General features: G+C 34.5%; 4 protein-coding genes across 4 annotated transcripts; 1 reads left to right on the top strand and 3 right to left on the bottom strand.

Moving 5' to 3' along the window:
• The first annotated feature begins 9,023 nt into the window (after nucleotides 1-9,023).
• On the top strand, nucleotides 9,024-30,034 carry LOC149416964 (phenoloxidase-activating factor 3-like). The gene is made up of 7 exons (XM_089641086.1): nucleotides 9,024-9,290; nucleotides 23,089-23,426; nucleotides 24,465-24,630; nucleotides 25,397-25,493; nucleotides 26,947-27,152; nucleotides 27,897-28,118; nucleotides 29,195-30,034. The coding sequence occupies exons 1-7, from the start codon at nucleotides 9,221-9,223 to the stop codon at nucleotides 29,377-29,379; spliced, it is 1,284 nt and encodes a 427-aa protein (XP_089497212.1). The 5' UTR covers nucleotides 9,024-9,220; the 3' UTR covers nucleotides 29,380-30,034.
• Nucleotides 30,035-30,412: 378 nt separating this feature from the next.
• Nucleotides 30,413-68,347, bottom strand: LOC149416963 (CLIP domain-containing serine protease HP8-like). Its single transcript, XM_089641352.1, has 7 exons — nucleotides 68,190-68,347; nucleotides 51,967-52,091; nucleotides 49,089-49,269; nucleotides 46,046-46,357; nucleotides 45,729-45,936; nucleotides 43,490-43,732; nucleotides 30,413-31,131 (listed from the first exon to the last, which is right to left on the bottom strand). The coding sequence occupies exons 1-7, from the start codon at nucleotides 68,245-68,247 to the stop codon at nucleotides 30,885-30,887; spliced, it is 1,374 nt and encodes a 457-aa protein (XP_089497478.1). The 5' UTR covers nucleotides 68,248-68,347; the 3' UTR covers nucleotides 30,413-30,884.
• An 8,453-nt stretch (nucleotides 68,348-76,800) lies between these two features.
• LOC149416962 (CLIP domain-containing serine protease B4-like) lies at nucleotides 76,801-84,511 on the bottom strand. The gene is made up of 6 exons (XM_089640703.1): nucleotides 84,379-84,511; nucleotides 81,150-81,322; nucleotides 80,325-80,505; nucleotides 79,621-79,929; nucleotides 79,325-79,532; nucleotides 76,801-77,359 (listed from the first exon to the last, which is right to left on the bottom strand). The coding sequence occupies exons 1-6, from the start codon at nucleotides 84,431-84,433 to the stop codon at nucleotides 77,113-77,115; spliced, it is 1,173 nt and encodes a 390-aa protein (XP_089496829.1). The 5' UTR covers nucleotides 84,434-84,511; the 3' UTR covers nucleotides 76,801-77,112.
• A 26,519-nt stretch (nucleotides 84,512-111,030) lies between these two features.
• LOC149416961 (CLIP domain-containing serine protease HP8-like) lies at nucleotides 111,031-116,426 on the bottom strand. The gene is made up of 4 exons (XM_089641084.1): nucleotides 116,295-116,426; nucleotides 113,761-114,078; nucleotides 113,465-113,672; nucleotides 111,031-111,311 (listed from the first exon to the last, which is right to left on the bottom strand). The coding sequence occupies exons 1-4, from the start codon at nucleotides 116,317-116,319 to the stop codon at nucleotides 111,068-111,070; spliced, it is 795 nt and encodes a 264-aa protein (XP_089497210.1). The 5' UTR covers nucleotides 116,320-116,426; the 3' UTR covers nucleotides 111,031-111,067.
• Between the last annotated feature and the right edge of the window lie 13,138 nt (nucleotides 116,427-129,564).

Below are 129,564 nucleotides of genomic sequence, written 5' to 3'. Positions count from 1 at the left end.
TTTTTGAAAAAAAGTTTGATTTTATTGATTTGTTCTTGTTGGTTTGTAATACAGCGCAATTCGGAAGGGAGATTATTGTAGTTTTTTATGGCTTGGTAAATATAATGGTTTTGCATTTGAGTTGTTTTAAAGATTGGCGTAATAAATTGATTTCCATTTCTCATCAGTTTGTAAAATTCTTGATATTCTGTGTTATTTTTTTCTTTACACATTTTTATAATTGAAGTTTGCTTAAATATATCATCAATATTTGGTACTGGAAACATTTTAAAAAGCAATTTTGTTGGGAAAGTAGAGTTTTTTTTAAGTATTACCTTTATAATAATTTTTTGCGAGACTTTTACTGAGTTTAGGTTGTTTTTATAAGATCCTCCCCAACCTATGATTCCGTAAATAAGCAGGGAGTGGACAAGAGCATAATATACATTTTTTAGTATTTTCACATTTAAAATATTTCTTAACCTAACAAATATATATATACATTTCCTTATTCTCTTTACTAACTCCGTAATATGGCTTTTCCATTTCAAATTTTCATCGATGATCACACCAAGATATTTAATTTCAGAAGAAGAGTTGATTACAGTACAAATAGGATTAAGTAGTTTACAGTTGACATTGTCACAATTTTCATCATGGATTATGATATTTACTTTGTGTTTAGGTATTTTTTGTAGTGAAAATAATACATATGTTGTTTTTTTGGCATTAAGTGAGAGTAGGTTATTATCAAACCATGATTTTAAGATATTAATACATTCATTTGCAAGTTTGTTAACTAGTTCCCATGTTTGACCTTTTATTAATAAAACAGTATCATCAGCATAAGAGATTAATTCACCTTTGATTTTCTGTTGGAAAATGTCATTTACATACATTAGAAATAGTAATGGTCCGAGGACCGTGCCTTGAGGAATGCCAAATGTACTTGTTAGTGGTGTACTAAAGGTTTGGTTTAATTTTACAATTTGAGGTCTCTCTGTTAAGTAGCTTTCTATCCATTTAAGAGCTAAGTGGTCAATGCCATTTTCTTTTAATTTTAATATAAGTCTTTCATGGGAAATGCTGTCAAATGCTTTCTTTAAGTCAATAAAAATTCCTATACATTTATTTGATTTGTCCAGGGCACTCTGAATACTAGATGAAATTTTTGCAATGGCATCTTGGGTACTTTTTCCCTCTGTGAAACCGAATTGATTTTCATTTATAATCTAGTTTTTTTTTAAGAATGCAGTTAGTCTTTTTTTAACAATTTTTTCAAAAATTTTCGATATATTAGATAAGAGTGAAATGGGTCTATAATTAGAAATGTCCTCCGGGCTACCGGACTTAAATATTGGAGAGATTATGGTTTTCTTATACGTGCTCGGGAAAACTCCTGTCTTAAAGCTATTGTTTATAATATGAGAGATTGGTGTAGAAATATAATTTTTAATGATTTTTAGTGTTTTTACAGCGAGACCGTCAAATCCCGGAGCAGAACCACCTCGCATTTTTGATATAATTTGTACAATTTCAGACGGATTGGTTGGTTCGAAGAGTTCAAGTTTAGTTTCTATATTTGGAATATTTTCAATATACATCTTATTTATTTTTTTCACGGTAATTTTTTCTGCTAGACTCTTTCCGATATTTGCAAAGAATTCGTTAAAAGCGTTTGCTCCTTTTTTAGGTTCTTCAATACAGTTAATTATGTTATTGTTTTGTATTACACTCTTAATAGTATTACTTTTGGTATTTTGTTTATTTTCCATGATTTCATTGATTATATTCCAAACTTTCTTACTGTCATTTTCAGAATCATCAAGTTTATTTTTATAATAATTTTCTTTCGTGTTTTTTATGAGCGTGGTTAATTTATTTTTGTATTCTCTAAAATGAACATTTAATTTAATGTCTAGTGGTTTTTTTTTTGTTTCTTTATAAAGCCATTCTTTGTGTCTTATGGACACAACAAGCCCATGTGTTATCCACGGTTTGATTTTACGAAATTTTGCTGTATTTCCTTTTGGAATAATTTTTTTTTAATCATTTATAAAGTTCGTTAATCTATTTTCAAATATTTTACAGCACTCGTTGACGTTATCACTTCGGAGAATATCTGACCATAATTCAGATGACAATTTATTTTTCAAAGATTCGATATTAACAACAGATATTTCTTTTTTATTATTAGCAGTTTGTCCGCAATGTTGGTTTATCGCCTGAGGTATTATTGAATTGTAATGTAGCAAAGTCATGTAATGGTCGGTAATTGAGGTTTTTATAATTCCCGAGTTTAAATTATTTATATCTTTGAAATTTGTGAAAATGTGATCAATGCATGATGGACGTTGCCCATTGACGTTTCTGGTGTAAGAGTTTATACACGACACATAATTCAATTCCGCCATCATATTTAAGTAATTATCTTTATCGTTCGATGTATAATCGTGCGATATATTTAAATTAATGTCACCTAAAACTATTGTATTCGCGTTTCTGTAGTTTAATAACACATGTCTTAATTCTTCTATAAACAAACAGACAGTAGACGAGTGTGTTCTGTATAGAGAGATAATATCAATTTTTTTGTTATAACACTTCATTTGTACATGTAAGCAGTTTGTTCCATTCACATTAATTTCTTCCTCGCACAATATGTCACAATTATGTTGTACGAACATAACGATTCCACTGTTTTTGTTAATTCGGTTTGTAGTAGATACACAGGTATATCCCGGTATATAGTACGCCACTTCGCCACTTGAATGTGTTTCCGTTAACACAATGCAAGCGGGCTTCCTGAGATCATTATTTACTGTTGTCAAAAATTCATCCATGTTTCGTTCCAAACTTCTTATATTCATGTGTAGAATTAAAGGACTGAGATTGAGGTCGTTTTGGTGGGTACGATATTCTTGATAGCTGTTATATGTTTTTTCGTCAATATTATTTTTTTCGTCTAGTACGTTATATAAAAAATCTGTCATTTTTATTCGAAATTTATTCTGTCTCTTGCTACTTTGAGCATTTTATTTTTGTATTGACATAAGTTGCTGAAAGCTGTGTGGTCTGTTTTATTTTTCTCGCCATATTTCTTATTTTGCGATGTGCAATTTGCACAAACCGGTGTTTTTTCTCTTTCAGGGCATTTAGCAAAAGTATGATCACCCGTGCAATGCGGGCACACCGATGGATTCATTCGATTTAGGCATCTGGAGGCTGTGTGCATGAATTTGCAGCAGTGGTAGCACTGGGTTAATGGATCACAATCCACTATGTTAACCCTTTGGTACTGGATATTTATCTTTTCTAATGATAGCAAATTTTTTCGTGTTGTACCGCTGGTTTCCACGATATAGTTCGAGAATTTGTTTTGTTCTTCATATTCTTGATCCCGAGTACCACGTTGGTATTTCTTAGAATGTTTGTATTTTATTTCAGTAATCAAATTTATTTTATTTTCTTCGTTTTACGTTACAATGTCTTGAATCCCTTCGTTTTGTGTGAGTATCCCATTTACTATTTCCTCTTCCGTCAAGTTCGATTTGAGTCCTTTCAAAATTAATTTGGGTTTTTTCTTTTTTTATTTCATTTATTTCCAGGTTATAGTTGAGTTTTTTAATTTCCTCCGTAAGAGTGTTGGTATATTCTTTTTTTGGGCAGGATATGATTACTTGCTCTTTATTTGTTTTTCTTAGTCCATTTATTCCAATTTTAAGTTGGTCTAGTTTGATGTCTTTCTGTATCTTATCACATATTTCTGCAGCTTTTGTTGTTTTTTTAGTTGATGATATTATTATAGAGAACCTCTCTTCTTTTGAAATTTCTTTTTTATTTGCTGCTAGAACTTGCGCGTAAGATGGAATTTTATTGTTTTTTTCTACGACTTCTTCTATTTTCTTCGTGAGTTTTTCGTAATTTTCAATAATTTTTTTTTGTAGTTTGATTATTTCATTTTGGTGTTTAATTTTTTCAGTTTTCAAAGCTCTTCTAATATATAAACATTTTGTTCTAGGTTCGTTTTTGCTTTCGAATCTTTCACTGTTGTAATTTTTTGTATTTCAGTTTTTATATTATCAATGGCCGTGTCCATAATGTGTTAGCTCGCTGCGCTCGGCGCAAATCGCTCGGCGAAATCGCTCGGTGCTCGGCAGCGCTTGCAATTTTTGCGACAATACTTTACTTCGCTGCGCGCGACCGTTCACGTTGATTATAGAACTGATACTGATTATATATATATATATATATATTTTTAAAGGTATACGCACTGTTAGCCTGTCGTCCCACGGGTCGGTAAGCAATCAACGTAAATCGAGTGTTGTAAGACACTGCGCAGAAAATTAAGTCCGTTATTGAAAGGCAACGGTTTGCAGCGCAATTCACTATGGAAATTTTCTGCGAAGGGTTTTCACGACATTCATAAATACGTTTCGTATTATGAAAAAGGATTCAATTTTTTTTTCTGAACTATTTCCATGTTTGGTGATATCAGTAAGGTATCTCATTAGTGTTTAAAACACTGCAGAGATTATACCTAGAAGTGTGATGGACGGATTTTAAAGATTTACAATAATTTACTAAATACATTTCTACAGGCTAATGCTAAAGCAACAAAGAATTTCGATGCATGAAAACTTTTGACCGATGTAAGGAATAATAATCGAGCTTACCTGGTTTACCTGTCTCTTATTAATAAATAAAGAATTCCACACACACACTTTAGAAACAAACTTCATTGCAATAAATAATTCCACACACCCTTTAGAAACAAACTTAATTGCAATAAAGAATTCCACACACCCTTTAGAAACAAACTTAATTGCAATGAAGAATTCCACACACACTTTAGAAACAAACTTCGTTGCAATAAAAATTCCACACACACCATACAAGGCAGAAAGAAAAAAATCACACAGAAAAGAATGAACAAATCACAAATCAATTTCACTTAATTACTTTTCAACTCAGGGAATGTATTGAGATTATCTTAAAAGTTAACATTTATTTTTTTAAGAGCAAAAACTGAAAGTTTGAATGAGGAATCTAATTTCATGGTAGGGTTGTTAACAGTGTTACTGAGGAGAGAGTCGACGAAGTAAGTGGAAAACGGAAAGGTTGTTAAAGCTGTTTTTCATGATGATTCAATTTGTTTATAAAATTAACCGTACACAACATTGTTATTGAACATTGAGCAGGTTGACGCACGAGTTGATTACTAGCGAGAGACGAACTAAGCTACCGAGTAAAAAGTAAAACAAATAATAGTCTACTTATGGTCTTATGCCATGGTGATCAGAGAACTCATCAAAATGATAATTGAAAACACATTAAAAAAGTGATATAAAGCATTGACGTATTATTATATTTAGATTAGACATGAATCGAAAAAATAGGTTTCGCTTTTATACCTCCAAAAGACCTCCAACTCTATCAACGCTCTAACTAAAACTACCGAATCCAGTATATGCGCACCGCTTATCGCGTTCTAATAGTGAAATAAATTTCTACGAGATATTACAAAGTATGCTGTAGTGCCTCTAATGGGGAAGTTTAGTCCATTTTTTTATTATTTTTCATCAATGTCCACATTTAAACTTAAATACCAGTATTTTTATTAGATTTGGTTTTCATAGTCAAGTAAATTTTAAAGGTTTGATTTTTTTAAACCTGCCAAAATGATCGGAATCCGAGAGGCAAAAGGCGGGGGTGTACGTGACGTCATCTGGGTTCTGAGCGGTACCTGTAGATAAAGCATTTTGTATGGATTTTTTTATTTATTCTTCAATAAGGAATTTCAGAACATTTTTTAATCAATGTTAACCGTCTAACCAAATCCAGGGTATTTTAAATAAATTACGTCAAGATTTCATGGGAAAATTTCTTAAATAAATTTATCGACTTTGTACGAATTTACATACAGACTGACTGAACGTTTTTACAAATCACTCAGAGCAAAAATAAACTCATACGAGATATCGGTTAATACAACTCCCCGAGCGAATTTTCATTTAAATACATACACAGACTCCCTAAACACATCCTGATGGACCACGACCATACCTGGTCTGAATCATTCTCAGACGCAGACGAATAAGTAACGAGCACTAGGTATTTTCTAATATCCTGACTTTCTTCCCACATATATAATGTTTTGTGAAATAATTCTATTATCTTAGTTTATTTTATTGTTTTTAGTATAATCATGCGACAACTGTATTACTACTAACTGGCTTTACTTGTTTTATAACATTTTGTAATTCCTTAAAATTTAAAAAAAAACATTTCTTTGTCATTTATAAATGTATTGTGTAGGTGCAAATATTGAATCAACTAGACTAAATAAAAAAAAATATTGGTATATACTCTAGAACATGTAAATAATTGCTATTTATGCTAAATATATAAATGACATAAATAAATATATCTATTTATATAATATTTAATAATTTTTATGTACATGTACCTATGTTTATTCTCTATCTTCACATAAGTACTTATTGACATAAAACAGACACACACACACCCACATACCTCAAAATGCAGGACATCATATACCGATGTTACTGAAGGCCGCCTCTGTTTCAAGTCAACAGACGGCCTTTTCCTCCTGGATATGGTTTTCTGCGATTTCCCATATTCCCACAGGTAAATGCGGAGGAATTCCATACAATAAGGCGCAGCTGAATCTCCCCTCCGATACCGACATAACACAAACAGACATGCATATATTATATAGCCGCTGTCGGTTGCTGGTGATGCTTAAGAAAATAATATGATGCTCCAAAACATTCAATTTTAGTAGGGTTTTTAGGTAACAATTTTAATCCTTACCGAGAAAACAAAAGGCCTCTAAGTCTATTAACAGCCAGGTAACATTTTAAACACGAATATGAGGTAAAAATTGTGAGGCGCATATGACGCAGTTCTATTTATATAAAGAACATTAACTTTAAATTCAGTAAATTTAGATGATTCACCACTTCATAGAAAATAATAATCTGGAAAATCAAAAAAAAGCTGTTCAACTGTCGTCGTTAGCCGGCTCGCTGTCAGTTGCGTGTTATCATGTTTTCTACAAAACCTTCAAAAATGTCTGGATATTTAACGCATTATATTGATATTGCTGCGAAGATCACATTGATATAAGTACGACAGTTTATTTAAATATTACATAATGTAATAATATTATTTTATTATACTGTTATTATTTTTTTAAATATAATATAACATGTCAGAATCAACGATTGGTTGACTGCGCTTGAATATATCCGATTACGGACATACTATGTATTTTTTTAAAAATAGATTTTGTATATTACGGATACAAAGTATACATTCGCCTAATCCTAGTTAAAACTTAAAAATGATCGTTAAAAGTAAAGACAACCGTTCGTAAACAGACAGCAAGCAAAACCACCCAAAACTGTTTAACCTATAGAACCTCTCCCTCTTGTTGGCAAAGTATTCATGCAACAGAAAGCGATGTACCATAAACAAAGAGTTCCGGTATTACATCGCACAAACCGACATACCGGCGTATAGTTGACGTCAGAGTCATGAACCGTAATTATATAATGACCCTTTAACCATTTTTAAGAACGATTGATCAATTTTAAGAATAAAAATGTAGAAATATATATCATCACTTGTTGATCTACATGACCATATTTTCTAAAAGTCAAAATATTTTTCACTCAACTTCCGTATTGTGGCTCTATGATATAAAGTCATTAAACAAAAACTGCGTTAAAAAGGTTACGTAGATTAGGTTTATGGTTTAGTTTTTTTAAAGGTGCGTTGAATTGTCATTGTTATCACGTATCATTGATTGTTATCATGGAACCCTTTGCCGTAGTGGACGACATGCGAATTCGTGCGTCACTTCCGATGCCACATGACTTTGTTCTCCACACCACGACGCGTCTTGCGCCATGCGACTTCTCGCGCTATACGACTTTTTGGGCCACACGACTCTATGCGTCACGTCTCATCATGCACCACGCGACTAATAAACACGCTTTATATCGCATGTAATGGTGCTGCCAGACGCAAAGCTCACATCAAAAGTTAATGTACAGCGCATCATCTTTTCTACCGACACACGACGCTATCAAATATTTCTTCCTATGGTAGGAGAGGGGGTCAGTTGAATTCGAGAGCGGCCGAGGAACATAGTTTCATCTGTCAAAGTGACAACTTTACTTACTGACAGCTTGAGAACGTTTTCGAAATGGATGATACTTGTCGCCTATTGCTGGATCTGTTGGACAGCTCATCCTCAGATGATGATGCCGCCAACTATATAATTATAAATGCTATTTATAAACTTTTTAGATTTTAAACAATCTGCGCGTAAATAGCGCATTTTTACATAACCTCTCCGTCGAATCAGGAAATTCGCAGTTCGCACGCCGATCGACGAAAGCGACATATAATAAATTATTGTAAAATAAGCTCAAAGGGCGAAAATTTGTTTACTTCAAATTCAAATATTGATTATATTTATATTTTAAATATATGTTAAGTATGTTTGCCAAATAAAGTTTTTTTTTATGTTTCTAAATTTACTAGCACACATGACGATATGAGCTAACATAATAAATAAGAAATGCATTATTAGGCTGCTTATGTCATGGCTGTCAAAGGGAACACGGAACTTAGTCGGTAGCTCCGCAATTAAAATGACCCCCTCTCCTTTTTACGGCGGAGAGGGGGACGCATAACTTTTCAAATATCGCGTCGGGAGCGGTTACGTAAAATAAATTCGGTTAGCGAAGTTCAGAACCACACTTATAGCGCGTTATCTTTTTACGTGTGTCGGGTCTGTATGGGATTGTATGGCGAGCGCTATTGTGCTTTATATTATCTGTTGATGTGAGCTTTGCGTGTGGCAGCACCATAAGGCTGGCGAAATCCTGCGCATTCCCAAGGAAGCGACGATTAAAGGAATTGTACTGTCGTTTCCACCTCGCATTATCGACTTGTACCACAGCAGGCAATTATTAAATTAGTCTCACGACCGTACCGCGTACCGTACCATACCGGCGACCAGTCATCATTCACCACTTCACCAGTCATGTGAAACAAGTCCGAGGTAATGGTCGTAGCACACGGTAAACTCCTCGCAGCATCCCGGCGGAAATCATCGAATCAAAACAAGTTCTGCCTTACCTGTTTGTGAATATTTTGCCATCAACCTTACCTGCTTGTGAATATTTAGTTAATAACCTTGAACATGGTGACGACAGTTTTTGGACCGGTGTGCAGTGCAGTGTTATTATTATTTATCTCAGTAATTATCGTCGGTAAGTTGACTGTTTTGTTTTGATTTTTGAATTAAGAACCCTACGTCATTTGCAATTTGTTTTTATGATTGAACGTAGAACCCAGCATTATTTTCAAGCTGTTTAAATCTTTGAATTTAGAACCCTGAATTTTGGAAGATGTTTGCTAGTAATCTTGCAAATTGTTTCGATTACGGATTTTAGAACACAACATTATTTTTAAGTTGTTTACATTTTTTATATTAAGAACCCATAATAATTTTCAAATTGTAATATTTTTCAAGTTAAGAACAAAACATTTTTTTGCAAGCCTTTTCGATTATTAAATTTTATGGATCCGTTCAACAATTTTCCACTTGTTAAGGTTTCTCAATTTAGAACCCTATTAAAAATATATTTTGACGAGTGCAATAAGAAACCTTTAATGTGTATGTAACAAATTGAATGTGTAGCTAATTAGTGTGAATGATTTGATTTGGTAAGGTGACTGTTATCATAGAGCATGTTTTGCTGTCGACCTTGAAATAAATTATTAATCCATGTGTAGTTTTAAGATGTAGTTAAGTGTATGTCGGAAAAGATATGTATATTATACATTACAATCAGGAGATCTGATAATGGCAGTGAAAGGTCAAAGACTATTGGCCAAGTTCATTTATGGATATGTATACTTAGATATTTACACTTCATAACAAAATTTATGAATTCTTTATTTCTAGTCAATTTAAATACCAGATAAAATTATACTAGTCACATTTATGTACAGATGGTGCGTACCTATAGGGAGAAACCAAAATACTTGGAAAATAATTTCCCTCAGGGCAGTATGGAAGTATTTTAAGGAGATGAAAGAGAGAAAGTTCAAGGAAGGAAAAATATATAAGTGATGGGTAGGAATCTAAGGATCGGTGAGTCCAGGAGTGGCGTATAAATACATCGAGGGGATGGGTTGAGAGACCAGTTAGAGAGGTCAAAGGATCTCCCACACCAACCTCTCCCAGGTCACGCAGCTGGTGCAGGCATATCCTGAACACACCTTACCCGATGAACCCGGGCACCCCTGCTAAATCACCATAGCAAACCACTTGGCGTGACCTATGGCAGAGGGTTTTGTTATCCAATAAATAGTATGTTGGTAGCTCTTATTCGAAAAATTTAAATTAAAAAATTACAGTTAAATATGACCGAAAGAGATAGGGTCCCATTAGCTCAGTGGTAGAGCGGTGCCCCGGCAAGGCAATGCTCCTGGGTTCGGGTCCTAGATGTGACCGTATCCTTTTCTGATTTTTATGTTTAAGATTTTCGTTTAGGAATCGCTAATATTGTCTTCAATAATTAAATATTAAATATTTAGGTTTCAAACAATCGAGGACTATTGATTATCGATTCAATTCATTATTTTGTAGTTATTTTACAGTCGAACAATCAAAACGATTTGCGAATATTTGCTAAGCGTTCAGTTTCGCAATTCGCAAGCAACCACTCTAAACACTGATCGCTAAAGAAATATTCGTAAAGCGTTTTGATTGTACTCCTGTTAAATAACCACAAAACCATGGAAATAGGAGAATTGTGGATTACCATTAAAATAACCGTCAGGTTGTTATTCCGTTAAATTTTGGTAGTTCATGCATTTTTTTAAATGTACTGTTTTCGTAGATTTTATTTTGTGGTTATTTTACAGGCAAATATATTTTCAAAATAATTATAAAATATACGCAAATCATTTTTACAAATGATTTGCGTATATTTTCTAAGCGATCAGTTTCGCAATTAGCAAGCAACCACTCTTACCAAACTGATCGCAAATGAAATATTAATATTGGATATAATAAATTTGATGAAATCGTATTCTTTCCTATATTTTAAGAAACTCTTATTATTTAATTATATTTAAAAAAAGTGATCACACTGAACATGTTATTATTTTGAGTTTCAATACTGAATGGTGGTTTCAAACCAGCGCGATACTGAGAGTATCTTCCAAAATGGCTAATTAATAACAGCTCATTGTAATATTTTTTGCCTAAAGGAATCTACTTCTTTCTCTATACCTACTTACTAGGGTGATCTGAAAAGTTTCCGACCTCAACGCAAAGATGGCGGTACTCATCAATAAAAGCTAGTGAATATAGCTGTGCATCTTTTGACAGTTACTCACCAAAGTTTCGGCCATTTTGAACGCGCAATTCTTATATTTAATAATTTTCAGAATTCGTTTAAAGCAGAGGTTCCCAAACTTTTTTGACCCGTAAACCACTTGACATTTTTTTCCGTAGACCCCCTGCCTGCCGAATATTGAATTTTCCTAAAACTATTAACGTCCCTATTAATTAATTATGTGATAATAATTTATTTTTTTCGTAAAAAGATTCCCTTCCCTTGCCTGCTCTACAACCGGGTGGCGATATGCGATATAGTTCCTCTGTTTTTGCATTGTGCAGACAGAGGCGCCCTTGTGAGGTATTACATCAAATGAAAATGGAGCAGGATAAGCAACGGGAATTTCTTTCTGTAGCTGGCCCTACAGAACTGCCCCTTAAGTTCTTTGTTAGCGCTTATTCCGATCAGTTCTTCTTGTCATATGGTATCCGGTTCTTCAACATTCCATTTCCACAGTCAAAATATCCTCAAACTTAGTTTTGAAGTCTGTTTGAAGTACATCTAAATGTTGAACGTCATTATTACCCTGGACGTTTTTCAAAAACAAGTTGGCGAACTAGGAAAATTCGCGGCTTCCAATGTGTAATGTTTACGTTCAATATATTAATTCTGACGAGAAAAGGAACGTAGACTCTATTTATATACCTCAATAAACAACTTTACGATATATAAACATACAAATATCAAATAAGTAATTTCCCAGTCTATTATTAGTATTACGTAAACAGTGTTATTTGTGTTAGGTGTATTGTGTCATTTACGGAACTCCCAAATATTGACTTGAGGTAAATGGGGGTGCCCCCATTTGAATCTCGTGGACCCCCAAATTTTTTTCTCGCTGACATAGACCCTCAGCAAGCCGATATCGACCCCTGGGGGTCTATATAGACCACTTTGGGAACCTCCGGTTGAAAGCATTGATTTCTAAACACGTCAAATATTTTGTATATATACAGGGTTTTCCAATAAGAGTTGTTATTTTGATATTCAATTGTAAAAGATCAATGATTTCGTTGCTTGTGTGGCACGTAGCGCCGTTTTGTTGAAATTAAACGTTGTCCAAATCAATACCATCCAATTTCGGCCATAAAAAATCATTAATCAGCGATCTCTCGATAGCGATCCATTCACCGTAACTGTTGCTCCAGCCTCATTTTCGAAAAAGTAAGGTCCATGGACTCCGCCGGACCATAAACCGCACCAAAAAGTCACACGTTGAGGATAGAAAAACCTTTTAACAATAACTCTTGGGTTTTCCGAGGCCCAGATGCGACAATTTTGCTTGTTGACGAAGCCACAGAGGTGGAAATGGGCCTCATCACTCAAGATGATTTGCATTTGATTCACTCAAGTGAATTTTAATAATTTCAATGCGTTGTTGAAGCTTGTATGGTTCCATTTTTACTAATGACGTAATTTCAATTTCTTGCCAAATATTAAAAAATGACAGCTTTAAAAGTAACATCTACCGAAATAGCTCGCTTTTCAAAATAACACTTCTTATTGGAAAACCTGTATAAATTTACTTCCATTAATCTCTAAATCTAATTTAATTTTTATTTAAATTCAAAATTTTAAAGGTGGCGACACTAATTACTAGGCCGATACGTTATTTTGTCGTCTTTTTTAAGTTCAACAAAGGTGACACATTTTTACCAAAACATCTTAGCCGGCAGAACTCGCATAATGGATAAATCATGTCACTATTTAAAAATATAGTCAAAGTCAAAGAGCCAACACAACTTTATTAATTTGGACAGTTAAAAACATTTATTTGAAATGAACTAAAATAATAACGCAATAGGAGTCAACTCTGTGTTGATTTTAATTATTTGTATACAGGTTTAGTCATTTCCAGAGAAAAAAATCTATTAATAACGCGTACACTCATGGAATGGGTATCGACAATAATTGTATTGACATAATTTAGACTGATTCGTGGATGGTTTAAAAACTCGGTCATCATGAAGAGCATTCATTTCTATGTTCCCGATGGTTATCTCCGTCACCGACAACATACACTCTTCTATCTCCCGTCCTACAGGACTAACTTGCCAATGGTCATGCCTGTGGGGAGAGCAATCTTGCTGTTGAAGAGAATCAATTCGGATATCGACTTTCGATTTTTAGCATCAATGAAGCTGCCTTTAAAAGGCAAGCTCTATTATCACTGGTATAGTTGATATACACACTGTTTATACTAATGTAACAATTCTTATTACCAAGTGTATTTTAAAAACGCATTAAAATTAACAATGTTGTAATGTTTTTAAAATGAATAAACGGAATTGAATTGAATTGAATGATAGAGACAAATAGAGTTATAACATGGAAGCTTGTTAACTGTCGCCGGACTGCGACCAAACTGCACTGACTATCAAAGGGACGCGCGGAGCCAATGAAAGTAATGAATTTGGTGTGTAGGCAGAAAAAAGACGGACGCGATTTGCAGTAGATATTTTTGATATTGGTAAACGATTTTGGCCACACTGTTGTGAGCGCACTTTCATGCTGATAATGGTTCGTGGCCCATCTTCTTTGTTTCTATTATCTCGCTAAGTTTTTATGCTTCAAAAAAATTAGATGATCTTGCTGTATTCACAGAACCTTGATTAACAAAACGAAACGTAAAAATAAAGTCATCATTGACAAAGTTAAATGTCACCTGTATCTAAAGGATTTAACCTAACAATAATACGTGGCAAAAAAACAAGGAGACATCATGTGGTGCATCACGTTTCCATCAAACTACCCAGATTTCGTTCAAAATACCCAGATATATTACAGAGTTCTTAGGAATGGGAATTTTTCCGCGATCGTCTCTTATTTAAATAATATTTAATGGATAAAAAGAAACCAAGCGATCTTTCTTGTTACCGTGCAAGATCAAGATTTTGATAACGTACAATTAATTATATTCCGAAGCAGATTCTCAGAAAACTGAATCGTGCAGAGAATATAATTGGATTTTTCTACTTTCGCACACTCGTACGTAAAACTGTGTAGTTAGCTGGGAAATATAATGTGGGTGCGCAAAACAAGAAGATCTACAATTCCCTATTCCAAAGAAATCACCAACTACCTATCCCTAAAATCATATGGTAGTAGGTATTACTACAACAAAAAAATGTAAAAACAAATAAGTTATTATATTCTAGACTAAGTGGTTTTTGAGAGAATCTAAGCATGCAAGACGCGACACACCAAAGGACACAGTAAATTAAAATAAATAATAAATTAAGTAAAACAGGATCATTACAAAAACACGGACGGATTATTTCCAAGCTAATAAAATATCGACAACATTTTACTCGTATTACTCACACATTGGAAAAAAATATTATCCTGTACTTAAGGCAAAGCTTAATGCTATATCACTATTTTGATTAATATTTATAACGAATTGGTGTACATTATGAATACCAAAAAATATGCTATAGATAACTTGAAAGTTTTCCTATCATTTCGCTTGAATAGAATACAAAAAAATTACTCAATAAAAATATAAATGTAAACTAATTTTTTTTTTAATAGAAATGTATGAACGCGTAAAGGAAACAACTTGAAAAAATACAGTATTGTAGCTAAGATTATCTGTGACAGTTTCACTTGATTAACTTTTTTGCTTTCTTATAAAATTATTTATAAAATAAATAAAAACTGGTTTTGTGCTTGAAATCGAACGTTTCTAGACTCGCTTTGTTGAGCGATTTTAATGCCTATTACCAATATAAGGTATACCAAGACTATACACGTTTTTGGCTTGAAGCTTTCTCTTAAGGATCAAAAACAATTTGATTACTAATTTGCTACAAATCCAAATTTAAGTTTGTTTGAAAAATTCCGCGCACCTGTTCCTCTTCAGTAACTACATAACTTCAGCTGCCACCATTGAGACAGGTGTGAGACAGACCATTGGCACATTTTGATGTAAGCCATCTTTATTTGTTGAACATAATAGGCACGTAAATACATACGCGAGCCGAAAGAAGCAACCGCAAATGACGCGAAACGCCGCTTGCAGTTGCTTGTTCTTTTCCGTAAGTCGTGGTTCAAATGTAAACGTAACGTAATGTAATTCGATTGCGATTCCCTTCTTCACTGGCACGATTTGCAGCAAATCAATGCGCATTTTAACCAGTTCGTGATACTACTAACCTCGAATCGTCGGAAGCCAAGGAAATAAGTGAAAAATTTTCCTGGTCAAGTTTCCCACGACATTTCAATAAAGTTGGATTGAATCGAGTTCTTCTCAAAGTTGAATTTATTCGTAACTTACTCGAAGTTGGATTTCCTCCTTTTCCCGTAACTAACCTGCAATCAATATAATAAAAAATAATGTTTGTTTGTCCCATATTTAATACAGACTCAAAAACTACTGGACCGATTTCACCGAAAATTTCAAAGTTAGTTCTTATCAGTGTGAGGAGTGTTTATAGAGTAGTATGAACGGTAGAAGCAGTCGGGGACACTCGGGAAAGACTCAACGCACTATCTCTGCATTGGAATGAGATATGAAGTGGAATAGAAGTCGATATTTATTTATATATATTCGCCTAAAAAAGCTATTACATAAAAGTAATACATGATGCAGTGTACATGGGAGAAAATCTCTATTATACACGTGATACTGACAGTAAATAGATGTAATCCATTGTAAAGTAGGTACAAAATACACAATTGTAAAATTGTGATTACAAGTATAATGAGAAAATATTAATAAATAATAAAAAAAAGTAAACTAAATAATAAAAAAAACTAAATATGAAGCAATATTAGTAAAACGCAAAAGTAACATAAAGTAAAAAAAGAAATTACAACAACATTTATAAGACAAAACATTAAAACTAATTTACCAACGTTACTCTGATTTGTAGGATTCGACAAAATGTTGGTATAGATTATGCTCAATTCTATAAATGGAGTCAGTAAATAAATCAATAGCACCCCCATACTTGTTGCCCAGATCATGTATCCTATTGGTCAGTGAGTGTGTCTGATAGTTGGTCGTGTATGTATTGAGTCGGCACATGGAATTTAATAGTAGCAACGATGGCAGGACTATCAATTATGTTAAGGACTATTAATTATCAATTATCTGAAATAATTCTCCTGTCAGACAGAGCTATTAGATGCAATTGATTCATAAAACTGACACAATTAATGTAATCAATAGGAATTCTGAGATTAAAATTTACGTACTTAAGAAATTTGTGCTGAACTCTTTCTATATTATTGGAGTGAACTTTATATAAAGGAGACCAAATAGGTGATGTAATAAAGTTTTTTAATTGTAAAAATGCGGTATACAGTAGTGAATGGTGGAACGCCCGAGGAAGACGTGGCACGATCAAGTGAAACAAACATTTTTTTTTTTCAATTCTTATAAGACTTATTATTTCCACCTTAAAAATGGACCCAGTGTCCAGGTACACTAGAATACATAACCTCAAAACTTTTCTCCATATCATTCACAAACCCGAGAAACGCCGGGTACACGTCAACTAGTAACAGACAAAAATAATTAAAATAAAACATTTACTTATTTTTTACATATTTTTTTTACACGAAATGCCGACCAGGTATCTCTACCACCTCAGATTCATCAGGGCAGCATACTGAAAACCAGTGACCAAATAACTCATCATAGTGAAAATTCATCATATTAACAATTCATCATAATGACAATTCATCATAATGACAATTCATCACAATGACAATTCATCATAATGACAATTCATCATAATGACGATTCATCACAATGACAATTCATCACAATGACAATTCATCACAATGACAATTCATCATAATGACAATTCATCACAATGACAATTCATCATAATGAAAATTCATCATAATGAAAATTCATCACAATGACAATTCATCATAATGACAATTCATCACAATGACAATTCATCATAATGACAATTCATCACAATGACAATTCATCATAATGACAATTCATCATAATGACAATACATCATAATGACAATTCATCCCAATGACAATTCATCATAATGACAATTCATCATAATGTCAATTCATCACAATGACAATTCATCATAATTACACACCTTTAAAAAGTGGGGAACTCAAAACCAGGTTAAATATGTTACGTAGGTTAGATTTATGTGTCAGTTTTTTTCATGACTTTTAATGTAACTGTGTTGAGTTATCACGGAACCCTCAAAACCACCTCAATCAAGGCCAGGACACTGAATAAAAGCAGCCTCTTATTTCGATTGTATACTATGCTATAAGAAAATTATTCCTTTTTAATGAAGTTAATTATATAAGGTAGAATGGCCGATGAAATTATTACACAGGAGGATCTTACACAAATAACATGCCCACTTCATTAAATGTCCTGACCTTGGTTGTGGTGGTATTGGTATTGGTACGGTGATAACGTTACCTGGTATGCATTTTGTGTAACGAAGAATGATGTGAAACAATGCACAAATTGTTTAATTTCAATTATAATGTCACACCACAAAGTGTTTCAAATCTGGATTTTGGAAAAGGCTGACCGCAGATCTTAATCGCTTTACCTAATATTCAACCGACTTCTTGCAGTAGAAACATGATCGATTTGGTACTTTAGTAAAAATTGTCCAAATCGTAACACTAGGCGGTAAATATTCGGAATTGCTAGCAACGGCTAATGCGAAATGTTTTTTTAAATAAAACCTTTTGATCCACCTTAATTACTATTAAAAGAAAACTGTCTGCATTTGGTAAATTTTTAATTTTAGCATTCTAATTTTTAATTACGTAAAATGAAAATTCGCTTTCGTTGAATGGGAAGACAGCCATAACAAATAATTTCTGTCAGTTGGTAATCCTAATTCTACATTAGTTGCTAGAAAACAAACGGCTAGAGACAATTTAGTAACGTAATTAAAAATAATATGTACGATGTAATTTAATATTCCGGTTAAATAGCGCCTACCTAAAAAGCGTTATAATTTATTTAGGTATTATTATTATTATATTTAACCTAACCTAACCTAACATATCCTAAACTATAATAACATAACTTAAAAAATATATGATTTTGTTACAATATTTTTTTACATTTCATAGTTATCCAGTAATGTTGGCCTCACTGGGTAACTTACCCGTGCTGAGGCCTTCATTTTATAATATAAAAAAATAATATAAAGAGAAATATATAAAATCTTGTGTGTTTGTGAGTGATTTGTGTTTTATATTGTTTTTGTATGTTACGTGCAGATTTTATTATGTTATGAAATTTTGGTAATATTGTCTCTTTTGTTCTTTAATTAATTTTTTAATTTTGTGTCTGAATTTATTTTTGTTTCCCTCAATTTTATTTTCAAGTGTTAGACTGTTGAATGCTTTTATATCATGGTATTGATAGTGTCTTTGTCCAAAGCTGGTATTTACTGTCGGAGTTTTTATGTTTTCTTTGTACGCTTGTCGAACTGGTCTGTTAGTGATATTTTGTGTATGCTGAAATTTGTTTTTTTGGTCAAAAATGTAGTTTAGTAGTGTTTTAACGTATAATTGGCAAATATCTAGTACGTCACAACTGTTGAATATTTGGTCTGTATCAGTCAGTCTATGTTTTTTTAGTATTACTTTTAAGATCGTTTTCTGTGCCCTAGAATATTATTATAAAAGATACCTAAATACCTTTATTTTATTTTCGAGTTCGGCCAAAATAGTACCTACCTAATCAACAAAAAATATTTTGGGTGTCATCCCATACAACGAAAGCGAATTTTAATTTAACGTAATTAAAAATTAAAATACTAAAATTAAAAAAAATTCCAAATACAGTCAGTTTCCTTTTACAGTAATTAAGGTAAATCAAAAGGTTATATTTAAATATATTTCGCATTAGCCGTGGTAAGAAATCCCACTAGGCTTTCAGGGATATAATAATAAATTTCAGAAAATAAACAATTTAATTCATTTCCCAGTTCCACAGTCTGCATAGGTTAATATTTGTGTTATTTTATGTAATCTGTAACTTAATTTTTATGTTAATATTGATAATATACTAACCCTATTTTTGCTTCTTTTAATGTTGATTTTCAAATAAAATCAAATACCGACGTGAGCAAGTAAATTTTATTTGATCAATTTGTGTTATTTCAATTACTCATTAAAAATAATTTATAATATATTTGCGGCACGTTCCAGAGTGGGAGATACTCTCAGTATCGCCCTGGTGTAAGACCTCCATTTAGAATTGAATTGTTGCTTGAAATGGCTTTGGCAGTGTTTTGTGAGCAAATTTGAATTCTCCACCTTCCTCTTCCCCATCTCCTTCCCCTCTCTACTACATTCAGACTCACAACTTGGGGGTACCATAGTCTCACTGGCTCCTGACGGTTGGGAGCAGTTGGGACTCTTGTGCAGTTTAAGATATAAAAAAAATAATTTTATTGCACTAGTGTAATTTATCAAAACTTATTGTATGTAAAAGCACTGTGAGCGTAAATAAGTAGATATTTTTAATGTATTTTGCTAAACACGATCGTCAAACGATATTTAGATTTTCCATTTAAATCTTTATTTTTAACTCGAAATATCATTAAAAAAGATCCCGTGACAATATTATGAATATTACTGGCATTTAAAACCGGTTTGTCAAGGCAGACAATTTTTGTTGAACATAAAATTAAATATTTTATGACACCAGGCAAACGTGTGAATCAATTATATATTAATAACACGACATTGCTAGGAATTAATTCTTACCTGTACAGACAATAAAACAAACAACTTGACTATCGAATTTCATCATAAAAACAATGAGTCAATAAGTTTTCAATATTTGGGGGATTTACTTGTATTTTTTTAAAAGATAAACTTATTTTTACAAGACGAGGTTTTTATGCAAAGCACAAAGGATAACAAATTATTATGAGCAATAATTATAAGCCTGAAACACAAATATAAATTTTAACAAAATGACTATGCATAATACGAAACGAATGGAATGTGGGTAGTGCACCTGACCGGTAATTAGAAAGCTGCGGGTTCAGGTTCGGTTTTTTCAGGCTAATGATTATTGCTTATAATAATTTGTAATTTATTTTTCTAGTAGAGTAGAGTAAACACGGTATATGTGCGAGTATTAAAAAAACGTATTGGTTGTATAACATATTTTGCATTTCAATGAAAAGATCTTAAAAATCTTCACGATATACCTAATGTAAGTTTTGCATGACATATTTTGCATTTCAATGAAAATACCTTAAAAACCTACACGGTATACCTAATACAAGTGTTGCATAATATATTTTGCATTTCAATGAAAAGATCTTAAAAACCTGCAAGATGTACCTAATACATATTTTGTATTTCATTGAATGGACCTCAAAAACCTACAAGATATACCTGATACAAGTTTTGCATAACATATTTTGCATTTCAATGAGAAGATCTTAAAAACCTACACGATATACATAATAAAAGATTTTAATAGAATATTTTGTATTTCATTGAATGGACCTCAAAAATCTACAAGATATACCTGATACAAGTTTTGCATAACATATTTGGACATCTTGAAGAAATACTCTGTCATTTGAAAATTTTCGCTATTTGAATTATTATTGTAATTTAATCATATTTGCATATGTACGTATTTGTGTACGTCCGTTCTAATAAAATATTAATATTATATATTATTTTTTTTATTGATAAACGCATGGTTTATAAGACAAGGTTTTTTATGCATGGCACAAAGGATAACAAATCAAAGGAAAGCTATAATTAGTCGCCTGAAATATCCATACAAATTAAAAATATCTCCCGAGTAAAAATAAATGCCGCCTACGGGAATATAATATACTCGTACATGCTTACAGGGTGCAAGTGCACACATTTTGGTATTTATTCCGTTGTTGTTTTCTCATACAAAGATATTTTTCCATAGAAGAATATTATTTTCTCCATACAAACAATTCAACATTTGCTAATACTTGGAGCAGGTGGATGAGTTTGTGTATTTAGGAAGTATGTTTACGAGAGATGGGAAGGCTGACAGAGATATTGAAAGAAGGGTAAATGCAGTTAATTCCGTTAATGGAGGACTGAACGCCGTTGGCGCTAACAAAAAATTGTCCAAAGAAGCGAAGTTAGCAGTCCACAACGGAGTGCTGGTACCTACCTTGATGTATGGAAGTGAGGCATGGAACTGGCAAAGAAAGGATGAAAGTAGATTGAATGCTGTTGAAATGAGATCCCTGAGGCGTATGTGTGGTAAAACCATGTTTGATCGTGTGAGGAATGTGGAGATCCGCAAAGAGTGCAAGGCTGATGAAAGCGTAATGAGTAAGATTAAGAAAGGGACGCTTAGATGGTTTGGGCATGTAGAGCGAATGAGCGAAGATAGGAGTGTAAGGAGGATATATGATGCAAATGTGAATGGTAGCAGAAGTCGGGGACGCCCGAAGAAGACATGGCACGATCAAGTGAATCAGATACTAGAGTCGGGGCATGTCAAGAGTCAGAATAATAGAAGAGTATGTATGAGACGATGTATGAATGTGAATGAGGCAAGGAGTGTGTGCCAAGACCGAGTTGTTTGGCGGTCCGTCCTCTCTGCCTACCCCTGCGGGGAAACGGCATGATGGTTAGTTAGTTAGTTGAATTGAAAACTACCTTATCACGTTGAAATTTCGTTGAAAAAGTTATTTTTTTACTTGTATTGTCATGTAGAATCACCCCCCGAAATTCGTGACTTTACCCCCGAACACGCTGTATATGTTGTTAGAAATGGAATGCGAAGTAACGTAAATTTTTCATAAAAATAGATAATGATGGCTTTCGATAATTGTTTGCTAAGGTAAATAAAATTAATATTTGATAAGTTTAAAGCAACATCATATTCTGAAGTAACGATTTTTATACCTGTGTAAATAATTATTCATTATGATACAATCACAACAAGGATTGTATCATCGCAATCATTTGTAGATTCAGCGTAATAGGTACTTAAAGAACTAATAAGGAAAACTTTACATTTTATTATATGTAGTGTTTTTTTTAACATAAATTAATTTTTTTCCAATACAGTTTCAACGAGATTTGGTAATTTGGTACCAATGAATGCCAAATTTAAAATCCTTCAACGTCTGTAAATATGAGTTTTATTTTATTTCATAAAACCTCATCTGGTGAATCATTCAAGTTTTAAGTTGATGACGGTCTGCTTGGTCGGGGGGTAAGGCTCTAGACTAGCGATCCGAAGGTCGCGGGTTCAAATCCCGACGTGAGCAAGTAAATATTATTTAATGAATTTGTGTTATTTCACAATTTATTCATTTAAAATAATATATAGTATGCTTGCGGCACGCTCCGAGTGGAAGATACTCTCAGTATCACCCTGGTGTAAGACAACCATTCAGTATAGAAACTTTGATTGAAATGGCTTTAGCCATGTTTGGTGACCAGATCTAAATAACCAGGTACTCCCCCACCTTCCTCTTCCACATCTATTTTCCCTTCCCTCTACCTTTCGCCTCACAACATACCCTAATTGGGGATGCCATAGTCTCACTGGCTTCCGACGGTTGGGAGCAGTTCGGACTGTTGTGCGGTATTCACAAAAAACAGTTATATTTTGGCTTTGTAATATAAAAAATAATACGAGTATTAATTATAAACATTACAGCACCCGTTAATTCAAACTTTGACGACGGGGCTTGCGAACTGGACTGGAAATGCAGACCGCTGTCTTCGTGTTCCCTGGACCTTAACGACTACGAGACCATCTTCCCCTGTAGCCAGTTTGGGGCACCCATCAGGGTCTGCTGTCCCCCCACCAAGGATGGGGAAGCAGCGGGTTCCTCCACTCCCGCCACCACTACGCTTGCTACCACCAAAAGAACCACCACCAAAAGAACCACCACGAGGAAGAATAAAAATAAGGGAAAGACAACTACTAAAGCTCCAATGACGACTATTGCTAGCACCACAACTATTAGTCCTCTCCCAACCAGTGCTTTGCCAGTAAGTATTCAAACATTGTGAAATAATAATATATTAAGGAAGTGGAATAGCGCACTTAGAGGACATACGTACAACTAAAGAGTTTCAATATTTTGATTATAAAATTGAGGTGTACCGGGCCCTTCGTCTCACATGCGATGCTGCGTGTGTTGCTGTATAATAATATTAATTATTATCAAAATTCTATGGTAAGAATGAAATGTAAAATTTAAGGTGTACATCATGGTTTGAAGGTAAATAACAATAGGTTATTTATATACATTGGTAAAACTAGAGGCCCTAATACAGTTGCTTGTGGGACACAGTGTTAAACAAGATCAAATTGCTAAAGCGTTCTCCAATTTGTGTGCATTGTTGACGATTAAATATGTAGTTTTTTTTAATCATATTACACTTATCTTTAATTCCAATATCGGATAGTTTACTTAAAAGAGTTCTAGGTTAACGGTTTCCGACTTTTTTCTCTAGAAAAAATGTTAGATCTTTGGTGTTTGCATCAAGGATAGAATATTATACTCTTGGTTAATTTAACTATCATCAGTACTGAGTTCACTTTTTAAGCCATATTGGTTAGCTTATAGGAGTGTATTTGATTCCAGAAAAATAAGATCTTAGATAATTGTGAAGTTAGGGTGATTGGTCCATAGTTGTCTGTTTTCAATAGAGATCCTGCTTTGTGTAATGGAAAAATGTTAACCGGCTTATATTTAATTGGAAAAATGATCAATGCTATTTATGACTCCGTTGATTCCATCAATCCATTATCTCTGAAATCCATTGAGAGAATGAATCAATGGAACTAGAACTTGGTAGGACTATGAGATCACATATTGGAATATAGGAATTGGAGATGGCAAAGACAAAAAAAGATGATGTTTGAGAAATCCCTGACTAATCAAAGATTGTAATTAAAAACGACTTAATCCATTTCAAGCAATCAACGTTCAGTACCTCCTGCAATGGATACGTCATATTTAGTAGAGTTCTCGGTGTCCGATCTTTTGATTTCCTTGTGTTAATGTTGATTATTGCTTCCAGCTTGTGAGCACTGCCTCGCCATGGGACGACCTACCAGAAAGTCTTCAAAGTAAGCGGTCACTGATCCCCGAAGAGTGTGGGAGTGTCTCCATCGGTGATAGGATCATCAAAGGCGAGGACACAGAGCTGGGAGAATACCCCTGGATGGCGCTTGTCGGATATGAAGGTATATATAGACTTTAGTAATACTAATAGAATATAAAAATAAAGAACAGCTCTAACGACGCTGAAGCCGGTCCCAACCCGTAAAAGGGAGAGAGTTTATCGCAGAACTTCAAACTTCCTTGCTTCCATTAGAGACACTGAGAAAGGTGGACTGACACCACGGAAATATTGGAACACTTCGCAAAGGCTGGAGAAAATGACGGAATTTACACAAACGTAAACGTTTGTGTAATTAGTAAGAGATGACAAGAAGTGGGTATGTTACTGAGCATTGTATAAAATTAACATGGAGACGTCGTATATGTAATGGGAACAGGAATGAAAATGAACTCTGTAATATTTGGTTCTACAAAAACAACTTTTGATGTTAAAAATCTTTTGGCGCACCTAGGGGAGCAAAGCAACTCTTGCGTAGTAAGCATGGCAAGACGAGACGACGCTTCATTCAGCCACTTCGTGACTCGCCATCTCTTTCCACTCTGTGTGGTATAGTTGCTTCCATTCGCACAAAAATTGGCAATATATCCATTCTAAATGATGATGAATTTTTAATTTGCAGTATATATTTTTTTGAGAATAATAAAAGAATTGTTTTATTATCATAAATATGAGGACTTGTTTACTTTCATTTCACTTCCTTCAAAAAAAATCTATGTTTCACATCCGCAAGGCGTCCGCGATTACCTATTCTTTTACCTACCTGTAGATAAAAAACAAAGTAAAACTGTGGAGAAGTAAGAAATAAAAATAAAATTTTAATATTTCAGAGGGTGAAGTAAAGAAGTTCTTCTGTGGCGCGACACTGATCAGCAAGCGGTACGTTCTCACCGCCGCCCACTGCTCCAAAGCGGCAAACTTTACTCCGTGAGTAAACCAAACATATTATGTGAATATCGACAGCAACAGAGCGATGCAATTATGCTGCTTTACCATTGACATTTCACTAACAACTATCATTTGACGCATGTCACAAAATATTGAAACTGTCCCCATGATCTGATAATTTTAATTGCAAATAATCTTCCCTTTTTTATCGTGTAAATTGTAAATGTTGACTATATCATTTATCATTTACTTCCCTGTTTTCTAGATTTCTAATCTTCTCCGTAAATGAACCAAAGCAGAAAATGGCTTCGGGAGCTAAGCTTTACATAGTTTTGAGACCAGATATGAAAATCCTAGTTTTACCCCCAACATTGGTAAAGCGTCCTTCGTGGAAGCAGGACGCGTCCTAACGCGTCCTCCAACCGCTTTGTGTGTTTTTTTAGTATTTTCAAGGGAAATGATGCAACATCCCTTTGAAATTATTTTTAAAATCAATCAATCAACATTTTAACTTATATAAAAATAAACTTAATAACCAGTTATTAGAACTTTATAATAGGTGATTTGAGTGCAGTGTTTTAAAAGTAAATATTTTGAAATTTTGCTCAAAAATATTGGACATTCGAAACGAACGTCGATCGGTAAATGTACCCCAGATGTTTTCAACGGAATTCTCGGAAATTTGCTAAGCCCAGGGTAATTTATTATCCCGACCGTCGCTTTTTATTGCGGGCAAAATGCACCACTTCAACAATTACCAGGAACAGGATTACATTGAGATAAATGATGGACTTGCCGAACGTCACAGCGGAGCTGCCAGGGTCTCTTATCTATGTGAGGTGTCAGCGCTTTATTAGCAGCAGATACATACCTGGACGCTGTTGGACGCGGTGGACCCTCTTGCTGCAGCAGCTGGTCCAGTTCCTTCACCACCTAGGATTCTTGCTGCAGATTCTCCATCTTCTATCTTCGTAGAACGTCACAGCGGTGCTGCCAAGGTCTGGTATCTGTGAGAGGATAGTGTGTCAGCGCTTTATTAGCAGCAGACACATACCTGGACGGATGACGAACCTCGTGCTGGCACCGTTGGTGGACGCGGTGGACTCTTTTGCTGCAGCAGCTGGTCCAGTTTCTTCACCACCTAGGATTCTTGCTGCAGATTCTCCATCTTCTATCTTCGTGTCACCTGTTCCTTTACTTAATTTTACTTAACTTACTTCACTTTATTTTTGTAATATTTATATTTTTTCTAATACCTGCATCAACTGTAAAGCGCCCCTGAGGTCATATCTCACAAAAGTGGCGCTATACAAATTATCCAATAAATAATAATAACAATAATTTAGGACTGGATAGTCTTATTGCTTCTCTGTAGTTACTATCCCCAGCTTGGTTTCGGGCGGTCACTTATCCACCTATGTATACTTGAATTAAATCGCAAAATATGAAGAAAAAAAATGAAATAAAAATACTCAGACATTTATTTTTGCAGATCAGTAGTCCGACTCGGCGAATGGAACATCACCAGTGAAAAAGACTGTCAACTACATCAGAATAAATTCGAAGAATGCTCGCTTCCAGTCAATGATGTCACCATCGAGAAGTTCATAATCCACGACTCTTACGGCAACAGGAGTCTTCCGCTTTTGCACTATGACATTGCTCTCATCAGACTTGCAAAGGATGTGGCTTTTACAGGTGCCTATCACTTTTATTGTATTTTATAAAATATAACTGTTAAAAAAAAACTACACTTGTAAACGATAACTTTATGAATTACTGTAGGCCACCATGGACTAAACGATGTTGCTTACCATTGCGTAAAACTAAAATATTTAGCAAGCAATCATCGTCAAAACGATGTTAATATCATCATCAGGCTTTTTGAAGATATTATCATTAAGTCATGATCTTCGGTGTCCTATCATCTTACATTGATGATCTACCTACTATAAGCTACTTCTCTCTATCTGGCCAGTCAACGGCACTAGCAAATTTAACGATGATTTCATGCTTAATAATAATAATAATTGGATAATTTGTAGAGCGCCGTTTTTGTGAAAAATCACCTCAAGGGCGCTGTACAATTTATTTCCTAGGATCTACATTTGTTATTTAGAAAAGATACCAAAACATACTTACCTGGCAAGTCACTTCCAACAAACACACTTATATTAAAAAGTTTATGCTTATAAAAGATAGAACTGCACGCAGAGGACACTATATCAAAAAACACTGGTCGTCGCATGATCTTAAGTCTGCTATAGTTTTTATTTTAATTTAAATGTATTTTAACTGTCTTAAAAGCCTACAAATTAGCTTAGTTGGTAGCAATGGTATTTTTGGTTTTTAAACATTTCAAAATAATCAATGCTAGCACCAAATTAACAGTGCAGTTTTAACAAATGAATTTCTTTACATTATTTTATGTTGTCATTCCAGATTACATCCAGCCTATCTGTCTCCCAGTTAAGCCATACACGAAGGCTCCCTACTACACTGTGGCCGGATGGGGTGTAACAGACAACCTCTCCAGGGTGCAGAGCGCCGTTCTGCAGTATATCACCGTCTCCTTGTATGACTTCGACGAGTGCAACTCCATCGCGCCGCCGGAGGTCAGCCCTCTCCTGCGGGACTCGCAATTCTGCGCTGGAGGTACCAATGGTGAGGATTTTATTCTGTTTTTCTTCTTTTCCAATTAGTCTCTCATTTATCAGATCGCAGCATAAACCAACTCCCTAGCAGCAGATTCAAGCTGGAATTGGCCATAGATCACAAAAAACCGAAAATAGACCAAAAATCGATACATTACCACTAAATGAAAAAAATGAATCTAAGCAGAGATCTGACAGTAGGCACAAATAATGGAAAAAGCTTAATATGATAAGCCCGGTCATGTATTGTTTAGTATTTATTACGATAGAAATAGCAACCATTACGACGATTTTTCAAGATTTAAAACATGACTATTTTAACCTAACATAGTTTTATTAAGGATGGCTATTGGTAAAGGTGGCGACTGATTTGAACTGTGAATTTTCGCTCGTTATACTGACGTGTATGAAAACATGTATATTATGTTGGCATATATAAAAACATGTCTATTATATTGGCTGATTGTACAAGGCGAATATTCGTGGCGTAAACGTGCAAGTGAATATTAAAGCGCCATAACATTCCAATAATAGGGGTTTCTTCAACGCTTACATTTTAATTATTTTGATGAACGTGTAACCAAAATCTCAAATGTTTCTCGATGGATTCCTACGGATGTAAGTTATTTATATTTACGATTAATAAAAACAGGACCTTAAAATTCAAATATTTTATGTAAAATGGTTAGAAACTTTTATAAAACGTTTTTCAACTATATAAAATTAGCGGTGCTAGACTTGATTTAGATTTTAGATTAAACTTCCCGAGAAACATATGAATTTTTAGTAACACGTTCATCATAAATAATTAAATAAACCTTATGGAAAGATCGATTCTCTACGCCTGCTGGGGCAAAATCGACCGTAGGTCCGTCCATTACACGATGCCGCGCGCTGAAAATTGGTTTTACACGACTTCATCAGTTATGTTGTTAAGATTCCCACTTTATTTTGGAGATTTGATAGGACAAAATCGTGCGCATCATCTTCTGAAATTTGATGAAATATTCATGAAATCGAGAAGAAGCTTTGATTTTAGAGAAACACTTTGTAAATTATTATTTTAATGTTTATTTTATATTTCAGGTCAAGATGCTTGCAAAGGAGACAGTGGAGGTCCTTTGTCATATGCCGGAGAAGATAATAAAGTATACCAGAAAGGGATAGTCTCTTTAGCAACTTCCTCATCTTGTGGGAAAGAGGGGCGTCCCACTGTCTTCACGGAGGTCACAACATTTTTCGAATGGATCCTGATACACATGGAAACGTGATATGTTTAATGCATTACAATTTAATGTTATTTATTCGACTACTCACTTCATTTTATAACACATTGTTAATTGGAAACATGTTCAGCATCAACATAATAATTGATTCTTTGGACGAATTATTCAAAGTTGATGTCTTAAATTTAAAATATTTGTTTTGCTGTAAAACAGGATTTAAAAACAATTATTTTCCGTGTGTAAGTAATAACGACGTATCTTTTTATCAGGAGTGTGATTTGTAAATTTAAAATGTATTAAATACTTATACTTTTTAATTTGTTGATTTCTTAAATAATCCGAAAATATCTATATCTTCAGATTAAACTCTTTCTTGAAATTATTGATTTATTTCGTTAATTATTTACTACTAACCGTGTAACAACCCTTACAAAGCCCAAATACCAAAACGATGTTTCCTGGTGTTTTTTACAGGTACTTTTTTTAAAATTGAAAACACGAGAGGTCCATGTTAAAATAGGCCATAAAAGTCTTCTGAGGAACAAACCAGTCATCCTTTGTTTAGATGAGAAGAAATATAGCAAACCGTAAAAAATACATCGGTAAAGTAATGAATCAATATTTTGATACATTTCAACAACATAATGTAATAATTTTATAAAAATAACATGGCATTTAAATAGCGCAGTTTAGTGTCATTTCACATCAAGTACGCTTTACTATAACAAACTTTAAAACGTTAATTTAGTATTAGTGGTCATGTTCTTAAAATTATGCCTAACATTCTCTCTCCTAGGTTATAAGAAATACGAGATTAGATGTAAAAAAAAATTGAAAGTTTATTAGAAATATTGAAGTTGACAATCAATAATTATTGCAAAAAATTTACTAAAATCTTTTGCTCACTAGTTTTTTTCAAAATTGATTTTTATTGTTTTGAGGTTTCAAAGTTTTATTTTTATTAGTAAGGAAAAACAACATATCGTGCAAACAATTAATTTACAATGTGTCACAGTCAAAAAGGGATCTGTCATAATATTTACAGTATTTTTTGCTGAAATAAAGGTGGCATAAAAAATAGATGCGCTTGAGGAATATACTTCACAAGAGATAAGCAAAATACGGGCTAGATATTATTTTTTTAACAAATAATTATAAGCAATAATTAGTCATCCGAAATACTAATACAAATTGAAAATATCTCCCGAGTAAAAATAAATGCCGCCAACGGGAATTGAACCCGTGCCTTCCGATGTCCGGTCAGGTGCTCTGTATCCACTGAGCTATGTCGGCTTATTTCCAACCCGCCAAATGATTCAATATGTACTAGTACCTCAATCAACAATTACTGCTTATTATATTTGGGTGAGTAATAAAATGATTAGTTTGGTAAATAGTAAATCTTATGAGGTTGTCAGGTCATTTCAAGAGTTGATACCTAAATGAGACGATAGACGACTGTTAGCATTTTGTGGCTTCCACTATGTTAGCCATTTCCTGCGGAGAAGCGGCGTGAAGTCGCTTAAAATTAGTCAATTAAATTTCCTAGATCAGGATTCCAGTTGATCGAGTATCCAGTCCATGTAGTGAACCACGCTTGTGAATATGCTGGGCAGTCCACCTGTGCCGCACGTCTTAACGCCACCGCTCACGATTCCGTACTGTACCATCCTGACATGCCTTGAATTGAGGACGACTTTGGCGATCAGGGGGCCCCCGGAGTCCCCTCCACAGGAAGAGATTCCTTCATCGCCCCCGGCGCAAAGCTGACGAAAGCCGATTCGACCAAAACCAGACCTGGGAACATAAGAATAAGACTTGTTATGCGTTAAGGCTCTGTACATTGACATTTTTCATTATTATATTTCATCTACTGACAATTATCCAATAATATCACAATACAAAGCATATAATACGAACTGAATAATAGTAAATATATATGAAGAAATTGGTAGGGACCCAACTACAAATTAGCTACTCGTACATATTTACAGTAGTATTATGATTTCTGAACATTGTTTTGAAATAAATGATTCATGTAATTTCATAAGTTTTCTACTTTCAGTGTATTCCAGCCCTGATGAATGTGGTCTTATGTAAAAAAGTAGTTATTTATTAATTTTTTTAATTTTTCAGCCCACAGCAACAATTTATCAGTATCATGCATATTACATGTGTATTTAATTTAATTGTGTACAAGTTTTATTATATGTCTTGTCAGGGGCCCTAGCATGAACGATCGATAAAGCCCGATATTGACAAAATTCGATAAAATTCGTCATATAAGATCAGTTACCGATAGTTGCGAGCATGGTCAATGGTAGATTGGGTATATTCCGACCGACAATTGACAAAATTCATTGTCTATGGTCAGTTGGCGTTATTTGCGAGCACGGTTGTCAAATATTCCAACCGACGATTGACAAAAAACCGCCAAATCTATCGCGGACTCTTGGCTGTCAGTTAAACTTTCGATATAAAAACAACTTTTTAATAATACCGTTTTTTTACAAAATTACTGGTATATCAATGAACGGAGGCAGGCTAACGATTCCAAAGAAGCTCGTAAGATTGAAAGACGCCGTTTACGCGATCAATTGAATCCGTTTGAACTTGGAGAGACTGAATTCAGACACTTGTTCCGGATATCTCGTATAATGGCTAAAGATCTTATAGATCAGCTAACTCCCTTTTTAGTGTCAAAAAGTACAAGCGGACTTCCAATGTACATTAAAGTAAGTGCATTTAATATTATTTTGATATCTTTGTAAAAACACAATGTCGATCATTAATAAAAGGATTATAATGTTGACAGGTATTAGCACCAATAAGTTTCTTCGCCACAGGAAGTTACCAACGTGGGGTGGGGCAAGACCATATGCTGGCTATAGGTCAGACAACCGTCAGTAAATGCATCAAAGTGTTTATGAAGGCAGTGTTGGAGCACCTTTATAGAAGGTGGATACATTTTCCAGCAACAAACGAAGCCAGGAAGCAAGTGGAGAGTGCTTTCAGGGACAAATTAAACTTTCCTCATGTTCTGGGCTGCATTGATTGCACCCACATTGCCATTGTGACCCCTTCCAGACATGAAGAGCAGTATAAAAATCATAAAGGATTCTATTCGCTCAATGATCAAGTGGTAAAATGTTTGTTTTTACAAATAAAACAGTTGGTGTACGGTGTTTTCACATTTTATTGAAGGTTTTACATGTTTGTTATACAGGTATGTGATGCTGAGTTGACAATATTAAGTATTAACACACGCTTCCCGGGTACTGTCCACGATCAATTTGTTTGGAATAGTAGTACAGTAAAAACTGAAATGACCAGACTATATAATCAGAGAATTGGGACGTATTTCTTGCTAGGTATTATACTATATTATATTTCAACAATCCATAACTTAGTAGTTATATATACCTATTGTAATGGGTGTTTATGTTTCAATCAGGTGACTCCGGGTACACATTGGAACCTTATCTCATGACCCCAATATTTGATGCAGCTGAGGGAAGTGCAGAGTACAAATATACAAAGGCGCACTGTAAGGCGAGATGTTGCATAGAACGTCTATTTGGAGCATGGAAGGCTATATTCCGTTGCCTTAGGAAAGATAGAGTTCTCCATTACGAGCCAGAAGTTGCTGGTCAAATAATCACTACATGTGCTATTTTATACAACATGATGAAGCACTATAAGTCAGTTTCCTTATTTAACTAAATGCATTTAAAGAAAGTAAGGCAACAATTCAAAATAATAATCGTTTTATTTCAGATTAACAGATGAATTTATTGATAATATCGTGATAGAAGAGATTGAGCTATTAAACCAGGCTGAAGATGTCAGCAGAGTAGTAGCAGCCCGCGGAGTGAGAGATCAAGTCGTTCGGAAGTACTTCTCTAATGAATAAACTCATCTTACTCATCTAATAAAACAAAGTTTAAACATTTCAATCATTTACTATTAAATATAAAAAAAAACTTGAAAGAAAGTAAAGCAACAATAAACAAATACAATTTTTGTGTCATTTCTATTTTGAATGTTTGGATGAAGAACTGCCTGTGCCCGCATTGCTGAAGAAGATTCTCACTGACCACTGAACCCGCCAAAAGAGACTAATTGTTAATTACCTTACATAATGATATTTGAATGTTAGGATGAAGAACTGCCTGTGCCCGCATTGCTGAAGAAGATTCTCACTGACCACTGAACCCGCCAAAAGAGACTAATTGTTAATTACATAACTTAAGTTTTCATTTGGAACAAATATTTTTTAAATGTATATTCAATTACACACTTAACAATATTGATTGTGGCAGATTTATTTTCTCATTTGTTATAACAAAACATATTTTAAATGACGCACTCATTTCTTATAGATTATTTTGGAAAATATATCTGTATGCTTGATTTTTTCCATGTTGACAATCTAATTTGTTTTGAAATTCTCGTTTCGTAAACGGATTTGTATACTTCAAGATTTATTTTTCTTTTAATTTCCTTTGAGTTGCTTAGACATCATTGCTATTCCTATGATAATTCATTGTAAGTATTAAAGATTTAATACATCTATTTTTATTAATGAATGAACTTAAAAATATATATTTTAAAAAATTGACTGAGGACTGAACCTTCATCCCCAAGGATTGAGTAAATGAGTAAATAAAATCCCTTAATTTTTTCGGAGAAATGTGTATGCGTTCGCGTGTGTGTACACGAGTGCCATCAAAAGTTGGCGGAATTCATTGTCATCGAAAACGAATCTATCGGATGATGAGTACTGGGTTGATTTTTAGTTCTAAGATTCCATTTAATTCATTCATAATTAATTAATTTATTTATTCATTCAAGAAAATAAAATCGAATTTTAAATAGATGTAATAGATTTAAAAATTATAACATATTTTTGAAATTCGTTTTTAAATAGATGTAATAAATTTAAAAAAAAAATTCATTGAAAATTATGAAGTTTTCACCGTCATAAAACTTAGCTCCTTAGATGTCTGTTATCCATTTTTTTAATTTAATCTGAATGAAAATTATGAAAATGATACATGATCAGTAATTATTATTATGTTGTGATAGGTAACAAGGTAATTATAAAATTATTGACTTTAACACGCTTACCTGACACTGAAATAAATATAAACAAACAAGAAAATAAAACTTGTGAACCCATATTGTTAATTATTTAGTTGAAATATACACAACATAATCACTCGATGCAAAGGACCAGCGCCTTTCGCTGAGGCGTAATGAAAACTGCTTGGATAATTTTAGAATAAAAAGACCGACGCAAATCTAGAACCGGTTAAAAAATCATTTTAAATCATGAATAATTACAATTAGCCATTTTATTTATTAACATTTTTATTTATTTAAGGATTTAATTAATGTAATAATGTGAATGTCTAAATAGGAATTTCTGAGTTTAGAGTTTATAACATGAGCTGCTGCTGATATTGTGATTAAGCCCTTTATTTAAAGAGAATCAATATTGTACCTACTTTTTTTTTTTTTTAATATTTACTCCACACAGGAGGCCCTGAAGAAAATAATTTCCCTCAGGGCCTATATCGTCTTTGGGGATGCTGTGTGGAGGGTCTTTTTGTGGAGAGGAAGGAGTGAACATGGGTCTTGAAGAGTCCCATGTTGTAGGAGGGAGGAAACACAGAGGCCGGCAGTTCGTTCCACAGTCGAGCTGTTGAACCTAAGAACGAATCATTGAAGCGACCCGTTCTCATGTGACAAATGTCAACTGTGTACAAATGTTGGGCGCGCGTTTGGCGTGTATCCCGACTACGCACCGGTGCCGAAGGGATCAATGACGCTAGTTTCTCAGAGCATCTTCCATTGTAATACCGATAGAACAAGGACAGCATACCTATCTGACGCCTGTGCTCTAAAGATTGCAGTCCGTTTGTTAAGATTGGGGAATCTATCAAACGGACCGCCCGTTTCTGCACAGAGTCAAGGGTTTTTTTCAGGTATTTTGGGGCTCCAGATCAGAGATGGCTGCCAAATTCGACAGTAGGGCGCACTTGCGATTGTGATGAATTGAATACTCACATAAAATAAACGAGACAAACGTACTCCAAAAAAAAAATTTTTTGTTTAGAATATGAGAAGATTTATTGACAGGCAGGCCGTAAACACGTTCCCACGGGAAGGGAGCAGAGATCGATGGGGCAGTCGGTTTTTGAACTTGGGTACGTTGAAAGCTCCGAGAAACGAATACAAATCAGAAGTGATGTGTGAGATTACAGTTAATTAGTGAATTCAGATGGTGTTAAAAGTATTGTGGAATATTGAATTAAAGTGAAATATTACTGATCCGGTGTTTGTGTGAAGTGAAAGTGGTTGTACTCAGTGAGGATAGGAATAATTGGATGATTTGTAGAGCGCCGTTTTGTGAAAAATCACCCCAGGGGCGCTAAGAGTTGGGCGATCGCAATTGTAATATAAAGTGTGTTAGATTAAACGTGATTTCGTAAATAGGTAGTTCAAACTAAGTTACTTGTCTTAAAAACATGGAAATAATAATAATGATGATTGCGTTTTAAAACAGAGTAAACGTATTTAAAGGCAGGAAGTGTTTAATCGGATTAAGGAAGAATTAACGATTGGCGAGATGGCCTTCTAACCACGGAGACCGTAATCCAGAGAATCAAACAAATCATAAAACTCGGGTTCGAATCCTGACAGATTGACGAATTGTATTCACAGAATTATTTAATTACCCTTTTGTAGGCGTAGGGAGGGGACCAAAATTGAACAAATTGCAAGGATTTCGCTAAAAGGAGGAAAGAAGCCGATAGGGAGGAGATCGAAAATTAAACTGATTTAGCTATGTAGTGTGTAACCAGGTAAGTTTCACACTAGGATTTGGAGGTGACTAACAGGCTGAGTTTTTTTATATTTTATTAAATTCTAGAAGACCCTTTAAAGGACGGATACAGCATCCAAGTTTACAACCCCTGCCACCCAAATAATGTTTCAAAAGGGAATGTGTCAATCAGACTATCTATCAGCTGAAAAAGGGAGACGGGCCAATGACCTTTTCATATGTACGCCGAGGCGCGGTGTACAATCAGTCGAAGGAGAAGTTTTGCTAGCGTATGACCACCCGAATAGAAAGCGATCGGATGCAACCAGACAGAACAAAATTTAATACTTTTCATCTATTGTTTGACTTTCTAATTTACGAATTGGGATGCACAAAAACAAATCTAGAGTCAAAAGAGGGAGATGGTAATCTCCGAAATAAAACTACCAACCGAACAACTTTTCTCAACAGGTACCTTTCGAGAGGTAGGCAGCCTCTTTAAATTAAATGCAAAAATCAAACCAATTATCCGTTTATACCTACCTGAGAGGATAGGTATTCAGTAGAAGTTACCCATACCTAATACACGAGGATGCTAGTAACCTCATAAAATAATTACTGGAACCAAATATTAAAATACAGACAGTCCTCATCCTAAATTTGGCATTTCGAGTAAACCTTACATATATCTCACATGATAATTGGCTGAATGGGTAAGCACACAACCCATCGATAGAAGCAGGCTAAATGTCGACAAGATCGTCGTGTGTTATCTATGTTATTGACCTAGAAAAGGATGTAAATTCCCGACGACGAGGAAGTTACAACGTTTTCTGGAGGTGGCGCGTAACTTAGGACCTTACGTGTCACATTTTCGCGACTAGATTCGTGACAAGGGATGTCATGGTTTTCCCCTTCTACACTCAGTAAAGTAGATTTTCCTGGAGGTGCATGAGGTTGGGGCAATTCTGAAATTAGTGATGAGACCTGGTTTTCTTTATTCTGGCGTGACGGTTGCCGATTTGGAACAAGGGGAGACCCGGCCGGTTGTGATATCCAGACACGCAGATATCGATCGCCTTGTTCAAATTATCATCCATCGGTTTTGTTTGGTAAAGAGGAGGAGCCAACTTTAATTTGAAAAAAATTCATTTCCATTCCTCTCCTTCCCCTCCCAAAATATATACATGGATGGCGCCGACAACTAACACCATAAATTTATCGTATGTTTATCACACATATAAAATCTAACACCTTGTTATACTCACATTACCCTACGATAGATAGAGTCATGTAGCTAGTTGGAGAGCAGGCGACTTAGAAAATAAGGTTTATAAAATTATGAGCTTTAAAACACAGCGGTAATGGATTCAACCCACTCTATCTCAAAAGAATCGAGGGATACCACACATACATAGATAACTAGGTTTCTATACCAAGAAACAAAAAACCAACACAACGTTCGGTGAAGCCTTTTTATACTGAACCGTCACGTGAAATGATTACGTTCAAGATCGTAAACCACGTAGACAAACTAGGGTGCACACACTTGAAGGGGTGTGTAATAAAGAGAGGTGCAAGGACTTGTAAAGACGGCAGGGAGGACATTCCTACCCCGGATATATACATAACCAAAGCCTTATGGAAAAGTTACCTATGGGACTTAAAGAAAATTTATCGTAGAAAGAAGAGAAGGAAAAGTTTGAAGAGGACAGATCATTACACGATTTATACAGGGTGAGCAGTTGTGTACTATCAAAGTATCTGCGGGACCTGTACAGTACGCCCAGCTTCTGAGAGGCCAACTTTACTCTGGCTTCGATGGAGCCCCCGTACCTGAGCTGGTCACTTATAGTTACACCAAGCATATCAATGGAAGGCCTGTTCGGAAGATTGCCTAATCAGTGTCTCACCAGTACAGGTGTGATAATAACAAATCGTTTATGAACATATTTGTATTTAACTTTTACCCATTCTTATTTGTCATTTACTTCTGCATATTTAGCTTATTCATTTTTATCATTTTGTCATTATTATGTATTTAAACATCCATGTATGTAAATTTTGGGCACCATGCCTGTTTTATGTGCTTAAATAAAAACAAATAAATGAGCAATTTACATGAAAAAATTATAAACAATAGATACTACATCTATCTATCTATCTTATATGTATATAAGTAAAAACGTAAATGTTCGTTACATCAAAATATTAAATCTCCGAAAATTCTTCACCGATTGCTTTGAAATTTTGACACAACGTTGCATTCGAATACGCGTGTGTTTTTATACTATATTATAAAGTTGTCAACTGTGACAGGTAATATTTTTATTTTAACAGCGCCATCTGTTGGATGTGAAAGCAAAACGCTCTATTATTTCTCTATTTGCACAGAGAGACTGAACCACAGCAACGCGTGGTGGGGTACAGCTAGTTTAAAATAAAAGACAATCAGCATCGTACAGTAGGAAATTTATAAACAGGTTTTAATAAAGTCATTGATAATTCATGTGTCTTGGCTGATGATCCAAGGCTTTGTGCCCAATTTATATAACTTGTGTTCTGTCTAATGGCCAGTGAAAGTAAATTGAATAGCTTTGTTGCAAATTATCTAAAATTTCTTTGACTAAAAGCTGTTTTAGCGAAAGGGATAAGTAAGTGATTATACCCTATTGGTTCTAGTATTACGAGTAGTTTGTACATTGTCAAAAATTAATAATATTTCATTATACGTATAAAAGTTCAATTTATTAATTAATTATTTCCAGTTTTTTGCAGTTTGCAAGGGGAAGCAATAGACAAAATATCTCAATAGCTTAAAGCAGAGGTTCCCAAACTTTTTTGCCCCGTAGACCACTTGCCAAATTTTTTTTTCCGTAGACCCCCTTCCTGCCGAATATTTAATTTTTCTAAAACTATTATCGTCCCATGTGATAATCATTTATTTTTTAGTAGAAATATTCCCTTCCCTTGCCTGCCCAACAACCGGGTGGCGGTATAGTTGCTCTGTCTTTATATTGTGCAGACAGGGGCACTCTTGTGAGGTATTACACCAAATGAAAATGAAGCAGAATAAGCAATGGGAATTTTCTTTCTGTAGCTAGCCCTACAGAACTGCCCCTTAAGTTCTTTGTCAGTGCGTATTCCGGTCAGTTCTTCTTGTCACATGATATCCGATTCTTCAACGTTGCATGTCCATAGTCAAAATGTCCTCAAACTTAGTTTTGAAGTCTGTGTGAAGTGCATTTAAATGTTGAACGTCATTATTACCCCGGAAGTTTTTCAAAACAAATTGGGGAACTAGGAAAATTCGCGGCTTCCAATGTGCAATGTTTTGCTTGAATATATTAATTTTGACGAGAAATAAACATAGCTCTATTTACATATATACCTCAATTAACAACTTAACGAAATATAAAAATACAAATATCAAATAAGTAATTTCTCAGTCTATTATATTTGTGTTAGGTCTATTGTGTCGTTTACGGAACTCCTTAATGTTGACTTAAGGTAAATGGGGGTCCGCTCGTATGTACCTCCATTTGAATCTCGTGGACCCCCGAAAATTTCCAAACTTGCATTGCTACAGTGAATTCTGTTGAAGATGAGGAAGAGGAATTAAAAACGGAGAAAAACTATGAATGTATACTCATGTTTTTTTAAAAGATACTACTTATTTAATTTTTTAATAAATTTCAATTTTGTTTAAAAATGCTGCTACAGTATCCAATATATTTTCCATTCCTGGTTGTTTTTTTTTCATTACAGGAGTGATTGCACTTTGTATTTCATGGTTTTTGACACATTTTATTTTATTTTATTTTTATTTTTATTTTTATCGCAGAAACAAACAGTACATAATTACATAGAGGACAATAGTTACAAAGTTATACAAGTTAGTACAATAATTGGTACCAATTTCATGTAGCTGACATATATACATACATATGTGGTATTATTATACATTTTACTTAAGTTAGCTAGTATGCTAGGGAAGGAGAGAGGTGTATGTGTGAGTGTTTGTGTGTGTACGTGTGCATGTGTTTGTGAGGATGTTTGTGTATATATACACGTAACACATAAAATTGTTGTATTTCATGATTTTTTAAATAAATTTGAATTATATAGAACAACTTTATCTGTCTTAAACTTTAATTTTTCACATATTTATAAATAACAAGTTTTTGCAGTGCGGCGCGCGTCCCGTCGTGTGATCCACCAAGGCCCGCTCGCCGGTAGGTTAATATAAAGGGTATTTAGGGACGTACTTGACTTACCTTAACCAGTGATTACAAACATTATTTTGAATAAAAAACGTAAATGATTTTTTCCCCCAGTTAAATAATTAAAATCAGTAGTTATTGGACCGTTAGGGTCGGGGAGAGGGGTTAAGCGATTACTCGGCTGAGTGACCAGTGACGACACGTAGAATTTTATTTTTATTTTGATTGTTTCTGGAAAAAAAAATAAAAAAATAGTCACCGGATCCAAAAATTTCACTAACATTTTGTACTCCAAATAATTTCAGGAATCAATTTTTAAAGTAAGTCACACTAACCACCGTGTATCATTCTTACAGTAATATTATGTAGTATCAAATAAGAATGTTGTGTACTGTAAATAATTTATATATTAAGAGTGTATCTTGAAGACCCCATTAGGAGAATGGCATATGTGAGAAAAAAACGCGAGCCGAACCAAGAATTATGGGAAAGGAACGAAGCGTCCGTTTCGCGCTGTTTGTCTTCTCTTCGTTTCTTTCCCATAATTTGTGGTTCTGCTCGCACTTTTTTCTTATGTGTATTCGCAGCATTAGAGGAATTACGTTATATTTTTGCTAAAAGGCAGTCACCCTAGCGACAAATATGAAAATATTTTATGATTCAAACGCAAATTTTTGAATTTGCAGGTCTGCTACTTTTATGAGGAATTAGTACAGTGTCGGACAATGTATAATATCGGACAAGTCTTTTATCTCTCGTTAGCGTGTAGACTGTAGATAGGGAAATACAAGTTACGAGTACATAATGCTGTATGAATTTGGTGCGTGCAGTGTATGTTTGACTCTTGCCGAAGCTAGTTATGTTTTCATGTATTCGATTTTTGCCAATTTAATATTGTATAAAAGCTATAACCTACTTTATATATTATACAAAATACACAATACAAATACATTATATATTATAGAAAGTAGGTTATAGCTTTAAAACAGTTAAAAGTATTAAATAGTAGGTAAATTACAATCCAATGCCAATCAAATGACTACCTTAAGTTTGAAAAAATATGTTGCCTAAGACAAGTGACATATTTTGTAATTTTAACTTTGTTTAGTGTAGGGAACGGCTGTTTCGGTAGTATTGGACACACGATTTAAAAAAATATGTTATTTAAATGAATAAACACTTAGCAGAGTGTTTATTGTTGCAAAATTTAACGTATGAATGCATTATCGTACAAAACTTAGGCACATGGAACTGGAGTACAGGCTTTTAGTTGTTGGACGGTGTGGAGGTTAACACGGCAGACTTAGGCCTAAGGCACCAAGAAACTAATAGATATGGACAAAAACTCGCTGAGGGAACTGGTAGGACTACTAACGGGACACTGCCATCTCAGCAGACACATGCAGATATTGGGAGTAGAAAACACCAATAGATGCAGGAAATGTGAAGAGTATGAAGAGACTCCAATTCACCTATGGTGCTAATGTCCTGCCCTGGTGGGAACTAGGCTCAGATACCTGGGGAGACATACAGTAGAACCAGAAGACATAGCCACATACCCAACGACAACCCTAGTGAACTTTATTAAAAGGACCGGGTTGTTGTTAAAGGATTGAGGTAAAATGGGAGATGGCACAATGGGCCTATGGCCTAAGTGCTCACGGGAACTACGTGCAAACCGTCTCCGCCTTAAAAAAAAAAAAAAAAAAAATAGGCCTAAGGTACAAGGAACTGGTGGAATAGAGCAGTTGACCAGCAGGAGTACAAGCTTTTAGTTGTTGAACGGTGCGGAGGCTAACACAGCAGACTTTAACAGAGCAGGAGAAGAGGCTTTTCCTAGAAAACGCCAAGACTCCAGGAATTGACTGGTGCCGAGGATGATGACGATAATGATCGTTTAAACATTTCTAAAAATGAAACATGAGGTTTGTTTGTACTAACGTCTTTGTACTAATGTTTATGCTTTAGATAAATATTTTATCTTCTCAATGTTGACTTGAAGAAATTGTTCGTACACAATCAAACTTAAAGCGCTAATATATTATATTATGCGGGTCAAGATAATATATAGTGAAAAATGTTTTCAGCATTTTTTGCAAAATAAGTTTATAAAATAACATATTTTTCCTCGTAAGTTAGCCTGACGACAATTGATATCTGAACTCTAATATAAAGGTTATCTTTATATTTTGTTGTGTGTTTGTGATCCAAAAGAGTAACGTGGGTTTTCCCCTAATGAGAATAACGAATAACAAAGTCAAGTTTTATTTGATCCTAGCTGACTTTGAGTGTACCCGGTTTTGCTCGGAGTTGTGAATTATTTAGTGAAAACTCTATCAAAATCCGTTGCGTATTTTAGAAAAACTAAGCCCACAAACAGATAGACGATTATAGCGATTTTATTTTATGCTATTAAGGCTTTTACATACATATATAACAATATTTAAGAAATTTATACTCGTAAATAGTGCAGGAAATGACTGTTCAAAACACTTGCATAAAAATATTGTTGAAGTTGATCCACACAGTGTAGGTAAAAAATATCAAAACAAAAAATCTTTTTTTTTTCTTTCAGCTGACAAAATACTGTTAATGTGTTAATTTAAATAGCTTTATCAAAATATTCCCCTGCTTGATGAAAAAAAACTTCAATAAGGTATGCTTATATATTGAAATTGATGTACTAAATATATCAGCAACATCGGAGTATTTGTTTCCTGTTGAATCCGTCGCATAGGAGTATAATATTGGGACGTTGATGTACAATTGCTACAATAATATGGTAGGTACTGTCTTGTAACTGACCTGCTTGGACTATGAAAAGAGATTACATATAATAAATCGGGGGTGTCAAACATTGAATTAATGATTTTATACAAATAGGTTAAATTGGAAATAATTCTACGATCAGATAATTGCCAATTTTAAAATTTACATATCTTAAAAAAATTATTTTGGATTCTTTCAATCACATGTGAATGAACCTCATAATTTGGGGAATTGTTAATGATAACATTCTTAATGTTAGTGAAAAAATAAATTTGTTTTTAATTTTATTATTTAAATAGCATGCATTGGAAAGGAGCTTAGATTTTGAGTTCACGGCTTGATCGTATCGAGTATCCAGTCCATGTAGTACACCACGTTAGTGATGATTGAAGGCATGGCCTCAGTGCCACAGTCCCTGTGACCCGTGCTGATGACTCCGAACTGCACGAACTTGATCACCCTTCGTGGCAGGGGCATGTTGTACCCCATTGGGCTGCCGGAATCTCCTTCGCAGGAACTGATCCCCTCGAGGCCACTGACGCACAGCTGGCGAAAGCCTATGCCACCAATGCCGGAACTGAAATTGAATTGAATAATCATTAATGATGTCAAACACCACCTTACTATGAAGCAGTTTTCTGAATGTAAAACACACTGTTATTTCCGTAATTTCAAAGAAGAGTATCTAGACTCGGATGAAAGGCGAATAGTAGATATGTACAAACTGCCAGTAGAGACAATGTATACTTTATATATATATATTGTATCTAATGGCTATATATATATATATTGTTCCTTCTGTACGCCGCTAATAATTGAATATGGTTGAAATACAAATGTTCATAGTTCCACCAAAATTCATTTATTAATTTAATCGTCCTGATGGGCTTTTACAAGATTTACTGCATAATACAGTGAGAAAAGAATTTATTCTTCAAAGTTTATAATACAAGTAATAAGTGAATATATATGTTGATAATACAAGTAATAAGTGAATACAAGTAATTTACGAGTAAATACAAGTAATTTACAAGTGAATACAAGTAATTTACATGTGAATACGAGTAATTTACAAGTGAATACAAGAAATTTACGAGTGAATAAAAGTAATTTACAAGTGAATACGAGTAATTTACGAGTGAATACAAGAAATTTACAATAAGAAGTGTATGAAAAAATGTAATGGCTCCTATGCGATGCTCCTGAATAATAATATAATGCTACATAAAAACTCCGAAAAAATAATATAATGCTACATAAAGACTCCGAACCTTTCGTCAGCCCGGAAGGGACGCCCTAACCAACTGTACCACCGTTATCCACTATAATCAATCTTATCCTTCTTTAAAATATTATAAATAATTCCACTCGCATCCAACTTTGCATTCATAAGCGAAGTTCTACTTGATTCCATGCGAGCACATGCGTAAAAATAAATGGCGTAATGGTAGAATTATCTATTTTTATATTACAAAGGATCTTTCACTTTTTGCAAAGTCTCTAAAATGAAGTGAAAAGGCTAATAAGTTTATTAAAAACTGTAAAATTTTAGTACATAACCATGGATAAAACAAAAGCCGGATAGAAATATCACATAATTCAGATTAAGGGTCCAGTTTCCCTTAATCAGTAGGTATTCCACTACCTACCACTTCTCGTAGACTACTCTCAGGTTAAGGGCTTAAGTTCCCTTAATCAGTAGGTATTCCACTACCTACCACTTCTCGTAGACTACTCTCAGGTTAAGGGCTTAAGTTCCCTTAATCAGTAGGTATTCCACTACCTACCACTTCTCGTAGACTACTCTCAGGTTAAGGGCTTAAGTTCCCTTAATCAGTAGGTTTTCCAATATCTTCCACTTCTCCCCGACTACTCTCAGATTAAGGGTTTGAGTTCCCTAAATGAGTAGGTATTCCACTACCTACCACTTCTGACAGACTACTCCAGATACTAGGGGTATCTGCTCTTGAAGATTTAAAAAAAAAATTAAAGAAACACAAAAAAAGTTGAGCTTACCGTGGCTATTTTCTCCCACACCTTGGTTTGCGTTTGAAATACATTTTCTTAAATTAACATTAATTAAGGGACGTTACATGAACAATAGAAATATATTTACAGTACATCCTAAGAATGCATTTGAAATTTGCAATTTTAATTTCGGTTTTCTATTATGGGTCAAAAGTATACTGGTAATTATTTTACCCTAGTGGGCCATAAAGTCGGACACTTTCTTTAGAACTGAATGCAATACGTTTTGGAAGATTTTAAAAATACACTAATTATAAACTGGGTCTTCGGAATGTAGGTACGTAAGAGTATTGGTCAATGCAAACGAACCAACACTCAAACATACATTTTACAACGAGAAATAATTTTTAATCCTTGAATTCGTGAAATCGTTGACGGACATTGTGTTAATAAAATACCAGGCCGTTAGATACATTATTTTATATTATGGAAAAATGTTATCTTATGATAATGTTAAAAATGGTGGGAAAATGAATCTCACGACTAAATTATTTACAATAGGTATTGTCGCTTTCATTCTGGAATGAACAAATACATTGGCTCACTTGTTATATTTTTCAGCGCAAATCCTGTTCGACACAATTGGCACAGTGATTTGAAGGAGTCTCGGATCGTAAACATTTTTTCCGACCTCAACACTGCCGTCTTCCAGTATATTGGTTCTTCCCCATCCTGTTAATGTGAATTTTTTGTCTTCCAACTTTGTTTCCGTCATTTGTTTTGTAGTCGGCAAACAAATTGGCATCACGTTATCTTGAAATGATACATAATACATTTACAAGTAATATTAGTAGCGGCTGACTTTACATAAATTTTATAGCATAGTTGCAGATCGAAAGTAACAAGATAAAAGCATACACACCTACTGTGAGATCTATTGGGTCCGCTAGCCTTAAAAGCCCAATGTCATTTGTGTAGTCGCTGTTCCTACCAGGGGTAACGCCAACGTATCCTGGGTGAGGAAGGATCTGCTCAATAGCGATGTCCTGGACAGGAGGTGCGCAGTAGCCCCTGTCGCAGTCTATGTCTGTCGATTTATCCCATTCCCCCACCCTGACTCCGATCAACTGACGACTTCTGAGTTTGGTTATGCAATGGGCAGCGGTGAGGATATAGCGACTGCTAATTACGGTACCTCCGCAGGTAAAATCGATTTGTGTTACGCGACCGGCTGCTGTAAATAAAAGCAAAAAAAAAAGATTTTTTCTTCTTTCACATTTTGTGTCTTATAAACAGGAGGGGATGTTAAACCTGTTAAATGAAGGAGTATTGGATGGCATTTGCTTAGGTGGCTGAAATGAATGGAGGCTAACATCGAAGAATTAAACATAAGATATCGGAGGTACGGAATCGGCTATAATTTAAAAAACAGCAACCACAACTGAATTGGTAAAGGCTTTTTGATTATATTGATCAAAGCTACTCGATTACTATACTCGCCACCGTGAATGAAACGGTATAGGGTTTGGGTAGTATTTTTAAAAACAAAAAGTTTATTAATAGCCATAAGAAACGTATGAATCTTTTAAACATTGTGACGTCTGTACGAATGTGGATGAGTGCAAGCGAAATGGAATGCTTGCAAGATCTTATAAAAGGCGATGCACGTTAGTTGTGTGCCTCTTTTGTTACAAGCAGCTCCCCAATAAATATCAGTACAAGATCACGTATCATTATTGTGTACGACCTTCACCCGCTACAATAATACTCCAGCCTCTACACCACATTGGCACGAGCTACATTTGGCATACATTACAAACACAAATAACAAATTTAAAAAGGATCGTAGCTCCGGTGATTGATGTAGACTTGTTTACATTAGAAACACTCTCAGCACATTTAAAGCTCGGTAGCAAGCGTTAAAACAGAAGAAGAAGATGGTTTGAAAGGGAGATATGTAATATGCGATTTTTTTTCTATTGAGGGAATTTTATATAATTATTGTTTCAGCTCTACAAATGTATAGATATTATCTTAAAAATAAAACATATTATTTGGGAACTTAAAAATTAGTGTTCAAGAAAAGTATTAATAAAAATAAAAGGTAGAAATTCTAAATGTGAAGGGCTTAAAAGCTTGCGTCAAGGGCCTCGTTTCTCGACGAAGTTGATATGAAAACTTAAAAAACCACCTAGTGGTTATTCTTTTACAAAATTGTGAACTTTTTCGTTGATTCATCATATTTGTTATAAAGGATTACTGAACGCCAAACCAGATCGAATGGTTTATTCAGTATCTACCTTTACCACATGGTAAATCTAAGAGTGCGCTAAATACATTATTATTCTAAAATATATGCTCTGGATGAATTGAAGCTTTTCCTGTATTTTAGCTATAGTACACTTAAAATTTGTTAGTTTCTTTATAAAAAAATATAAGCATTAACTACTAAACATACGCATATTTCCATAAGGAATATGTAAACTCGTATAATAAACTAAGATTTTCATGGACAGTTTCCCTTGATTATCTCTTTTTCTTTCTTACACAATTATTGCGCTAAATCAGACGTTTCTAGACTCCATTTTCCAAGCGCTTTTTATGCATATTACATATACTCGTAGTGATGTAAGGCACACTAAGAATATACACCTTTTTATGCATATTACATATACTCGTGGTGATGTAAGGCACACTAAGAATATACACCTTTTTATGCATATTACATATACTCGTGGTGATGTAAGGCACACTAAGAATATACACCTTTTTATGCATATTACATATACTCGTGGTGATGTAAGGCACACTAAGAATATACACCTTTTTATGCATATTATATATACTCGTGGTGATGTAAGGCACACTAAGAATATACACCTCTTTATGCATATTACATATACTCGTGGTGATGTAAGGCACACTAAGAATATACACCTTTTTGGCTTGTATATTGTTTACACCTTGGGTCGTATCTGCAAAAAATTCTACTCCCTATGAGATATAAAAAAGATATAACGTCAATCTGACTGAAAATGAAACTTATAGAACATGTAACATCAATCTGACTGATAATAAAACTTATAGAAGATGTAACATCAATCTGGCTGATAATTAAATTTTTAGAACCTGTAACGTCAATCTAGATGACAATGAAACTTATAGAACATGTAACATCAATCTGACTGATAATAAAACTTATAGAAGATGTTACATCAATCTGGCTGATAATTAAACTTTTAGAACATGTAACGTCAATCTAGATGACAATGAAACTTATAGAACATGTAACATCAATCTGACTGATAATAAAACTTATAGAAGATGTAACATCAATCTGGCTGATAATTAAACTTTTAGAACATGTAACGTCAATCTAGATGACAACGAAACTTATAGAACATGTAACGTCAATCTGTCTGATAATGAAACTTATAGAACATGTAACGTCAATCTGGCTGATAATGAAACTTTTAGGACATATAACGTCAATCTGGCTGATAATGAAACTTATAGAAAATATAACGTCAATCTGGCTGATAATTAAACTTATAGAATGAATATTATAGATTCTCCCTTTTACTGTTTTCACTGATCGCTTAGTATCTATTTTTTACTTTTTAAAATATTAATAATAATTTTTTTATTATAATATTTTGATAATTAAAGTAAATTAAGTGGTTTATCATGTAATCACTGTACAACGTAATTATCTAAGAAAAGACGCTTTGATTCCTAAATAAAAAATAAAACATTTACATTAAAGAAACTTAGTTTCTCAATATTATTCCACACGAATGATTACATTATTTGTTAGCTTAATGAATAATAATAAGTTTACAGGGAAAAAAAACAATTTTTTCAACACAATATCGTTCATCGTTCGACATCGTTCTACATTTCATCATTTTAACGCGTTCTGTTTAATAAAATCGTCTATTATTTAAAGTTAATTCTGTTCATACTTAATTTAGTAGAGATGAGGGCCATCCATGGGTATTCTAGAAGTGCTGTCTTATTGCCTCCGTACATCCGATCTCCAGAAGACGATCCGCATTCTGCCAGAGATGGAAGCAACCGCAGGTTCATGTGGTTCTCTACTGATGGGGGAGACTCCGAATACGGAGTGTCATTCGGGCAACACATCTGCACAGATATCACAGCATTCAAAGACACAGATATCAGCATTAGAAGACACAGATATTAGCACAAGATTTACGGTCGAATTCGCCCTAGCAAATACTAAATAAAATGGGAATATTAACGACGTTTACAAAAGTACTAATTAATCGTTTAGATCTGGAAAAAAAATAGATGAATTTTGTAGCAGAATATATTTTTTAATACCGTTTTACGGAAAATATTTTATTGGTAATGTTTTTATTAATCTCAAACATTAAATCTGCCACTGATTTAACAAGCGTTATTTCGTTGCGAGTACCTCCTACACGGGGCACTCGACTGAGCGCCCTGTATAATGTTCCAAAATCTGCTAACAATTATTTCGTAAACTCGCCAAGTCAAAGATTACACCAGACTTGGTAATAAGTATAGTTCTATCGATGTTTACCGCTGCCAATCGTTGTCAAAATTTAAACTCAGTTTTATGGAATGTTTACATGGATATAAATGTTTTTCTATTAGACCTTTTGTCGATTCTTATACTAATCTAGCGTAATGGAGATTGTTAATTAAAGTTACATAGTTTATGGGCTAGAACAACAATTTCATACTTTTCCATTCAATTGATTCCGAGGATACTGGCAGATCATCACTTCCATGTTACCTACGCTTCGTTAACTCTTATGTTTCATGTTACCTATATTTTGCTAACCTATGGATTGTTAAATCTTATATTTAATGTAATCTGTATATTCTTATATATTATGTAAAGTATTTATTTTTATTGTATTTAAAAAAGTATGTAAAAGCCCTATGGGCGTTTAAATGAAATAAATAACTTACATCCGTAGGTCTGAGAAAAATGATAATATACTCGTAGTTATTTTCCTCGGAATTAATTAAAACTTAAGCCTCGAGTAAACCCCCGCTATTAGAATCTCGTATCACCTGAATTATATCAATAATATTTGGATGATTTGTATAGCGCCGTTTTTTGTAGAATCCCCACAATGGCAAAAATATGCATCATCGGCGCTACAATCCTTTGAAAATATTGTCAGACTTTAGGATGCTTTTCCCCCCTCTTGTCTTGTCTCCAGTGCCTTATATCCAAGGATGCGGTATTCGAATTTCCATCAACAAGCCACCATAGTAAAACCTTCCGATTCTTCCTCCAGGTTCATTGAATAGAAAGCTCTTCGCTTTTATTATCCGGGTATAATTTTGCTTTTATTATCCTGGTCAGCGCACAGGGCTGTGGTCATAAACAAGGCCACAGATAACGATGAACAAGGTCAGTAAACATGATGTAAGGAGTAATGTCAATTGTAATAATAATATTATTATGTTTTGAAGTTCGGAAGGAAAATGGTGTGAGGGATGATATCTGGGGGTCAATGTGTCCAGGAGTGACGGACGTATGAATCCATCACTCCCACCGAGGTGCAAGGTGATGGGTCGAGCGATAGTCTGGCTGGAGAGGTCTTGAAATATTAATATCCATTAAACGGAATGGCGATATATGATGTCAAGCTAGTGTAAGAGAAACAGGGCGCATGCTAAATGGGCCAGAACCAAGAGGTACTAAGTAAGTGGCGATATTGGTTTCCGTTCAAATCCATATAAAAGGCATTTCTGGTGTATATTATAATTATTTTCTTTTATTGTTTAACTTATAACATTGTTACATTGTACATAAAATTAGGTAATAATAGGTAATAGTGAAAAATATATGTTATTGAATTTCTACTCCAATAAAGAGTGCTAGCTCTTGAGCTTGGCGTAGGAGTTATTTCACAATTATTTCATGTTTATATCAGTAATTAACATAAATACAGTACAATAAATATAAAGTTAAAAGAGGATTGTGACGTTAATTTTGGTTGTAACATGAATTGAAGTTATAACATTTGAAAGGTGATATTAATTTTTTTTAAAGATAAATTTGACCTTTTTTTGAATAAAATAAAATCTGGTATTTTTTTCACTTCTTCGGGAAGACTATTAAAATATTTTATGCCTTTGTAAATGTAATTATTGTGCATTTGTTGAGTTGAGAATAGAGGAATTTGGATGTTAAAATTATGCCTTAAGGATGAGTTAAATTTATGTTTTTTTTATTACAGTTTCTTTATATATTTGTAATATTGCATCTTTTTTATAGAGGTCTTCAATTTTTGGTACTTCGAAAATTTTGAACAATGATGCTGAAGAGAATGTTGGTTGTTTTTTCAAAATTACTTTAATAATTAGTTTTTGTACCACTTTTACAGAGCTTAAAATTTTTCATATGCACCTCCCCACCCAATGATTCCATACTGAAGTAATGATTGGACTAGTGCGTAATATCTAATCATATTATTGTTTTCAATAATAGAAATTGTTATTTTGAAAATGTATGGTGTTGCGGCACAGTGGTCTACTTCGAAAGACATTCGAAAAATAAAAAGTTTTGTTGAATTCTTGTCGCATCGAAAAAGACATACATTGTCATTTATTCTGGTTAACCAGTTAGATATCTTATCTTTTGTTTGGATAGTTAGGAGATATTTCAAAGTTTCATTGCTCATCATGGAATAAAATATAAATAAACACGATACAATTATTATAACACTTGGGTTCAGATTTTCTGTTTTGTAGTTGAGATTTCCCCAATCAAAATAAATAATTGATAAATAATTTAGACACCGAAAAACATAACATTTTAATAAATAATCTCACCAACATGGTCCTTCCGCATCGCAAGCTGTTCATTCTTAGTGTGACCTTCTGGAACGCTTTACAGGCGTTTCTTGCAGTGCATTCTCCCACAATACCTCGGGGTGTCACACAACTTTCAGCTGTTGCTGCAAATATTGAAAAATACGTTATACAAATTTACAAACAGCAGAACAATCAGGTAATGGATAGGTAGGTACAATATACACTAATCAGACCAGTGTTGGTCCTTTTATAGATTTTGCGATTTTTTACAAACTGTTTGAAGAGCCGTCAATAATTAGGTTTTAATACAATTGGTGCAGATACAATTTTTTTAGAATTTATTTCAATATCACATTTAATTACAATAATGAGATATTGTCGCATAATTATCCACGAATTCAATGAGTTTTAAATATTTTTTTAAAATTAATAAACTTTTATTAATTTCATTTATTTATTATTGTTTTTATCACAACATATATAAAAAACACGTGTCACTACAGTGTTCGTACAAGCTAATCTCCGAAAACCGCCTAACCGATGGCAATTAAATTTTGTAAATGTGTAATAATAGTCGTTTTTTGATACTACATCAAGTGAATGGAAGAAAAAGTCGGGAACGTCGGAGAAAGACAAATAAAATAATTATTTGTGGTAAAATGAGGTGTAGGTGATGAACAAAGAAAGATGTGTAAGAAGAATGTATGACGTTTGTTTGAATGGTAGAAGAAATCGAGGACGCCCGAGGAAGACATGGCACGATCAAGTGAAACAAAAACATTATTAAAGTAAAAGTTTTCAAATGTTTATAATAATATTATTTAAATCTTAAAAATGCACCCAGTTTTCAGGTACATTGTAATTCACAACCCTAAAACTTTATACCAAACCATTATTATCTCTGAGCAACGACGGGTACACGTCAGCTAGTATATTATAAAAACTAGCTACAATCCGTAAGAAAAACTATTTAAATTTAAATAAAACTGTAGTTAACAAAGAAAAATAAAGTTCTACAGTGCTTTGTGCAATAGAGGGAGGGCAATACAACGAAAATAAACGAAACATAAAATGATGAAGAAAATAAAGGGTGCATACTATTCTTGTTGGTAGCTCCTTATAATAAAATAAATAATTTTGAAATTCAATGAGTAAAACTTAAAATTACAATATTTAATTAGTGAAGACAATATTAGCGATTTTAAAACTATAATTCGAAACAGAAAAATCAGATAAATATACGGTCGCATCTAAAACTTGAACCCAGGATTTTTGGTTTCTGATTTTTCTGTTGCGAATATTCGTTTTTTTTCAACAATTATAAATGTCATTATTGTTTTCTCATGTCTCGTCAAATTTCTTTGACCACGGCTCTGTTTCTTTGATAAAAGTTGTTTTAAAGGTGCTTAGGAGTTATCATTAATTTTAATTATTAATATTTTATTATTATTTAGTTTTTTATTTCTTTTCTCTTATTTATCTATAAGGTATTTCTTTCGAAATTCTGCTGTATGTACTCTCATATTTATCAGCTCCACACAGGAGGCCAGGAGGTGGGTAGGAATCTCGAGTCAATTTTTCCATAAGTGAGGACGTATGAATCCATCCCTGGATGGATGTCCGATATATGGGAGTCCGGCTGGATAGGTCAAAGAGTCTCTCTCAACCAGCGAAACCCTTAACCAGCGTCTCACGGTCTGGTCCGCCACACAGTAGGTGGGCTGACGCATCCGCCGCTAAGACCTCGACGAACCTTGCCCCATCAAACTGGGCACCCCTGCTAAGTCATCAAAGTTTTTTCTTTTTCAACACCAGTTTATTTAAAAAAGACGTAATTTGAGGAGTATCTTGGAGAATAAAAAAGTCTTAGTTGTCATTTGTGAAATAAATAGTAACATGAAAAAGTTGAAAATTTAAAGGTTTGATAGTAAAATTTCAAACAAAATCAGGCCAATTAAAGAAAAATTTGGAGACCCTATGTTGGTAAAAGTTATTATTTTTAGTTAAAATATTTTTTCTAATGGAATATAAAATGAAACCGGATAGGACCCTCCAACAAAGGGAACATTTAACTGACCTCTGGAAGGAATTGGAGATAGAAAAGAAAAGGTTGAAATTGAATTGCCAATCAAACATTCCTAAAGTTATCAAAAGCCACGCAAAAAACTGACAAACAAATATATAATATTTTTAAGACTCAATGGATATTAACAAAATGTTCGAGGAATGCGTAAGAAATTGCAGAAACTTAAAATTAATTCACCCACCTTATTATACGACATTTTTCTGAATCTTTAACTGAATCTTGGTGAAATGCGGATATCAATCAACACACTGCCTATCCAAATATCCTCATCCTAATCCCAATATCCTAATTCGAGCAAAGAGATAAACGGAGGAGGTGTGATGTTGTGCGGTCTAAAAACATCTCATCCTGTAAATATGGGGCAAGCACACAAGTGTTGAACACATATTTGTAATGCTCAACATACCTAATGGCAAAATTATTATCGGCTGTGTCTACATCCCACCTGCACCGGATTTGCAAATATATAAAAAAAAACCACGATGAGGACATGGAAACACTCAAATTTAAATATCCGAAAGCAAAATTCATAATTGCTGGTGAATATTATTACATGCAGAACTGGACCAGCCGAGACGACATCAGATCGGCCAAAAACGAAGCCAAATTACAGTGCGCTAAATCCAGGGAAATTCGTGATATGTCCATATTTCTGGGACTAACTCGAACAAAAAATGTGTTGAATTCTTTTAATCGAATGTTAGATTGTTTTCAAATGATTCATAAATAGAAGGCAAGAAATCTGACGAATTATTATTACCACTCGATAAAAACCGTCCACCACTAAGTATTATCATAACAAATATATCTGGAAGATCTCCTGACCTAACTACCACATCGAATAAATTCTCCAAGGCCTTGGTAGATTGGTTATTTTCAGAAGAGGAAAATAATTTAAATAATCAATTAGAACAATTTTGTGCTTACTTTATAATGGATTTTATTTAGTTATTTTTATTTATTTATTAGATACAAATAATTACATACATATTAAGGAAGCTTTGGCTGTCCAACTAGGAAATTTTCCCGTTTTAGGACAGCCAAATTGCCTGGTTTAGTTAACATTTGTACACGCTGCTGTTATGAATTATATTTCCATACTTTACATTAATAGTTACGCTAGTAATATAGTCTATATACATATATATTTATCAAAGTAATCAAAATAAAAACTTTTTCAGACATATTTGTACACCCGAATATTAGTTTTTTTTTATGAAAACACCTGATAAATTTTATCAAGGTACATGTAATAAAATGCAATTAAGGAACACTGTATCAGGGTACACGATAACATATTGGATTAATTCAATTTATAGTTACAATATAAGAAAAATATTAGGTGGGTTTCTTAATTTGATCGCTGTTACTGTGCTGTGTATTAGTTTACATAATCAAGGTACATATAATATAATATACATAATCAAGAAAAATATAAACAAGGTACATGAAAACATATTGTAAAAACATTATCAATCACAAAAATTATCAATCGCATTGTATAAATCAGATGCATGGTAGGAATTTTTTATTTAACTGCCAATAACAATGAATAAATGTGAGTACAGAACATTTTTGTTTATCTGTTGGTCATCATAAGTTCGCTTTCGACTCTTCCTAAGTCTAGAAGCCAATAATAAACTAATTTACGCAGAATGCTTATGCTTTCCGATTTCCATAAATCGGGTAAGAGGTTGAATAATTTTGGACCAAGGTAATAGAATTGTCTTTGGGCAAAGGATGTCATAGTAGTAGGTGGAACAACTGGATTCCTCCTTGAATGTCTAGTGTCGTGATAATGATCAATGGAAGGGTAGTGGTGACGTTGTTTTTGAGTGTGTAATATAATTTTTTTTATGTATAGTTGCCTTACATTAAGAACTCGTATCTCTTCGAATAATACATCACTGGGGTACCTAAATGGTTTTTTTAGGATGACCCTTAGTAGTGATTTCTGTGCTTTTGCTAATGGATCCAGTATTGTTTTGGTACATCCGCCCCATCCCAAAGATGCATATTCAAGTAATGAGTTACGCAGAGCATAATATAAACATTTAAGATCTTTTATGCAGAGAATATTTCTAATGCCCAGGAAAAGATGAGTAAGTTTTCTGACTTTTGTGGAAATTGAGTCTATATGTAGGTCCCATCTCAGAAATTTGTCTATCATAATTCCTAGATATTTTATACTATCTACGCATTCTAGGGTGTTACAATTACAAGTAGTTAAGTTATTGCAGTGGTGTATAATAATGTTTTGTGTTTCTTTCGGTTGTCCCGCTTGAGTTGCACTGAAGCGGATGAATTTTGTTTTCTCCTTCTACATTCTGTATATCACGATATATATATTAATGTATATTAATGGATTATATCTACATACTGTATATCACGATGTATATCACGATATATACTACATATCACGATCTGTCACTACTCTCATGAATTATTACAACCTGCTAAGTACAAAAAACTATTACACACCATTGCAAGTAATTGTGTTATTACAACACAAATGTTATGTTTACAATCAATTAATCTAATCATAAATGAACTTCTTAACATAGTTCTGTCAAAATCTGATACCATAGACAAAATAATTTTCCACAAACAAACAAAAAATTCTCATGTTCAAAATTGCCCCCTTTCAAAGCATAATTACTTAATAACACATAAATTATTTTCACATCAATTTTACAAAAAGACATATTTAATAATGCTTATAAATACTTTCTAAATGCATTCTAGCAAAACGGCAATAACATTTTACTATCAAAATGTTCGTGGTTTGAAAAGCAAACTAAATGATTTGCACTGCGAAGTGCTCAGTTGCAATTATGATTTAATTTGTCTTTCAGAAACATGGTTAGACTCCTCAATCTATGACCATGAAATAGTAGATGATCGATATAATATTTACAGACGAGATAGGGACACATCGAGTTCTTTTAAAAAATCAGGTGGTGGAGTTCTAATAGCCATAAAGAAAGAAATGACATCTATCACAGTCCCAACACACAGCTCAAAATTTACAGAAGATTTATGGATTAAATTTAAATTGCATGAAACATCTAGGCAAACCATCAACTTATGTTTGGCGTATTTGCCTCCAGATATACCAATTGAAAATCCCACAGATTTTTTCGAAAAGTGTCAAACAACTTATAATAATTTATCATCAGAGGATGTAACAATAATAATGGGTGATTTTAATGTACCATCCATTCAATGCCTACTAAATGTCAATGAAATTCACACCAGACCAGTCATATATAATAGCCAAAAATCATTATCCCTACTAGACTTTCAAAATTTGACTGGACTTAATCAGTTCAATCACGTCTCTAATAATATAGATCGAATTTTAGATTTAGTGTTTTCCAACCATCACCTTGAAATTCAAATTGCTTCACACGTGCTATCTAAAGTTGACTCCTATCATCCTCCCATTGAATTTGATTTTCTAATGTCTAAATACAGACCCCTACCCACCAACCCAGATCACATCAAATATAACTTTAAAAAAACGGACTACACTAAATGCAATGAAATGCTATCACTAAATAACTGGAACGATCTTAATACTCTGAACTGTAATGACTCCCTACTACATTTTTATAACTTATTATGGCTATCAATTGAAAAACACACCGCTTAAGAAACAGCAACAAAAGGTTTCCAATTTGGTTCAGCAGTGCTTTGATCCACCAACTCAGAGAAAAAGAAAAGTTTAGAAAGAAGTGGAAAAAAAACAAAAATCAATGTGACTATGACAGTTTTTCCATCTTGAGGGCTGGAGTAAAATTATCCATACGTACCTGCCTTTAAACCTATGTAGATTCAATAGAAAACTCTCTACCTAACAGTATCAAAAAATCTGTCAACCCTCATTAAATCGAAAAGAGTTTCTAATTCTCTCCCAAAAATCATGCATCTCCACGACAAATCAGCAACAAATGGCAAAGAAACATGCGAACTCTTTTCTACTTACTTCTCTTCTGTATTTAGCTCACCATCTAATTCTAAAAGTGACTCTAAACTTTCTTTCCCACTCTATAATTATCCACTATCTCATATCGAAATAACCCTAGACGAGGTCAAGGTGAAATTGAACACTCTCGATATCAATAAGGGTTCCGGTCCAGATGGTATTCCTCCACTATTCATTCGAAATTGTGCAGATCAACTTGCAGCACCTTTACACAAACTATTCGTCAAAAGTCTGAACGAAGGGGTATTTCCAGATCTGTGGAAAGTTGCCCACGTCATTCCGATCCATAAGTCTGGCAGTAAAAACGATGTAAAGAACTACCGTCCTATCAGCCTTTTATCTTGTTTTGGCAAAATATTTGAGTCCATTGTATATAAAGACATATTTAATCACGTAACACACATACTTAGCCCTTTCCAACATGGATTTGTTGCTAAACGATCCACAAACACTAATTTAATGGAGTATATGGACTTTCTGTGTAAATCAATGAATAAAAAAACACAAGTAGATGCCGTATACACCGATTTCAGTAAGGCTTTCGACAAAGTAAGTCACCCTGTCTTAATGAATAAACTGGATAAAATCGGCATACACGGAAATCTGCTTAGTTGGTTAGAATCATATTTATCAAATAGAAGTCAATTAGTTACTGTTAACGATTTTAACTCTTCCCCAATATTAGTTACGTCGGACGTTCCACAAGGATCACACCTTGGACCCTTGCTTTTCTTAATCTTCATCAACGACCTTACATATAAACTCCACTATAATTTTTCTCTATACGCTGACGACCTCAAGATATATAAAGCAATTAAATCTATGGAAGATTGTGAACTCTAATGCCGGCGCCAGACATGTGTTCAAAGAAGTGTTCACATAAGTGTTCACATGTGTGGCACGGGCATTTGATACTGTGTTCACTTATTTGCGCACTTAAGTGCGCTTTGCCGTTCCGTGTCGGTTTCTTTGGCGCACATCAAAGGAATCAAAGTCAAAATGTTTGCATGCCTGCCATACTGCGGGAAGCCCAGTAGCGCTTATTTATTTATTATTCAATTTATCTGGCTCTATGGTACCAAACTGGCTGAAAATTTAGAATCGTTATGAGAATAATGGTTAAAATTTAAAAAGTCACAAAATATGCATAAAGTTTCATTTTAGGAAAATTCATCATTTCTATGGCCACTGATTTCAGACTTGAGTTCGAACTTTAAAAGTCAATTTTTCTCTCTATATGGTACCGAACAGGCTGAAAATTCGGAATCGTTATAAGAATCATTGTCCAAATCGAAATCAGTCTCAAAATCTGCATAAGGTAGCATTTCTGGAAAATTTATCATTACTATGGGCACTTTAACAGACTTGGTTTCGAACATTAAAAGCCATTTTTTCTGGCTCTATGGAATCGAACAGGCTGAAATTTCGGAATCGTGATGAGAATCGCTAATCGTTTTGGCTGTTTTTGTTTATTTATTTGCACGTGTAATATATAATTACTAGGACATAAATAATATAAGCAAACTGTGTCGACCAAATCGTCGTCCATGTTATGTGAGGTCTATTTGAAAACTGTGAGCTCAAAGAAGTGATCAAATCTTTGAACACATATCTGGCAGAGACACACATAAGTGACCAAATGTGTGAGCAAAGTCTTCAAATAAGTGTTCACTTATTTGAACACATGTCTGGCGCCGGCATTACAACAAGACCTTAACACATTATCTGCCTGGAGTATTGACAATGAAATGGAATTGAATATAGCTAAGTGCAAAGTTATAAATTTCACCAAGAACACCAACAAAACTCTATACTCATATAGCATATGTGGTCACAATCTGGAAACAGTTGAATCGATCAAAGATTTAGGAATAGAATAGAATAGAATAGAAGAAACACATAGAATACATTGTAAATGAATCAAATAAAATACTAGGTTTTATTGTAAGATCAACTAAACTGTTCAAGAACTCTAATAGCCTAATAATTCTATTCAATTCGTTAATCCGTAGTGTTCTTGAGTACGGGTCAACAGTCTGGAATCCACATTACATTACACAGGTATCCAGACTTGAATCTGTCCAAAGAAAATTTACACGGATTTTGTCTTATCGATCAGGTGTCTACCATCTTCTAAATAGGTATGAACAAAGGCTTAGATATTTCAAACTAGAGAGTTTAGTTAAAAGACGAAATATAAATGACCTCTTAATGCTTTAAAAAATTGTGAATAATCGTGTAAATAGTAACTTAGTCAATCAAATCAATTTTTACGCCAGGCCAAAATATACCAACATATATGAACATATTTTGGACCGAAATTTTTGCCAATAACACTGGATATTTTAATCCTATGTCAAGAATGTCTCGATCATACAATGATCTTGCTAAAACACACACTGTCATAGATATTTTTGCAAATAATATAACTTGTTTCAAGAAATATCTCCACGATTTCTGTACTTAAAAAAAAGAAAAATAAATATATAAAAAAATTGTTTAGTGGTTTAGAATTTTTTTTTAAATATACTCTTTAAATTTTTCTACTTATTATGTGCTTCAATCTTTGTAATTAAGTTTTAAGTTTTGTATATAAATACTGTCATTGTTTTACATGTTTGCTTATGTGAATGTGCAAATGTGATTGCTGCAGACACATTAGTCTAGGGATATTTATAATTGTACTTTTTTTATTTTGTAATCCATAATTAATGTTTTTATAAATATCCTGTTTGTGTCTCGAATTAATAAATAAATAAATACTGTTATTATTTCCTATATATAACAGATATTGTTCTATGTACACTGCATCATAAGTTAACTGTTTTTATAATAAAAACTAGGGCATAATTTAAATTTTAGGTTTAAATATTTTTTTAGATAACAAATAATTATAAGCAATAATTAGTCGGGTGAAATATCAATACAAATTGAAAATTTTTCCCGAGTAAAAATAAATAGCGCCAACGGGAATTGAACCCGTACCTTCTGATGTCCGGTCAGGTGCTCTGAACCACTGAACTATGTCTGCTTATTTCCAACCCGCCAAATAATTCAATATGTATTAGTCCCTCAATCAACAATTTATTTTATCATTAAAAAAAATTATATGTTTTTTAGAGTTTTAAACAAATCAAATTTTAGTTGCTGAAACAGTTGAGTTTTGTATAAAACTATGTATATTGATTATGCAATAGTATTAACTATGTACAATTACTATTCATATGTAAATTTGAATTTTATTGAATATATAAAGGAAAACTTTAAATTGAAATGCAAAACTAGAAATTAAACTCTATAGCAATAAAAAGTTTATTTATATTGTAATATTTTAAAAATAAAACACTTTTAAAAATGTAGAGAATTTTTTCTTTCCCTTTCTCTAAAGCTAAGAGTTTCATAACACAATAATTCCTAACTGAAATAACGTAACAATAAATTATTTTTCCAATTTCTGCATATTTCTTGCATATTTTTTTTTTAAACCCTTGCATTTTTTGTCAAGTATTGATGCTCATTAATTATAACATCTTTCTAAAAACGATTTACGGTTTTTTATTGTAATTTAGGTATATATTTTTATTTTTAAAAAGAAAGTTAAACATTCCTGGGTTACGAATAACCTGAAAATATTTGAAAATCTCCTAGTACTACCATAGTAAGCAGAAAATATTGCTTGTGTTGTTATGGACGAAGCCAACCGAGGAATTGAACACACTACGCCTGGGTAGGTCAACGCGATGTCAACCTAGCCACCAACCGTAAAAATGATAAACATCACAAAAATACTCGCACAATACGTTCGTTCGTGCATAAAAACTTTTTGTTTTTATTTATAGAAGTCTTGTTTTAAAGAGAGCGCTTTGAATTCCGTCTGTCTGTAAATATGTTTGTATGTTCCCTGTCCGGCTAATCCTGTCAAGTGCAAGTCAAATCCACCAGAATTCACATTAGCGTTTTTTTTTTTTTTTTTTTTAACATTATTTCTGGCTTTCACCCTTCAAGGGTGTTCTTGGCCATCATTTAAAATTATTGAGAAATGAAAGGTGAATTTAAATATTAATTTTATTTAAATAGGCAAATTTCAAAATTATAATGAAAATTGGAGTCGAGTTCAGACTTAGAAGAGATGAGATGTTGAATGGAGGGGAGGCAATTTTAGATAAGGCTTGATAGAATAGAGGATATTTGTTTAGAGAGGGACAACCAAAAAATATGTGATCTAAAGTTCCCACTTCTAGACCACAGAATGTACAATCTGGGGAGTCAACAACGTGAATTTTAAAAAGATGGGAAGGAACGGAACAATGTCCGATCCTCATTCGAATGAGTGAAGAAATTTCTTTTTTGGAAAAATGAGGGAATTGCTGAAACCACGGTTTTGATGGAATAGTTCTTTGTATTGAGGCATAGCAGGCTCCCTTGGATTGACTAGCAATGTGCCAATACTCCGACCAAACATTGCGGGATCTATCTTTGATGATGGAAAAAATGTCAGATAGGGGAATGTGGTTTACGAGGGTAACAACAGGGTTGGACGCTCCTTGTTTTGCCAAGGCATCCGCAATATCATTACCCATGATACCAACATGTCCAGGAATCCAAATCAGAGTTACAGTTTTACCATAGCTTTGAATGGAGGCTATCATCTCTCGAATAAGGCATACAAAGTGATCATCAGGATGAAGAAGAGGACTGGATTTAAGTTTTTGGAGGGAACTGAGAGAGTCAGAGAGAACGAGGGAATGTTCAAAATTATTTTTGATTATATATTTGAGAGATTCTATTATAGCAATGCACTCAGCTGAAAATATTGAAAATTGATTTGAAATTGAATGAAATATTCTGTCATTAGAATTATTGTGGTAAACGTTAATACCTATACCACAGTTAGGAGAGTCGGGAGATTTGGATCCATCAGTAAATAAAAGAGAAAAGTTGGGCCATTTAGATGAAATAATGTCATTGAACATATTATTGACAGTTCGGGCCGGGAGATCGGAATGACTTTTAAGGATTCCGATCCCTTCAAATATTGTTGGGGATAGGGTGACGTGACTATATTTTAATTTGTATAAGGGAAGTAGATCATTTTGGATGATGTGAAGCTCTGAGAGAGACTTAAAATTTTTACAGATGTCAGGAAGAGGTTTAGTTGAAGCTCTGATTGTAGATGAATGGGTTGAGTCAATGAACATCGAGACGCTGGGGATAACCTGATGACATTTAGAATTTAAACATTTAAGAACAAATTTGTCAGCAAATAGTTGACGCCTTAAATAAAGAGGAGGATCAGAACATTCTACTTGAAGGGAATTGATGGGTGACGATTGCATCGCTCCAGTTATAATTCGCAAAGATTTAGATTGAATTTTGTCTAATTTATCAAGTACATTTTTTGAGGCAGTACTAAAAAGTGGGCAGGCATAGTCAAGATGGCTTCGAATAAGTGCGTTGTAAAGCAACTTAATGCAAGTAGGGTGAGCTCCCCACCAAACGCCAGATAATGATCTGATGATATTTAAATTTTTTTCGCATTTAGTAACTAAATTATTAATATGGGAAGACCATTTAAGTTTCCTATCAAATGTTACTCCCAAAAATTTTACTTCAGAAGCGTTGGGGATTGGAGAATTTTTAAATAAAATTTGAACGGGGGGGTTTTTATGGCGGTTTGAGAAGGTGACACACTGAGTCTTTTGGATTGAAAGTTCAAGACCATTTAAGGTGAGCCATGTGCAAAGGGCATTCATGGCTTCGTTAAGATATTTGACGGCGAGAGGGATGATTTTGGATGATAAGAAGAAAGCTATGTCATCTGCGAACTCAATAACTTTTACTTGTGGGGGAATAGCGACATGCATATCATATGTGTATATATTATACAGTAAGGGGGACAATACATCGCCTTGTGGTAAACCCTTCCAAATAGACCTACTTTGAGGAAAAATATCTGGAAGTTCAATGAAAATTTTTCTATCTAGAAATAGATTAATAATAGATTGGACAAACATGGGGGGGAGGCCAAGGCCTAGAAGTTTTTTTTTCAAGATTGGGATGGAAACATTGTCAAAGGCGCCTTCTATATCTATAAAGACGGCAAGACAAACTTCCTGTTTAGAAATTGATAAATTAATATCAGTACTGATGATGGCAAGGTTATCTTGAGTGGATTTTTTTTTCCTAAATCCAAATTGAGATGGAGAGAGAAGCTGTTTACTCTCGACAAAAAATTCTAATCGGTTTTTAATTAATTTTTCATAAAGTTTACTGAGGGTGGATGAAAGAGCGATTGGCCTGTAGTTGGATCCAGAATTTGGTGATTTGTTTGTTTTTAAAATAGGGATGATTATTTGACAACTCCAGTCATCAGGCATTATACCAGTCTGGAAGATTTTATTTAAGATGCTTAAGAAGTGGTTTAGAACATTATCATTACTATTTTTGATTATGCTGTAAGGTATACCATCTCTGCCTGGAGATGAGTCCTTGGCTGTTGATAAACAATTTTTTAGCTCAATTAAGGTGAACGGAGAGTCTAGCCAATGATTAGACATAGGAGTATTATAGATGGGCGTTATTTCATCTAAGTTAGGTACAGAAGGGGGGGCAATTTTGTCCAAAAATTCATCGATCCATTTAGAATGAGACGCTCGAGGAGATGGTGAACTGAAGGAAGATCTAAATCTTCGGATCATAGACCAAACTTCCGAAATTGGAGTTTTCGGAGATACTGAACTGCAGAAGTTGTACCACCCGGATCTTTTTTTTGACCTCAATACCCTTTTGGCATTGGATTCAGCGTTTTTGTATATAAGATAGTTCTCCATAGTCATATTGTAACGATAGGAAAGAAATTTAGCTTTCCGAATTCTTACTACTTTGGAACATTCCTCATCCCACCAGGGAGTTGGAGGGAGTTTTTTGAGAGTTTTAGTTTTAGGGGGAGGATTTGATTCATTTATTGCAGTTATGAGCATTGATTTGAAGTTATTATAATCATCTTTGACGGAAAATATATCGGTGGCGGGTGAATTTAATAGGAACTTGTCCATATGAGAGTTAAATTCATCCCATTTGGTGTGTTTCGTTTTAATTTTTGTCGAAATATGAGACTTGTCTGATTGGAAAGAAGTTTGATAAGTAATGGTGATCGGGAAATGATCACTGGAGCAAGGGTCGGGGGACACCACCCACGAGGAGAGAGAAGCCAAACTAGTAGAACATATCGATAGATCCACTGCACTGGGGTTTGTGCTGGGGCGTGAGATCCTAGTAGGAGATCCGTCATTTAAAAGGAAAAGGTTGGATTGATCTAGGAAATCCATCACACTTCGACCATCTCGGTCGGAGAAAGCAGAACCCCAGACGGGGGAATGGGCATTAAAATCGCCTAATATAAAGAAAGGAGGGCTTAGTTGACTTACAATTTGCAACCAAGTTTGTTTATTGAAGTGGGCTGTTGGGGGAAGATAGACTGAAATAAAGGATGTGTCCTTTATTTTAGCTGCAACCATTTGGAAGTCAGCATTGGGGGGTTTGATATTATTTATTGGGGAAAATGATATGGATTTTTTAATAAAAAGGGCAGCACCGCCGCCCGAACCTTCCGGGCGGTCGTCGCGGAGACAGGAATACCCTCCCACATTAAAGTGGGTGGATGGAGTAAACCAAGTCTCCGAGATAGCAGCCAAAGAAATAAAGTTGGAATTTAATAGGTTAAGGAGATCAGATTTGTTAGAAATAGCACTTCGGCTATTCCACTGAAGTATTCTGACATCCTGAAGAGTCATTTTGAATAAATGATTTTAATGTGGAAATAATAGTAGCAGCGTTGGACGGTAGATTAGTTTGAGAAGAAATAAGGTCAATTAGAAGCATAATAAGAGTTTGGATAAATGAAGAATTGTCTTGGGAGAGTTTTTCAGAAAGTTTAAGAGAGTTCATTGAGGACGGATTATAATTATTTGCACACCCATTTGTGGTATTTGAAAGAGGTGAACCATTGGGATTTAAGAGCAGTGAGTTGTGTTGTTGCTGATCGTATCCAGGAGCCGGTTTAGAGATAGCGTTTTTGTATGTGAATTTAGTTGAACGAGAAGAAGTTGTTGTAGTGGAGGGAAGAGGGTTGGATGAGGAGTTGCTGGATAAAGCCTCAGCAAATGATTTTTTGACAGGCGGGAATAGTTTAGAAGCCTGCAGAAAAGACAAGTTCTGAGAGGCCATAGAAATTTTAATATTTTTTTGGCGAGATTGTTCTGGGCAAGATGTGTTGATAGCTGTATGTGAGCCTGAGCAGTTAAAACATTTAGGTGAGGAGGATGAAGGACATTGGTCAGCTGCGTGGTTTTCTCCACATTTAAAACATCTGGGTTGAGATCTGCATGCAGCTTTGGTATGACCAAAACGGCAGCAATTGAAACACTGAGTGGTGGGATAAGTATACATTTCAACTGGTAATGAGTTGAAGAATAAATATATATGGGAGGGAAGAGATTGACCTTCAAAGGTGATAACGACAGATTGGGAGGGCTTCCAGGAAATTATACCCTCAGAGGAGTCCTTGTAATTTAGCCTCCTGGCTTTTATGGGATTGCCAATGTGTTGGGGGGTTGAAAGTGAAGACAGAATTTCTTCGATGGACAGATCGGTCGAGATACCTCTGACCAGGCCCATGCGAGTGACATTGAAAGTAGGGATATATGCCTTAAACTTTGAATTAGATGAAATGAAGATATTTTTGATGAAACTGTTGGCAGCTGACCCTGAGAGGAATTCGACGGAGATTCGGAAGCGACCCTCGGCTTTTACACCTCCAGGCTTGATTGAAAGATTCTTGCTATTTGATAGGAATTTGCCAAATTCAAGAGGGTGGATGGTTTTTCCTTGCTCAGTTTTTTGGGCGTATACTATGAATGGGCCACGGGAATGAAGAGAATAAAAGTTTGTTGGAGGAAGTTGAGAAAGTGCTGGTGGGGACTGTGAAGTCGAAGGCGAGTCAAGTTTTATTGGGGAAGAAGGAGTAAATTTCCTTTTTTTGGTAGAAGTCAAAATGACAGAATCACTGTCAGAAATTTCTACATTTTCCCCGTCTGGGGGGTCCGGAGAGGGATCTGGGGGCTTTGTAGGGGGTCCAGGAGGGAAATCTTCCTCCATTATTCACAACAGTAAACAACTACAATAATAGTATGAAAAATGACAGAAGTAAAAAATTTTATAAATATCTGGAAATCAGCAGCGAAAAGTGACTCCTGGAAGATCAAAAGGGAGAAGAAACCTCAAGGCACAACACACTACACTTTTTTTTGGCCAGAAAACAAAATAGAATGGAAAAAAATTAATTTTAGATAGAGCAAAACAAAACAACTGATGACAGCCAAATGTTATTGTTGCAATCCCACATTAGCGTTATAAGCTAACAAATCGGAATGATCAACTATCATAGAACTACTAGTAATACACGGAAATAAATGAGTGTTGCTGATTAAAAATGGGAGAGCATGTCATTTCATGATAAACTTTTAGTACAATGATGATACATCGTAACACGTGTTGATTCACCTACGTTTGTCCTGATAGTACACAATGACGAATTGGGAAAATATTAGAATTTTTATCAACCCGTATTCAGACATCGCCATAATACATTGGTGTTTTACTGATAGTTTATTTTAGAAAATCTGTCTTTTTTGCCATTGCAATTCAAACAATTTGAAGAGATTCTTAATAAACTAGCAATATTTTATATAAGTAAGTTTTCTCCGTATAATTGGTTTGCAGTGCTGTGTTTTACGATTTTGATTTTGAATTTGAAAATTTTCCTAATCTCGCTCTCAAAACCTAAAAAACAACCTTTTACTGTCTTTACTTAGAGGTTCGATTAACAAAAGTATAATTAAATTTTGAATTTGACATATTTTACATACAATATGCAATAACATAACATAAAACCATTGTACGTAAACCGGCGTTATTGCCGATTCGATTCAGTAACGATACGGTATGATTTAGGATTTTCACGGCCAAAATTATTATAGTGATATGTTTTGGGGTATTATGCCGTGTTGCGCTACCTCGTTCTTTAGCCAAAGTTTCGGACAGCATTGCAGTGTCCATAATACCCCAAAAACTAATCACTACTGTAACGATACGTCTGAAAAAACTTACTTGGACTAGCACAAATCACTACTAGCAAAAATGCCAACACAAGTTTAGCCTCCATCATGAAGAAATAATTTCAATATTCTTAAACACAATAACAAGACGTAACGAGTATTTATCTGTTCAGTTCGGCGTAAGTAAGTCCCGGGCGGTCGGAGACGAACTGACAGCATCCATCCTGATAAGTATTATAAAATTCGTCTGCTATCATAAATTACACAAAAAACGATAAAGTGTTATTTGCTCGCACCTAATTATTTGAAGTTACTCGATTGTGTAACGTTTCAAGTATTATGGCAATAGAGGAATTAGCAGGACAGGGATAAGAAATGTCAACTGGCGTTCCACAAGGATTAATCTTAGGGTCAACGCTGTATGTTATTATTTTACTAAAAATCAATTTTGTAAGTATAATCGGATACATATTTAAAGTAGTAGTACACGTGAAAAACAGTACACAGGTATAATAAAAAACTAATTAAATAATGTAACTAGCAATATACCAATACTATGATTAGTATTAAATTTAAATTGTAAGACCTGAAAAAGTAAATAAATCATTATTATAATACAATAATTAATATCCAATATAATAAAGTGACGTAGCAGCACTGTACTCAGTCACAGTAATTGACATTTATCGAGGTCAAGGTCAGCGACATTATTTATTGTGATTATCTTGGAGATGTCAGTTTGTCTCAAAAGAATTCGCCATCCAGAATTCGTTGTAGTAGAAGTGTTTGTAGTTATTATCTCTGGCAATTTTTTGTTTGTTTGAGAAAACAAATCTTTCTTTTTGAGTTAAGTGTTTGTATACATAAATGCGTCAGGCGTTTTGAGATAATCCCAGATTGTATTTAATTTATTTGTCGAAATGGAGGTAGATTTCTTGTAACTTTTGATTTTGGATAGGAAGTCATTGTGTGATTTAATGTTGTTGAACGGAAATCTGTAGATTTTTTTTAAAACAGATTGTAATGGTGCGTCGGTATCATTGTAGTTCATAATTTTAGAGATTTTTTCAAGAACTCCTACAGGGTTTTCCAATAAGAGGTGTTATTTTGATATTCAATCGTAAAATATCAATGGTTTCGTTACTTGTGTGGCACATAGCGCCGTTTTGTTGAAAATAAACGTTGTACAAATCAATGAAATCCAATTCCGGGCATAAAAAATCACTAATCATCTCTCGATAGCGATCCATTCATCTTAACTGTGGCTCCAGCCTCATTTTCGAAAAAGTAAGGTCCAATGACTACGTCGGACCATAAACCGCACCAAAAAGTCACACGTTGAAGATAGAAAGGCTTTTCAACAATAACTCTTGGGTTTTCCGAGCCCCAGATGCGACAATTTTGCTTGTTGACGAAGCCACCGAGGTGGAAATGGGCCTCACCACTCAAGATGATTTGCATTTGATTCACTCAAGTGAATTTTAATAATATCGTTCCATTTTTATTAATTTCATAGTTTCCACTTGTCAAATGTCAAAAAATGACTGCTTCAAGAGTGTAATATCTACCAAAATAGCGGGTTTTTCAAAATAACACCTCTTATTGGAAAACCCTGTATTTTATTTTCAGTGTCTGACTCTGGAACATCTCCTATGTCGATGTTGCAAATTTGACTTAAATAATCAAATCTACCAATTTTTTCATCATTTTAGAAATAGAATTTCGTTGTATAGTATGTTGATTTTTTAGTAAAATTGTATCATCCTTGTCTTTTTCATGTGAAATTTCGACAATATGTATGCGCTTATTTAAATCTTCTTGTGTATTTGACATAAATTGGATTGATTTTATGGTTTCGTTATTTTGTGAGATGAGTGCTTCATATTTTTTTACATATGAGTCAAATTTTTGCTCCACGAATTTCGTTATGGATGTTTTGAAGTCTGTTAGTTCCTTTATAAATAGTTGTGGCGTTAAAAGACCATTAGCGCCATCTGTGGTTGTGGTTGATAAGTTTTCTGCGTCGTTTGATTTGTGTGTACAGGCTTTGGTGATTGGTTAAACTGTTTTGCTTGTTTGACAGTAGATGGCTGTTCATGTTCATTGAATAGTATGTCATTTGAAGGTTGCTTTGGTTTATTATTTTTGATACTTTTGATGCATTTTTTACACTACTACTGTAAACTTCCTGTATATCAGCAATTTCTGCACAACCAAGATGGTAGTTTTTTCATATACACTACAGCATATAAAGTCTGATGGGGTATCATTATTTTTTTCGCAAACGATGCGTTGATGTTTTACACGAGCTTTATGTAAAAAAAAAATGTTTTTTAATTGTTAATTTTATTATGATGGTAATCACTTTAGCTTCACTTAAATTTATTCTAAGGAGACACTTGTTGTATTTTACAGCAGTAGATTATTTCAAGTAAAAATTGACACTTCGTGGCAGTTTTTAAATTAAGGTAACAACACTAAAAATAGGCCACTTCGAGAGATAAAAAATCGCTGGCTTGACCCGCGGTCTCCAATTTAGAAAAATTGTGCACTTTAAACTCAGTTCACATTGTTTTGTTTGGTGATTTTTATAAATTTAATGTGGACCTAATGTTAACCTAGAGGTATAACAAAAGTAAGTAGGTATATGATATAATTTGCAGGCAATTATATATGTGTGTTACCTACAAACCAATAAAACCAAGAAAGAAGATACAAACCAGTAAAAAAATACAGTGTGTGGCAAGACTACGCACGACGGAAGTGAAACTTTTAGTATTCTTCTCTCTCTTTTTTCATTTCATTCTCTCTTTTTTCTGTCTATTGACATATTTATAAGTAGCATGTGATAAAAAAAATTAAAAATTATAAAAATATGGGATTCGAACCCGGGTCCTGCATAACGAGTGTCGAACGCTCTGCCTCTAGACTGCGAGGAGAGGTATATCGCGCGACGAGAACCGCTTATACAACGTGTACAGTCAATTGAGGAGAGGTCAGTCAATTGAGAGAAATCAATTGAGGAGTACACGTAAAAATTGCAAATGAATAATATCACATAACGTCTCGTTAACGCTTTAAATAGGGTAGAATCGAAGATATATCGGCAGTGTGAAGTCATATCTGTCGTTTTTCAAAATATTTCCGTATATTTGTCCGTTTTGGAAAAGATCTATCGTGTTTTAACAGTCTCATACCCGTATGGAGTCTGAATTTGAAAAACATTTCTAAATTTTGAGAAACTCACTTACGGCTGTGTTTTTTACTAAAAAAACTTGTCACGCACGTCTGCGAGGGTAATTAGTCGCGTTATCGGCCTTGATTAGTAATTTTAATGATTCAAAATAAAAATAATTAATCAAAATACCGAGCGACTCTACCGGCTCGATTTGTAAGCTATATTTCGACCAAAATATCATATAGTCAAAATATCTAAAAATAGTTAAAGCGGGGATCGAACCTCGGTTCTTCACGACGACAGTCGGGCGCTCTGCCTCTAGACCGCGAAGCTGAGTTTGGAGAGTGACCTAAACTAGGTTTATAATATTAGCTAAGCTCCTAAAGCGAAATGATCACGGTTTTTCGTGACGGTCATGAGTCGGTTTTACTCCGGTCCTCAAAATTGCATGACGCGCGTAAAGAAGTTTCACTTCAATAATACTCTTTAAGAACAAAATAGAGAAGAATTCAAATCGAAAAGGTTAGTTAACAAATAATAGGATTAAAATTTATGTATTATATAAATATTGTTTTCTTTTAACGGGTTGGTACCAAATAACCAGTAATTATTTATTTTTTTCAACGAAACATTTTGTCTGGTGGAAAGCCCGGAGAGAGCGGAAGAGGGAAGCAGGCTAAATCACTGCGGATGTGAATCTGTACGGCTTTAAAGGGTACGGGGTTTTGTTTTTGCTCTGAAGCGCATTTGACGTAGGGGTGTTGCCGGTGTTATTCCGTAATCGATAGAATTCCGAGTTGGGCTGAGAGCATGTTTTTGTGTATTTTTCTTTCGTCCGTGATGTTGTGGTTCGAGATTTATTAGCTGGCTCGACCATGTTTCTATGGTGGCCAGAGAGTTTGATTATGTGCTCTTGAAGAGCGGATTGGAGTTGTGGCGCCGGATTATTCGGACCACGTTTTGAGGATCAAATTGGAATAGTTGCGCTGGAGTTCCTGACAAAGGACCAAGAGTGGCAGCGCTCGTTGCTGCGCGGAGAACTCCTCCATCATCGGCCTGAGAGTATTGGCTGGAGCTTCCAGCCGGAACCTGGGTCCTATGGAGTCGATGCCTGATGAGGAGCCCCATCGAAATTATTTCCTTGGAAGCGGATCGGTCGTGTAAAAAACGGAGGGTTTAAAAATCTTTCTTCAAAAATCTTCTCTCGCTTCCAAAAAATTAAGTTTTTTGATACTCGGCGAGGTATTTATATTTTTTTTATACTTTCGTTTTTTCATTGTATTTATGGAATATCTAATGTTTGGACAGTCAATCTTTCATTAATCAAGGAGTTGAAATCTTCACACACTGACCGAAAATAGTATCAGCTTGTCCCACGCATCCTGAGAAGTCTCATAAGGTAAAACGTGTTTTTTTCACATCTGGCATGCTACCTACATTTAACATACGTGATATTAATTGCCCTTTTATCGTAATAAATGAACAATTCGCATTGTTGATTCACGAAGAAACGAATTCTAGGAATTAATGAATAAACGGAGAAATAATTATCGTGATTTTATTTTGGGGGTATTCGCCCTGTTACGCTTACTCCTTCTTTAGCTAGCGTTTTGGAAAGAATTACAGTATCCGAAAAGTTGGCCAAAGAGTTGTATTATTTCACAGCCGTGCGTGCTATGGCGGGTGTGGTACCTGTATTGTGGCGGGTGAAGTTTACTGATTGAATATAGCGAATTTATTCACATGTGATTGATAATAATATATTTTTTCACACAGAATTGTGTAGGAGCCACATCAAGCAGGAGAAAATACTTGTATGCTTGTAACAAGTAAATAGTAATTTGTACATTTAGGGTTACAAATTACTAATTAAATTGAATAAAAAAAAATTAAATTGGGCCGGCGTAAATAGAATCATATAAATAAGTCGTCACAACGTGGCCTAAACACAGTTTGAAATGGCATTGAATGCCGAAATAGTTGCAAAACACATTCACATCAAATTTAAAATGGAGTAACGCGCGGCAAACTCTACAAGTGCGCGTGATTTATTTGAACGGTGAATTTTACTAATCAGGGTTGTATTAATTCCACGGGTAATATCTGCTTCCCCCTTTCGATTATTTGCAGAAAAATTGATACAAATAAAATTGCATCGTCTAGTAAGGTTTCCCCACAAACCAAAAAATGGAGAAATGGTTTGAAGCAATCTGGATTCAATTGAAGAGGCCCGGGTTATTTGAAGGAGGAAAACAGATGCCGGTAACTCGTTCCACATAAGAGCCGTCTTACCCAAATCTAGTCGAAGAAGCGGCCCGTTCTCGTAGAGCCAACATCAACTGTGAACGGGTGTTCCGCTCGTGCACGTTGAGTTTCACCGGAATCAATGCTGCTAGCTTCTTAGAACAGGCTTTATTAAACTACCTGTAGAACAGACTCAGCATGCCCACATTGCGTCTGTGTATTAGAGATGGCAATCGGTATGTTAAAAATGGATTGTCAAGCAGACGAACCGTCCTCCTTTGTAAATCACTGAATCAAATAGGTCAAATATTGTGGGCTCCAGCCCAGAGGTGGCTCCCAAATGGAATTGTTGGGCCTACTTCAGATTTGTATAGGGTTAGCAGCAGGTAACTATTGAAGAATCTGCCAGCCCAGTACAAGACGCCCAGTTTCTTGTGCGCCAGATTTACTCGGGCTTCTATGGAGCTCCGATACTTGAGCCTGTCTGATATGGAGTCTGTTCCATGGCAGATATATATTGTTTTTTCTATGTTTTATTTTAATGAATAAATTGTATAAACTACATGAATGTAAAACGTAAAAACATGTGCAACAACTTTTTGTAGAGTTGGATTGTTAAGTTCATCTCGATATTTGTGACGTACGCTGTTCGGGCTTCTTTTATTGGCCGATAAAAGATCAAACTACATAATGGGATTTGTGGAATAACTTTGTGCTCTGTTTTATATTGTATGGAACATGTATTTATATTATCTAGACTTTATAAATAATAAATGGACAATTCTAAAATGAAATTACTCCTAAGGGGGGTTATTTTTAAAATGAAATTTACTATACAGGTCAAACTAGTATAATACATCTATAAACAGAAAGCATTAACAAATTATTATAAGCAATAATTAGTCGCCTGAAATATCTATAAACCCGGGGACAAGGGTAGGTCGTATAGCCCCGTTTGATAAATAAAATAAATAAAAAACCTTAACTGACCGCAATCATATGAAAAAAAATCATCTACCTTTGTCCCCGGGTAGGTTCTACTAGTAACTTTAACTGACCGTAACCATATAAAGACAATTCATCTACTTACAATATAATAAAAATATTTATTCTGGAAAATCGCCTACTCAACTGCAATAATTTTTTTTAGGCGGACGATTCTGGTCTAATAATAGACAATGATAAAAATCAAAGCATTCTAGTTTGAAGCATTCTATAAAACCCGAAAAAACACATATTTTCCGTGCTCTAGACCTTGTCTGACGATGGAAACAAGCTCTCCGAAATGTGGGCTTGACAATAAAGAGGAAGCACATGACTCAATAATCAAAATCCATGACAAGAAGCGAATTTCTGTACCAAGGTCAAGATATTTACTGAAGATTTTAAGGTACGTGGCGCTAAGGTAAACAGTCTATTGATTAACCCATACTTGAGTAGGTATAAAGTTATGGAAAAACTAGAAAAGATTCATAAAAATTCTCAATTGCTGTTGACATGCAGTTTGAATGGTTAACGGTCATGAAAATCCACCTTTCTTTCAACAGATCTTACACATTTCAATTATTTTTTATTTTTTTATTCCAGATCTCGGGGAGGGTGGTGCAATCCCACGAGCTCCACATTATACATAGAATATATATAAAACAAATATAAAAAAAATATTGTAAGATAATACATACAAAATAAACGAAAACAAAAGACAATAATAATAATAATACAAAAAACATAATGAGATTAAAGTTTTTTAAAAAGAAAAAATATAAAAAAAATAAAAAAAATTATATCAGACTTAATATTTATATTCAAAATCGTTTATGGTAGTATAGACAGCCCTGATTTAAGTAACCCAATTGAATTTCATATGAAATTAAAAACACCATGGATATAGAAAAGTTTAAAAAAGACCCCAAATTACGGCTAACTAAACATGAAGATGAGGCAATCATTGATCAACGTGATCAACACACATACAACAACCTACAGTCCGTTTCGGAACAGGAATACCTAGTGAGGAGGACTGGACAAACTACATCACTTTATATATTTATTTTACTTAATATTGGATCTTTTTTACTTTACTTTATATTGCAGTTAAATAATAAAAAAATATATTTATATATATATATATATATATATATTATATATATATATATATATATATATATATATATATATATATATACATATATATATATATATCTATTTATATTATATATATATATATATATATATATATATATATATAGAGTGTCTTCTTCCAAAAGTTTGTTTGAATGTAACAATATCAGGACTGAGCATTTCAAACATTTGTACCTAGATTACATGAAGTTATTATTAGATTATTAGATTGCAGATGTAGCGGATGAGTTAAACTACACGAAATGTAGGTACAAAAAGGCTATACTATCACAAATTTTAAATCAATACAAATTTAACCTAAGTCTACTTATACTAAGTATGTATTATATGTTGTATGTACATGTATCTCCTACTTTTATATCATCTTTTTATGGTCAAATGCCACCGTTAATTGTAATTTAATAAAATACATATTAGTCGTATTTGCATTTCATGTATACTGTGACATGCAATTATTGTTTATGGTATATTTATACCGTGGATTTTAACCTTCCAGCGGGCGCGCTGTCATAAAATTTACGACATACGCACATTATCGCTTCCCCCACTCTTACCACTTAGTCGTAAGCATCGAGCTTCGAGCTATGCTAGAGTCAAATCAAATGTCAAACATTTACTGCAAGATATAAATGCTTCTCTCAAAGTGAATTACGGTCGGACAGTTGAACCGATAACAGAAGAAGAAAATAGAAGCTTTCCAAAACGCGGTGTTTGTCGGTTATGTGCACTGGATAAGAAAAGATCCTCAGCATCAATGAAGTGTTGTCGTTGTCAGTCCTTTACACGCAAGAACCATTCTTCAGTTGAGGTTGTTTGTAACAATTGTAAGGATGAGAATATTGATTCTGCCTAAATAGGTCGATAGAATATGTTGTTTTGAAATATTAACATGTTTATAGTGTTGCTTCGTTTTTTTTTTAAGAAAGTCAAATAATTTTTTTTAAGTACTGCCTTTTATCATTTTTCATAACCTTAAAGAAATTCCCTAACATTTGTATACAGAAAACACCGCTTACATGGAGAAAACTCGATGACGTAAAATTTACGACAAGCGCCCGCTCAAGGGAAATTTCTCAACGCGCCCGCTGGAAGGTTAAACAAACAATTAAAAATCGGGCCCAATGTAGGCCTCTCATGTAGAAAAGATCACATAATACAAGAGAGATAAAAGTCTAAACAAATTTCAAAGAAAAACTCCATTTCTTCAGAAAGTCATACCTATCCATACAAATATTACATTTTCGAAAAGCATAATTTTATAGACTGTTGCAAGCGATGATTTATTTCACGGTACGCACGTTATTCAAACTGGTACGTCGTTCTTCAAACTGTAAATTTGAATTTTTGTCGTAAAATGAAAAATCAATAAATAACGTGCGACACGCATTACAAAATAAACGAAGTTAGGAAGTCAAGGCTTTAGCGTATCGAGAATCCAGTCCATGTAGTACACCACGTTGGTGAGGATGCTGGGCTGGTCCTCAATGCCGCAGATCATGTAACCAGCGCTGACCACTCCGAACTGCACGAACTTGACCTGCCTCCTGTTCATTGTCACTTGGAACATCATTGGGCCACCAGAGTCTCCTTCGCAGGAACTGATCCCCTTGAGGCCACTGACGCACAGTTGGCGAAACCCAATGCCACCAATGTTGGATCTGAAATTAAATGGGATGGATGTAAAAAAAGAATATTTGAAACTTTATTGAAGCCGGGTGGCAATTGTGCTATTACTAGTACGTGTAATTGTATGATAGTGGTTGCGCCAGTTAAGTATCTACGGGTGGTTTAGGATGATTATGGTTGAATTGCCTAAATCATGCATTCTTTTATTCCATGTTTCTCTTCCTTTGACCCCAAATAAGAACTATCAACATTGTCTTCATATTTTCACCGCACATTTTTATTGGCAACCTATAATCTATTATCTAAAAAGACGCTGTCTAGATTGCATTTAGTTCGGGTTGAATCTTGCGATCATACATAAAGATGTAAGAAAGCCAGTAAAAATGTGCGGTGAAAAAATGAAGACAATGTTGGTAGTTCTCATTCGAAGTATGATACAGTTAAAAGTGACCGAGGGGGATAGGGTCCCATTAGCTCAGTGGTAGAGCGGTGCCCCGGCAAGGCAAGGGTCCTGGGTTCGTGTCCTAGATGTGACCGTATCCTTTTCTGATTATTCTGTTTCAGATTTTCGTTTAAAAATCGCTAAAATTGTCTTCAATAATTAAATATTACAATTTAAGGTTTTACTCAATAAAGTTATTCCGAAAAATAAGTATAATGGTGTTGAGAAGCACTCATTTTAAATTTAGGGATTTCTAAGTTGCCACGTGATCTTGATCTGTTACTTATTTTTGGAAATGTTATTGTAGGATTGAAATGATCATTTTGAGTTTGTAACAATGAGTTCTTTTTGAATATATTATTTAGACTGAGAACCCTAAAAGAGTAAAATAACTGTGTTTTTGGAAATATAGATGGTTTTCGTAGGATGACTTTTAGAATCAACCTCTGTGCCTTTTGAAAGTGTATTAAATATCTTAAATCTCCGAAAGTTGTACACCGATTGCTTTGAAATTTTGACAAAACATTTCATTAGAATACGCGTGTGTTTTATATACCTATATTATATAGATGTTACCGGTGAAAGGTAAAAACATGTTTAAAAAAAACAGCGCCATCTGTTGGATGTAAAAGTACATGCGCTATTTTTTCTCTATCTGCACAGGCAGACTGAGCCACAGGAACACGTGGCGTGGTACAGCTAGTTAAATTAATATATTTTTTAAATTAATTGATTGTTTGTGCAATATGTTGTTTTTTTTATTCTTTAACCCTTAAATGCATACTGTTGTAAAACTGCAACATACCGTTCAAACCACCTTTAACTCTTTGGTGTATACTTAATGCATGCCGTTTTAGAATTATCAAGTTCACGGTAATATATTTTATCTATTGGCATCACCTTTTTTTTCTTTCGCGAATGTCAAATGTCACTTTTTCTTCAACAAAGTGAAGATTCTCGAAAATTGGTTGGAGGTTAGAATTACAGTTTGGTTTTGCTGTTATTATTTTGATTTTCTTAGGTAAGTAGATACAATAATACAATACTTAAATGTAATAACTCGTATTTTTCCGGTACACTTATTAGTTTTGAGAATTTTTTTAGGTTTTTTTTTTTTTTTCATACGTAAATTGTTCATATTATTTTTTATTAAATACATGGTGTTGTAAATTTGCAGCAATTTTTTTTAATCAAATATCATTAAAAAATTACAAATAAAATAAATTCTTTATATTTCCTTGCATATGCATGTAAATATCTACAAAAATATTTTTTTTTCCAGAAAATTTAATAAATCATGCATTTAAGGGTTAACCATAAAAATAACCCTTTCAGACATCAAAATAACAACCATTGCATTATAAATCTTTAAATATATGGAAATAAAAGTGCGGTGCTGAAAGAGTTAATTCTATAATGGAATTGTTCTCAAACGTTTAATTTTAAAAAATCAGCGTAATTGCACTACATTCGAATTATTCACATTGTAGGAAACCAAAGCAGGGCAAAAATAATTCCGCAGCAAATCTCAATAATTATGATTATATTGGCTCACTTGTTATATTTCTCAGCGCAAATCATGTTCGACACAAGTGGTACGCTGATTTGAAGGAGCCTCGGGTTGGAGTAGTCTTTTCTGGTCGTAACACTGCCGTCTTCCAGTATATTGGTTCTTCCCCATCCTGTTAATGTGAGTTTTTTGTCTTCCAACTTGGTTTCCGTCATTTGTTTTGTAGTCGGCAAACAAATTGGTGATACATTATCTTGAAAAATAATAAGCAATATTAGTACTATTTGTAATTTTGCTGGTATAGTTGACTACCGAGAGTAAAGAGATAAGAGTGAACATACCAACCGTTAGATCTATAGGGCTCGCTAACCTCAAAAGCCCAATGTCATTCCTGAGGTCTCGACTCTTGCCATAGATGAGGCCAACGTATCCTGGATGTGGAAGGACCTCCTCAATGGCGATATCCTGAGTAGTAACGCAGTAGTCATCAATGCAGTCATTAACAGTCGACATGTCCCACTCCCCCACCCTGACTCCGATCAGCCGAAGATTTCCGAGATTGGTGATGCAGTGAGCAGCGGTTAGGATATAGCGACTGTTGATGACAGTCCCTCCGCAGGTAAAATCAATAGTTCTCACGTTACCGGTTGCTATAAATGAAAGCAAAAACTATTGAAGTAACTAAAAAACATGACTTAACCGTTTATTAGGACTGGCGTTTTTTTAAAAATAAACATTAAAATTGTCACCGGATGCCAAAATTTCATAAAAATATTGTTTGGATGTAAATAATGTAAGGAATCACTGATTAATGTCAAGATTGTCAAGTATGTCCTTAACAGAATGTATATTAAAACAGTAATGCAGATGGAAAGAAGTGGATGCTGGGGCAATGTAGATTACAGCTATTAAAGAATATGATCGCTGGTGTGGATTTCCCTATTTAACATTCGTGTCCAAGTCCCGCGTAAAGTTTTTAAGTCGATATGGTCTGATTGACGATGTTCTGGTGGAATCCAAGTATTATGTGGAAGTAGTAACGTACTTCTTTCAGTAGATATGCGGGCCATCCAAGGGTATTCCAGGAGTTCTGTCGTATTCCCTCCGTGGAGCCGATCTGCAGACGATGATCCGCATGCTTTCAGGAGTGGGAGCAGTCGCAGGTTCTTGTGCCCATCTACTGACGGGGGAGGCTCGGTATACGGCTTGTCGTACGGGCAACACACCTGCACAAACATCAACATTAGGAATTATTTGAATACGTACATACAAAAACTGAAACTTCAAAAATTGGTTGCCTATAGGAAAAGTCTTCAATCCTCTTGTTACCAACCTGTTCCTTGTGTTTGCCTTCACACCACTCGGCTACCTACGCCTAAGACCGAATGAATTACACCTGCCGATTGCTTGGTCGTATCACTTGTTTTGTTACTCGGCCGAGCAACTTATTGGAGAGTAGAGGCGAACATATGTAGAAGAGACGGTGGGCGAGTCAGTTCATTGAGAATAGTTAAAAGTGCTGTTAAGAGGAAGCTATAAGCCAAAAATGTGTACATTCTTGGGATACCTTATGTTGTATGTAATATGCATTAAAATCCCTTGACAAACGGAGTCTAGAAACGTTCGATATCAAGCACAAAACTGGTTTTTATTTATTTCGTAAATTATTTTATAAGAAAGCAAAAAAGTTACTTAAGTGAAACTGTCACAGATAATCTTAGCTATAATACTGTATTTTTTAAAGGTTTCCTTTACCATTTCTATTGAATTTTTTTTTTCACAGATTTTCAGCTAGGTAGTTTTCATGTTTGTATTTCCTTAAACGAAGGTACATACGGAGATAGAAACAAAATTTAATTGAAACTCTTACAGCCGTATTTCTTCTTTTTCCACATCGCCAGCTGAGAATGAGCTTATTTTTCTCCCTTTGGTTTAGTAATGTAAAAGAACTTCTTGATACGATTTCCTGGAACGCCTTACATGCGTTCCTCGTAGTGCATTCTCCCGCAATACCTTGACGTGTCACACAGCTCTCAGCGATTGCTGCAAAAATACAGTAAAACAAAAAATTACAAATAACCACAGTAAAAAATGTTGTGAGGTGATGTGTGGCAAAGGATACATTCACCAAAGTAGTGCTGAGCAGCGACTCACGGTGATGGTTTTGTAGCTTTTATGTCCTGAACTTCTAGGTAGTCCTAAGGAGTCGTTAAAGAAAATAATGTGTATCGGACTTGGTACTACCATGAGCCATTATTCCAACTGATTGAAGAGTCGCTAATAACGAACTTCATGCGATGACACGTATCAAGATTTATTTGTAAGCATCACTGAATACGAGTCATTAAAGAAAATACTCCGTATCGGACTTGGTAAAACCATGAGCTAACTGAGCTATTCCAACTGCTTCTAGAGCCGCTAATAACAAACTTCATTAAATAACATGTAACAAGATTTATTTGTAATCATCACTGAATAGATAATATTATCCTATGGTAGTTATGTACAATGTACTTGAACAATGGACACCATTATTTATTATATTATTTAATTCCAGGGATAAGAGAGTACATTTTATTTGTTTCGTTTGTGCTGTTTCAAAATTGTATTTAAAATTATTTTATTAAAGTGTATTTGAGGCCAATTCCAGAGTGATTAATTCAAAATCTAAACTTTGTTGAATGGCTTGACCGGATCTGAATATATAGGTACTTTTCCATCTTTCTCTACTCCTTCCCCTTTACTTATTTAAAAAAAATCGGTAAATTAAAAGTGGGTAAATTTCCACTTCCAAGATTCAATTTCATTCATTCATTTATTGATTTAATAAAAAATAAAAAAATGGAAATTAAAATAGACGCAAGTACTTTTTAACTATTTATTAGAGTTAAATAAATATAAATATTTAGCTTTATAACTAACTTACACACATAAACGCTATAAAATAATACCTATATAAATAAAAATGCATGTATTCGTTTTTTCTAAATCCAAGGATGGATTGTTTCATAGACTTTGAACAATTGATCAAATTTCAACGTTAATTTGCGAGTTCTATGAATGTCCTTTTCAAGTTCTGTTATTATATCATTATAGGCCAGTTACTTGACAGAACTGAAATATTTACAGAACTTGGAAAGAATTTCCACAAAACTTAAATTAAATTAACTTTGATATTTTAAGAATTGTTAAAATTCTCTCAAACAACCCGACCTTAATCTTCGAAAGATTTTCACCGATTGCTTTGACATTTCGACACAACGTTGCATTCGAATACGCGTGTGGTTTTATTTACCTTTATTATATAGATGTCACCTGCGACAGGTAAAAACAGTCCCTTTAAAAAAAAAACAGCGCCATCTGTTGGATGTAAAAGCAACACACGTTATTGTATTTTTTCTATCTACACAGACAGACTGAGCCACAGCAACGCGTGGTGGTGTAAAGCTAGTTACGAAATATAAAAATAATAATTTTACATAATGTAACAATAATTAATAATATCTTTTCTTAAGGATTATACTACATTACAGGACATTACAATTACTTTAAAAATGCGTGCCGATAGTTATTGTTTGTTGGTACATATCATTGAGGATAGGCTTTAGAAGTGGGCACAGATAAGCTTCAATGGCAAAATGCACGATATACAATTATTAAAAAAATATTATTGAAGGTAACTTAGTCCAAGGGTATTTAAAAAAAAAACACATGATTTTACTTGCATTTAATTTAATACAGTGTTTCCCAGCCTTCTTTATGCCATGCCCCACCGTAGTCTTTCAAAAAGTCAGATGCCCCACCAGCATTTAAAAAAAAATAAACAGCAGGTAAATTTTCAAATCATATTGTAATATGTTTGTAAACATATGAATCCCAAATTAAATCAAATAAAACCTATTCTAATACGCATAATATAACTGAAATTAAATTGAGTTACGCTTGCTACAAAGAAATTTTATGTCCGGATCTAACTTACTTAATTTCATTCTTAGGTCCCCTTTATTAGTAGTTATATACCTACAATAGATTTTGTTTTTTAATGAATTAATCGCTTATGGCGCTAAATCCACATTCCGCCAAATAAATTGAGGGAAAGGTTAATAATAATTTTTTGGCATGCAATATTAGAATATTTTGTGTTAGTTTCTTTGCAAATCCTTAGTGTACTCAGAAGTAGGAATGGCAAACATTCGCATTCATATTAATGAAAAACCATTATCATGTTCTTACTGTAACTATTCATGTTCACAAAAGACAAATTTAATGACTCACATTCGCGTTCACACAAAGAATAAACCATTTTCATATTCTTAATGCGATCATTCATGTTCACAGAAGTCACGTGTAATGAGACAAAATAGCACTCATACTAAAGAAAAACCATTCTTACTGTAATTATTCATGTTTTTGGAAGTCAAATTTAACGACACACATTATCACTCATATTTAGGATAAACCATTCTCATTTTCTTAGTGCAACTATTCATGTTCACAAAAGTCAAGCTTAAGAAGACACATTCGCACTCATACTAAGCAAAATCCATTCTCATGTTCTTTCTGTGATGATTCATGTTCACGGCTTAGAAAAAATCATGTATCATGTTCTTATTGTTATACATGTGCAATTCACTTAACTGAGAAACCAATTATAGATTTCCTCATTATACTTATACATTATGTATAAAACAATTAAGCAGTACCTGTGTTTTTAGATAATTATTGAAATTGTAAAGGGTTTCATTCTATTTTAAGTACAATTTGGCGTATATTTCAATTTTGTGCATCTCAAGCATTTTTTGTATGATCGATGAGTATTCCCCTTTTATATGTGGAATGCCTAAGTGTCTCATCTCTGAAGTGTGGTGCCCCACCGGTGGGGCATACGCCCCACCGTGGGAAACACTGATTTAATATCATTTACGTGTACAGTAGAAGTTATTTTTATGACTACTGGTATATCTGGATAAATAGAAAGAAAATAAAAAACGAAAAATATATTTTTATTATGAGCTAACGGTTTTTAAATAAATCAGTGATTCTGTTATACTGATGGTGTATTTATATATATATTGAACATGGGTACTGGATACACTTACTTGGACTTGCACTAATTACCACGAACAAGAATGCTAACAGAATTTTTCCTTCCATTGTAAATAATTATGAAAAATAATCTAAGCACGACATCAAGTCGTTACACCGTGTTTACAAGACCTGTGACAATCCCACTGTTCTGAGATAAACTGGTCAAATCCTTCATAATATACCCATATAATATAATTGCAATAATTGCTAATTTAGCGATAACATATACACGGTGATCGGAAACTCATAGTTCAAGCGGGAAACTGGTGAATCTACATCAAATAGAGAAAGAATCCAAAAAAATCGATCTTAAAATATCGATTTTTTTTGAGCAACTAATGGGCTAAAAAATATTTGGAGTCTAATTAACTAACTTATTAACTAACCATCACGCCGTTTCCCCGCAGGGATAGGCAGAGAGGACGGACCGCCAAACAACTCGGACTTGGCACACACTCCTTGCCTCATTCACATTCATACATCGTCTCATACATACTCTTCTATTGTTTTGACTCTTGACATGGCCCAACCTAAGTATCTGATTCACTTGGTCGTGCCATGTTTTCCTCGGGCCTCCCTGACATCTGCTACCATTCACATTTGCATAGTATATTCTCCTTACACTTCTTTCTTCGCTCATTCGCTCTAAATTCCCAAACCATCTAAGCGTCCCTTTCTTGATCTTACTCATTACGCTTACATCAGCCTTGCACTCTTTGCGGATCTCCACATTCCTCACACGATCGTACATGGTTTTACCACACATACACCTCAGGGATCTCATTTCAATAGCATTCAATCTACTTTCATCCATTCTTTGCCAGTTCCATGCCTCATTTCCATACATCAGGGTAGGTACCAGCACTCCATTGTGGACTGCTAACTTCGCTTCTTTGGACAATTTTTATAATTTGGAGCCGGGATACATTAACGCATCAAACAGGTGGTACACACTAGCGACCTATTTAAAAAAACTCAAATTTCTTACTCGATTTATTCGAAAGCGAAAGCCCAAATCAAAAAAAGTTAAACCTCAAAACCGACTCCAAATGTGAAGTAGTTTCAAGGTTTTTCTATTTATACTACGAGTTTCCTGACATCGTGTATAATTAGTCGCTGACCTTTTGTGAAACGTACTGCATGGCTGGCTTTACACTCGTAAGTAAAATTTACGACTTATGTAAGTTTTTGGTAAGTTACTCACAGAAATGGAAGGAATATAAGTGTTGAGATAAATAATTCTCCATGTGATATTGTACCGTTAACGGTGGAATTGAATGGAGTTCTTTAAAGTATTAATAGTAATAGTAGATAGTAATTCGAATGATAGTCAGATGACAACATCCGACTTCGAAATCAAATAGTCATTTTATAAAGAGAAAAATTAAGATCAAAAAGAATTGAACTGCTCATTTAAAAGAAGGATGCGCATTTTAAGAAAGCATTTTAACACCCGAAAAACAAATTGTATCGTTTCGCTTTTTGGAATCAGAAAATTTTCTTTCCGTTTACGTTTCGTTTTCGTAAGTAGCTAGTGCTTATTTATGTTCTATCTAGTGTTATTTTTATATTGTTTACGGTTGTTAACGGTTGAAAACATATAATCCCGACTTCCATTACAAATATCGATTGGGAGATTTAAGGTGGAAACACATTATTAAAACCCGACGCGTTCCGATGAAACGCGATGCGTGTTGAGTCAAATCAAATGTATTGTTTTCTATAGACCAGAATCACACTATGAACATCCGACGCGACGCCATGCGCGCACACGCCACCCGATCCAGACGTGCCAGGTCGGTGTGTTGCCCACGGTGGGGTAAACACGCCACTCGACGCGGCTTGCGCAGTATGTTTCTAGACAACACCCGACGCCACGCGTCAGTCGTTCCAGAACTGTCACAGAGCATATACGGAATTTATGTCAATTTAATATTATTTTTGCATTTATTTAGCGAAATGACCGACGAACAATTAATTGAGTTGGTAAAACGATTTCCTGTTCTATATGACATTAGTTTAGCTATATACAGAGATCTTATGTTATCTTATCTTTCTTGTGTAGTGTATGTCACTTTGAATAAATTCGTGTATTTCTTCAAATTGTGTTTTAGTAACCCGAAAATACATATGAAATCTTTCATTATCTTGAAGTAAGTCTGGATACAGAGTATGATATTCACCACACATACTTCTCTTTTGATTTATTTCATGAACCCAGTAACGCCTAGTTATTCTCTTTTTCTTGAGTCGTTTAAGTATCATATAGGTACCCATAATTTGCATAAAATCTTCTTCAAAGTCTTCATCTGACTCGTTATTTATTAAATCCATACTACAAAACCATTCACTTCCACTGCTGTAAGCTAACTGTATTCAGAAATTGCTAGTATGTCGTGGCGTCGCGTGTTGGTAATGTGCACGGTGCATATCGGGTGTCGAGACGTGGCGTCGCGTCGCGTTTTAATAATGTGTTTCCTCCTTTAGGCCATCGATTAATACCAACACAACTACCGTTCTGTTGATCAGTTCAGATCAGATCAGTTCAGATCAGTTCAGTTCAGTTCAGTTCAGTTCAGTTCAGTTCAGTTCAGATCAGATCAGTTCAGATCAGATGAGTTCAGATCCAGCAGAGCAGCAAGGAACACGTTACGGACACGAAGAGACCAGGGAATCATAGCGAGGCAACGAATTTTGACTCGTAAATAAATAATTATACTATTTAGTTTTCTTTCGAAGCAGATGAGTTTGTGTATTTAGGGCGTATGTTTACGAGAGATGGGAAGGCTGACAGAGATATTGAACGAAGGGTAAATGCAGGTAACTCCATCAATGGAGGACTGAACGCAGTTGGCGCTAACAAAAAATTGTCCAAAGAAGCGAAGCTAGCAGTCCACAATGGAGTGCTGGTACTTACCCTGATGTACGGAAGTGAGGCGTGGAACTGGCAGAGAAATGATGAAAGTAGGCTGAATGCTGTAGAAATGAGATCCCTGAGGTGGATGTGTGGTAAAACCATGTATGATCGTGTGAGAAATGTGGAGATCCGCAAATAGTGCAAGGCTGATGTAAGCGTAATGAGTAAGATCAAGAAAGGGACGCTAAGATGGTTTGGGCATGTAAAGCAAATGAGCAAAGAAAGGAGTTTGAAGGTATATGTAATGTAATGAATGTATATGTAACGGTAGCACAAGTCGGGGACGCCTGAGGAAGACATGGCACGTCCAAGTGAATCAGATACTTGAGTCGGGCCATGTCAAGAGTCAGAATAATAGAAGAGTATGTATGAGACGATGTATGAATGTGAATGAGTCAAAGAGCGTGTGCCAAGACCGAACTTTTTGGCGGTCCGTCCACTCTGCCTACCCTGCGGGGAAACGGCGTGATGGTTAGTTAGTTCTAATATTTTTTGGGTTACCACGTTGCTTATGTAATATTTGTTTGTTATGTTTAAACAAACTGGCGCCCTATAAATTCATGAATTATTTGACTTATTATATTTTAATGTGGGGACATTGTGTAACTTATCTATCAGAAATTATTTTCGAGTTTCTGACCACCCTTGAGATTATTTTTAAATGATTAGGCTGCCCTTTTTTACAATCATTCATTGTTCTTATTCTTTGAGAATTCTTAACTTTAAATATTAAAATTACTTTTTGTTAATAGAACTTGCGTTTGTTTACAAATATAATCATGCTTTTAATTTCTTTTACGCATTTTTTTAAACTATTAGTGACTTACAGTGTCGCTTACAATGGTAATTTTGCCATAAGTCACTTACGTAAGCGATTTACGAGGGAAACAAACTTACTAGTGTAAAGGCAGCCTATCAATTTTTTTTGACTGAAGAAAACGTATTTTTTGAAATTGCGATAAAATGTTAACGGAACAATAATTGTTATTTCTCTGTGGTTTAACGTCTCGCTTTGCTTCCGGCATCCTTTGACGGATGTAAGTTTTGCGGTGTGTGGAATCAAAGAAAAATGCGTTATATTGATTACCCTATGCACTATTTTACTAACCGCGAGTACTAATTGGTAGGTTTGACAAGTATTTGCCTCAGAAATTGGAACGTTTAGTTCAAATTATAATATTTAGTTATCTGATTAGTATATTATTATAATGATTGCTCAGTGTAGGATTGTTGACGGAAGTGGCGCCCTCTGTATTTTTCAAATAGAACTATTGAAGTTTTCAAACAGTATCCCGAGGTACCAGTTTTTAATATACTAGTTTTTTTTGTTATCCTGACACTGTCCGAGATGCAAACAATAGAAAAAGGGTGATTCGGCATGCAAGCGCCGATATACGTTTAGTGTGTCGGTAGACGGAGAAAAATGAGTATTGATAATGCACTAAGAATCTCTTCAAAGTATTTGCAATCTGGTTAAAACGGGATTGCAGGCCCTTGAATGAACGAATGGATAGGTTTCCTAATAAACGATGACGGAACACTAGTTCAAAAAAGTCTGAATATTTTCGCATATCGTTATTTTATATTCTAAAGGCAAATGTAGGTGCATGAACACGTATTCCGTTAAGTAAAGAAATTACTAAAAGTTTATCAGGAAACGGCCTGCAATCCAGGTTTTACCGAATTACCAATAATTGGACAACAATACTCATTTTTCTCCGTGTATAATAAACGTGGGCGGGGCGCCGCCGACGTTAGCAAAAACAAGTGTATTTAATATAAAATTCAATGTTTTAAAAATGATATATTTTTTGACGAAATAACGTAGAATGCCTGCTTACCTTAGTTTAAGAACCTTATGTAAAACACACTTTCGATATCGCCATCCCGGACCCCAACGTGGCTGTTGGAAGTTTATGGTTGTACCCCTCCCCAAGTGGCCGAGCGCCATTTGTGACTTACAATTATTCTAAAGACACTACCTACTTACGAAAACATTACTAAAGTAAATTTCAAATATTTTCGACCGGGAAAACCGCTGGCCGTTTTTGCCTGAGTAGATTATCATTTATTTATATAGAACATACTCGTATATTACGTCTGCATATTTGGCTGGATAAAAAATTGAATCATCTCTATTTTTTCAGTGCTGGAAACAGTTGGAAGTACTGTTAGTTTATTAAAAATGTGGTAAAATTATTCGTTTTCCTGTTAATGGCACTGCAGGCCAATACGAATGAAATGAAAGAGTTCCTAACAAAGTATCAGTCAAAGGCGAATGTTTTATGAGGATGGCGAAACACGTGTTCATACAAATACTGATATTCATATAGACATACTGATATTTTCGCATTCCGTCGAAAAAAAAACACGAGTTCTCGATGTATTCTGAATAACTAATGTTTTGTCAGGAAGTTGACATGCTGTCAATTTTTAACAGAATCATTTTTCTTCGTCTGTGGGTTGCTAGGAGCTATTTATAGTTAGGAGCGATGAAACTAACTTGTGAAATATACGTCAGGTTATAGCTATAGGTAGGACCTTGGACTGAGCAGATTCCTCACTGTGATCAATCAATACTCATCTTATTTTATTTTATCTATACCTGTAAAAGAGTAAAAATAAAAATGGCCGAAGCAGCTGCTAAAAAACAAGGCCATCTGTTGAGAATTAATTTAATTTGTGATCTGTTTCAATGTGATGATTGTCAAATTCGGAAAAACTATTACTATTTACATTTGCGGTTTCTTCGTTCTTTTTCCATAATTTTGGGTTCAGCGCTGCAGTTCAACTGGCGTATGTATACGTAACATAAGATGATCTTTGACCTGCATGTTATATTGCGCGACATTTGTTGCGCCTGTGTTGTTTAAGTTTATATTTTTTTAGCTCGGTAAAAAAACGTTGGTATAAACACCTAGATAAATAAAAGTAAATGCTACTTATCTATATATTGCACTTCCATCATTATACACCTAGAAAAATGTTGTTTTCCTCATGGAGTGTCTAGGTTAAACAGGTTATTTTTCTTGCTCAGGTATATAATTTACTTTAAGTAATTAAATGTTCGTACCCAGGAGCGAACTGTAAACAGTTCAACTTTTTAAAATAAATAAATGGTGCTAATGATTTCATTATGAGGTTAATTATTAAGGAAACAATGTTAAAAAAAATTAACAATTTTACTGAGGAAAACATAAAAAACCAAACATTTTGGTGTAATTGAGAATCGAACTCAGAAGCTTCCACTTACCAGGAGGACGCTATACTAATATTCATTAAATTTCATTAAAACTTTGTTATGTTTGCACAAAGCTTGCAAGAGCTAACTGCAAAGTTAAGTATATGCTCACGCGTTGCCGGAAATCAAACATGCACCTAGAGCGTGTAAACACACTAATATATACGCATCTCGGCGTGTCTACAATCGGGTGAACACCAATACATACAAGTACATCCGCGATGTCTCTCCATGGCACGAGTCTCGCGAGCTAGCAACCAATCGGATATCGTAGAATACCCCTCCCACTTGCGCCCGAAACAGGTCAAGTACTCGCGGCCAGCTACCCACGCTTCAGTTCCCTGGGAAGCGCGTGGATTGCAACATGCTGTGTTGGTTCCGAGTTAACTTTTGCCGCTCAAATCTGTGACGCCGTAAAAATGGACCGGCGGAATTGTTCACCTTGAGTGTCGCCTCTCGAGTACCAGTTCTCCACTTCAAAGGGATCCCCAGAATCACCAGCACCATTATGTTATACAACTGAGTCATGTCTCCTCCGTCCAGGCCACCTGCTGCCCACGGCCCCGACACCGCTGCTCACCAAAGCCGGGTCGTGAAGAACCCCTTGGCGAACCGACCCGTGCTCCAGCTCTTCCTCGCCGCATCCGCCATTGCAGCGAGCCGCCTACCTCAGTTGATGTCGGCCGTCCTACCTACCGTCCACCCCAGGCTGAGACCAGTGAACTTGTAGACCCCTGCCTCAGCCCTGGGCGTCTGCCGCTCTAGCCTGTTTGTGGGGAGCCCCCTTGGCCCTCCAACCAGTGCCCCCGCCCTGCTCCATCGTCTCTGCGCCTCCAGCCGCCGCCCTGGCGTCCCCTTTGTCGTCCAGCGTGGCGTGCCCACGTGGCAGTCCTTCGGCTTCCGTCCTGCACCCTGCCTAGGCCCCTGCCTATGGCCCCTGCCGACCGTCTCACCGCATCCGCCGTAATCTACACGTGAGCTATTATTATACCTTTGCCAATCAGAGCCCTTAGAGTCAATAGATTGCCTAAGTATCACGTTAGGCCTTAAACAGCCATGTACCTTTGTAGAACTGTTTGATAACCTGTATTACCTGTTTTACCTGTACAATAAACATACTGTATCGCAGACACATGTTTCATTGGGAAATTGACTATATATAATCCACACCCTGGAGATTGGAGTACAAGCTCAGCTTGTGTACTCACTCATAGCATATTACTTGGCTGGAATGCTAATGTAACAACTTATAACTATAAGTTACGTTAATAAGCTCTAATGTAACACTGGCGCCACAACTGGATAGTCAATTACCCGATGGAATGTGTCTTTTCTTATAATGTGTTACTGTAATATTCTTGTCTATTAATGTTTTTATCCACAGCTGTGTGTTATAATTCATTTCTGATCCGGGAGTGTTTGTTCCGTCGACCGGTACACATACGTAGTAATACGCGCTTTGTCCGCCGGGTTACGCATGTACGTAATGCGCAGTTCCAATTTCTAAATACGCAATAAACAAATACGAGAAATTACGGCGTAATAAACATTAAATGTGGTTGTTTCCAAGAGATAGAGGTGTTATTTCAATTTTGAAATGCAATTTAATTGTTTCATATAGAAATGATTCTTTTTGTCAGGTTAAGCTTTGCTTATCTGTTTCATTATAATAAGTTGAAATAATTCAAATACTATAAAGAACTTCCAAGTGTCAATTTGCGATAGGATTAAATACAGTTATTGTTTATTTCACATTCTTTAATAAATATCGTATTGGTTGTTTTTAAATTAAGATCCATAGACTTTACCGGTCGTTCCCATTATTAAATCATGGATCCTCCCAATAGTGGTAGAATTTTAAATTTTGAAAAAGCGACGGCATCATCAATTAAAAAATGGTTAATAGAAAGAGGGATTGTTCCAAAAAGGGCCGTGTCATCTCTAAGAGAACAATGTGTGGCATATAATGCATCTCTTAATTTGAACACAGAAACTCCAATTATTTCCTTAAGTTCGCCAGAAGTTAGTACGACACCTAAAACAAGCAGTTCCGGTTCCCACGATGTGATAAACCCGATTGTGGTGCACCATAACGTTGATAGAACCAATTTAAGATACGTCGAGAAGAAAATCAGTAATTTAACGAACTGGAAAATTTCTTTTGATGGCAATACGGACGTTCGTGTTTTTTTGGATAGAGTTACTGAGTTACAATATGCCAGAGGCGTGGATTGGGAAGACCTAGCTAGAGGGTTCATTGACTTGCTGACCGGTTCCGCTTTATTATTTTACAGGAAAATTTTTAAGACTAACCTGAAATGGGAAGAAATTAAGATAGCTTTTTTAAAAAGATTTGAAAACCCGTCATTCCAAATAACTGAGAAGTCGAAGTTATTTAATTTAAGTCAGAAAGTTCATGAGAGGGCGTCAGACTACATTCTGGAGGCATTAGCGATAAATTCTAAACTAAATATACCTCTTCCGGAATCGGAACTTCTATCATTAATCACAAAAGGTCTCCTGCCGGTATATGCGCAATTAAAAATCGGTCGTGAAATCTCTAATGTTACGGAATTGCAGTCGTTATGTGACGAGATGGACAAGATTAAATTCAATTCCGTCTCGAGTTATGTTGAGACCGATACTGCCTCGGGCTCTAAAATTCTCGAAGGTGATTCCAGAATTAAATCTAAATTACACCATTACAAACAGTTATATAATGTATCTGTTAGACAATATGTAAATTTAATGTCGTCTTTGAATAATAAATTAACATCTCCATTGTCCGAGGAAGACTTGGCTTTAACAGTTAAAAATGGTTTATTACACAAATATAATAAACTTTTCTCGTACAATGCACCTAGCTCTTGTAACGATTTAGTTAAAAGTTGTGAGCTCATGGATGAAACTCATCATGATAATTCTCAACTACGTAACAAAAATAGATTGTTTGGCCAGAATAAAAACTCTCAGTTAGCAATGATTACACAAAGGTCGACTGACTTAGCTAACCGTGCTTGTTTCAGATGCAATCAAAATGGCCATTTTGCAAAATATTGTAATGCAGTTAGCAATAGTAGTGTCCCGCGCCGTAGCCCGCGATGGAAAAAGCCGGATGACAACAGAGCAAATGTTATGCCGGATTTGTCAAAACCACCCCCGTTTCAATGTAATAGGAATCAAAAAAACTGGTAGACGGTCATTCTAATTCAAAGCCATCTTTAAACACTAGGAAAAAAGAATGGAATGACTGGCTAAATTATGTAAAATTATTTTCGTATACTGATTCCCTAGAAGCTTGGAATGTAACTTGCAGCGGTGATGGTCGCCCGCATGTAACATTTTATGTCAATAATCGGGTGTTATCAGGTTTATTAGATTCGGGAGCATCATTGTCTTGTATTGGAGGCGATCTACACAAACATTTCTCTTCTTATACGTTGTCACCCTGCAACTTGTTAATTACAACGGCAGATAACAAGAGACAGGAAGTGTTGGGAAAAATATCACTTCCAATAACTTATAATGGTATATCACAAACTATAGAGTTCGTAATAATTCCCTCACTGGGTCAAAAAATCATTTTAGGTATCGATTTCTGGAAGAAATTTAACATTGCTCCGAATTTATTCACGTCGGAACAAAATATTTCGTACACTTCTATCTCAGAGGTTAATGTTGTAAAATCTAAAAACGATCTTACACCGGAACAAATGAAATCACTTAGTGATGTAATGGAGGAATTTCAATCCATATCTTTTGCTAAACGCGGTTTGGGTAAAACGAATTTAATCGAACATGTTATTGAAACCGAAGGTTTACCAATTAAACAACGCTATTACCCCTTATCTCCTGTGAGGTTGAAGCAGCTAGAAAACGAAGTTGACAAAATGTTAGAATTAGGCGTGATCGTAAAAAGTAAATCTCCTTGGTCAAATCCAGTGATACTGGTACCCAAGAAGGATGGAACTGCAAGGTTTTGCCTTGATAGTAGACGACTTAATATGGCTACCAAAGCCCAGGTTTACCCACTTCCAAATGTGCATCGTATTTTGGACAATCTTCGTCATGCAAATTTCATAACATCGCTAGACTTACTTAAAGCCTTCTGGCAGATTCCATTACACATGTCGTCACGCGAAAAAACCAGTTTTGTAGTACCAGGTAGAGGTACGTTTATGTTTGTAAGACTTCCTTTTGGTTTACGAAATGCTCCAAGCGAGTTACAACGTCTGGTAGACACTCTTTTCGGTCCAGAATTTGAACCAAACCTTTTTGCATATTTAGATGACTTAATTATTATTTCGCAAACTTTTGAAGAACACATTGAACTTCTTAAAAAAGTATGTGGTATACTTAAGAATGCAGGATTAACATTAAATATGGAGAAATCTGAATTTTGTAAATCAAGACTAAAATACTTAGGTTTTGTTATAGACAGGGAAGGTCTCCGCACAGACCCGGCGAAAATTGAAACTATTAAGAATTTTCCCCGTCCTCAGAATACAAAACAGGTGAAATCATTCTTAGGTTTATGTAGTTATTACAGACGTTTTATTGACAATTTTTCAAACATTGCCGCACCTTTAACTCATATAACTGGGGGTAAGAAGAACCTACCTAATTATACATGGAATGATGAAGTAGAAAAGTCATTTTCCACCTTGAAGAATGCATTGATCTCGGCACCGGTATTAAGTTGTCCTGATTTTAAATTACCTTTTATAATACAATGCGATAGCTCAAATTTTGCAATCGGAGCATGTCTCTCTCAACAGTTCAAAGACGCAGAACACCCTGTAGCATATTACTCGAGAGTATTATCAAAAGCGGAAAAAAATTATAGCACCACAGAGCGCGAATTATTAGCCATTCTTGACGCCGTGTACAACTTTCGTTCATACGTCGAAGGGTCAAAGTTCACAGTAGTCACAGACCACTCGAGTTTAAGGTGGTTGATGTCACTAGAAAATCCTTCAGGAAGACTTGCCAGATGGGCAACTCGTTTGTCTCAATTCGATTTTAATATTATTCACCGTAAAGGTTCTCTGCATATAGTACCGGACGCACTTTCACGTATAGAAATTACTCAGCTAGACTCATTATTAAGCGCGCCTAATACTAAAGACAAATGGTACACAGAACTTTATAAAAAATGCGTTGATACCCCACAAAATTGTCCTAACTTCCTGATAAAAGAAAATAAGTTGTTTAAACATTGCAAAGCTGATTTTTCTTTACAAGAAGATTACGAATGGAAATTAGTGTCCCCTGTAGAAGATCGGCAAGCTATAATATCGGATTGTCATGATTCTTCCACGTCAATACATCCAGGCGTGTTTAAAACCTTTAAAAAATTATCATTAAGAAATTTTTGGCCCGGTATGTATAATGATGTGAAGAAGTTAGTGTCTCGTTGTAATACTTGTAAGGCTTATAAACATTCAACGAAACCAGCTTTAGGGTACATGTCGCATCCCAAGAACGTCGACCGACCAATGCAGAGTTTAAGCATAGATTTGATAGGTCCATACCCGAAGGGTTATGACGGTAACTTTCACATTCTAAGTGTGGTAGACGTTTTCACTAAATACTGTTGGTTATTCCCACTACGCCATGCTACGGCTAAAGCCATAATAGAAGTTTTAGAATATAATATTTTCTTACCAATCTCTGTCCCTAGAACACTGATAATGGACAACGGTCGACAGTTCATATCAAACACCTTTAAAGCCTTCTTATCTCAGTACGGCGTCCCCGATATTTATTACAACACATTCTATACGCCTATGAATAATGTAGTGGAACGCTATAACCAAACAATCGGTACTACATTGGCTATTCTAGTAGGCAATGATCACCGTCAGTGGTCAAAACACGTCAAAACGGTTCAAGCGGCGATAAACAATACTGTCAATCTTACGACTGGTTTCACCCCATTTTTTCTTATGCACGGGTTCGAGAAGACAGTACACGGAACTTCACATTGGCGTATCTCGTCTGGTAGTCGAAATGACGAACAACCAGATACAGTAGCAGAATACGCGGAAAAATTACAAGAACTAATAGCTATTTATGACAAAGTGAGTGATTCTATGGCGGAAGCATATAAACAGAGTGCCGCTCGGTACAATACAAGACACAAGTTGGCTTCTTACGGAATTGGTGACATCGTATGGAGACGTAACTTTGCACAATCGAAAGCTGGGACGTACTTCTCAAATAAACTAGCGCCTCGTTTTGTAGAAAATCGGGTGAAACAAAAAATCTCTAGCACGGTGTACCAGCTAGAAGATTTAAACGGAAAAACTGTAGGAAGGTTTCACATTAAAGACATAATAAAACTAGGTAACAATGTCACTTAATACGTGTCACTAATCGGGCTGAATTTGTTGTTATATTACAGAAAATAAAATCATTGATCAGAATAAAAACTCGCAACAGAAAAATATTACACAGAAAATAAATGTTTGGTCAAAAATAAAACACGCTACGAGCAGTAACTTGATATATCTTAATAATTCACGACTATTAAAAATACCGACAAAGGATCCATTCCCGCGTCGCAACAGACAATATTTACGCATAATAATAATAAATATGAATTCGTCAAAGGTCGCCGCTCTCATGTTGATACGTATATTTCATTCTCGCACCCAGTTTAATGCGATATATTATGTAAACTATAATACATATTTCGTGCATTTTTAATAATATTATTTGAATAAACAAGGGGCTATGTGTCATTCAATGTTTATAACTCAAAGACGTCATGAATCTTTGAGTACATTTATTTTGGCTGACATAGTAGCCACTCTGTTTATTCTATTATGTTTCTGTGAGATTCTGACTAGCTAGCAGACATCTTATAGAAATACAATAGATAATTTTTTTTTTTTCCTCTCTTTTCATCTCTCTCTTCCATAACTATAACTCGTTTTAAAGTAATAATAACAATAAATCAAAACTCAGACATTTATATCACAGTAAGTGAGTATTGTGATATAGGAGATATAAGTTGTAGTTATGAAGTAACTACATAAGTTATATAAAATTATATTTAAAAATATACATTTTTGTATATATTTCGTTACGAAACACGACACGTTACATTGATTGAGGGTTAAATTCAAGAACCTTAAGTTTTAGTGGAATTTTTTTTTTATGTTAGTAAGGAAAAAACCGCCTTAAGTATTCAATATCCTGCCCGGGACCGAAAAATAAACTTAATTTATATTTCGTGGAATTATTGTACTAAGAATATATACCAATTTTTAGTACAAATTAAGGTTATATTTGTATATATAATCTTCTTTTCGTTGACAGGAAACGGCGTAAGAAATGTCCTGTACTTTTGAAGTGATGATTTCGTTCTTCATCACTTAAAGTTATCAGTGGTAGATTAGGAACCCATTTTGTAAATATAACTCAAATATCTTGTGTTATAAATTGTATAGTTCAAATGAGAAACCCCGTATGTGGTTTTTGTTCAGACATTCTCTTATATAGAAAATTATGTCAAATGGTTTTGTATTTAATTGGTTACATACCAATTATTTGTTTTTTCTGGAATTTTTTTTCTTTTCTCCTTCTTGCGTAGTGAATACGTGTCGTTATTTTTAAGGAAGTCAATCTCTAGAAATCGGATTATGTAGTTCTCGATTTTTAAATTAAAAAGACTCGAATAAGTCTTATATAACAGAGATTGAATTATCACACACAGTAGTTGTTGAGTGGTATGTAATATGTTGTAAATTATAATTGTGTAAATTGTTCCCTAACTAATTATTAGTTGGTTATGGGTTGTGTATTGTAATTTCTTGTAAACACGTAATTGATTGCCTCGGTATCAATATGGTAAAAAACCAACGTGTTAAAGTCCTTCATAAAGTTGAGACGAAATAAAATTGTGTAATTATATTATATGTCATGCCATGTCAATTATGGTGTAAATTTTTTTAGTTGTAAACACGTATTTGATTGCCTCGGTATCAATATGGTAAAAAACCAACGTGTAAAGTCCTTCATAAAGTTGAGACGAAATAAAATTGTGTAATTATATTATATGTCATGCCATGTCAATTATGGTGTAAATTTTTTTAGTTGTAAACACGTATTTGATTGCCTCGGTATCAATAAAAAAAACCAACGTGTAAAGTCCTTCATAAAGTTGAGACGAAATAAAATTGTGTAATTGTATTATATGTTATGCCATGTCAATTATGGTGTAAATTTTTTAGTTGTAAACTCGTATTTGATTGCCTCGGTATCAATAAAAAGAAATAACGTGTAAAGTCCTTCATAAAGTCGTGACGAAATAAAATTGTGTAATTGTAATATGTGTTACGCCATGTCAAGTGTGGTGTGTATGTTCTCATAGGAAGAAGAATTATAATATATACCCGGTAAGAAGAAATAGTTTTTGTAAAGATAACGTAATTATGTCTTAGATTTGGAAATCTAAAATTGTTGGTCATTAAGGACAAATGGTGGTTGCATATTTATGTCATTTTGGGACATTATTGAATCTTAACCAATGAATTGGGTTAATAATTGCACTTAAGGTCATTTTGGGTTTTGTCTGGTCATTTGGTGAGAACACTTTATGAGTGTTCTGAAAATTTTGTCGAACGTTTTCGTTACGACGTGCTGGTGTTTCTTGTTAACACCTGGTACAGCGCTGTACGGTTTATAGGAAATAAATCGTTAAATGTTATAGGATAATATTAGCCTTATAATTAATTACATGGTAGGTCTTGGTAGCGTTGACCTGTATAATCAATATGCGATACGAGAGGATTGGTCTATATGCCTAAGAATTATTAGCAACCAGACAAACCATGACTAAATGAGAATATATTGTTAAAATCTTGAGTAGAATTTTTGTTATTTTCCGTTTTTCAAAATTATCAATGGATAATAAGAAATAACATAACATGTGTATTGATACTTGTGTTGTATAGTGTCAAGAATTTCATTGTTAAAGACGCAAATATGGGTTGATTTCGGTCAATCGCATGATGTAATCAGCGTACACATTCCATAACAGGAATTTTGTGTATAAAAAAAAAAAACATGTCTAGTTTAAGAATTTCATTGTAAAAAACGCGAAATATGGGTTGATTTTGGTCAATCGCATAAGCGTATAATATACTCTAACCAGAATATCATTTTGTATAACATTGTACAATTGTGAACATTGTTAATTGTTCTTCTTTTGTGGTTTGATGGAAAGTGTAGGCCTGGTGGTAAATTGTGTACATCCATTCGGTAATACCACATTGTATGCTACATTTGTTGTTTTGGTATTGTTTTTTTTTTAAGAAAAAAAAAGGAAGCCAGGTATATTCTTTTTTGTTTGGAAAGAAGGTGATGAGTATTCTTTTCTGTTGGGAAGAAGGCCATGTGTATTCTTTTGTTTGGAAAAAAGTTGTGTATGTAAATCATAGCGTGTTTTGTATCGCGCCTTGGAGATCATTTCTGCAATTATTTTTGAAAGAGGTTTGGCAACCCTTGTTCAGTGTACTTGTTAGGATTGTTCAACTTGGCTCTCAGGTAGTTAAATTTTTGTTTTGGCTCGTTAGGGAGTGTTTAAATCTTTGTGAAATGAGGTAGCTTTGTACCTCTCGTACGGCAAACAAGAGGACGTTGCCCTGCTTCAGCCACGTTGCCTGGGATCTTGTTTCATCGACAAGGAGGGTAGTGTTATGTTTGCATAAAGCTTGCAAGAGCTAACTGCAAAGTTAAGTATATGCTCACGCGTTGCCGGAAATCAAACATGCACCTAGAGCGTGTAAACACACTAATATACAATACAAACACACTAATATTGTACACGAATGATATCGTTAATGCCCTTAATGCATCACATCAAACTGATTCCATATATACTGACTTCAGTAAGGCATTTGATAAAGTAAACCACAAAATATTATTACGTAAACTAAAATTGTTGGGAATAAGAGGGAGTATGTTGGAATGGTTTAAGAGTTATCTATTAGGAAGGTACTTAGCAGTCAAGATAGATTCGTTCACTTCTTATACATTTGCTGCCTCGAGCGGAGTACCACAGGGATCTCACTTGGGCCCAATTTTATTTTGTTTGTTTATCAATGATATTGTTAATATTTTTACTAATGTTAAAGTCCTGTTATTTGCCGACGATCTGAAGATATACAGAATAATCAAAGACGATGACGATCGCGCAATTTTGCAGTTGAACCTTAATAAACTATGTGCGTGGTGTTCTGTCAATGATTTGCAACTAAATTTAGGTAAATGTCAGATTATCAGTTTTTACAAAGGCAAAAATCCACTTAATTTTTCCTATTTTATGAATGGTGCTAATCTTCTTCGTGTATCACAGATTCGTGATCTTGGTGTTATATTCCACGAGAGTCTACAGTTTAACGAACACATCGATGAAATAACAAGCGATGCGATGAGAATACTAGGTTTTATTTTGAGAATGGGAGCAAATTTTAAAAGTATGTCAACATTAAAACATCTGTATTGCTCGTTAGTACGAAGCAAATTAGAATACAATTCCACCGTATGGTCACCGTACTACAAGGTCCATTCTCAATCATTAGAAAAGGTACAAAATAAATTCCTTCGGTACATTAATTTTAAAATGAAAATTCCAATCGAATTTATAAATTACAATAACTTGCTTGCTGAAACTAAACTTCTTAAATTATCTGATAGAAGAGTGTTAATTGATTTGCTATTTTTATTCAAAATTATTAAATCTTTAATTGACAGCCCTAATTTGTTGGAACTTATTTGCATTAATGTTCCTGCTAGGCAAACTCGCAGTAAAGATACTTTTAAATTTAACAAGAACCTCAACACTAATTATTCTATTTTTTCACCAATTCCTAGAATTCACAACCTTGCGAATAAATACTGTGAACTTATAGATATATTTGGTTTTGACAATTTTGTGAGCTTTAAAAGGCAACTTATTTCGATTCTATCGGCTAATAATTAACTTTTATAGCTTTAATAATTTTATTACATCTTCTCCCATTCGAAACCTTTCAAATAAATTATATCCATATTTGTTTGTTTTTTATTTGCTCTACTATACACTTATAATTGTATGCATATACCTACTAACTACTTTTTATACATAACACTATGTTCCATCTCAGATCTTATTATTTCTTATTCATGTCGATATTGCTAAATTCTATTAGTTTTTGCTTTTTACAGGTGCAACTCTTATTTTGTTATTTTTTTTTTTTTTAAATCTCTGTTATAATGTTCTTTACCTCACGAGTAAGTTACACTCTAATTTATATTGGTTTATCGATTTGTTAAACACACAATTAATACTGGGTTTAAACACACCCACTTACTTACTTTTTATGTTGAACTTTCTTTTACTTACTATTTCATGCTTGGGTATATTTTATATTGAATCCATCTTATTAGTGTTTTGCTAATTTGCACAAAATTTTATTATATGTGTTGCTTTCTTACAATTAACTCCATTTATCTTCTTATGTTCAATTATTGTAATCAATGTAAATGTATATTTTCATGTAAAAGCCCATAAGGGCGTAAATAAAATAATAAATAAATAAATAAATATACGCATCTCGGCGTGTCTACAATCGGGTGAACACCAATACATACAAGTACATCCGCGATGTCTCTCCATGGCACGAGTCTCGCGAGCTAGCAACCAATCGGATATCGTAGAATACCCCTCCCACTTGCGCCCGAAACAGGTCAAGTACTCGCGGCCAGCTACCCACGCTTCAGTTCCCTGGGAAGCGCGTGGATTGCAACATGCTGTGTTGGTTCCGAGTTAACTTTTGCCGCTCAAATCTGTGACGCCGTAAAAATGGACCGGCGGAATTATTCACCTTGAGTGTCGCCTCTCGAGTACCAGTTCTCCACTTCAAAGGGATCCCCAGAATCACCAGCACCATTATGTTATACAACTGAGTCATGTCTCCTCCGTCCAGGCCACCTGCTGCCCACGGCCCCGACACCGCTGCTCACCAAAGCCGGGTCGTGAAGAACCCCTTGGCGAACCGACCCGTGCTCCAGCTCTTCCTCGCCGCATCCGCCATTGCAGCGAGCCGCCTACCTCAGTTGATGTCGGCCGTCCTACCTACCGTCCACCCCAGGCTGAGACCAGTGAACTTGTAGACCCCTGCCTCAGCCCTGGGCGTCTGCCGCTCTAGCCTGTTTGTGGGGAGCCCCCTTGGCCCTCCAACCAGTGCCCCCGCCCTGCTCCATCGTCTCTGCGCCTCCAGCCGCCGCCCTGGCGTCCCCTTTGTCGTCCAGCGTGGCGTGCCCACGTGGCAGTCCTTCGGCTTCCGTCCTGCACCCTGCCTAGGCCCCTGCCTATGGCCCCTGCCGACCGTCTCACCGCATCCGCCGTAATCTACACGTGAGCTATTATTATACCTTTGCCAATCAGAGCCCTTAGAGTCAATAGATTGCCTAAGTATCACGTTAGGCCTTAAACAGCCATGTACCTTTGTAGAACTGTTTGATAACCTGTATTACCTGTTTTACCTGTACAATAAACATACTGTATCGCAGACACATGTTTCATTGGGAAATTGACTATATATAATCCACACCCTGGAGATTGGAGTACAAGCTCAGCTTGTGTACTCACTCATAGCATATTACTTGGCTGGAATGCTAATGTAACAACTTATAACTATAAGTTACGTTAATAAGCTCTAATGTAACAACTTATTAAATTTATTGTTGGTTCGTTTATTCAGCCGTTGATAAAGACAAGTGATGAGTAGTCATTCATGAATGGGCCGCACAATTCAGTTAGCTCTTTTTGATGAGCCGTATTCGTACGACTCACAGAAAACGTACAACGGCTCAATTGAACGGTGACTCTTTTTAACTATATTACCAAAAACTTCATTTCCACGAATATTGCTAAAGGAATTACACAAATGACACTAGAGTGGTCATTCAAGAAAAAACTTGCTCCACTACTCGCGCTTCATCCCCTGAACCATCAACCTATAAATAAACTCATAAAGTAAGCTTACCCAATGATAAAGAATTTTATCATCATATGCCATTAAAAAACTAACGAACCCTGCAACCACTTAAGAAAGATTGTTCTCACCTTTGCTTTACCAGTTTTAGATATGGTCCTTTTTTCTCATTACTTTGTTTTTATACAATTATTGTACATGTGTAGGTATATCCTCTACAAAGCTAAATAAATTACCCTGTAGAAGAGGTAAAATCTGTACATCTTTATCCCAATAAAAAGGGATGTCATAGTTTGTAATTTAATATTATTTTTAACTTGTTGATTGTAGAAACTGTGTACATATTGTTTTGGAAATATACCTAATTGTAACAATAATTATTAATAATTTTATTTGTTTCGTGTTGTTTTTTATAAAAATAATTGGCATTGTTAATCGTCCTAGTTATTTTTTTAGATGCAATTTTGTAATAATAATGCTACATTATTATTTAGTTTTCAAAATTTTAAAAGTGTAATGCCTATTTCCTCAAAATATTGCACAAACCTAATACATACATTTTTTAAAATTTCAAAAACTAACTTCTTAAAAAATTAAAAATAAAACTACCTTCTGAACCTTCATTTTATGTTTTCCGATATAAATTATTACCGTATCATAGTTAGGTACTGCCCGTTGTTTAAAATTTAATTATTAAAAGATGCATTTGACAAACCGCGGATTAAGCGCCGTTCGGGAGATATTTTAGAAAACCAATTAAGTGTTAATTGTTATTACATACTCAGAGACGTTAACGGCATTTTCCAGTCCGACATCACGTACACGTCTTACTACATAGCATGTTTTTTTTCGTGGTACGGAGTGGCGTACCGGTACAAATAGCATACAATCATAAGCTTACGCGGAGAGCTGGGAGTTGAAGGCTGGAGGCTGGGAGCCGTACGGGGGAGCCGTATCGGACGGCTGTACAGGGCGAGCACAGTACGCTCATTGCTCATATGCTCCAAGCTCGCGGTTCCCGTTCAATCGAGTCGTTCTTCAATTGAGTGACTCATTGAGTCATACTGATAAAATACTGAGCTGGTACTATGAGTACCGCTCTTAGTAAAATAAGTAATTACACATCTCTAATAAAGACGTCAAGCATAGTGCTGATAGGTCGAAAATTGGCGGTTAATGGAAACCCTACAAATGTCAAAAAATTATCGACTTGACAATGCAGATCGTCGATTAGAGACGATGTCATATGTGACGGTCGATCAAATTACTAGCCCTTTGGCTATATAATTTGAGGTGAACTTTAATGATGTCCGTTACCATTCACATTGAACATTTTTTACGTTTAGTGATGGGAGTAGAAATAAATCTAATATCGTTATTTATTTATTCATTTTTGGGAAATCGACAGTTTACATTTAACACTAGAAAGACCGGGTACTGCTCCATACCTATAAAGACCACAACGGTCATTTTGACCGCTGATAACATACGAGTTTATTATTATTGTAATTGTGTAATATTTTGCATAATATTAAATAAAAAAACAATAATTATGTAATGAAATAATTTATTTTAATAAATTAGGTGCACATTTAGTACAAACTGTTGTTTTTTTATAATATCCTAGGCACTTTCCGCAAACAGATTTCTTACAATTATCACATGTGTCAGTTGTTTTATTTTGTTTACATTTTTTATTAATTTGACACTGTCGTCTTTTAGAAGTTTTATTTTCTGGTTCCCTTTCTGTCAATTCTTTAGGAGCAAACACAACTGGACCAGCTCTGGTATTTGTATATGCTGACCTTAGTTCTTCAACAAGCTTTAGAATAAAATTGTGACGAGATATATTTATTTTTGTTATCTTTTTATAAATTATCCATGCATTTATAGCGGCTAGATCAAGTATGTTGTAGAAAACGTGCACAGGCCACCTTCTACTTCCAGCTCTTACGGAATATTTACGAGCCATTTGGTCGATTATATCGACACCATATTTTGTAGAATTGTAAAATTCAATCGTTTCGGGAATTTTCTTTGTTCTGTCGCCAAATTAAACATCCGGATATACTGTACTCAATATCATTACATTTTTCTTCGGTTTTCCTTGATGAACAGTTAGTGTAGTACCAATGGGTTTGCAAACTGCTGGTATTTCTCTCCTGGCCCTTTTCATCGTTTCGACAATACTTTTTTGTTCAGCTCGCAATTTCTCTGCCAGCTTCATCGAAGCAAAAAAATTTTCAGTTGTGATGTTTCGTCTTTTTTTGAGATATGGTTGTAATAGTTTCATTATTACATATTCTGGTAGTGACTCATTTGAACTTTCTTCAGTTTTACCTAAATATGGAAATCCATTACATATGTATTTAGTATCTACAGCCACCACAAGCCATTTTTTTTTCCAAATTTGTCAGGCTTATTTGCTATATACTGAGTAAATGGACAACGAGTTTTGCTAGGAAATAGCTTTTCATCGCCAGACTTTTCATACGGAACGTAACACAGATTACAGTTTTCAATGAACTTGTTCCAAATTGCCGATGCTAGTGCAAATTTATCAGTTGCCTGTCGCGAAGATCTCGTAATTAGCAAATATTTAATAATTTTTTGAATCTGTTCTTACTTATAGTTTCTTTGAATATGAGGAGTCCCCATAATATCGACTATAATAAGTCTTTTAGAACTTTATTGTTTTCAAAATATCGCTTCGCATAAGGGTGTTGGGCCTGCAACTTCTCTGAGTACATTTTGTCAATTACGTCGTCCTTGCTGGCTGGAAGTACTCTGAGTATGATGTACAGGTCCATTCTGTACCGTCTACTGCAACCATCTCTCAACATCATCTCCAATTTCCGGAAGGTCTGTTACTCTTGCAGAAAAACGTCCTCCAAGTTGTGTAGATCTCCCTCCGCGGCTGCCTCTTATTCTAAACCCTCGACCATGACGATTTGAAATCGGATTTCTAGGAAAAGATGTCGATGTCATCTGAAGATCTTCATCTGATTCTGTAGCGTCCGATGAAGAAATATTGGGCTCCAAAACAAAAACGGTGTCATCAATTTTACTGGCGCGACATTCTTCATCTGACTGATCCTCTGCAATGTTTTGAAGTCTTGCTAGTTCTTCCACTATATCCGATTCGGTAAGATTTCTACGAGCACTCATATCGATATGATATTATGTTATATCGATATGATATTAGTAGTAACATGTGTAAGGTGGAATGGGTATATTTTAAACTTGAATAAAGAAGATCCTAAACAATCCCAGCTTAAAATGGCGCCAACGGTCACATTGACCGCGGCGGTCTTTGTAGGTATAAATCATTATATTTCGATAAATAAATAAGGTAGGTACCTGTTTTTTTTCACCATAGTCGTTAAATCGTGAATTATGAAAAGTAAAAAAAAAATCAGATCATTACCATAAATTTTAACCAAAATATCGTCATATTACATCGTGAAACGGTCAAAATGACCGCTTCGGTCTTTCTAGTGTTAATCAGTTTGTACATAAGTATTATATGGTAAAATAAAACCTATTATAGATTTCCTCCTTGTGACTTTAACTGAGGCAGCATAATATGGAATAAGTTATTTAAATTTGTGAGAAAAAAATATGAATTAAAAAATTTATACAAAACAAAGATTATATAAAACGAAAAAATTACAAAATAATACATTTATAGCCATGGAGAGAGGTTGTATATATAAATCAAATCATAATAGAGATATAAACATCATTCACAAACCATCAGAGAAATATTCTTTTATGGACCTCTTGTATTTGGTAAGTTCGCAACTGAAAATATCAACCTTGGATAATACGCTATTGTAATTATGTTATTCTTAACCCGAGAATCTTTTTTTTTGTTGTTTTAAAAGTAGAGAAAAATCCAGTACTCTCTCGCCCTAGTCCGCACCTGTCATACATAATATATACCTTGAAGATGTAATCACTAATTTAACCTCTTTATCGAAGCGGAATGGTGTCGTTACTTGAACAAATTATGGCGTATCGTCACAATTGACAATAATTGTTTCTCCTTTGCCGGTTAAAGGCTTCCCCAAGCTGCTTCCACTTTTCTTCGTAGATGGCGTAGGAAGGTTTTATTTTTGATTGGATTTGGGAAAAAACGAAGTTATTATCTGTTGTTTTGCTTTAAATTTGTTTTGCTTACCTCCTGTTTGCCTCCATCCACCCACCTTAAAAATCTTTAGGCCACACGTAGAAAAATGAGTAATGCTGATTTATTGAAAATCTATTTAAATTATCAGTCATCGTGTTAAAAACGGGACTTTAAGCCGCTTCCTGAAAAAGTATTGGTAAATTCGTAATAATATCGGAACACGTGTTCATCCACCTGCGCTGATCTTAATAATATATCAGGACAAAATGCAAACATGTTAGGACTTATATGAACACGGAACTATGTTCGGAAATCGTGACAAAAAATTGGTATTTTACTTAAAGTTTTTAGGATACCTATCAATTCATTCGTTTTTAACAGGAATAGAAATAACTTGAAAATGTTTTTCAAAAATTAGCAATATTTTTTGAAAATAAGTTTTCTCCGTTTACTGATCATCACATACAAAACAAAATGAATAAACAAACCTTTGCTTTCTCAAATACGAACGACGTTATATACCCAGGATTGTAGATAATATACATTAAATGATAAATGATGCGGTGAAATGGAAGTAAAAATAAGGACTTGGATGACGAAAGACGCCATGAGGCAAAACGAAGATCACCAAATACGGTGTTGAAACATGGATACTGAGAGCCTGAGAAAGTAAGCGGACAAAAACCCTGAAATTGTAGTGCTTCATGAAAATTGTTTGGATTCCAGCCAGATTCAAAAATGGGTACTGAATATTTCCATTCTGCAAGCATTATGCATCCACAATATAGGCTAACAAGTCAGCCAGTTGTTGGCAGTGCGGGAAGTGGTGGAGCCTTGTCCAGCAGAGCATTGGAGTGGAGATCGCGATCATCAGCAACGAGGAAACAACGGAAGGTTAATATTCAACTCGTTAACGAACCGGTTTGTTGTTCACAAACAAGTTCTACGACGTAGTAAGGATGGTTCAGATATAAATAAATAATTGATTGTATGAATACAAGGCGTCCGGAAATTCAAAGACCGAAAATTTTTTTTTTCGATTTAATTATTAATAAAGTATATTCCATTTCATTATTGAAGACAATTTTAGCAATTTCTAAACGAATATATAGGACTCGAACCCAGGACTCTTGCCTTGCCGGGGCACAGCTCTACCAACTGAGCTAATGGGACCCTATCTCCTCCAGTCATATTTAACTGTATCATAATTCGAATAAGAACTACCGACATTGCCTCCATTTTTCTCACCGCACATTTTATTGGCTGCTATCTTTATGTATGATCACAAGATTCAACTCGAGCTAAATGCAATCTAGACAGTGTCTTAGATAAATATATCTTATTTTAATTTTAATGTGCGACATCTATTGACATTATCTGCAAGTCTACGATGAATATTTTATTTTTTTGGAATAACTTAATGAGTAAAACCTCAAATTGTAATATTTAATTATTGAAGACAATATTAGCAATTCCTAAACAAATATTTGAAACAGAAAAATCAGAAAAAGATACGGTCACATCTAGGACTCGAACCCAGGACCCTTACCTTGCCGGGGCACCGCTCTACAAATTGAGCTAATGGGACCATATCTCCTCCGGTCATATTTAACTGTATCATACTTCGAATAAGAACTACCAACATTGCCTTCATTTTTCTCACCGCACATTTTTACTGGCTTTTACTGGCTGGCTATCTTTATATATGATAGCAAGATTCAACTCGAAATAAATACAATCTAGAAAGTTTATACTCATTGAGTTATTCCAAAAAAAAACAACTTTATTCAATTTTTTTCGGCAACTAAGGGGATAAAAAACTTTTGAATAAAGGTCTACGCTTCAACGCATTTAAAAGACTGTTAATAAACTTATGATATTAACCGATTTGAAAAAAAAACCTAAATAATTTTTAACATCGGACCAGATTTACTCGAAAACGAAAACTAAATAAAAAAAAACTTATACCACAAAATCGAATCAAACGTGATGTAGATTCAGTACTAAGAGTTTTCGGACACCGTGTATAGTGAATATAATAAACGTATCACTCATCGTTTTGAAATAATGGAACAGTTGAATACAAATATTACGTACAAGTATATAGTTACATAACTAAAGAAAATAATACATGAATGTCATTAAAAAGTAATGTGCGTCAGAATAAATACATGAATGTCATTAAAAAATGATGCGCGTCAGAATAAATACATGAATGTCATTAAAAAGTAATGCGCGTCAGAATAAATACATGAATGTCATTAAAAAGTAATGTGCGTCAGAATAAATACATGAATGTCATTAAAAAGTAATATGTGTCTGAATAAATACATGAATGTCATTAAAAAGTAATATGCGTCTGAATAAATACATGAATGTCATTAGAAAGTAATGTGCGTCAAAATAAATACATGAATGTCATTAAAAAGTAATATGCGTCTGAATAAATACATGAATGCCATTATAAAGTAATGTGCGTCTGAATGAATACATGAATGTCATTAAAAAATAATGTGCGTCTGAATAAATACATGAATGTCATTAAAAAGTAATGTGCGTCAGAATAAAAAAACAATAGTCACTACTACATGGAGCCAGTTGGACCATGACATCCCCGAATGCGGTACATATTGTGAAGGTAAAAGGAATGGGAGGGGACGGATATGAAGGAGAGGAAGGTTGGGTTCGTTTTTTAGTACCTACCACTCTGGAATTTGTTGCCTAAAGGAAACTAAAAATTCTTCATATATTTACTCCGTTAAGGCGAAGCTTAATGCTAAATCACTATTTTGATTAATCTTTATAACAAATTGGTGTACATTATGAATACCAAAAAATATGCATTTGATAAATTGAAGGTTTTCCTATCGTTTCGCTTGAGTAGAATACAAATTAAAAAATAGATTACTCAATAAAAAATATTATTGTAAATTCCTAAAAAATATATTTTGTCAATCAATTGAAATACATGAACGCGTAAAGGAAACAAGTCAAAAAATACAGTATTATTACTAAGACGATCCTCGATAGTTTCACTTGATTAACTTTTTTGCTTTCTTATAAAATTATTTACAAAATAAATGAAAAACAGTTTTATACCACGAATAAATACATTTTTTCGCTTGTAGCTTCCTCTTAAAGACGAAAATGTTTTTTTTATTATTTTTTTTAAATCTGTAGTTTTAATTTTTAAAGTACCCTGATAAGAAGTAACGAAACTAGTTGGCGTTTTCAAAAAAATTTCCTGGTGTCCGGAAACTTTTAAAAACACTAGTTTCGGACATCGTGCATACATACAAAAAAAAACGTTAGGTACTTACGAAGTGATTTTACTTTATTTGTAATATTAAAAACTGTTCGAACTTAATTTAAACCTTCATGAAATGATTTGTAATCAAAAACAGATAATAATAATTCGACATCACGGCTTTATCGTATCAAGTATCCAATCCATGTAGTACAACACGTTGGTGAGGATGCTAGGCTTGTCCTTAGTGCCACAGACTTGATAGCCGGCGCTGATCACTCCAAACTGCACGGACCTGTTTCTCCTCTTCAATGGCCTTTCTAACACCACGGGTCCACCGGCGTCTCCGGAGCAAGAGCTGACGCCCTCGAGGCCACTGACGCACAATTGACGAAAGCCAATGCCACCAATGCCGGAACTGGAATTAAATTAATCAATCACGATAAAATGTTATGTAATCTCGCCATGAAGCAGTGAATCTCTATGTAGGTTTGAGTCAGTATAGGGTCTAGAACTGTGGATAGATCGCACCGTCATTTACACCTTTTTATCAACTGAAATAGACAGGTAATACCTGTTTACTAGTCGTGACCAAAAGTATGTTTGAATCTAATGTGTTATAAACAAAATCCTTTCCCCTTTTCGTCAGAAACTTCCGGACGGCCAAAGGAAAATACGGCGCCAAAAATTGGTAAAAACTTTGTCTTCAAATTAATCATCAATACATTTGAAGGTTCTCTATGAACAGTTCAAAATGTTATTTTGTGAACGCAACCCAATATCTACTCAGCACGTGCGCGCAAAATTGAGTTATTTTTCGCGCTGCCGATATTACTTGGTTCATTGATGGGGGGCTACGCTCGTCCAATTTTATTAGTATTTTAAAATCAGAATTTTTTCAATACGGGTTTTGAAACGTCAAGTATGAAATTTGATCTGGAATTAAATATAAGAAAACAGTTTTAACGTAATATGGTTATAATGTCTGTTTCATGAAACATCTTTTTTGTTAAAAAATATATTAAAACTTCATTTACTTTAGTTAGAGTTTTTAAAAAAAGTTCCACGGAGTTGCACGACATTTTCTTACTAGTTCGAAAAGTATCTTATTAGTCATATAAAAACGTTAAATGTATATACCAGGGGTGCTCAAACGGTCGATCGCGATCGACCGGTCGATCGCGAGTGCTATTTGAGTCGATCTCGAGAAAAATTTCCCATATTTCATGCCTTCTTTTTTATTATTTATTTGTAGCTTGTAGCGGACTGAGTCACTGAACGGAGTGTTCTGACTAACTGACGAACATATGTCATCGTGCTTGCGATTAGCACTCGGTGATTACGTACCATCGTATGAAAAGTATGCTGAAGACATGCAGTGCCACGCTTCAACATCCAAAGTCATTATTTAGTTAAGTTTAGAAACTATAACTCGTTTGTTTTTTGTAAGAACCAATAAACTTGCAATTTTGAATAAATATAAGTTTTTTCATTGACTCTTTAGTGCAGACCTCCACCTACCTTAAATAAAAAAAATGCATATCGCGAACTAATTTCTGTCGTTCCTCCAAATTCTATGTGGATTCGTGGGCATGCAATTATGCATCGTCCCTATATATACACTTATACCTGCGCCACGATACACCTTACCTACATAAACGACAATCCTGCTTCACACATACTTGCAGTCTCTCAGAGTCGATCGATCGGAATCTGATAATATTGAGGTTCAGCATTTCAAGTTTGAGCACCCCTGGTATATACCCTTCATTTTCCCTTTTGTTAAATAGAGCGCATTCTTTTCAGGTTGTCTTGGCGACCCCGCTCTAAAAAAAATGAAGATGAAGAGCAAAGAATTACATATTTACAATGTTAAAAATGAACAGTTTTACAAGTTATCGTCAAATAATTTAAGATAAAATCTATATATTTTTAAAATTAGAATACTACGAACACCTAATCCCAACTAACACAATTGAGGTATTTTTCTGAAAGATTGTCTTAGGTACTCTCCTCACAAGTATTTCTGATAATCAAATATATTTTTGGCGTCGTAAATTGATCATTCCGCCTTGTGTGCGACGCAACATTTGATACAAAGACTGCCTCCGGCGCAGACGATCTTATATTCTGTCTTGTGTGCGACGCGACATTTGATACGAGGACTGCCTTTCACGTAGACGACCTTATATTCTGCCTTGTGTACGACGAGATATTTGATACAAGGACTGCCTCCGGCGCAGACGATTTTATATTCTGCCTTGTGTGCGATGTGATATTTTATACAAGGACTGTCTCCGGCGCCGACGACTTTATATTCTGCCTTGTGTACGACGCGACATTTGATACAAGGACAGCCTCCGGCGCAGACGACCTTGTATTTCGATTATTATTAGTTGATAGTTGTTTTTGAAGAATAATCAAATAATGACATTAACTGTGAACGGCATTAATTTAGAGTGTTTTAAGAACTTGTTGAAAAACAAGGTCGGGTGGAGGGTAATTTCAAAGAAAACCTTAAATTTCTGTAAAAAGCTGCTAAAATCAAAATATTTTAATGCATTAACTCACTTGTTATATTTCTCAGCGCACAAGCGGTTCGAAACAATTGGCACAGCGATCTGAAGGAGCCTTGAATTTTCAATGTCTTCTCTGGTTGTGTGATTATCATCATTCTGTTTATTGAACCTGCCCCATCCTGTCACCACAAGTTTTTTGTCTTTTAGATTTACTTCCCTCATCCGCTTCGTAGTCGGCAAACAAATTGGTGCTACGTTTACTTGAAATGAAATAGAAAATTTTTAACAAACACTATTAGTACCGTCCAAAGTTTTCTGAACTTTTCAGAGAAATAAGAGTATAAACACCTGCTTTGAGATTTATGGGGCTCTCCAGCCTTAAAAGCCCAATGTCATTCCCGAATTCAATGTTCTTGCCATAGATTAGGCCGACGTATCCTGGATGTGGAAGGACCTCCTCAATGGCGATATCCTGGGTCGCAGGCACTAGGGCGCAGTAATCATCTATACAGTCTGCTTCTGTCGACTTGTCCCACTCCCCCAGCCTGACTCCGATCAGATGTCGTTTAGTGAGATTTGTAATGCACTGGGCAGCGGTTAGGACGTAGCGACTGTTTATGATGGTACCTCCGCAAATTGAATCTATTTTTATGACGCCGCTGTTGTCTATAAATAGAAATTAATCTATAAAAATATCGAATAGATACCTCAACCAAAATCCACAATCAGCCAAGTTAAATATGCCATTAGAGTGGTTAATATTTGGAAATTTTTGGGTTTCATAACTTGAAGCGCAATATCTGATTTTAGTTTTATGTGGATAGCTCAAAATTTGTTACATAAATTGTCACCTTTAGGTGATTGCATCGCTAAAAAATAGCGAATCTAGGAATCACGCAAGTGAAAAAATGGTTGGACTCAAATACACTCACACTAAACATATCGAAAAAAAAATTCACAACGTACAGCATAACTAACACAGGACAGCCAAAAAACAATACAAACACCATAAAAATACACGAATGCATAAACACCAACATCTGCGATTGCCCCCCTCTAGAAAAAACAGAACAAATAAAGTATCTAGGAATCCTAATTGACCATAATCTTAGATGGACACATCACATCAAACAAATCACAAATAGATTCCTCAGAACAATACACATTTTCCTAAACATAAGAAACATATATAAAATAAAACAATTGAAAACAATATATTATGCACTATGCCAATCAATAATAGAATATGGAATAATTGCTTGGGGAGGAGCGACAAACGCAGCTATCGCTCAAATAGAAATCGCACAGAAAACGATATTAAAGGTAATACTCAAAAAACATAAACTAACCGACACAGACCAAATATTTAAAAGCTGTGACGTACTTGATATACGCCAATTATATGTTAAAACACTACTAAACTACATTTTCGACCAAAAAAACAAACCCCAACAAACACAAAATATCACTAATAGACCGGTCAGACAAGCGTACAAAGAAAACATAAAAACTCCGACGGTAAACACTACCTTTGGACAAAGACACCATAAATACCACGCTATTAAAGCATTCAACAGTCTTCCACTTGAAACAAAAATTGAGGAAAATAAAAATAAATTCAAACACAAAATAAAAAAATGGATTAAAGAACAAAAAGACATTATTACCAAAATACTATAACATAAAAGAATAAAACATATACACGCAACACAAAAAAAATATATAAAACACGCAACACGCACAAACACATATTATATCATTATAAATGCCGATTTACATTCTCTTTTGATATTTTTCTTTTAGTGTTATAATTATATTTTAATTTTTAATCTTTATTTTTTATTTTAAATTTATCTTTATTTTAATGTTGTTTTTCTTTTCTTTTATTTTTTTTTAAATGTATAAATTCTTAAATTATAAAATGGGGGCCTCAGCACGGGTAAACAACCCAGGCCATGAGGCCAACATTACTAAATTGAAATATGAAATATTGTAAAAAAAATGTATCAACAATAAAAAATAAAAAAAAATAAAATAAAAAAAAATAAAACCTCATCTCTTGCATCATAATTTCTCTCATACTTGCTCCTATTCTTGTTATTATTATAATCCCCGTTTATGTTTATGGACTACCACCATAATATGGGCATGCGCCTAGTTTAGTGGGTTGTTAAACAAATAATACATTATGCACATCTTGAAGTGTGCTCCCAGAAAAAAAGCATTGCGGCCAGTATCAATGATTTTTTGAGGCCTATATTTTAATTAATTCCGACGAGTTTGTAGCTACAATTTATTTTTTTCAGACCGATACCTACGGATGTAAGTTGTCTATATTGATTCATAAAAACAGCACCTTACCATTAACATATTTTCGTCAAACCGTTTGAAAAGTTTATAAAAAGTTGTTTAACTATAAAATTAGCGGTAAGCAACATATTTTATTTTTCTAGGCGATTAGTAACTCCCCGAGATATTCATTTAGAAACATCTGAGATGTTAATAATATGTTTATTATAATTAGTTATAATAAACCCCGCAGAAATATCAATTTTCTAGGTCCGTCCGAATCTGTGTGCGGCAAATATTTTTGTACAGGTTTTGTTTTATTTTAATGTATTTGTTAGGGCAAATTCGAAATTATTGGTCAAATAAACAGGGTGCGCGCATCGCGTATTTTTTTACACGAATCGCGTATTTTCGTTCACTTATGTCAAAACTTTAGATATTAAAAATATAACACTTGTTTTACAAGTTCATTTTTTCCTTGTTCTGATATATATGAATTACTTTCCACTATTTAACCTTTCAATGGGTCAAATTTCCATTGAAAGGTGCTTAAGACAAATATCTAATAATTAAGAAGTGAAGTAGGTACGTACTACTCTTAGTTAAGATGTGGGCCATCCATGGATATTCCAAGAGACTCGAATAAGTTTTTCCGCATTTTCGCGGGAGCAGCCGCAGGTTCCTGTGACTTTCTACTGAAGGAGGAGGCTCGGAATATGGGATGTCATTCGGGCAACACACCTGCACAAATGTCACATATTAATGTTAATTAGCCTCGTACACACTAGCGCACTAAGCACCTTCAGCCGCTGGTTCCTGTGACTCTCTACTGACGGAGGAGGCTCGGAATATGGGATGTCATTCGGGCAACACACCTGCACAAATGTCACATATTAATGTTAATTAGCCTCGTACACACTAGCGCACTAAGCACCTTCAGCCGCTGGTTCCTGTGACTCTCTACTGACGGAGGAGGCTCGGAATATGGGATGTCATTCGGGCAACACACCTGCACAAATGTCACATATTAATGTTAATTAGCCTCGTACACACTAGCGCACTAAGCACCTTCAGCCGCTGGTTCCTGTGACTCTCTACTGACGGAGGAGGCTCGGAATATGGGATGTCATTCGGGCAACACACCTGCACAAATGTCACATATTAATGTTAATTAGCCTCGTACACACTAGCGCACTAAGCACCTTCAGCCGCTGGTTCCTGTGACTCTCTACTGACGGAGGAGGCTCGGAATATGGGATGTCATTCGGGCAACACACCTGCACAAATGTCACATATTAATGTTAATTAGCCTCGTACACACTAGCGCACTAAGCACCTTCAGCCGCTGGTTCCTGTGACTCTCTACTGACGGAGGAGGCTCGGAATATGGGATGTCATTCGGGCAACACACCTGCACAAATGTCACATATTAATGTTAATTAGCCTCGTACACACTAGCGCACTAAGCACCTTCAGCCGCTGGTTCCTGTGACTCTCTACTGACGGAGGAGACTCGGAATATGGGATGTCATTCGGGCAACACACCTGCACAAATGTCACATATTAATGTTAATTAGCCTCGTACACACTAGCGCACTAAACACCTCCAGCTGCTGGTTCCTGTGACTCTCTACTGACGGAGGAGGCTCGGAATATGGGATGTCATTCGGGCAACACACCTGCACAAATGTCACATATTAATGTTAATTAGCCTCGTACACACTAGCGCACTAAGCACCTTCAGCCGCTGGTTCCTGTGACTCTCTACTGACGGAGGAGGCTCGGAATATGGGATGTCATTCGGGCAACACACCTGCACAAATGTCACATATTAATGTTAATTAGCCTCGTACACACTAGCGCACTAAGCACCTTCAGCCGCTGGTTCCTGTGACTCTCTACTGACGGAGGAGGCTCGGAATATGGGATGTCATTCGGGCAACACACCTGCACAAATGTCACATATTAATGTTAATTAGCCTCGTACACACTAGCGCACTAAGCACCTTCAGCCGCTGGTTCCTGTGACTCTCTACTGACGGAGGAGGCTCGGAATATGGGATGTCATTCGGGCAACACACCTGCACAAATGTCACATATTAATGTTAATTAGCCTCGTACACACTAGCGCACTAAGCACCTTCAGCCGCTGGTTCCTGTGACTCTCTACTGACGGAGGAGGCTCGGAATATGGGATGTCATTCGGGCAACACACCTGCACAAATGTCACATATTAATGTTAATTAGCCTCGTACACACTAGCGCACTAAGCACCTTCAGCCGCTGGTTCCTGTGACTCTCTACTAACGGAGGAGACTCGGAATAAGTGTGCCATTCGGGTAACATTCCTGCACAAATGTCACATATTAATGTTGATTAGCCTCGTACACACTAGCGCACTAAGCACCTTCAGCCGCTGGTTCCTGTGACTCTCTACTAACGGAGGAGACTCGGAATAAGTGTGCCATTCGGGTAACATTCCTGCACAAATGTCACATATTAATGTTGATTTGCCTCGTACGCACTAGCGCACTAAGCACCTTCAGCCGCTGATTCCTGTGACTTTCTACTGACGGAGGAGGGTCGGAATTTTTCAAATTTTTATTTTATTTTTATTTATTTATCAATATAGTTTTTTTACATAAAATTTTCGACATCTGTCTCACTAGGGTACACTTGTGTCGAGACAGACGTATTTAGGTACTTAAAGATTACTTACATTACTTACAAAGGGGCTATTATAACATTATTGAATCTATAATTTTATTTTGTATGTGAATTGTTGTTACTGTTTACGTGTAATTTGGTTTACATATGTTTGTGATAGTGGGACGCCCAATAATTGCTATCCATTTCTTTATTTCATGTTTGAATTTGGTCATTGACTCTGTTCGTCTAATTGTGGCTGGTAGTATATTGTATAGTTTGCAAGCTATGTATTGGAAATGTCTTTGCCCAAAGGTGGTTTTAGCAAAAGGAGTTTGGAGAAATTCTTTGTTTTTGGCTCGGGTATTGTGTATCGTTTGAGTTGGTTTGTATAGTGTTTTGCTGTTTTGGTGTAAATTAATCAAGATGGATCTTGCAAAGAGCTGTTTTATGTCCATAACGTTGATAGTATTGAAGATAGTATCAGTGCTGGTAGAAAAAGGAAGCTTGAGAATTATTTTTATGATTAATTTTTGTGCTTTAATAATGGGGTCGAGGGCAATAGAAGAAGTACTACCCCAAGCTAAGATTCCGTATTCTATCTGTGATTGGAATAGTGAGAAATACACTGATTTTAAATTTTTGGGGTCAAGGAAATTACGTGTTTGTTTGAAAAAGTAAATAAATTTACGAATTTTGTTTGTAATGTTATAGATATTTTGTTTCCAGTTTAGGTGTGTATCAAAGGTTAGTCCTAGATATTTGATATTGATTGCTTGATCTAGGCATGGGCAGTCACAATTCCAGTCAAAGGGGAGAATTTTTGCAAACGTGTATTTTTAAAGTTAGGTTTGACTTTGGGATATTGGTGAGGCTAAACAGTAAGTATTTTGTTTTAGGTATATTCAGAGTTAGTGAATTAGAGGCGAGCCACTGTTTTACCTTTTGAATTCCTTCCTCCGCTTTGGCGTATACGGTAGGCCAGTATTTCGATATTAATAATCTTAAGCTCCAAACCATCCAGTGATCTAAGCATCAACATAGTATTTTATGTTTATTATTAAATGGAAGCATTTTGTTGGTTAGCTTTCTTTCATTCTTGCTACATATTGTACAAAACGGGGTCGCCCGTTCCGCTTCGGTGTAAAAAAAACAAAGGCTATTTTCTATTCTTAAAGGTGAATACCGCACAAAACTTCTAACTGCTTCCAAATCTCCAGAGCCAGAGGGACCTAGCTTTATTTTCTATGTATTTAAGATTTTCCTGTTCAACGGTACGTTGATTGTTTGCACAAATAAAGGCGTAATCTCTTATCTTCACATATAATTTGTTATCGACGTAATGATCTTGATAAAACACAGAAGCATTATTCTGTCACTATAACTCACCGAAACAATGATAAAAAATAAAAAGGATCAATCGTCTTACCAACGTGCTTCTTGGTCGGCATAGCCAAGAGACCAGGTATTGTTTCTTCTCCCTTGGACTCAGTCCTGTAAATGTGCTTTTCTTTTGAGCCTCCTCAAACGGCTCGCAAGACTCCCTGTGGAGGCATTCTCCCACAATTCCGTTGGATGTTACACAGTGCTGAGCCATTGCTGCAAATTCAAAATAAACTATTAGTATACGTATGTAATTTGATAAACGGGTGATAATTCCAACGTAGGCGCCCATTGACAGAAAAGTTTTTTTTAATAACTGTGACACCTCCAAGTGAAACTAATTTTAGTTGATATAGGTTATGATTGACACTATTTATTTAAAAATAAAACTTTTTAAGTGTGTGGTTCTTCCACGTACAATTTTAAAATTTTGATTTATCTTAGTCAATGCCATTTATTACATGGCTTCTTTGATAAATACAACAAAAACACCCGTGGATGGAATTATTTCACTTAAAAAGGCTGTACCTACCTAATGTTAGTTCCTACGGCTAATGGAATCAAAAAAAAATTTGGAAATTTAAGGAGAATCACGTACTGTTCCTTTGACTAAGATAAATAAATGTTAATAGACTTTATCTGTTTAGCTTAGCTAAACATATTTTAGTCAATGTCGACAAATTAGTGCTCCAAGAAGTCTTGAAGAAATTGCTTTTCTGAATACTGATTGTAACTCTTTATTAACTAGCTAAACGGAGAGGGAAAAATAGTATCCTAAGGTGAGTACGATTCTGGCGCTTATCCTACAAACTATGGTGTGCCACAGGGATCTAACTGTCAAAAACATAAGGAAAGTATTAATGCAATTATTGAGTGGAGTATTGCTAACAAACTCGGATTTATCTTCCAAAAGTGTTTAGTTATGTGCTTTACGATTTCACAGAAGATCGTATAGTTTAATTACAAAATAAAATTTACATATTTTAAGCACGTAACGACTTGTAAGGACTTAGGTATTTCGTATGACGCTGGTTTAACATGCTCACATTGCTAATATATTAATGAAAATGAGCCACAAAGAATTCGGGTTTTATCTTACACAATTCAATGGAGTTGACCAACCAATGTAAAATGGGGGCTTAGCAGGAAAAAAGTACCCAATTAGGCTCACATTATTACATAATATTTAAAAGATATAATGTTGATGGATCAATGAAAAAAATAAACAGTGAAGTATGGTATGTAATATATTTTAATAAACTTACTTAGACTAACACCAATCATCGCTAGCAAAAACACTATGACCTTCATGATAAAATAATGTTGAAGCACAATTAGGTATTACGAATCGTATCCACGTTCTTTACGAAATAGGTATATAAGTGTAAGTCCCAGCGGTTGGAGGCGGACTGGATGGTTCAACCTTCCTGATGTAATACGAATTCAGTCGCTGCTATAATGCAAAATATTCATTGGGCATAATAAGTAGTCTATTAAGTATATTCTAACGCATTTGAGGAAAACTGACATGTAATTACCCACATACTTGTATTAAATGCGCATTACACCATGGGGAAGGAAGTACTCGTTTATACTGAAATCGATCTTGTAAAGAAGTCCTATTATTTTGTAAACAACGACAAAAACAGGTGTTGAATTCGAAACTGCTTACGAATTACAGCTTCAGATGGATATGAATTGTGGACTGTAAATGAATTTAAAACAAGGCGAAATGAATTGTTTTTGTTGGAATCGGGTGATAGCATGTGTAAGGAATGAACAAAGTATGTAAAGAAGAAAAACAGGATGACCAATCACTTACCAAGAAGGAACACACAACACAATCACAATATAGTGAGTTCCACTGTGATACCTCGAGCTTTAATTATCGCCACAATACAACGAATGAGTACTTAAATTATATGAAACAGTTTCAATACATTAAACTTAGTTCTTTTTAAAGATTATGTACACAAAAATACACGAACAACTTGCTTGCAGTTTTTTTTTTCAAAATATATGCATTCGAATTTGCACTGTGTTCTTGCCATTGTTCCAAATTTCAAACACTTTTCCAGCAAGGTTATGGATAGGTATGAACTGGATAAATGACATATGAATTTTCGGTAAGCGTTTCATCAAAATGATAGTTCATCACATCTTTAAAAAGTTATATAAAGTCATGGAAAGTGATGAAACAAAAACTGTATTAACTGGGTTAAGTAGGTTAGGTAAGGTTTAAATTATTTTTTCATCGTTTCTAATGACTTTATATCACTTTTTGAAGGTGTGTAGAATTGTCGATGTGTTGATTTATCATAGAACCGAATTTTCTGCTAAGGGTCTTCGGTTTATATCGGTTGCTTACCGATACCGACCAAGTGGGATGACGGCTTGACGATGTTTATTTTAAGCATAGAATTAAGATGCGTACTCTATTAATGATTTTATGGAAAAGTATTCCAAGGCAGAGCTAGTATCCACGTCACCATGGAGCGTTTGAAAGGGCCGTACATTGTATGTTGCGTCGTATAATATTGATTCGCTACAGTGACCATTCGTCTAAAATTGACGAGACCTTTACATAATAATATATTAATTTTATTTTTGGAATAACTTAATGAGTAAAACCTCAAATTGTAATATTTAATTAGTGAAAACAATATTAGCGATTCCTAAACGAAAATTTGAAAAAAAAAACCTGGAGGACAGATGTGGCCGCGAGTGTGGAGGTCCGTTAAATGAAAATTCTCCTTTTAAATTTGTGATAAAGATAATATATACATATTATAAAAATATATTTTACCAAAAATAATTTTTTTTTTGTAAATATGTTTTTTTTGCTGAGGAAAATATCAAACCTAAATAAATAGTACAATGTATTATACAGAAAAAAAAATTTTAGGCCTCAGGGCCTCTTCTGTGGAGCTAATTTAAAGAAACAGTACGTAGAGTATACACAGTAAAAATGAAAATCTATAATTTTAATATCAAGAGATTCAACCAGATTGATTTTATATGTTTTTAAGGCACTTAAAGTATTTGAAAATGTCTGCATCTCGTAGTGTGTTATGCTTTCTAGATATGTACCATTAATGTATTTTGCGCATAGTCAGGTTTGGCGTTCGGGCATAGCAATGCAACCCTTTTTAATAAATATGATTTTTATTTTATTTTATTTGGGAAAAAAACAGTAATAAAAATATATTTTAATACAAATCATTTTTACCAAGTTGAATAAACCAGTAAAGTTTCCACAGAAGATTCATTTTATATATAGGTAGAAAAACATATGAATATAAATAATACAATACAATATAAATACTAACTAGTAGAAAAGGAAAATCTCCAAAAAAATAAAAATAAAAAGACTAAAGATTCAACCCATACAAAAACAATACACACACTAACACTACTAAGTTTCCCGCAACGATCGAACGCTACTCTCTTAGGAATGCTATGAATCCTGCGAGGCTCGTATTGAACACATCGATATTTGTGCATAATCTATTAAAGGTGCTACAGCTTCTTCTTATAAATACATTTTCACGATAATTAGTATTGCTCTTAGGAATATAAAATGTGTCCGGAGATCGAGTTACTCTTAATGGACATCTGAAATGAATATTTTGTAAAAGGTATGGGCTATCAATAAAATAGTGGATTATCTTATATAGCATTACTAGGTCTCTGATATCTCGGCGTTGATCAAGAGTTTTAAGGTTCATGGACACATTGTTTTCATCATTTCGCATGCGATAAGAGACATATTTCAAAAACTTTTTCTGAACTCTTTCTATGTTTGATTTATATGTAGAACTATGATGGTTCCACACTGTTGATGCATACTCTAGGTGGCTTCGGACGTAAGATATGTATAGAATCTTAAATGTTTGTGGATTTTTGAAAACTGAACATACTCTAAGTATAAATCCCAGCATTTTCATGATGAATCAACAATACACTATTTTGTATGAATAATGCATCAGTGATTTGATTTATGAAATGCATTTATGTATGCGTACCGAATCGATTGGTACTCGACGAATGGACTAATTTTTAACAAGAAAATAAGATAAAACCATCGTGTTTATCACAAGGAAAAGAGGTGTGGGAAAAGAGGTCTTTACCTTGTGAATGTTGTTGCTTCAATTGGAAGTTCTGATGTTGGTCTTGAATGTTCTATGGGCACTATAGTTTATAGATATACATCTAGTATTGTTTCACCACACGAATGTTTTTTGTATCACAAATATTTATTGTTTCACAACATGAACGGGTTTTTGATCACTTTCGATGATGTACAATATTTATTAAATGTATGATGATTGGGGCTGATAATTTATACTGTTTTCCGATAATTATTACAAGGGGCGAAAAATATGCAACGATATGCAATAATAGTGCAATAAGATTAAATTGATGATTACTAAAGCGATATGGTAGATGTTTAGTAAATTTTGTAGTTTGTGTACAAGTACTCATGCTATGATACCAAGCTCACATTGAAAGAATCGAAAGAATTCAAAAAAAAAATTTAAACACATTAATTATAAACAAAACTTACATTTCTTAAATTACACCGATACTATTAAATACCACAACTTCAACTCCCTTCACACACGACGTTTGATTTTTGACCAAATCTTATTATTAAAAATTCTTAACAATGGCCTCGACTCACCAGAGCTAACCAATTTAATAAATATTCATATTCCAACAAGATCAACACGGCAATCCCATTTATTTCATTTACCTACATATAGAACTAACTTTAGAAAAAATTCACCCATTCCACGTATATGTGCCCAATATAATACTAAATTTCAAAACATAGACATTTTTAGCAATACACTTCACAAATATCGATTAGAAGTAACTTGTACGATCGAAAATTAATACAATAGTATGGAATGTATCCAGAGCATCTCCTATCCTCATCCTAAATTCCTATTCCTCCCCTCCTCACCTATAGTATATTTATATATATATATATTTTTATGCAATAAAACTCCATCTCCAATCAATTCTAATATAGGAGACTTTTTTGGCTTGACTATAATTAACATATATATATTTATATTTGCTCTGTTAAAGCTGTTTGTATCTCTACAAAAAAAAAATAAAAATAAAACGATCTTTTGTTTCACTGTAATAACATATCGGGTGCAGAACGTTTTGGTTAATATTAAATATTTCGGTAAAAAAAGCGTAATTTGTGATAACATACCGAGAAGGCTTATCGGTGATAACTCTGCTTGTAATTCATTTGAAATGTGAATATATCGCGTACATGGATAATACATTTGACCTACAATATTAACTAATATTTTATTATTTTCTATATGCGCACTAGCAGGTTATCCAAATCTGGTCACGTAATACTTTGCGTTACTGCACAAGAGACTCACTTGATCGGAGCCTAAAATGGTGGCATCCGAAATTAAGTTAATATTATAGGGCGGAAATATAGATAAATACCAGAGAGATGGGCCATTGGATGAACTAGGTACAATTATGTTATAAAGATGTATAGAGATTCTACTAAGCAAAAGTTTTTCAAATTTTTTCAACAATTAATTAGTCATTTGTAAACTTAAATGTACAAATTACTAAAATAAAAATCAATAAAAAAATAAAAAAAATATTTGGGTATTGTAGAGAGCATGTAAATGGGTTGGTAGTTTGTTACATCATGAACATCGCCCTTTTTAGATAGAGGTGCTAGATATCAGTTTTATCATGTAGCAGCCAGAATACAGTGGAGGTTAAATATTCTACATGGTGGTTTGTATAATATTGATACACAGTTAATTAAAAAAGCACGATTAACTTTGTCAGGCCCCGCTTTTTTGACGAGTCATTTCATTTTGCGTATAACATCAGCAACATTTATATAAAAAAGCAGGAATATGAACCAATTCCATCGGATGAAAGAGTGGAATTTGATCATTTGTGTTGTCCACTTCGTAAACATTTTTGAAGAAATCAGCAAATAAGTAAACAATATCATTAGTATTTTTACTTTTATCTTACTATTTTGCCCTTCCAAACAGATGTATGAAGGTAGGCAGGGTTAATTTTTTCTAACTGAATATAAGTGTTAAAAAAGTAAGTGACATTGAAGGAATAGACTTTTCAGTATTATGTATGTGTGTTTGATATAATTTATTAACGAGTATTTTACAGTCAGTTCAACATTTGTGAAATATTTTGTCGTCTGAGATAAAGTTGCTGTACTTTTTAGATACTGTAGATTTTTTTGTTAAGTGTTTTAAGTCAGTATTAAACATTTTGGAATTTTTTTAAATTTGATTTGAGTTGAGGGTATTTATCGATAGCCGTGTTGATGATGGAGTAAAAAGATTCAAGTGTTATATTATCAGTGGATATTCTGCTTTGGCAAAATTATATGAGTTGTTAGGAACAGCGTTAGAGTGTTTGTAAAGTTAATTGTTCATAATGGTGATGTTTAAAAAAGTATGATGGGAATGTATGGGGAGAAGAGGGTCTATTAATACATAATTTTACCGAAGGATTGTTACTAAATGCCAGGTCTAAAATATGGTGATCAGAATCAACTACATTGTTAATAACCGACTCAGTGCACACACAAAAATAGTGTCAGTCTATTCAAATTACATAGAGTAACTCTATGTAATTTGAATACACCAACAAATTAATACATTCCCTAAAGAATAATACAACATCAGGTCCCGACGGAATAGACTCTAAAACAATAATTACACTAAGCCTACAACTACTTACTCCACTAACATACGTTATTAATCTTAGCCTGAAAGAAGGAATTTTTCCGAGCATCCTAAAAAAAGGTTTGGTTATTCCTATTCATAAATCAGGACCTAAAAATAATGTAAACAACTTTCGACCCATTACACTATTAAACACATTGTCAAAAATTCTTGAAAAAGCAATAAAAGAACAGCTGCAACAATATCTGGAAAACATGCAAATACTCTCAGTTAACCAACATGGCTTTAGAAAAAATAGGAACACAGAAAACGCAATTGCCACTGTAACCGAGTTTATTACACATAATTTAGATGCAAAAAAAAAGTTATTTCAATCTATTTAGACTTATCTAAAGCCTTCGATACAATTTTGCACAAAAAACTTTTCAAGAAGCTAAAAAACATTGGCATAAATGGAGTAGAATTTGAATTAATGAAAAGTTTCATGTCTGACAGAACACAACAAGTTAAAATTGATAACAAGACAAGTGAACCACTCTTAATCACATACGGAGTCCCACAGGGGAGTGTCCTTGGTCCATTAATATTCCTCATATACATAAACGAATTATGTGACATTGAAATTGATGGTAAACTCGTGACCTTCGCTGATGATACAGTTCTTCTGTGTCAAGCAGCCACATGGAAAGATTTATTCATAACAGCTGAAAAAAGTTTGTCTATTGTCATAAAATGGCTAAACAGAAATACTCTTACCGTTAACACAGTCAAAACAAAATATATCACACACAGTATTACACAAAGAGGTCAACCTCCGTCTAACTTGGACTTGTTTTTGCATGAATGTAAACAAACATCATCCAATTGCCAATGCGAACACATTGAAAGGGTTAAACAAATAAAGTTCCTAGGAGTTATTATTGATGCATACTTACATTGGACTGACCACATTACTTTTATTACCAATAAACTAAAACGAGTCTTACACCTAATAAAATCCATTAAAAACATTTTCCCACTAACAATACTCAGATCAATATATTTTGCACTGTGTCAATCCATTGCCACTTATGGAATATTAGCTTGGGGAAGCGCTACAAACACAACAATTGACCCAATTCAAAAAGTTCAAAAGGCAATAATAAAACTCATACTGCAAGTACCATTCTACACAGACTCAACCAAAATCTTCAAAACACTAGACGTCATGTCAATAAGACAACTTTACGCCAAAACTGCTCTCCTACACCTCATCCATAATAATCTTCATATTACAAATCAAGCAAAAGCCATAATAAAAACCAGGTCCTCAACAAATAAAACACTGAACATTCCAATAACACACACCACACACGGTCAAAGACACTTTCAATACTACGCAACCAAACTTTTTAACAGTATGCCCATTACTTTGAAACAATTATTGACTACATACACATCTACAAACTTTCTCAAAAAACATATCATAGCCTGGATAAAAAATCAAGATATTCACTTTATTCAAAAGATTATAATTCCAAACCAAACATAACCAAAATATAACAAGTAAAATTTAATATTATACACGTTCATCAAGAATTATCCACAAATTCATACACTCACATATAAAAGTGTGTTTTCATGTTTCAATATATGTCTGTGAAAAAAAATAAAATAATAATAATAACTTTCTACCACAACACATAAATACCTGTCACCCTTAACCACAAACACGTTAACACCTCAGCACAGGTTCTCCTAGTGAGGTGCTCACGTTACATATAATATCACACACACACAGTTTTACCTAAATCAACCTATGTTCTTCATTTTTTATACCTTTTTTCTTCATTTTTTATACCTTTTTTCTGTACTTTTTTTTCTCTGTACTGCAATATAAACCACTGTAATAATTTGTAAAACGTGTATTCAAGAATAGACATAAATAAATAAATATGACTTAGTCGTAGGAAATTTGACATATTTATAATTAAACCAGAATTTGCAGATTTTTCAAAATGGATTATTAACTTGGGTAATTTATTCAATAATTGAAATATTGTAGTGACCGATTAGCAGCCTTCTAGCTTCTGTATATTTCTGTTTGAGGGCTTCAATATCTTCAATGTGGTTTTTGTATATTTGTGCAAGTGATCCGGATGAAATATAAATATATTTGAGAATAATTTTTAATATGTTCGTCTTGAGTAGGACGAAAAGTAGTTCAATGTTTTTATGTTTGCATTTTAGACTACACGAAGTGATGGATTTGGTAAAAAATATTATTACACTCCTTCCTCTTGATTTGGTGCTGGTAGTGGTACTTCTATCCTAACGGTATGTGTTATGAGAAGTGAAGCCCAATTCCTCTCCATCGAAAGACGGATCCAAGCAAGCAATGAAATACATTTATGAAAGTAATGGATTTAAGCGACGATCTTAGCTCATTAAATTTGTTGTGGCAGCTTCTAATATTCAGGTATTTAGATTTGTATTAACAACTAAAGGTTTTTTTTATTATTGTATTTAATTGTGAGTTTCCTGTATCACCTTAGTTCTTTGATCCAGGATTACTCGTAGATTGTTGAGTTAATTTCTTTGGGCTGGAGTTTGGTCAGAATAAATTTTAATACCTGGGGACTCGGTTTTGTTGTTCTTTTTCCTCAATATTTATTTATTTTATTTAAACGCCCATTGGGCTTTTACATACATTGTTATTAGTGTTATTACATTAACTATGTGACATTTAAAAGTTTACGTACATATATAAATAAAATAGTTATTATATCTGTAGTACATAAATGTTTTACAAATAATACAGAATACCATTATGGAGAACAGTTTTTTTTTTTACTTACTTAGAAAAATAAATGGATTGAAATTAATCAGCATTTAAAGAGACTTAAAATCATATTCGAATTGTTATTTAAATTACAATATTAATTTGTAAAGTTAAAACATATATATTAAAGTCAAAAAGTCCTAAAAGAAAAGAGTGAAAAAACAGAAGCTAAAAAATGGGTTTTTCACTATGGAGTGGAGAAGTCATACATTTCAGCAAAGTGTTTGTGTAGATTTCGTTTAAGCACTGCTACGGAATCTCTAAATATATCAACAACATTACCAAATTTATTACCAAAAT

The sequence above is a fragment of the Hesperophylax consimilis genome, chromosome 16 (assembly GCF_061612785.1).
Source record: "Hesperophylax consimilis isolate HC1 chromosome 16, BYU_Hcon_1.0, whole genome shotgun sequence".
Lineage (NCBI taxonomy): Eukaryota > Metazoa > Arthropoda > Insecta > Trichoptera > Limnephilidae > Hesperophylax > Hesperophylax consimilis.
The sequence above is the reverse complement of the archived record's forward strand: the minus strand, read 5'-3'. Positions and strand labels throughout refer to the sequence as shown.

Coding starts and splice junctions, on each gene's coding strand:
- LOC149416964 (XM_089641086.1), top strand. CDS start 9,221: ATGGTGACGACAGTTTTTGGACCGGTGTGCAGTGCAGTGTTATTATTA. Junction 23,427..24,464: donor TCCCAACCAGTGCTTTGCCA/GTAAGTATTCAA, acceptor TATTGCTTCCAG/CTTGTGAGCACTGCCTCGCC. Junction 24,631..25,396: donor GGCGCTTGTCGGATATGAAG/GTATATATAGAC, acceptor TTAATATTTCAG/AGGGTGAAGTAAAGAAGTTC.
- LOC149416962 (XM_089640703.1), bottom strand. CDS start 84,433: ATGGAAGGAAAAATTCTGTTAGCATTCTTGTTCGTGGTAATTAGTGCA. Junction 79,930..80,324: donor CCGCATATCTACTGAAAGAA/GTACGTTACTAC, acceptor TTTCATTTATAG/CAACCGGTAACGTGAGAACT. Junction 77,360..79,324: donor TGCGCTGAGAAATATAACAA/GTGAGCCAATAT, acceptor ATTTAATTTCAG/ATCCAACATTGGTGGCATTG.
- LOC149416963 (XM_089641352.1), bottom strand. CDS start 68,247: ATGATGGAGGCTAAACTTGTGTTGGCATTTTTGCTAGTAGTGATTTGT. Junction 52,092..68,189: donor AGTGATTTGTGCTAGTCCAA/GTAAGTTTTTTC, acceptor CAATATTTGCAG/CAACAGCTGAAAGTTGTGTG. Junction 49,270..51,966: donor GATGCGGAAGGACCATGTTG/GTGAGATTATTT, acceptor ATATCTGTGCAG/ATGTGTTGCCCGAATGACAC.
- LOC149416961 (XM_089641084.1), bottom strand. CDS start 116,319: ATGGCCCACATCTTAACTAAGAGTA. Junction 113,673..113,760: donor CCCCATAAATCTCAAAGCAG/GTGTTTATACTC, acceptor TTTCATTTCAAG/TAAACGTAGCACCAATTTGT. Junction 111,312..113,464: donor TGCGCTGAGAAATATAACAA/GTGAGTTAATGC, acceptor ATTTAATTCCAG/TTCCGGCATTGGTGGCATTG.